The sequence below is a fragment of the Tachypleus tridentatus genome, chromosome 9 (genome assembly GCF_004210375.1).
Source record: "Tachypleus tridentatus isolate NWPU-2018 chromosome 9, ASM421037v1, whole genome shotgun sequence".
Classification (NCBI taxonomy): domain Eukaryota; kingdom Metazoa; phylum Arthropoda; class Merostomata; order Xiphosura; family Limulidae; genus Tachypleus; species Tachypleus tridentatus.
In genome coordinates this window covers 8,407,336-8,542,236 of record NC_134833.1, presented here as the reverse complement: position 1 = coordinate 8,542,236, position 134,901 = coordinate 8,407,336, and the positions used below count along the sequence as shown (strand labels likewise).

General features: G+C 33.1%; 1 protein-coding gene across 1 annotated transcript; it reads right to left on the bottom strand.

Annotated features, from left to right (window-relative positions):
* Positions 1-37,405: 37,405 nt before the first annotated feature.
* Positions 37,406-121,131, bottom strand: LOC143224732 (E3 ubiquitin-protein ligase SMURF2-like). The gene is given in 18 exon segments (XM_076452994.1): positions 37,406-39,865; positions 41,010-41,094; positions 47,837-48,038; positions 48,476-48,596; positions 52,292-52,429; positions 67,387-67,531; positions 67,534-67,564; positions 70,496-70,610; positions 71,733-71,836; positions 73,610-73,859; positions 81,824-82,073; positions 83,582-83,796; positions 85,405-85,488; positions 87,608-87,770; positions 88,599-88,732; positions 91,475-91,583; positions 104,011-104,049; positions 120,965-121,131. Coding segments are annotated over 18 exon segments (2,340 nt in total). The 5' UTR covers positions 121,020-121,131; the 3' UTR covers positions 37,406-39,765.
* Positions 121,132-134,901: the final 13,770 nt, after the last annotated feature.

Here is a 134,901-nt window from a genome sequence, read left to right as displayed (position 1 = left end):
TAGAGTTACTGTTAAACACTTAGTGGAGCTACTGTTATACAGTAACAAATTCTAATTTCTAATGTGTTCTCTTTGTTGTTGGTGGTGGTGGTGATGTCTTTCCGGTCTGTTAGCTAAATTTTCAAACTTCTTCCTATACAGACGACCCGACCATTAAATACAGTTTGATGTCATCAAAATCAAGGACTATGGTTCGATTCTTGCCAATCATTGTGATTAAATCTGTGATATAGGAAGTGGAAAGATAAAACTACCGTGTAAACAAGTTATTTAGTTATACGAATGGAATAAAGTTTATTTTGTGTTGGGTGTTTTTCTTTGTAATGATATAAGTTTGAATGTGAATTGTATGTCATTAAAGTGTATAATAATAAATCCCATGCCCTACAGTTCGTAGATATAGGATTTCTTATCAAGAGTTACCAGGTGGACAATGAGATTTGTTTTATCCACAGATATCAATGTCTGATGACATCTAATAAAATAACTCACAATTAAACCTTGCCACGCTCAAAACAATGGACTGAACAAAACGTCGAAATTATATTTATTCCAAACTGACCACACATAATACTCAACAGTAGTGAAAATAGTAATGTTTACAAGAAGTATATTCTGTTGTGTAACTACCCTGTTTGTCACTAGGGGGATTCTCTAACCTACATCAGATCTAGGTTCTTATGATTACGCCTTAAAAACCTGTTATTACATTTATAAGACTAATAAGTTTTATCTGAAGTGAATTAAACTAAAAACTTCAATATTCGTCATAGAGGTTTATTTTCTGTTATTGTAAGCTTCACTCAATATTCGTCATAGAGGTTTATTTTCTATTATTGTAAGCTACACTCTATATTTGTCATAGAGGTTTATTTTCTGTTGTTGTAAGCTACACTCAATATTCGTCATAGAGGTTTATTTTGTATTATTGTAAGCTACACTCAATATTCGTCATAGAGGTTTATTTTCTGTTATTGTAAGCTACACTCAATATTCGTCATAGAGGTTTATTTTCTGTTGTTGTAAGCTACACTCAATATTCGTCATGGAGGTTTATTTTCTATTATTGTAAGCTACACTCAATATTCGTCATAGAGGTTTATTTTCTGTTATTGTAAGCTTCACTCAATATTCGTCATAGAGGTTCATTTTCTGTTATTGTAAGCTACACTCAATATTCGTCATAGAGGTTTATTTTCTGTTGTTGTAACCTACACTCAATATTCGTCATAGAGGTTTATTTTCTGTTGTTGTAAGCTACACTCAATATTCGTCATAGAGGTTTATTTTCTGTTATTGTAAGCTACACTCAATATTCGTCATAGAGGTTTATTTTCTATTATTGTAAGCTTCACTCAATATTCGTCATAGAGGTTTATTTTCTGTTATTGTAAGCTACACTCAATATTCGTCATAGAGGTTTATTTTCTGTTATTGTAAGCTACCCTCAATATTCGTCATAGAGGTTTATTTTCTGTTGTTGTAAGCTACACTCAATATTCGTCATAAAGGTTTACTTTCTGTTATTGTAAGCTACACTCAATATTCGTCATAGAGGTTTATTTTCTATTATTGTAAGCTACACTCAATATTCGTCATAAAGGTTTATTTTCTGTTATTGTAAGCTTCACTCAATATTCGTCATAGAGGTTTATTTTCTGTTATTATAAGCTACACTCAATATTCGTCATAGAGGTTTATTTTCTGTTGTTGTAACCTACACTCAATATTCGTCATAGAGGTTTATTTTCTGTTGTTGTAAGCTACACTAAATATTCGTCATAGAGGTTTATTTTCTGTTATTGTAAGCTACACTGAATATTCGTCATAGAGGTTTATTTTCTATTATTGTAAGCTACACTCAATATTCGTCATAGAGGTTTATTTTCTGTTATTGTAAGCTTCACTCAATATTCGTCATACAGGTTTATTTTCTATTATTGTAAGCTACACTCAATATTCGTCATAGAGGTTTATTTTCTGTTGTTGTAACCTACACTCAATATTCGTCATAGAGGTTTATTTTCTGTTGTTGTAAGCTACACTCAATATTCGTCATAGAGGTTTATTTTCTGTTATTGTAAGCTACACTCAATATTCGTCATAGAGGTTTATTTTCTATTATTGTAAGCTTCACTCAATATTCGTCATAGAGGTTTATTTTCTGTTATTGTAAGCTACACTCAATATTCGTCATAGAGGTTTATTTTCTGTTATTGTAAGCTACCCTCAATATTCGTCATAGAGGTTTATTTTCTGTTGTTGTAAGCTACACTCAATATTCGTCATAGAGGTTTACTTTCTGTTATTGTAAGCTACACTCAATATTCGTCATAGAGGTTTATTTTCTATTATTGTAAGCTACACTCAATATTCGTCATAAAGGTTTATTTTCTGTTATTGTAAGCTTCACTCAATATTCGTCATAGAGGTTTATTTTCTGTTATTGTAAGCTACACTCAATATTCGTCATAGAGGTTTATTTTCTGTTGTTGTAACCTACACTCAATATTCGTCATAGAGGTTTATTTTCTGTTGTTGTAAGCTACACTAAATATTCGTCATAGAGGTTTATTTTCTGTTATTGTAAGCTACACTCAATATTCGTCATAGAGGTTTATTTTCTGTTATTGTAAGCTTCACTCAATATTCGTCATAGAGGTTTATTTTCTGTTATTGTAAGCTACACTCAATATTCGTCATAGAGGTTTATTTTCTGTCGTTGTAACCTACACTCAATATTCGTCATAGAGGTTTATTTTCTGTTGTTGTAACCTACACTCAATATTCGTCATAGAGGTTTATTTTCTGTTGTTGTAAGCTACACTCAATATTCGTCATAGAGGTTTATTTTCTGTTATTGTAAGCTACACTCAATATTCGTCATAGAGGTTTATTTTCTATTATTGTAAGCTACACTCAATATTCGTCATAGAGGTTTATTTTCTGTTATTGTAAGCTTCACTCAATATTCGTCATAGAGGTTTATTTTCTGTTATTGTAACCTACACTCAATATTCGTCATAGAGGTTTATTTTCTGTTGTTGTAAGCTACACTCAATATTCGTCATAGAGGTTTATTTTCTATTATTGTAAGCTTCACTCAATATTCGTCATAGAGGTTTATTTTCTGTTGTTGTAAGCTACACTAAATATTCGTCATAGAGGTTTATTTTCTGTTATTGTAAGCTACACTCAATATTCGTCATAGAGGTTTATTTTCTATTATTGTAAGCTACACTCAATATTCGTCATAGAGGTTTATTTTCTCTTATTGTAAGCTTCACTCAATATTCGTCATACAGGTTTATTTTCTATTATTGTAAGCTACACTCAATATTCGTCATAGAGGTTTATTTTCTGTTGTTGTAACCTACACTCAATATTCGTCATAGAGGTTTATTTTCTGTTGTTGTAAGCTACACTCAATATTCGTCATAGAGGTTTATTTTCTGTTATTGTAAGCTACACTCAATATTCGTCATAGAGGTTTATTTTCTATTATTGTAAGCTTCACTCAATATTCGTCATAGAGGTTTATTTTCTGTTATTGTAAGCTACACTCAATATTCGTCATAGAGGTTTATTTTCTGTTATTGTAAGCTACCCTCAATATTCGTCATAGAGGTTTATTTTCTGTTGTTGTAAGCTACACCTCAATATTCGTCATAGAGGTTTACTTTCTGTTATTGTAAGCTACACTCAATATTCGTCATAGAGGTTTATTTTCTATTATTGTAAGCTACACTCAATATTCGTCATAAAGGTTTATTTTCTGTTATTGTAAGCTTCACTCAATATTCGTCATAGAGGTTTATTTTCTGTTATTGTAAGCTACACTCAATATTCGTCATAGAGGTTTATTTTCTGTTGTTGTAACCTACACTCAATATTCGTCATAGAGGTTTATTTTCTGTTGTTGTAAGCTACACTAAATATTCGTCATAGAGGTTTATTTTCTGTTATTGTAAGCTACACTCAATATTCGTCATAGAGGTTTATTTTCTGTTATTGTAAGCTTCACTCAATATTCGTCATAGAGGTTTATTTTCTGTTATTGTAAGCTACACTCAATATTCGTCATAGAGGTTTATTTTCTGTCGTTGTAACCTACACTCAATATTCGTCATAGAGGTTTATTTTCTGTTGTTGTAACCTACACTCAATATTCGTCATAGAGGTTTATTTTCTGTTGTTGTAAGCTACACTCAATATTCGTCATAGAGGTTTATTTTCTGTTATTGTAAGCTACACTCAATATTCGTCATAGAGGTTTATTTTCTGTCGTTGTAACCTACACTCAATATTCGTCATAGAGGTTTATTTTCTGTTGTTGTAACCTACACTCAATATTCGTCATAGAGGTTTATTTTCTGTTGTTGTAAGCTACACTCAATATTCGTCATAGAGGTTTATTTTCTATTATTGTAAGCTACACTCAATATTCGTCATAGAGGTTTATTTTCTGTTATTGTAAGCTTCACTCAATATTCGTCATAGAGGTTTATTTTCTGTTATTGTAAGCTACACTCAATATTCGTCATAGAGGTTTATTTTCTGTTGTTGTAACCTACACTCAATATTCGTCATAGAGGTTTATTTTCTGTTGTTGTAAGCTACACTCAATATTCGTCATAGAGGTTTATTTTCTATTATTGTAAGCTACACTCAATATTCGTCATAGAGGTTTATTTTCTGTTATTGTAAGCTTCACTCAATATTCGTCATAGAGGTTTATTTTCTGTTATTGTAAGCTACACTCAACATTCGTATAGAGGTTTATTTTCTATTATTGTAAGCTACACTCAATATTCGTCATAGAGGTTTATTTTCTGTTATTGTAAGCTTCACTCAATATTCGTCATAGAGGTTTATTTTCTGTTATTGTAAGCTACACTCAATATTCGTCATAGAGGTTTATTTTCTGTCGTTGTAACCTACACTCAATATTCGTCATAGAGGTTTATTTTCTGTTGTTGTAACCTACACTCAATATTCGTCATAGAGGTTTATTTTCTGTTGTTGTAAGCTACACTCAATATTCGTCATAGAGGTTTATTTTCTGTTATTGTAAGCTACACTCAATATTCGTCATAGAGGTTTATTTTCTATTATTGTAAGCTACACTCAATATTCGTCATAGAGGTTTATTTTCTGTTATTGTAAGCTTCACTCAATATTCGTCATAGAGGTTTATTTTCTGTTATTGTAACCTACACTCAATATTCGTCATAGAGGTTTATTTTCTGTTGTTGTAAGCTACACTCAATATTCGTCATAGAGGTTTATTTTCTATTATTGTAAGCTTCACTCAATATTCGTCATAGAGGTTTATTTTCTGTTATTGTAAGCTACACTCAATATTCGTCATAGAGGTTTATTTTCTGTTATTGTAAGCTACCCTCAATATTCGTCATAGAGGTTTATTTTCTGTTGTTGTAAGCTACACTCAATATTCGTCATAGAGGTTTACTTTCTGTTATTGTAAGCTACACTCAATATTCGTCATAGAGGTTTATTTTCTATTATTGTAAGCTACACTCAATATTCGTCATAAAGGTTTATTTTCTGTTATTGTAAGCTTCACTCAATATTCGTCATAGAGGTTTATTTTCTGTTATTGTAAGCTACACTCAATATTCGTCATAGAGGTTTATTTTCTGTTGTTGTAACCTACACTCAATATTCGTCATAGAGGTTTATTTTCTGTTGTTGTAAGCTACACTCAATATTCGTCATAGAGGTTTATTTTCTGTTATTGTAAGCTACACTCAATATTCGTCATAGAGGTTTATTTTCTGTTATTGTAAGCTACACTCAATATTCGTCATAGAGGTTTATTTTCTGTCGTTGTAACCTACACTCAATATTCGTCATAGAGGTTTATTTTCTGTTGTTGTAACCTACACTCAATATTCGTCATAGAGGTTTATTTTCTGTTGTTGTAAGCTACACTCAATATTCGTCATAGAGGTTTATTTTCTGTTATTGTAAGCTACACTCAATATTCGTCATAGAGGTTTATTTTCTATTATTGTAAGCTACACTCAATATTCGTCATAGAGGTTTATTTTCTGTTATTGTAAGCTAAACTCAATATTCGTCATAGAGGTTTATGTTCTGTTGTTGTAACCTACACTCAATATTCGTCATAGAGGTTTATTTTCTGTTGTTGTAAGCTACACTCAATATTCGTCATAGAGGTTTATTTTCTATTATTGTAAGCTTCACTCAATATTCGTCATAGAGGTTTATTTTCTGTTATTGTAAGCTACACTCAATATTCGTCATAGAGGTTTATTTTCTGTTATTGTAAGCTACCCTCAATATTCGTCATAGAGGTTTATTTTCTGTTGTTGTAAGCTACACTCAATATTCGTCATAGAGGTTTACTTTCTGTTATTGTAAGCTACACTCAATATTCGTCATAGAGGTTTATTTTCTATTATTGTAAGCTACACTCAATATTCGTCACAAAGGTTTATTTTCTGTTATTGTAAGCTTCACTCAATATTCGTCATAGAGGTTTATTTTCTGTTATTGTAAGCTACACTCAATATTCGTCATAGAGGTTTATTTTCTGTTGTTGTAACCTACACTCAATATTCGTCATAGAGGTTTATTTTCTGTTGTTGTAAGCTACACTAAATATTCGTCATAGAGGTTTACTTTCTGTTATTGTAAGCTACACTCAATATTCGTCATAGAGGTTTATTTTCTATTATTGTAAGCTACACTCAATATTCGTCATAGAGGTTTATTTTCTGTTATTGTAAGCTACACTCAATATTCGTCATAGAGGTTTATTTTCTATTATTGTAAGCTACACTCAATATTCGTCATAGAGGTTTATTTTCTGTTATTGTAAGCTACACTCAATATTCGTCATAGAGGTTTATTTTCTGTCGTTGTAACCTACACTCAATATTCGTCATAGAGGTTTATTTTCTATTATTGTAAGCTTCACGACGTGTTTGTTGATTCACGGTTTTCCTAATTAATGTTTTGACATCTAATAGCTGATATTCTATTTAGAAAATTCTAGAAATGTCCTCAAGTTTCTTTCTAAACTCAGTTAATATTTACAGAAAGCAACCTTATAACATGGTGTAAGCGTAACTAGCATATGAATAAAAAACTAATACGAAAGTTCCTTGAACATTTAACAACGTGTCACCGATGCAAAAAAATTTACATTAGAAAAGAAATTCATTGTTAAACATTCTTAAATATGTTTATTACTCAGTAAATTTTTAAACAAAAATCATTTTGTTTTCATTTGTTTGTTTTATGTTGATTTAAGCCTAGTCACTGCATCATATATTCCTTAAATACATATGTGTGTGTGTGTGTAATTTCCGTTGTCTTAAATAGGTTTCTATTTTATTACTCCAGCTAACCTGCAGGTGGTTCAGTTATTTTTGTATTGAATTGGAACGAATAATAGTCTTCCAATAACTAGTACTAACCCTACTCCAGGACTGCAGTAAATAGTCCGCCATGTTGATAGGCTTATAGGTATTGTTATACCAATTCTTCTACTCTAGAGTTGCTAACTTTGTCTCTTTCAACAGTTAACAATGTTAAGTATGTTTGTCTCTTTAAACAGTTAACAATGTAAAGTTTGTTTGACTCTTCCACCAGTTAACAATGTTACGTTTGTTTGTCACTATCACCAGTTAACAATGTTACGTTTGTTTGTCACTATCACCAGTTAACAATGTTCTGTTTGTTTGTCACTATCACCAATTAACAGTGTTCTGTTTGTTTGTCACTATCACCAGTTAACAATGTTCTGTTTGTTTGTCACTATCACCGGTTAACAATGTTACGTTTGTTTGTCACTATCACCAGTTAACAATGTTCTGTTTGTTTGTCACTATCACCAATTAACAGTGTTCTGTTTGTTTGTCACTATCACCAGTTAACAATGTTCTGTTTGTTTGTCACTATCACCGGTTAACAATGTTACGTTTGTTTGTCACTATCACAAGTTAACAATGTTACGTTTGTTTGTCACTATCACCAGTTAACAATGTTACGTTTGTTTGTCACTATCACGAGTTAACAATGTTACGTTTGTTTGTCACTATCACGAGTTAACAATGTTACGTTTGTTTGTCACTATCACCAGTTAACAATGTTACGTTTGTTTGTCACTATCACCGGTTAACAATGTTACGTTTGTTTGTCACTATCACAAGTTAACAATGTTCTGTTTGTTTGTCACTATCACCAGTTAACAATGTTACGTTTGTTTGTCACTATCACCAGTTAACAATGTTACGTTTGTTTTTTAATACTAATTATTAAGTAACATTGGTTCAGTCCTAATAAACTACTTTAAAAAACATTTTAACTTGTTTGAAAACAATTCTATCTCTTGTGTAGAAGGTAACAACAAACTGATTCAACAGCTAGTTCCCCCAATACTCTCATGTGTGTAAGTTAACAACAAACTGATTCATAAACTACGTACCCCAATACTCCCTTCTGTGGAAGGTATTGATTGGTTTGTTTTGAATTTCGTGCAAAGCTACACAAGGGTTGCCTCCGCTAGCTGTCCCTAATTTAGCAGTAAAGACTAGAGGGAACGCAGCTACTCACCACCACCCACCGCCGAATCTTGGGATACTCTTTTGCCAACGAATAGTGGAATTGACCGTCACATTATAACGCCCCACGGCTGAAAGGGCGAGCATGTTTGGTAAGACTGGGATTCGAACCCGCGATACTCAGATTACGAGTCGAACGCCTTAACCCACCTAGCCATTCTGGGCCAGGTGAAAGATATTAACATTTTGGTCAACAATACGTTTTGCTATATCAAACGCATGCTGTATATTTAATTGTAATTGATTGTTTAAATCAGTTGAAGCTTTCTACTGACAGTTTCGGAATGGGTTTCAGTAAAGCGGTCTTCGAGAAGCTGTAGAGAGAAAGGTTGAATGGTTAATTATAAACAGAAAGATGGAATTAAAACTTACAGTTTCATCACTTTGTTTGCCACGTTAACGTAATATTCAGGTATACTTGGATATTAATGTCAAACTTAAAAATAACAGAAAATATGTTAAATATAATTACATCACTAACAATTGGACCACCCTGCTCTACATTTGTTCTTGTAATTCTATGTGACAAAGTTATATCTCATGCTTTAATTAAAACTGTTCAAACAGTTTAACTTTCAAATGATGGTTCAAAACGTAATTCAACTTTAAATATTTCGCTGAAACACAAAATCATAAAGTTCAAACAATGATTCATGAAAAGCTTTGTTAACACGACGAAAAAATATACACCTTACTCAAATAAGAATAAAATATAAAGGTACTTTGTTTTACTGTCGTATTAAAGAGAAAATAAGACAAGATTAGCACGACAAATAGTGAGGAAATAAGACAAGATTAGCACGACAAATAGTGAGGAAATAAGACAAGATTAGCACGACAAATAGTGAGAAAATAAGACAAGGTTAGCACGACAAATAGTGAGAAAATAAGACAAGATTAGCACGACAAATAGTGAGAAAATAAGACAAGATTAGCACGACAAATAGTGAGAAAATAAGAGAGAAGGTTAGCACGACAAATAGTGAGAAAATAAGAGAGAAGGTTAGCACGACAAATAGTGAGAAAATAAGACAAGATTAGCACGACAAATAGTGAGAAAATAAGAGAGAAGATTAGCACGACAAATAGTGAGAAAATAAGAGAGAAGGTTAGCACGACAAATAGTGAGAAAATAAGACAAGATTAGCAACGACAAATAGTGAGAAAATAAGAGAGAAGATTAGCACGACAAATAGTGAGAAAATAAGAGAGAAGATTGGCACGACAAATAGTGAGAAAATAAGAGAGAAGATTAGCACGACAAATAGTGAGAAAATAAGAGAGAAGGTTAACAACGACAAATAGTGAGAAAAAAAGAGACAAGATCAAGCAACGACAAATAGTGAGAAATCAAGAGAGAAGATTAGCACGACAAGTAGTGAGAAAATAAGAGAGAAGATTAGCACGACAAATAGTGAGAAATTAAGAGAGAAGATTAGCACGACAAGTAGTGAGAAAATAAGAGAGAAGATTAGCACGACAAATAGTGAGAAATTAAGAGAGAAGATTGGCACGACAAATAGTGAGAAAATAAGAGAGAAGATTAGCACGACAAATAGTGAGGAATTAAGAGAGAAGATTAGCACGACAAGTAGTGAGAAAATAAGAGAGAAGGTTGGCACGACAAGTAGTGAGAAAATAAGAGAGAAGATTAGCACGACAAATAGTGAGAAATTAAGAGAGAAGATTGGCACGACAAATAGTGAGAAAATAAGAGAGAAGATTAGCACGACAAATAGTGAGGAATTAAGAGAGAAGATTAGCACGACAAGTAGTGAGAAAATAAGAGAGAAGATTGCAACGACAAATAAAGTGAGGAATTAAGAGAGAAGATTGAAGCAACGACAAGTAAGTGAGAAAATAAGAGAGAAGGTTAACAACGACAAGTAGTGAGAAAATAAGAGAGAAGATTGAAGCAACGACAAATAGTGAGAAAATTAAGAGAGAAGATTAGCACGACAAATAGTGAGAAAATAAGAGAGAAGATTAGCACGACAAATAGTGAGGAATTAAGAGAGAAGATTAGCACGACAAGTAGTGAGAAAATAAGAGAGAAGATTAGCACGACAAATAGTGAGGAATTAAGAGAGAAGATTAGCACGACAAGTAGTGAGAAAATGACAGAAAAGATGGACACGACAAATAGTGAGAAAATAACAGAAAAGATGGACACGACAAAAAGTGAGAAAACAACAGAAAAGATGGACACGACAAATAGTGAGAAAACAACAGAAAAGATGGACACGACAAATAGTGAGAAAACAACAGAAAATGTGGACACGACAAATAGTGAGAAACTTACAGAAAAATGGACACAACAAATAATGAGAAAACAACAGAGAAGATGGACACAACAAATAATGAGAAAACAGCAGAAAAGATGGACACGACAAATAGAGAGAAGATAACAGAATTGATGCACAAACAGATAGAGAGAATAATAAAGGTGGACAAGACAAACAGATAGAGAGAATAATAAAGAAGGTGGACAAGACAAACGGAAGCACTGTTAGTAAATTAATTACTCCCATGTATATTCGACAAATTTCTGCATTCGGCATAAGATAATATGAACATTCGTAATATCTTAGTGAGGAAGAGAAACCCATTCTTGCTCCTGCCAAAAACATGTAACATTATTTGTCGTCTATAACAGTTCAAATACAGGCATAACGTGAAAGGTTTGGTTGTTGTAATTAAGAACCTCTAAACAGTTGTGGCACAGCTGTATCTGAACCACAGGATAATTAGTTAATCTCGTTAATGTATGTTGAGATTTAGTTCTGATATGTTGTTCATTATACACAGTAGAAAAGGACAAAGTATAGGTGTTATTTCATTAAGTGAAATGAATATGCAGAAGTTTCACTGTAATTTATTAGAGTAACTTATATTGATAATACACTCAAAATACGGTTCTTGGCTAATAGGTGACACTTGTATTCGCATATATATTTGATTGACGATATAATGTTACCAGGGTTTATCTATGACTGGAGAGATACGTTACAACCAACTTTTTAAAGGTTTTTAAATTGCGTGCAACCAAATAACCAGAGTTTTAAGGTTTGCAAAGTACAGCACAATCAACTATGAAGGCTAAGGTTTATTTGAAACTGGGCACATCTGGTGGTGAGATGAACAGATTTGATCTGATCACTTGATCAAAATCACATAAGCTTCCATCCTCATTTCGAAATCAGTGTTTGTTTCGTTGGAGAGATGGTCTCAGAAACTACAATGACACCAAACTTGTCAAGTTCCCCAGATGTTTTTGGTGTCTTTCATCTGATTAAAAGTGTCACATGAAATACCCTTCAGGGTTAAAACACCTATACCACATCAATCTTTTTACTAAACGTCCCTAAACATTATCGTACTGTTTTTGTTACATCAGATCAAACTTACTATTCATAGACAAAACATTTATTATTATTATAATCAGAATACTAAATTCAAATTTCATTAATAAAGATCAAATTAAAGACTTCTATTTCTAACCATAACGAGATAGGGCCAGTTTCAAGTGTCACCATATTGCTCAAAAAATATATCATTTCAAGAATTCCTGATAAATAACTACTTGCTGAAATGTTCACTTCCAAAATCAGTTACATCGTTACCCCTTACTGATTATTTCTAACACCCCCTCTACCAATTACCTTTGGATAAAGATAATAACCCCTTCCTCATTATTTCTAAAAACCACTCAATACCAATTACCTTCGGATAAAGATAATAACCCCTTCCTCATTATTTCTAAAAACCACTCTATACCAATTACCTTCGGATAAAGATAATTACCCCTTCCTGATTATTTCTAATACCCCCACTACCAATTACCTTCGGATAAAGATAATTACCCCTTCCTGATTATTTCTAATACCCCCACTACCAATTACCTTCGGATAAAGATAATTACCCTTTCCTGATTATTTTTAAAAAACCCTCTCTACCAATTACCTTCGGATAAAGATAATTACCCCTTCCGGATTATTTCTAATACCCCCACTACCAATTACCTTCGGATAAACATAATTACCCTTTCCTGATTATTTTTAAAAAACCCTCTCTACCAATTACCTTTGGATAAAGATAATTACCCCTCACTAATTATTTCTAATACCCCCTCTCTACCAATTACCTTCTAATAAAGATAATTACCCCTTCCTGATTATTTCTAATACTCCCTCACTACCAATTACCTTCTAATAAAGATAATTACCCCTTCCTGATTATTTCTAATACCCCCACTACCAATTACCTTCGGATAAAGATAATTACCCCTTCCTGATTATTTCTAATACCCCCACTACCAATTACCTTCGGATAAAGATAATTACCCTTTCCTGATTATTTTTAAAAAACCCTCTCTACCAATTACCTTCGGATAAAGATAATTACCCTTTCCTGATTATTTTTAAAAAACCCTCTCTACCAATTACCTTCGGATAAAGATAATTACCCCTTCCGGATTATTTCTAATACCCCCACTACCAATTACCATCGGATAAACATAATTACCCTTTCCTGATTATTTTTAAAAAACCCTCTCTACCAATTACCTTTGGATAAAGATAATTACCCCTCACTAATTATTTCTAATACCCCCTCTCTACCAATTACCTTCTAATAAAGATAATTACCCCTTCCTGATTATTTCTAATACTCCCTCACTACCAATTACCTTCTAATAAAGATAATTACCCCTTCCTGATTATTTCTAATACCCCCTCTCTACCAATTACATTCAGATAAAGATAATTACCCCTTCCTGATTATTTCTAATCCCTTCCTCCCCAGCAAATAAAGCTCATTTACATCTCCCAGTTTCCACAACGTACGGTAAACTTCATTATGAAAGTAATGAACCGGACTTTATCAACAAGATTCACAAGTCCAAGCCATCCAGACACACTGCTGTATCTCCTTAAAACCCAAAAAATAAATTTATTACACTTTGTCTTCCTATCAGTGGGCCCAACATGGTCAGATGGTTAAGGCACTCGACTTGTAACCCGAGGGTCGCGAGTACGAATCCCCGTTGAACCTAACATCCTCGCCCTTTCAGCCGTGTAGGCGTTATTATGTGATGGTCAATCCCACTATTCGTTGGTAAAAGAGTAGCCCAAGAGTTGGCGGTGGGTGGTGATAACTAGCTGTCTTCTCTCTAGCCTCACACTGCTAAATTAGGGTCGGCTAGCGCAGATAGCCCTCGTTCAGGTGTGCGCGAAATTGAAAACAAAACAAAGCAATCCTAATCGGTACACTCAACGTTGACATCCATGTTGAACACTTATCTTTAGTTCTTTTTATTTAGGAGTTTTTGTTGTAAGAACGCAAATGAAACTGAATAGTAAAACATACTTCAGTGTAAAAATAAGCTTTGATTTGTGGATTTTTCTCTCACGTTTTAGTTAAAATATTATAATTCTTTATCGTATTGTTCTACTTCAATATTATTGACGTCATAATGCCGGAGCGCCACCTATATTTCTCACCTGACTTTTTTTCTTTTTTTCGGTTTAAACATAAACTCGTAGGTGTTTTCTCTCAAACTGTTTAACTTCAATCACATGAAGTTGCTTGGTAGATCTGGTGAAACGTGACGTGCTTGTATACTTCAGACTAGAAGTCTGTGCCATCTAAGTTGTTAATTTTAACATCTGTTAATTGACACCAACGAGTGTTAATAGTTGATCTCCTATAACTAGATCGTTCACTAGCTCTTCTGCATGACGATGAAATTATTCCAAATAAAAATAATAAATAAATATTTGACACTGTGTAATTAATCCTTACTCTAAATGTCTTAAAATAAAGTTGATGGTGTTAAAAACTAACTTATTTTATAAACACCATAACAGATGAAAGTTCATGACACCAATACTTATCATAAACCAATAAGCGTGATTACCCTGGTATTGAACTAAAGGTCTCATTGGCACTGGTTGTGGTGTTGTTAACACTCGATTCAGCATGTTAAAAATGTGCTTTTTAATCAGAATTTGTTTTAAAGTGAAAAAACACTTTTAATATCTGTCTTTCTCTTTCCCAATCTGTCTAATGAAGATGTGGTGGAAACGTGTCAGTGAAAGTTTTCAATTTCATATGTTTGATATATTTACAAGAGTAAATTCAATTTCTTACTGTTCATGCAACTGTTTCGTCATAACTTGTCTTTTTACCTTTCCAGATGTAAAATTTTTATCCGTCGTTTCTTTTCACTCAGATATTCGACAGACAGTGTAAGTCTTCTTGTAATTTTGTTTTGGTGAATCACACTTGCTGAAGACTTCTTTGAAGTTGTGTGCACTGGAATTGTAGTTACACAAATATTTATACGTCATATTTGACCGTGATCTTTGTTGGTCATATCTGTACGTGAGGTTCATTTCTTTATCATTACATAATTTATATCGAACCTTGATTTTAGTTTCTTGTCACAGATCTTTCTCAAGTGTGTCACACGATCACAAAGAGTAAGTTTACGTCAGAGGTCTCGAGCCCGCGTGACCACAGATTAAGGTATCGTCAACTTTAGTTCCTACATTACATTTGGCGTTAGCACAGATTCTCTGGTGTTCCATGTTTTTGAAAATTTGTATATGTATAAAAGGCATTTAAGAAATAAAGTTTCAAATAAACATACACAGCTTGACACAGTGACATTTGTCTACAGGATGTTTCCATAGTGACTGAAGTTTACTGAAACAAGAAAACCAGCGAAACTAAATAACAATCACGTGTCCGACATGAAGCCGGTTAGTTGACCACTAACCCAATAAAATTCATTCTTGAAAGACTTTGTTTGTTTGTTTTTTTAATTTCGCACAAATCTACTCGAGGGCTATCTGTGCTAGCCGTCCCTAATTTAGCAGTGTAAGACTAGAGGGAAGGCACCTAGTCATCACCATCCACCGACAACTCTTGGGCTACTCTTTTTACCAAAGAATAGTGGGGTTGACCGTCACATTATAACACCCCCACGGCTGAAAGGGCGAGCATGTTTGGCGCGACAGTGATGCGAACCCGCGACCCTCAGATTACGAGTCGCACAGCTTAACACGCTTGGCCATGCGAGGCCGTCGAGAGACTTTATTTATCTAACATGTTTATAACCTTGAACTTTTCTACTTAGTTTTATAAAATATACATAAATAATTAGAACAACTATTATTCACATGGCTTTCCAAGTAACATTAGTGTTTAATCTTGCTTGTCAAACTGTTCGAGTTTTAATCATAGCCTCACTATGAAAATAAATAGGAAGATTAACCAGGTGAGTCCATGGTGAAAATGTTGTACAATAAACAAGTTGTATGTAAATATTAACCAGGTGAGTCCATGGTGGAAATGTTGTACAATAAGCAAGTTGTATGTAAATATTAACCAGGTGAGTCCATGGTGGAAATGTTGTACAATAAGCAAGTTGTATGTAAATATTAACCAGGTGAGTCCATGGTGGAAATGTTGTGCAATAAACAAGTTGTATGTAAATATTAACCAGGTGAGTCCATGGTGGAAATGTTGTGCAATAAACAAGTTGTATGTAAATATTAACCAGGTGAGTCCATGGTGGAAATGTTGTACAATAAACAAGTTGTATGTAAATATTAACCAGGTGAGTCCATGGTGGAAATGTTGTGCAATAAACAAGTTGTATGTAAATATTAACCAGTGAGTGCATGGTGGAAATGTTGTGCAATAAACAAGTTGTATGTAAATATTAACCAGGTGAGTCCATTGTGAAAATGTTGTGCAATAAACAAGTTGTATGGAAATATTAACCAGGTGAGTCCATGGTGGAAATGTTGTGCAATAAACAAGTTGTATGGAAATATTAACCAGGTGAGTCCATGGTGGAAATGTTGTACAATAAACAAATTGTATGTAAATATTAACCAGGTGAGTCCATGGTGGAAATGTTGTGCAATAAACAAGTTGTATGTAAATATTAACAAGGTGAGTCCATGGTGGAAATGTTGTACAATAAACAAGTTGTATGTAAATATTAACCAGGTGAGTCCATGGTGGAAATGTTGTGCAATAAACAAGTTGTATGGAAATATTAACCAGGTGAGTCCACGGTGGAAATGTTGTACAATAAACAAGTTGTATGGAAATATTAACCAGGTGAGTCCAATGTGTTTGTTTTGCATGTTTGGATCTTAAGAATAGGTTTGTATCAAATTAAAACACTAATGTTTCTTACAATTTGTTTCACACAAAGTTACACGAAATCTCTACATACACAGACTCTCTACATACACAGACTCTCTACATACACAGACTCTCTATATACACAGACTCTCTACATACACAGACTCTCTACATACACAGACTCTCTACACCGGTTCCACGTTGGGATTGAACTATGTAGTTTAGCGTTATAAGCGTTCGAGCTTTCCACTGAGCTGACAAAGAATTACAATAACAGTGAGAAATACGCGACAACTCTAACATAGAGACACCGGCCGCTCGGCAGAATGTCTGAAGGCTCATAACCCAAAAGAACGAGTTTCGATACCAGAGGTGAGACGAGAGAAGATAGCTCAATGTCTATATTTGTGTTTAACAATAAGGAAACCTATAAACAAATTAAAACCTTTCCTAAACAACGTATCATTTTCCATTGATAACAAATTTATTAAAACTACCAAAAGTAACAAGTCATTTAATACAAGAGAGAAATCAATTTCAATTAAATCTGGTGGAATAATTTATGAAATTATGCAAGACGTTTCTATCTTCTGTTTACCTCCAACTGTTGAATAACACCGAATTGTTTAGAAAACATCCCAGTGTAGAAGCTATTAATAATCTTTCTAATTGAAGCTATAATTAAACATGGCTGCCACCTCCTACCACTACTTTTAAAGAACTGAACAAACCGACTTTTAGTCCCAACATTCGTCACCCTTTCCTAATGTCTTTTTACACTGTCTAATCAAGTACTTCGTCTTCTTTCTCTTCATTCTAAAGATATTCACAAATACTAAATAATCTTCGTATTTACTTCAACCTGACTTTAAGTATTTGGAAAGAATGCCAGTCAAGTACGCTCGTGAACAGTTAGTTCTGAGAAAATTTTGTCCCGTAAGCATTTTACAGTTTCTTACTGGTGGCGGAGAGATTTATTTCAGTCAGCAAAGTTATTTATTTGTTCTTCCATAAACTAGGTGGTGCTGTAATATTTAATCATTAAACTATAACCCCAACTCGCTTCATTAGTGTGCTTGTGAGCTATGTCTCCTGTTTATTACCCTCGTCAGATATGGCAACACTGTTTTCATTCCTCTGGTATGGAACAAACTTCACGGCTAAGCGTTTTCACATGATGACAACTGGTACAAAATTCAAAATATTAATTTTGATGAGTGTAACTCAAAAATTTAGGTCACACTGAAGTTCAACCCATTTTTTTATTATTTTAAAGTGACAGACTAGAGTAAAGGCAGCTAAATAACAACACACACTGCCAACTCTTAGGCTATTTTTATCAGACTCTAAATAGTTGAATTTTACAAAGTACCTGTCCCGACATGGCCAGGTGGTTTGGGTGCTTGAATCGTAATCTGAGGATCGCGGGTTCAAATCACCGTCACATGAAACATGCTCACCCTTTCAGCCGTGGGGTGTTATAATGTTTCGATCAATAAAACAATTTGTTGGTAAAAGAGTAGCCCAAGAATTGAAGGTTGGTTGGGATGACTAGCTGTCTTTCCTTTAGTCTTACACTGCTATATTAAGGATGGCTAGCGCAGATAGCCCTTGTGTAGCTTTGCACGAAATTCTAAACAAACGTACCTAGAGCTCCAAAAGAGCCGAGCGGGTTTTTTGATAGAGGGCGTTAATGAGTTACGCCACAGAACGCCAGTTTCATAGTCAACAACAGTAGAATGCTGGGACCTTGAAACCGGAACAAAATACTAGAAGAGCTTATGACAGAAAGAGGTTCTTGAGTCTAACGTATCATATACTGTTGTTTGGTGGATGTTTCTGCTCAGTTACTACAAAAGTAAACCCACTGCAGGGTGGGATGGATTCTAGTTTGTTGTTACGTGTTAATTTTTCATGTTCCTAACCTGGCATCAAATTGTCTTTGTGGTCTATGTTGAAAACAGTGTATTTTCGGCAGTTTTACAGTTAAAATGGTACTTTAAATGATAGACCAACAGAAGAAGCACTGAGAAAACGGCACGTAACATTAGGTATAGAATATAGGTAGAATATATAATAAACTAAACTGTTTGTCTAACCTTCAACCACCACCAGATATTATCCTGACACTAAGGTGTTTGTCTAACCTTCAACCACCACCAGATCTTATCCTGAAACTAAAGTGTTTGACTAACCTCCAACCACCACCAGATCTTATCCTGAAACTAAAGTGTTTGACTAACCTCCAACCACCACCAGATCTTATCCTGAAACTAAAGTGTTTGTCTAACCTTCTACCATCACCAGATATTATCCTGAAACTAAGGTGTTTGTCTAACCTTCTACCATCACCAGATCTTATCCTGAAACTAAAGTGTTTGTCTAACCTTCTACCGTCACCAGATCTTATCCTGAAACTAAAGTGTTTGTCTAACCTTCTACCATCACCAGATCTTATCCTGAAACTAAAGTGTTTGTCTAACCTTCTACCATCACCAGATCTTATCCTGAAACTAAAGTGTTTGTCTAACCTTCTACCATCACCATATATTATCCTGAAACTAAAGTGTTTGTTCTAACCTTCTACCATCACCAGATCTTATCCTGAAACTAAAGTGTTTGTTTAACCTTCTACCATCACCAGATCTTATCCTAAAACTAAGGTGTTTGTCTAACTTTCTACCATCACCAGATCTTATCCTGAAACTAAAGTGTTTGTCTAACCTTCTACCGTCACCAGATCTTATCCTGAAACTAAAGTGTTTGTCTAACCTTCTACCATCACCAGATCTTATCCTGAAACTAAGGTGTTTGTCTAACCTTCTACCATCACCAGATCTTATCCTGAAACTAAAGTGTTTGTCTAACCTTCTACCATCACCAGATATTATCCTGAAACTAAAGTGTTTGTTCTAACCTTCTACCATCACCAGATCTTATCCTGAAACTAAAGTGTTTGTTCTAACCTTCTACCATCACCAGATCTTATCCTGAAACTAAAGTGTTTGTCTAACCTTCTACCATCACCAGATCTTATCCTGAAACTAAAGTGTTTGTCTAACCTTCTACCATCACCAGATCTTATCCTGAAACTAAAGTGTTTGTCTAACCTTCTACCACCACCAGATCTTATCCTGAAACTAAAGTGTTTGTCTAACCTTCTACCATCACCAGATCTTATCCTAGAAGTAGACTAATTGTAGAACATTTATTATTTTGTTGACTCGACATTTTTGAAATGAAGATTTCATCGAGTTATCAGCAAATAGCTAGTCACCATTGGCAACTTTGAAAGGTTGATTAACCCTTCGTTACCTAAATAATCTTATCATTATAATCTAGCTGAAGTGACGACAGTACTTGATAACGCTCTCTAACGGCATAAAAATGTGAAAAGAGTTCAAATGGGTCGGCGTCAAATTCAGTTTACGATGTTAAAATCAGTGGTTGGATACCCACGATGGATAGAGACGAAGTAGTCCATAGAACAAATATGAACCATAAACATCAACAAATACGAATAGCCGATTATCGTGTATGCATAACATGAAAGATCTCTCTTGTCGTGCCCTACGCTAGTACAGCGGTATGTCTTCGGATTTACAACGCTAAAATCAGAGGTTCGATTCTCCGCGGTGGGCTCCGCAGATAGCACGATTTAACTTTGCTATAAGAAAACACACACACACACTCTTTTGTCGTCAAACACGTAAATACATCATAACCCATATAGTATATCCATCAAAACACGTAAATACATCACAACCCATATAGTGTATCCATCAAAACACGTAAATACATCATAACCCATGTAGAATATCCATCAAAACACGTAAATACATCATAACCCATGTAGAATATCCATCAAACACGTAAATATATCATAACCCATATAGTATATCCATCAAAACACGTAAATACATCATAACCCACGTAGAATATCCATCAAACACGTAAATATATCATAAATCATTTAAGATATCTTTCAAACACGTGTGTTGAAACATTGTAAACTCTAGATTGTTTTTATTGTTTGAAGTCTTACAGAAGGCTAAGGGTTACCTCCTCATAGCCGTGCTTATGTGATAGATTTGGGGAAAAACAACTTGAACAAAGAGCTCTTGTCTGACTGAACAGCGTGACTTGGCCGTGAGGAAGGGTACGTTTATGACTACCGTCTTAACTCATTCTTTCTCAAGTACACAGTTCTTATTATCTGCACACTACGCCATGCCCGGCTTAATTCAAAAAGATCATCTGAAGCCCAAATAGTTCTGTTTGTTAACCAGTCTCAAAACAATGAAAAATATCTCTAGTCTCCAATATTTTATCCTTCAATAATATTTCAGTAGTTATCTATTAGTATATCGTCAGGTGAATAAATTCTGGTTTTTCTATAGATAATCTACAGTGGCTGTTTTTTGTTGGGTTTTTTTCAGACCTCGGACAAATATTTTTGAATTTTGATACATTTTGAAATACACGTTTTATCTGTGAACCACGAAAAAATAAAAAAAAACTGGAAAGGGATTGAAACATAGCATCTTAAATGTCCCAGGGCCAATTTCGAAATATAAAAAAAAAACTCTTTTTGCGGTTCGAATTACTTCAACTGGCTTCGACTTCTCTGTTCTCAGCTTTTGAAACAAACTTGACTTTAATAAGAGATCAATAACCAAGTGAAACAGTAAGTCTTCTATTGTGATAGTTTCTTCCAATAGCTTCACAAAGGCCCACCAAAGCTACGTTTGCGGAGTTACAACGCTAGGCAGCTCATTGTATAGTTTTTATATTTAACTACAAACAAATAAAGAAACATCCCTTAAGTTGCACTTTATCAAAGGAAAGAAGGTATTTCTAACACATGAAACGTGTGTTCATGTCTTATACTACCATTCCAATTTACACGTCCACCCCCTCAGCAGTTATCAATAATAAGCATGTTTGTATTAACCGTGGAAATGGTTGTAAATAATTTATTACTCGAACCATCAGGAACGTCAACAGCGACATTGTTATTCTGAAGATTTCGACAGCTTTCTCTGACCAGGTTTCGCCTAACCAAATAAACTTACAAACCTCAAAGACGTACCAATAACCCTTGTTGGATAAAATATATTCTGGATACCAGCGTTCTTTAATCTATTACAAACAGTACACCACTCATCAACCTCACGTTTAATTAAACAATAAAACACACCTTAGTAGTTTTGTTTTCTTACTTGTTACTAACGGTAAGGCCCGGCATGGCCAGGTGGGTTAAGGCGTGCGACTCGTAATTTGAGGGTCGCGGGTTCGAATTCCGTTACACCAAACATGCCCGGCTTTTCAACCGTGGGGGGCGTTATAATGTGACGGTCAATCCCATTATTCGTTGGTATAGTAGCCCAAGAGTTGGCGGTGGGTGGTGATGACTAGCTGCCTTCCCTCTAGCTTTACACTACTAAATTAGGGACGGCTAGCGCAGATAGCCCTCGAGTAGGTTTGCACGAAATTCAAAACAAACCAAACTAACGATAAAGCTACACAATAAGCTATTAACACTGTGTCCACGGTGGGTATAGAAACATGGTTTTCAACATTATAAGCTTTCAGACTTACTGCTAAGCCTACTTATTAGCAATTATTCTATTACGGATAAATATTGTTTGAATTCATGTTTCTAAGCATACGTATTAGCTACTATTCCGTGTTATACACATATTGTCTGAAGTCATCTTTCTAGGCCTACTTATCAGCTATTATAAAAGGAATAGATATTATCCAAAATCACGTTCTTATTAGCTATTATTTTGTTACGGGCAAATAGTTTGAAATCCTGTTTCTTAGCCTACTTATTAACTATTATTCTCAAGTCATGTTTCTAAGCCAACTTATTAGCCATTATTCTATTACTGAAAAATATTATCTTAAATCGTACTGGAACACAAAATAGACTTTCTAAGCCTACTTTATTGCATTTTTCTGTTTAATTACAAACACCATTATGCATACGGAGCTTCTAATGTTTCGAGCTAACCGCCCCCTTCTTTGAGGTTTTCATGCAGCCCTCCTCATTAGTAGCCGTGGTCTAACTTCGCAAGTGTTCTTGGAGTCTATGCTCTCTATCGCCGTGGTCTAACTTCACAAGTGTTCTTGGAGAGTATGCTCTCTGTCGCCGTGGTCTAACTTCGCAAGTGTTCTTGGAGTCTATGCTCTCTGTCGCCGTGGTCTAACTTTACAAGTGTTCTTGGAGTCTATGCTCTCTGTCGCCGTGGTCTAACTTCACAAGTGTTCTTGGAGTCTATGCTCTCTGTCGCCGTGGTCTAACTTCACATGTGTTCTTGGAGAGTATGCTCTCTGTCGCCGTGGTCTAACTTCACAAGTGTTCTTGGAGTGTATGCTCTCTGTGCTGCTACTTTTAATCTAATCTAGAAGTATGCCGCGAAAATAACAAAATGAGACACTCAGTTGAGAGATGTTTAAACACAGATTACTATTGGCAAGAGGATCTATTTCAGCGAATAATCGCTAAGCACCCGAATCGGGAAGATTAGAAACTACTATAACCTATCATGCATATGCATATACATACTATAACCTATCAACTAAAAAATTCACGTTTTAAATCACTTCATATAATTTTTTTTTATTTTACAAAACGTTAACCTATGTTTATGACTTTAATTTGGGCCTAAGCAGTAGAAACTTACGGCCTTGTTTATGTATACTATATAAAAAAAATGTTAAGGCAAATATTTAGTGTGCTTACCCATAACAATTAAAGAAAACTAAATACATATAATCAACAACTAAAAAAAATTAAATAAACCAAATATAAATATATCAACAAATAAATGTAACAGAAACGTATAAACAACAACCAAATATAACTTAATACTTTTACACGACAACCAGACATAACTAATACGTATACACAAAAATCAAATATAACTCAATACGTATAAAAAAAATAACCAAATATGCATAAACTATAATTAAGTATGATTCAAATCGTATAAACAATAACCCATCATGTCCTACTACAAACGTATACCTACTTACGCTGTGACGAGAAACCCACTTGAAGTAAAAATGTATTCTCAAGACGGTTGGTATGGATATTAAAACTTTAATTAAAATAAAGTACAGAACAACGTTTCGAACTTCTTAGGTCATCTTCAGGTTAATTTTTATTAATACCTACTTAATTTAGTGCTGAATTTACAGGTAAACAGTAATTTAGGTTGAAAATAAATTTATCAAAATTGTCAAAAATTTCAAACACCGAACGGTTTTTTAATGTATAGTTTATATCTTGTTCATACATATCATAAATGTTATATATCTTACTTATTTATATCCAAGATGTTTATGTCTTATTCGTATGAATCCAGGTTTTGTTTGCATGTATTCAAGATGTTTACGCCTTCGGTTTAATGTAAATTTAATGTCATATTATGTGACAACGTATTCATATTAACGTATGAAATATGGTACAAACAAAATACAACATACGCTTAATATGTTTACTCCTTGTTCCAGTATATCCAAGATGTGTATGTTTTGTTCGTGTACATCCATGTTGTCTTCAAATTAGAAAGACATAAACACTATTTATTTTCCTTGAATTTTAGTTCCTTTGTTGCACGCACAGTGTCGTTATTGTTTTATGTGCCGCGTAAACTTCAGTAACACTAGCACGTACGGTACAAAAATAGTGTATTGTAAGTTATGTAATATGGAATAATTACGTTTTGCGTTTTTACTTAAGCACATTTAAACAAGCATTTTTTTTTTTCTGAATAAGGTTTACTTACTTGATTAGATAAATCCTATGAACCTACATTTTGAGAAGTTTGAATTATCACTGGAGGTCAAAAACGGGTGGAAGCTGTATTGGAAGCCAGTAACTATGGCGCAAGACTTGGAAAGTATACTGATGGGTCAGATAAAATAACTTGGAAACTTCTTAAAATAGGGAGTTTGTCCAGGAAGATTTAAAAGGAAGGTAGAAAGGTATTCAGACGTGTTAATATATTATAAATTCCTAACTACGAGCCTAGGACTAACATTAGGCCTAAGTAGAAGACTAATAAAACGACTACTTCCCTCATTCTTCGTAGATACGACAACACGGTCGTATTCTAAATGTGTTCCCACAAACTGAGTGTTGTATTTCCAAATAAATAAATGAGTAACAGTATTCATCATTTCATTAGGCTTTGTTGTTGTTGTTTTCCTTTGCTGTTCGTCACTCAAGGCACCATGCGGGACAACACTTTACATTTGTAAATTTGACGAATGGCTTATGGCGTGCAGTTCCTTCTATAAATCAACTGTTATGAAGTTCATACACCAAGTGTGCATCTGCAGTCCAGAATTAAGTGACTTATTGTTGTGAAGTTTCGTGAGAGATGGTTAACTGTGGGCAACTAACACGTCCAATTGTTCTCTACATCTCTTGTGCATTGCCCACAATGGTTCATGTATGAGAATATGCTAAAACATCTCGGGCATTCATACCATCAAACCTCATTCAAACATCACTCCATTTTCGATTTCATTAAGCTTCTTGTTTCCCCGAAGCAATTTCTGGGATTTATAAAACAGCACAATATGTGATTTAGTGTAAAATGATTAGGGATAGATCCTTTATTAACTAAGAGTACACTCTGCTACTTTAATCTTCGAGCAAGGCTGCATGAGGGCTGTCCACAGAAGACGTCCCCAATTTGATAGTCTAGACAGAAAGTAGTTAGTCTATCAACACCACCCAGTGCCAACTCTTAGTATACTCGTTACGAACGAATAATGGGGTTGTCCTTCGCTTTATAATGCCCGCATCGCTTAAAAGGCCTACATGTTCGGCGAAGCGTTTCCATCCCGCGAATTGTAAGCGCCTTGAGAACCAGGCCAGGCAGTATATTGTCCTACTACTTTTAATAGAATAATGCTTATATGCAAACGAATGTGTAACTGTAAGTGCTTGTTCTATGTGTCAGTTTTAATAAAAAATATATAAACGTTTATTAGGTTTTAAGGTATTCAATGACGCACGTCCAGTCACAGATCCTAATTAAATTCTTTCAAATAGTTTATTAATATGTCATCACTTTATCCAAAGCGTTAAATCTTTCGTCTACGTGTGCCATAGTGGCTTACAAAATTCAGTAGCCTCACATCGTGTTCACCACATTTTTGTCTCACGTGTGATACAGAAACACATAAAACCTTAACTTACGAGTAAAATATTAAAGAAAAAAGCCCGGACGAATACCACTTTTTTCCTAAATTTGACAATGATGGATCCAAAGACATCCATCAGAAACATTGGAACAAGCCTGCCATTTCAACCTGTTTTCTTGTCAAGCGTTACTGACGTAATGTGAAGATAATTGCTTCCTTTTAGCAGGTGACTTGTGAAAACTAAGAACTTGCACTTCTGCAGACAAGAACATATTAATGGTTTCTATAAACAATCCTTTACTGATGTTTGAACTTTCTTTCAAGAACAGTTTCAATGTCGTTAATTTTAATGTTAAGACGAAATGTTGGACAACCCAACTACGTACAACACAAGTGGTTAAATACGTTCTTTTGTATAACACGATTGGTTAAAGACATTGTTACGTACAACACAAGAGGCTAAAGGCATTGTTAAGTTCAAAAAAGTGGCTAAAGTGCTACATACATAATATATAACTGATGTCTACAGACTAACATTCTTAATAATATATCAATCTGTTTGTTTTTTGTTAAACACAAAGCTGAAAAGTGGGCTTCCGATAAGGCAACACATAAACACACATAATCAGCATAGAAAGTTATCGTTTTACTGTCTATAGGATAGTTCTGTGTATATGATGATTGTATCAACGCATGAAGGAAGTTCACGTCATCAAGAAACATATCACATCAAAATCTACTCTTTTCTTCTTCAGAATGTCAAGAACCTTCTTAATCACGTTTCCTATTCTATTTTTGTACTTAATTTATATTACATTTTGGAATGTTATGTTAAAATAGGATGAAGAGATTTCTATTCACTATATATATTGAATTCCGTCTTTCCTTCCTTCCTGAAAGTTAAGAAAAATTACCGGTGTCGCTTCAATATCCTATTTTTGTGTTGGTCATGAACTCTTATTTTACACTGTTCGGGCAAGTATAAAATAAATATCATTTTGGGAAAACGGGAACGTGTATTTAATCCTATAATTTGACTCGCCATGAAAGTGGGTGTTAAATTTGTTATGTTAGTGTGCTTAATGTTTTTATTTCAATCTGACTGAACACCTAAGTTTTCCGTGCGAAGTGAATGTTTGTTAAATAAATTACAACGCTCAAACCCTAAGCCTAATATATTTCCTTGCACCATTAAAAATGACAAAAACTTAGGCCTAATGTGTTTTCTCGCATCAGTAAACGAAAAAACCTTGCCTAATGTGTTTATTTGCATTTCACTTTTAAAATTATACAGAAACAAAACTATTTAACATGAAAGCAGTAAAATTAACTTACCCTTCAACTTCATGGAAGACCAGAAATGAAAATAAAAGTAAAAAGACCAGGTTTGTTTGTATATCACAAGACTTTTCCACTGCAAGTAACTTATGTTCGAATATAAAATGTTCTCTTAACATGGGCATAAATTAATTATTCCTACATAAAGGTCAATCGGAATTACGCATTACGCTCAAGGCTGACGTATGATTAATACATTGATTTCGGTATAGAGTTCAAGTTTATTTCAGGACGGTTGGTATAAGTATTAACACTTTTACCAAAATAAAGCAGAGAACAACGTTTCGACCTTCTTAGACTATCTTTAGGTTTCTTCTCCACTTTATTTTAGTAAAAGTGTTAAAACCCATACCAGACGTCCTGAAATACATTTTTATTTCAAGTGGGTTTTTCTTCATCGCGAAATAGTTCAAGTTTTGTGTACGTTAATTTTGTATGGGTTTTCTGCCATAAAGCACATTATTTTTAAATTACAATTGTTATTAAATATTTATTAACCTTAATACCGTGGGTAAATGTAGTAACATGTAATTGTTTGTTTGAATTTCGCACAAAGCTACTCGAGGGCTATCTGTGCTAGCCGTCCCTAATTTAGCAGTGTAAGACCAACTCTTGGGCTACTCTTTTACCAACGTCACATTATAATGCCTACACGGCTGAAAGGGCGAGCATGTTTGGCGCGACGGGGATGTGAACCCGCCACCCCTCAGATTACGAGTCGCACGACTTAACGCGCTTGGCCATGCCTGTAACATGTAATACCACGCGTTTTATATCACTTCTTTCCTTTATCAATATTTATAGACACTTTTGTAACGTTATAGGCAGACATAAACAGGATTGCATAAAAATAGTTGCTTTTAGTTACCGCTAGTAAAGACAAAATTATTCTTTGTTCTAAAAACAGAATATCGCAGTAAACTTAAGTAAATTTGTTAAATCTTCCAAAAAAATTAGCATCGCCCGTCATGTTGCAACAATTATAAGGAGTTCAATAGGGTTAATATTTTCATATTACTATCAACAATAGTTCAAAAGCGTACAGATTTCTACCTCACACTGTTAGTGTTTCATGTATATGGGAAAAATGGGATTTTTCCACAGTAGGTGTCTGTGACTAGTTGGCAATAAAGTGGAACAATAAATGATCAATACACAATCCACGTGTTTTAAAATAATATATTCAAAATATGTCAAACGTATATCCAAAATTCTTTACACTACAAAATATCACAGTTGTATCTGAAACTTTAAATACTTATTTTTTGTTGTCAAAAGCCACACAGGCTGATCCAGTTACTTTATAATCCAATTTACAAGACGACCTACCTTTCTTTGTCTTCTTTTTGTCACAATACGTGCCAGTGGATAATTCACTTATACTACATGGTCAAAGGTATGTCGACACCCCTTCTAATTAGTGGGTTCGGTTATTTCAGCCACAACCATTGCTAACAGGTGCGTAAAATCAAGCATACAGCCACGCAATTTCCATTGACAAACACTGGCAGTAGAATGGTTCGTACTGAAGAGCTCAGTGACTTTCAGTGTGGATGTCACCTCTCCAACAAGTCATTTCGTCAAATTTCTGCCCTGCTACAGCTGCCCCGGTCAACTTTAAGTTTTCTTATTGTGAAATTGAAATGGTTAGGAGCAAGAACAGCTCAGCCACGAAGCGGTAAGCCACACAAACTCACACACAGAACGGGACCGCCGAGAGTTGAAGCGCGTAGCGCGTAAAAATCATCTGTCCACAGTTGCAACACTCACTATCGAATTCCAAACTGCCCCTGGAAGTAACGTCAGAATAAGAACTGTTTGTCGAGAGTTTCATGAAATTGGTTTTCATGGCCGAGCATCCGAACGCAACCCTAAGATCACCATGCGCAATTCCAAGCGTCGACTGGAGTGTTGTAAAGCACACTGACGTTGGACTGTGAAGCAGTGGAAACGCGTTCTCTGGAGTGATGAATCACTCTTCACTATCTTGAAGTCTGACGGACGAATCTGGGTTTGGCGGATGCTAGGAGAACGCTACCTGCCTGAATGCACAGTGTCAACTGTAAATTTTTTGAGGCTGTTTTTCATGGTTTGGGCTCTTTAGTTCCAGTGAAAGGGAAATCTTAATGCTACAGCATGTAATGACATTCTAGAGAATTGTGTGCTTCCAACTTTGTGGTAACAGTTTGGGGAAGACCCTTTTTTGTTTCAGCATTACAATGCCCCTTACACAAAGCAAGGTCTATAAAGACATCATTTGCTGAGGTTGGTATGGAAGAACTTGACTGGCTCGCACAGAGCCCTTACCTCAACCCCATCAAACACTTTGGGGATGAATTGGAACGCTGACTGCGAGCCGGGCCTTCTCGCATGACATCAGTGCCCGACCTCACTGATGCCCTTGTGGCTGAATAGGAGCGAATCCTCGCAGCCATGTTCCAAAATCTAGTAAAAAGCCTTTCCAAAAGAGTGGTGGCTGTCATAGTAGCAAAGTGGGGGGATCAACCCCATATTAATGCCCATGGTTTTGAAATGAGATGTTCAACAAGCACATATGGGTGTCATGGTCGGGTGTCCACATACTTTTGGCTATGCAGTGTTTATTATCCCGTGAGTTACAACAGTTAAATTTTCATCTTCAAATAATTGTTTCCTTTACATCGAAGTCCACACAGACCATTTAAATTACTTTAGAACACACTTTGAAAAGACAAACATTCTTCTTGTCTCTAGTAAAATGTGAAACTCATTTTAAAATATCGCCTGTTATGGCTAGTTACTCACAATCCAGCTAACTTCATGTTTTCTTCAACTAATTTTCTGATTCGACTTATCTTATATTTCAATTTTAAACTTGCACTCGCTTGGCCACCAATGTTTATACTTTAATAACTGAGGCCTTAAATTTTCTGTAAAGTACACGAGCAGTACTTATTTAAAGTAATGATGGGAATACTCGAGTCAACCAAACTACAAAAATTGAAACATACACACAACGTAGGAATCTTTCAGAATTATTCAACCAAACTTGTTATAACTTTCACAATTAAAATGATTAATTTTTATCCCTCTTCTTTTGTTATGAAAACTAAATAATCATTAAATATTAACTTAGAAAATAAATTAAACAATAACGCTTACACTTAAAAGTCGTGTATATCCAGCACAAGTTTGTTGTAATATTTCAAATTTTATTATTAAAGTGTATTTAACAATCAGTGTTTGATACAAATTCTGTCTGGACAAGAAAGACCTAGCGAGTTCGAATTCAAGTATTCTTGGTTCGCGGCTCATAGCAGCAAAAATGCGTTTCGCAAGTTAGGGCTATACTATAAAAGTAACAATCAAATTCCGCCATTCGGTTTAATAAACGGTAGCGTCCTCTGTTGTCTGTAACGATTAATGTTTTTCTGCTGCCCTATTATCCTTTCCGAACCTATAACTAAACCCATTTCAATTGCATTTACAATATACATGAAAAGTCTTAACAACATATATGTGTGGGATAATAAACCACAGATTATCTGTTTCGACACTTAAGATATAAAAACGTTTACAAAATACAAATACCTAATTTTATAATCAATGTTTATTACAGATAAATATAAACTCTATAAAGTATAAAAACTTTAAATTGTACGCTGGTCTAGGCCGAAATTTCACGAGTAATTCCTATGGTTATCCATCTGGTGGTGTGAATTACTTCGACAACTGTATTTCCAGTATTTGTTTCATAGGTGAGCACTTGTTAACAACTAATCGTTACAGCAACGGATTCAAAAGTGATTTTTACTGTCATCTTGCGGTGGGTTTTAGCAACTCGATGCCTTATTTTATTAATTTTTGCGATGTGGTTATTATTCCTCAACATTTTGATTATTATTTAACATAAACAAGAATTGTAAGGGAAAGATAAACGAATGCAATATTTTTTTCTTACCGAAACTAAATTATCAGGTGCTTAGAATTGTTTTCTTCTATCTTAATCCTTCCTTTCGATAATTACATAACCACCAAGAATTAAAATTAATACGTCACACTTGTATTCCAACAATTAACAACATAATATTGAAAGTTACAAATGTTACCATTCCTAGAAGAAAAATTTTGTCAGTAGGTAATTTCTTTGTGATTAAGCACAAAGCTACACAGTGAGATATCCGTGCTCAAACACATACAACTACAGGACCAATTACATATGCACAAAAGCTGAAAGAAAATATTACACAACCAAAACCACTAACTAAAGTACAACAAAATTCAACGAAAACAGTAACCACTTTACAAGAACAAAATCACAGATAGAACAAGCAACCAAGAAAACAACAATCTTACAGTAAAAGAAAACACAAACGAAGAAACAAACATAGTAGTAAACTTAATTAAAAACATTCTCACAGAGTTTGTTACAGAATTTACTGAACCAAACCAATCGAATAATAGCATCGACCTTTTCATAAACATAGCTAAAAAACACATAACACCACACATACCACAGCTAATAACAACAATCACAGGATACATGCTAAAATCTTAAAATTCACAGTTCTAAGTATCAACATCCAAGGTGCACTTGCTTCCAAGAAACACGAGATCGAAGACATAATAACAGATATTAACCCTGAAATTTTGATCATGAGTGAAACATTAATTAATCTTAAGAATAGATTTAAAATATGTAGCTATACTTCAATAAGAAAAGAGAAAAGAAATAATCATGACATCAACAGATGAATTATGTTATTATATAAAAACCATCTTTCTGTTACTGAAATCCAAATAAACAGCAACAATGAAAATATAGTGGTTGATATTCTAATAGAAAACCACTCGATAATAACAATAGCAGGATTATACTCTTCTCCAAACAAGTGTATAGACATAAATCTAATATACAACATCTTTTCCCACAACCAAAATACAATAGTAATAGGTGATCTGAATTCCAAATATAAGAACTTTGGATGTAAATCCACAAACTCCAATGACAGACACCTATTACAATTCATAGATAATAATTGTATATCCCTTATTAATGATAACACACCTACCCATACTACCTATACAACAAATTCTAATGATATCCCAGACATCTGTCTCACCTCTTACAATATCAGGCATAAGATAATAAATTTTAATGTGGGAAAAGATGTTGACAGCGACCATCTCCCAATATGGTGTGTCTTCGATCTCACCCCCCATAAAGATAAAATCAGTTGGCAAGACAAATTTGATTACAAAAAAGCAAATTTGCAAGAATTTCAAAAAGTGTTAAACAGAATACTACCAGATAAAATTAAACATACAGCATATAACGAATCAGAAATTGATTGTTACAATCAAATAATCATGGAGTGCCTTCTTAAAGCAGCTACGGACACCAAAACAACAATATATAACCACAAGCAATGCATGGAAACCAACCAAACAACTGTTAACAATGATAAAAAAACGAAGACAATTAAGAAGACAGTTCATGGCAACAAGAGAACAAGAAATAAAAACACAAATTGACAACATTAGAAATAAGATTAGAGCAGAAATTAAACAGTTAAAATAAGAAAAATGAAACAACTTCTGCTCCCAACTAAACGAACAAACCGACCCTAGTAAGTTCTGGTTACACTTGAAAAGATTCGCCAATGAACCCACCACAAGAAAATACCCAACACTGGAATATAACAACACCTTAGCACAAACCAACAAAGAAAAAGCAGAAGCCTTCAAACATAAATTACAAAACACATTTAAAACATACAATGGCACGGACATGAACAACTATTACTACAATGAAATAAAGAACCACGTAACAAATAACATAGAATTATATAAACCACACTTTCCAGTCAACATTAAAAACAGCAATACTAACAATACATATGACTACAATACCCAACTACTCACCAAAAAAATCAAACTAAATGAGCTTGAACAAGCAATCAAAAATACAAAAATACAAATATATATATATCCAAACACCAGAGAGAGAGAGAGAGATCCGTGCTTTATCATTGCAAGTCCACATACATGCCACTAGAGGTCATAACTGTACCTTAGTTAGGCCTATAAAACAACGAACTGAAACGTAATCGAATACTAGAATTTCGTTTTTGATCTGACTTTAGATAGATAGATTGGTTTGATTGGAATAGAAAATTTTCTTTCATCACAGAAAGGTTAGAAATATTTTAAACATGCAGAACAACTATTTTAAATTTAAACAAACAACTCTTATAGTGATCGCCATTATTTTCATCTATCTTTTACTATTGTTCTTTTTTAGACTGTTTTTTTAAGTTGGTAGTTAAACGTTTTGCAAATTATCAATTTTGAAAGAAAAATGATTGTACATGAACTATTAAAGGTGTAAACTACTGAAGTATTATTTTTATAAAGGTTATGTGAGGTTGACTGCTAAAACTTTTCTTCTCAATCAGTATAGTTCGGTTCGTTTGTAAGGCCTCGACATGGTCAGGTAGTTAGGGTGCTTGACTCGTAATCTGGTGGGTCGAGGGTTAGAATCTCCGTCACACCAAACATGGTCGCCTTTTCAGCAGTGATGGCGTTATAATGTTACGGTAGATTCCACTATTCGTTGGTAAGGGTTGGCAGTGGGTGGTGATTACTAGCTGCCTTCTCCCTAGTATTATACTGCTAAATAAGGGACGGCTAGCGCAAATATCCCTCGTGTAGCTTTGCGTGGAATTCAAAATAAACAAACACACAATTGCCTGAAGCATAATAGTGCTTGTTTTGGGTAAAACCACACTGAGTTGTCTGCTGTGTTTACTAGGAGAAAGAAACCACAAATTGTAGTGCTATAAATTCGTAAGCTTACCACTGACCCACCCAGAGATGAATAATAATGAATTATTTTCATAGTCCTCTTTCTGAAAGCAAAATGAATGATCAGCACTTGCATTCTATTTAAAATTTAATGAATAATTACAATCAATGTTTTTATATTTGTACAATTTTAAATACTTTGATATTGTTACTGTTTGTTTTAGGTCAAAATCACATTAAGCTATTTGTTGTGTCCACCGCGGGAAAGGTAACCACAGTCTTTGGTAAGTCCGTATACAAAAATATAAATATTTATATAAAAATACTATTCAAAAGTCTGAATGGTATGATAGTATTGAAAGTTAGAGAAACATAAATAGAAATATTAACTTGTATGGTGTCGTTTATATGCAAAAACGGCTCGTTTGGGTTGAAGAGCGAACAACGTTTCGATTTTCGGTCATCGTCATGACCGAATGACCGATGACGAAGAAGGTCGAAACGTTTCGACCTTCTTCGGTCATCGTCAACCCAAACGAGCCGTTTTTACATATATATTTCTCTACAAGTGGGTTTCTCGACATCACTGATTAGTATGGTGTCGGCATCTTTTAGAAAATGACGTAGCATGATTTTAATTAATTGTATTTCTCATAACTTATTATTATTCCATACTTTTAAACTCTAAATTCTTTGTCCAGTCCTTCAAGGATTTTCAAAAATTAGAAAAGGTGTTGTTTGTCAGTCAGTTAGTGGATACTGAAATGATGACGTTATATAATGACCTATTAAAACTGAAATTTGTACTTCTGAGACGTCACTAAAATGTGCGCATACCATTAATGTACTTCTCGTCATTCACAGTATGCGCACATTTTAGTGACGTCACAGAAGTACAAATATTTCAACTTTAATAGTGCATGCACTCTGTAGGCCCAAACACAGCATGACATATGAACTTCAAAAGATATAAGTACAAATAATTTATTACCCTTAATATTGGTTTTATTTTCTCTTGAAATGAAACAGTTTCGTGGATCCTGTGGAAGTACGCACACACAGTAGTATTCCAACCACAGTAATGGTTAGAATACTGTTTATATAATGACTTTGGCTTGAATTTCGCGCAAAGCTACTCGAGGGCTATCAGCGCTAGCCGTCCCTAATTTATTTTTAGACGTATCACAAATTCGAAGTAAAGATTGGAGCATAAAATGTCGAAAGAATACGATAATTCATTTGTAATTTGGCTATGTAGTATTTAAGATATCATGACATATTTCTTGTACTTATCGAATTACAGAAATAAACCCTTGCTCAGCACATAAGCTATTATTGTGTTCGACAGTTTTGTCCGATTATGTGCAATGTTCACATTAACAGAAAATGGTTTAATTAATCGTTAAAGCTGCTAAACATAAATAATTGCTCTGTACTATTCCTTTGTTGACAGAAGACGTTACGACATTCAACACGAAAGACCTCAGAGTTACTTCTGTTATGACATCACTACTGAAATATTACATGACGTAACTTCCGGATCCGAGTTACTTCTATTATGACATCACCACTGAAATATTACATGACGTAACTTCCGGATCCGAGTGTCCCTTTTCTCCTCCAGAATTATTCGAGTCTAAAGATTCAGAAGAGTTTGTGATAAATCCGTGTTAAAAAACAGTAATTTTTTGTAATTGTTTTGAGAATTTAAAGGTAAAATTACTTTAAATTAATATTGAAAGTTACTTTCAAAAGACTTTATGAGCAGATTCAAAGACAAGGGAAGATATTTGAATTAAACTAATATCTTCATGAAATAGCACAGGGAAAACAGCTAGTCATCACCAGCCAGCGCCAATTCTTGGACTACTCTTTTACCGACGAATATTGGGATTCACCGGGACTTTATAACGCCCCCACGGCTGAAAAGCTGGGCATGTTTGGTGTGACGGGATTCGAACCCGTGACATTTAAATTACGAGTCAAGTGCTTTAACCACCTTGCCATGCTGGGGCCCCACTTTTTGGACACGCATATATATATTTTTATATTGTTTTTGTTACAAAATAGACGTATCTAATTGTTTTATTGTTTCAAAAACAATTATTGCTAGATTGTTTTTATTACAGAATAGATATACCTAATTATTTCAGCGTTGTAAAGGCAACTTTTTTATATTGTTTTACTTCAAACTGGATATACTTAATTGTTTTACCGTTTCGAAAATAAACCAATCCCCTATGAAAATTAATTGTAGTTATATAAAACAGTGTAGCACTGTTACGGAGAAGTGGGATCTCTTACTTCGGTTGTTTTGGTTTTTTTTAAAGTAAATAGTTCTTTGTTCAGACTAACTGTTCTCAAGTTTCAAAGTACAGTCTGGAAGAAACTATAGAAACCCACGTGCATGTTGAATAATCAATTCATCGAAGAAGCTGACGGCAATGTTTGTGTTACGTGACACCATAATTTTACACTTCTGTTGTGTATCTCAAGACGGCTGGTACGGATATTAAAACTTTTATTGAAATAGTGAACAACGTTTCGACCTTCTTAGGTCAACTATTTCTATTGTTTCTGTTTACCTAGAGCTAGTCTCAAGCTGATATCGAGCTAACAATGTTTCTTATTACTCGACTTTTATCAATGTATAACAAATGTTTTCTGACAAACACAATTAATTACATAACCAAGGAATCATGTTTTCAACTTTGTTTATTCGAAAAATAATAGTACTTTAACTCGTAGTTTCTATTTTATTAGAACGGCGTAACCCTAAGTAATCCTGGTTACATTGTTGGTAGCGTGTTTCATAAGAGTGATGACGTGTAATATTGGTTGTGTTTGCAATATTCATTTCTCATTACAGGAGGCTTGTCTGGATATTAAATTAGACTAGTTGATATAAATGATGAACTTATAAACATCGACGGTTCTATCTCAAAATATTTGTCACTAGTACACGTATTCTCGTCACATTTGTAATCAGAAATTGATGACAATTTTAAATGAGAACAATTTCAAATGGTGGTAATTACTGTCTGTTGATTAAATTTTACAAGAATTTGTGTAGTTTGGGTGTGTTTTTATTATAGCAAAGTCATGCTGGGCTATATGCTGAGTCCAACGATGGGAATCGAAACCCTGATTATAGCGTTGTAAATCCGTAGGGGACATTTGTGTCAACACCAAACACCCAAACGTTTCATGAGCATACAGCAACGTCTATATCAGTTCATCTACTGTCCATTTTATTACCAGTTCGTACTTTTAAAGTAATCTATTATGTTTAACTGCTTTACTTTACATGAAATAAGAGAGAAACAGGACATGCCTTACTTGTAGAAAAGTATTTATTGAATACATTCATGGTAATATCAGCTGAAAACCAGAACACTAAAAACCCTGCACAAATGGACTGAAGATTGGAAGCACACGTCACTAGTGTTCAAGAATTCATATACATTTTATTTCACACAGGATTATTTCAATATTAACTAACATAAAACAGTTTCGGGGTGGGCTCTCTCACCATATATTCTATATAAAATTAATTCCTGAGATTCGTGTACTCATTCTTACTTGATTCTTCATATAGAATTACTTACAAGATGTCACAGACCATTTCCTCTGATTAATCACGACAGTTTAAAGGTCTTTCTCCACTAATGCCATAAGGCACTACGTTATGCAATTAATAAAGGAATGTTATAAAAAATATTACAATAGCCCAGATCTCTATGTCTTTAGTTTCAAATGTATTAATTAATAAAGGAAACAGTGGAATAATATAAAACTAGCAACAATGGATTTCAAACAATACACTTTGATCACGAATTAAAATAATATGGACAGCCTAGGCACAGAAACGGGTGTGAAACTTAAGATCAAACAATAATTAAAAAACAAAATTTAATTAACCTATAATCACACAAAATCGTGTAAAAATTCTATTTAAATGGCATCCACGTGCTCTTTTTGAAAGTTTTAAATGTATTTATAAGCCGTTTTACCATCCAGATGTCGCCGTCAACATGTCTATAAATAACTTTACCACACAGACGACGAAGTTCAATCACAGAGATTAACTGTATCGGTAGATCAACATACACTTGCTTGGTTTGCCAATATATGAACCAAATGGTGTACTATATTTAAATGGCCCTTCTTTCAAGAGAACACCCAGGTATATCTTGCACTATTTCATTAAATCTGTGTAAGAAATGACCGAAAATTCTTTAAATGATTCTGTTCAAAATATTAACATTAAAATAAGGGTTAAGAGTTCCAAACTCTAAACTTATTCTTAGCTAAGTAGTATAGAGAATCCCACCACTGCAACTGTTCACTGAAAAAATCATGAACAAAACAACAAATTCCAGTAATATCTTGAGGAAGACAACTTGAATAGAACTAATTTAACAGAAAAATTTACATATTAATTTAAGTTACAACTAAGTTAAGATTATAACTGAAAATACACTAGAAACTTTCGTTTTATTAAAACTTTAAGGGTGTTAAAAACACACATTGAAACTCTTACGTTTCAATAACTAATACCCTTCAACTTCTCGACTTTGTTATCAACTTCATGAACCAGGATTAATTAATTATATCCCCTTAGATGGTAAGTTCACTGGTCTTCACTCATAAAACAGCATAAATTTAGTGTGTGAACTTTGTTAAGTGTTTTCTGTAATATTCAAAATGTCACTACGTTAGGGTGCTTTATGATTATTGTTTGAGAATCAGAAACAAACATAATGGCTCCTTTCAGATTTTCTGAACATAGTTACGTGGAGTTTTTCTTCAGAGAGGAACCTTTTGTGTGTATGGTATACTTGACAAAACTATCATACCTGCTATCTAACAACTTACAGTCATAAAGACTTCAAGATCCTTGTCATACCACTGGCTAAAAACAGCAATCAAAATAACTTCTAATAGTTATGCACCAACCTTGTTCAGTACACAAGATTCAGAAAATACAGTAACTCAGTGAACCATTGAAACAAAAACTTACCAGTTGTGCACATTTCCCACTGCTGATAATTAGTAAAGACTGATTTTATTACAATAAAGATGTTTTTATGTACAAGGTACATGCTTGCAACAAAAGTCTGTAACAACTGTCTGCCATGAGTTAATCTAAACAAACAAATTTACAAAAATAATTAAGGTGCGTTAAAAACAAAACATTGTTACAAGTGAGTGTATTTCAATGGTGCTTAACTGTTACCTCTTAAAAAGTAATTCCAACTCTGACTTTAAGCAAAAGCAACAACTTGAGAAACAAATAATTATACAAGGAAAGAAATTTAAATTGTAACAAAATATCAGTCACAGAGAAGTGACAACAGTTACAAAACCTGTGACATCAAGTGTGCCTTCAGGGGCACAAATTATTAAACTCACAGGCACTATTAGCATATCTTATTAGAATTCACAACAGCATGTAAAAATTAAGATTTGTCTTGATGCAAAACTTTGGAAACATGGTAACATCATAACGTAGTATTAGCAACATTTGCTACATCTGTGTGCATAGTGAGACAGAGGTCCTTAAGAACACTATCCTCAATATGGAGACCAATCAGGTTTTCAATTAACACAGTGGTCTCTAGCAGATACAGCACAAGGAGTGGACTAATGCAGTGACTACTTGTTCTTTGACAGCAACAAAGAAAACTGTCCATCATTCTACTGCAAACCCACAAGTCTCTTCAATGGCTTGGGTCAACTTCTCGTAAAGTTTATTGTACGATTCATAACAAGGGATGTCAATCCTATTGAAGCTATGAAAAATAAGAAATAAAAAAATATTATCATATCAGATATTTAGCTTCCAACTGTTCTTTAGTAGGTTTTCCATACTAATGGTTTTACATAAATAAATACTACAGTACTGTTTATTTATTTAAATGTTAGAAAGACAAACTTAGAAACAACACAATCACAATTCTCCATACACAAACACTAGTCTTAACTGACACAATCACAATTTCCCAAGATGTGAACACTAGTCTTAACTGACACAATCACAATTTCCCAAGATGTGAACACTAGTCTTAACTGACACAATCACAATTTCCCAAGATGTGAACACTAGTCTTAACTGACACAATCACAATTTCCCAAGATGTGAACACTAGTCTTAACTAACATACCTAACAGTTCCCAAGGCTTGAAGTTCTAGTCTTAATTAAAATTACTAATAGTCCCCAAAACCTGAAAGCTCTTAACTAACAAAATGAATATTTCCCAAGACTTGAAGCACTAGTCTTAACTGACATATCTAATAGTCCTCAAGACTTGAAGCTCTAAGTTCCAAGATAACAGACACACATTTTTTATACATTTCACTAATAAACTCTACACACATACATTTGATGTTTATAATTTGTTCCCAAGTTTAAAAGTTTTAAAGATCACTACCAAGTCTCTGGAAAAAACTTTGATCAGAAATAAACTAAGGCAAAATAAAAATCAGTCTTCATTAATTACAAAATTAATTTAAATCAGAAATGCATCATCCAACCTGTTATCATTTCAAGAAAAAGAACAAACAATTGTTTATAATCATAACATTACTGTAAAAGTATTTAATTTTCTACACAACACCTATCATGCAGTCTTCAATTAAAAGAAACAATTAATTTACACAATAAAAATATTGTAGTTATTATGGAACATTACTACTAAGTTTATTCATAGAATAAAATACAAATAACTTAAAACTTTTCAAAAATAAAGAAATTCACATAACAATGAAGTGAAACATTCTTACTTTTAAAAATTATATCTACAGATAACCTACGTTTTTCTCTATTTTAAATACAAAAATCATGTATATATTTTTGTAAATAGTACTTGAATTCTTTTTCACAATACAAAGAGTTCATGAGAATTGCATGTTATTTTAGAGAATCTCATACTCACCACGTATGAGCCTTAGGTAGATTATCAGTACTAGCATCAATAAGATGAATGGTAAACAATCGTGGTCCTGCAGCACCTGTTGACCCTGCAAATAAAAACATCATGGAAGTTACTGCTTTGACCATGCTTTTTTCAATATTGATGCTTTATGTATAGCACATTCGCACTAACATCCTTCCAAAGATCCACTTTTTAAACGTATCTGTTAACGTCCTTCCAAAGACCCACTTTTTAAACGTATCTGTTAACGTCCTTCCAAAGATCCACACATTCTAAACATACCTCTTAAACGTCCTTCCAAAGATCCACACACTCTAAACGTACCTGTTAACATCCTTCCAAAGATCCACACATTCTAAACGTTCTTCCAAAGATCCACACATTCTAAACGTACCTGTTAACATCCTTCCAAACAACCACACATTCTAAACGTACCTGTTAACATCCTTCCAAACAACCACACATTCTAAACGTACCTGTTAACATCCTTCCAAAGATCCTCACATTCTAAACGTACCTGTTAAACATCTTTCCAAATATCCACACATTCTAAATGTACCTGTTAACATCCTTCCAAAGATCCACACATTCGAAACGTACTTGTTAATATCCTTCAAAATATCCACACATTCTAAACGTATCTCTTAAACATCTTTCCAAATATCCACACATTCTAAATGTACCTGTTAATATCCTTCCAAAGATCCACACATTTCAAATATGTCCTTTAATTATATAATATGGATTTTTTAAAAACAACAACATAGTTTTATGTTATTGTTTTAATAAATGAATATTTGCTTCAAGTCTCCTTTAAAAAGTTACAATTTTCATACACTGAAAATGTATTTCCAATAGATACTTCCCTCCCCTCAAAATATAAACTTTTCCCATTTTGTGCTTCCCTGTATATGCAAACATTAATTAATAATGCATGACACAAGACTTTTGCACCATTCCAACAGGTTGAGGAAGAAGGTTGGGGAACATAAGGAGGAGGATAGGAGGGAACAACCACAACTGAATGAAGTGAAGAAACCATGACCAAGGGTGCCAGTAATGAGCAATCAGAAGGGCTTTGCATGAATCATGAAGATCACCCAATGAAGTCATTGTACAGGATAATAAACAAAGGATATGGAATCATGGACCAAACCAAAGGCAACCAGTGACTGAGTGTGGTGACAAATTCAATGATATAAGTGACTGAGTGTGATGACAAATTCAATGATATAAGGAATACTACACCAATTGGAAAGCCACCAAAAAAAAAAAAGAGCTGAAGGAATCTCTCTATTGGGTAAACCTGGTCAGTTTGGAAAAGACCCTCCATCACAAGGTTGAAAGCACTTAGTACATGACCCCCCATCAAATGAAAGTGATGATCATGAGTACCAGAAAGAAGAACCAATGTTAGAAAACACAAGGATCTCGACTAGATGTCACTGTGGTGACTGATATGAACCACTACTGTTGAATTGTCAAAATTGATCACAACTAGATGACTCCTGGAGATGGGAAGAAAGTGATCCAAAGCAAAACAAATTCCCAAAAAAATTTGAGAATGTTGATGTGAAGAGAATGTTCCCCTACAGACCAACAACCTGAAGCTCCATGGTAAATGACCTATGCATCCCAGCTCTAAAGAGATGCATCCATGAACAGATATAAATTGGGCTGCAGAGGAACAGAATACCTGTCATTCTTGATTACAAGAAACCTACTCAAAGTAAAAATGCACATCAGGATGGCTGGTATGGGTATTAAAACTTTTACTAATAAAGCAAAGAACAACGTTTCAACCTGAAGATGACAGGTCTGTGACAATATAGCATCACAACCCAAAAGGTCTCAACAAAAATTATCTGAAGCCTGCAAGGGATGAGGCATAGTAACACTATCACCTAACTGGAAGATAAAATGCTCAATGTGGATCAAATATCAGGGGACAGAAAAACTAAATAATGTTGGGAGTTAAAACCACGTAACATGGAAGAACATAGGTCATAAGAAATAGGAGCAATATACAGAATATCAAATACCTGAGAAGTGAAATCTTAGGTTTGGAAAAGGATGACAAACTCCAGGGAATATGACAAACAATCAAACTTCAGGCTCAAAACGAAGAGAAGCAACAGCAGAAGACAAAACGTTTCCATATAACAACTCAATATCCTAGCAAATAGTCTTTTAATCCATATAACAACTCAATATCCTAGCAAATAGTCTTTTAATCCATATAACAACTCAATATCCTAGCAAATAGTCTTTTAATCCATATAACAACTCAATATCCTAGCAAATAGTCTTTAATCCATATAACAACTCAATATCCTAGCAAATAGTCTTTTAATCCATATAACAACTCAATATCCTAGCAAATAGTCTTTTAATCCATATAACAACTCAATATCCTAGCAAATAGTCTTTTAATCCATATAACAACTCAATATCCTAGCAAATAGTCTTTTAATCCATATAACAACTCAATATCCTAGCAAATAGTCTTTTAATCCATATAACAACTCAATATCCTAGCAAATAGTCTTTTAATCCATATAACAACTCAATATCCTAGCAAATAGTCTTTTAATCCATATAACAACTCAATATCCTAGCAAATAGTCTTTTAATCCATATAACAACTCAATATCCTAGCAAATAGTCTTTAATCCATATAACAACTCAATATCCTAGCAAATAGTCTTTTAATCCATATAACAACTCAATATCCTAGCAAATAGTCTTTTAATCCATATAACAACTCAATATCCTAGCAAATAGTCTTTTAATCCATATAACAACTCAATATCCTAGCAAATAAAGTCTTTTAATCCATATAACAACTCAATATCCTAGCAAATAGTCTTTTAATCCATATAACAACTCAATATCCTAGCAAATAGTCTTTTAATCCATATAACAACTCAATATCCTAGCAAATAGTCTTTTAATCCATATAACAACTCAATATCCTAGCAAATAGTCTTTTAATCCATATAACAACTCAATATCCTAGCAAATAGTCTTTTAATCCTTAAATGGGACACCTGCACCTGTAAAATGAATTACAGTATCAGATGACTGAGATGTACCTGAAGTAGTAAAATTTACTTTGGAATTCATGCTTGATACTCAACAGACAAGTTTTCATGGAAAACCATGGGTAAATCAAACACTTTTGTAAAATATAATGGAAAAACAAAGAATTACTGAAACAAAGGGAACTATTTTAAATCACTTTGAGGTTAAAACAACAAAAAGAAAGATGTCTAAAATCATCCAAATAAGAAGTGATGGTTCAGCACTTGTGAATAGAGGGAGTCACATGTTTCATGTGATAGTTGTGCTCTCATGCTGGTGAAAAGATGACAATGATTTGCATGAAAGACATGTTGGAAACTCTGATTCCAAAAAGGGTGTCAAAAGACTTGTAACATGCTTTATGAAAACATTGCATGTAGAAGGCAGCACAAAACTGAAAAAGCTAATCTTGTGAGAGAAGGAAAGTACCATATCAGAAATACAGTTCTCAAACTTAATCCATTCCAGAAGGTTGTTCAAAAACCGATTTGTTTGAAAACCAAATAAATTTTTCCCATCAGAAATACTGTAAATTAAATTAATCCATTACAGACCTCCAAAAATTATGCATTATGAAGCATTTTAAGTAAAAATATTGCTTATTTATACCTGTATAATAATACTTACATGTCAACCACAAAAACTATAAACACAATAAAAAACAATAAATAAAAATTTAACTGCACTTTACCTGTGCTGAAGAGAGCTGATGGCATAAGTGAAAGGTGGTGAGGAACGTGGAGAGTAGAAGGGTTATTACTGTTTGGAAGGGGAATCACATTCCATAAAAACGTCATGTAACTCTCCTTCTGGGGTTCTTTCTCTTTTCTGTCTCTTTGCACTGCTACAACCTGCTTGAGACTCACTGGACCTATTTCTCACTAAAAACTTGTCTAATGAGGCTTGTTTCTGCCTGGCACCCTCCTCATGTCTTACCACACTATGTATGCCACTTCTCTTCCTAAATTTTTCAAACCACCCCTACTAGCCTTAAAGGCATCATTTGTATCAGCACTCATTCCAGGAATGTTTTTCAGGAGGTCAGCATGCAACTGTTTTGCTTTCTCACAAATGATGGTTTCAGAAATGCTATCACCAGCTAACTGTTTTTCATTTACCCAAATTAACAACAGTTTTTCTACCTCTTCTGTTGTTTGTGATCTTTGTTTTGTAAGCACTGTCACTCCTTTTGCAACATCAGCTCCTTTGATGACCTCTTTATTTTTCAGTGTGGTGCAGACTGTAGATTTCACCATACCAAACTGTGTAGCAAGATCAGACACGAGAACATCACTCATACTTTGCTATGAGATCTTTTTTCACCTCTATTGTGGCTCTAACAACTTTTCTTTTTGGTTTGCTGCTTTCATTATCCTTCTTTAACCCCATGGTGGCTTATTTAATCAGAATATTTAGAAAAAAACAACAAAAAAAAACGAGAACGTTCACATCAGATTTTATCAGGGGTGAGGACTGAGTGACAGGTGAGGGTAAAATGTTTTGGACAAGCTTGGCGTATGCCGAAAATGGTCAAAGAGTTGTTCTGTTGGATTATTTCGGGGGTTGAGGCCATGACGGCTTGGTTCAGGAACCGAGTTTATGTTTGACAACCGAGACATTTTTTTCTCAAACAATATGTTCGAAAACCGAATTGTTCGAGAACCCAGGTACCACTGTATATACACACAGAGGTACGTGTTAGAAATCAAAATAGATAGAAAATCTAGAACTGAGTACACTTAGGAAAAAATATCCACCAACTTGGTTTATGGAATAATAATAAATGTAAATGAAATCTACATTAAATTTATCACAAATAATAATCTCCTAAGAGCATAGTAGTAAAATGCTGCATACTATAAACTTGATTTCCTGTTTTCAGATCTGTAGACTTGTGTACAATATCTGTACTTTTGTGTATAATATTTTCAAAATAACCATTCCAACCTTATCTTTATTATGCTTGTCATAGAGACCCACGTTTAAAAAATCTGAAAGTTTGTTATACTTTCTGTTATGACTTTATATTCTTACATTAATAACTGGTACACAGAAACGAGATCTGGACTAGATATTAAAGACCTAGTGAGTGGATGGGTTTTCCAGTGGATGTGTCAACTTTTATACAAGATTTAATATCCCATTTCCAAAGGCTTTTCTTCAAAACTTTTCATGGTAATCCGAACCACTTTGCAAATTAACTTCTCTTATTCATGGTTTGTGTACATCATATCATATTCTCCATTCAGAGACGCTCGTACTACTTTCTATTCAGAGACGCTCGTACTACTTTCTATTCAGAGACGCTCGTACGTACTTTCTATTCAGAGACGCTCGTACGTACTTTCTATTCAGAGACGCTCGTAAATACTTTCTATTCAGAGACGCCGCATTACTTTCTATTCAGAGACACTCGCCTATTCAGAGACGCCGTATTACTTTCTATTCAGAGACTCGCTACTTTCTATTCACAGATACTTTTCTTTCATTCAGAGACGCCGTACTACTTTCTATTCAGAGACGCCGTTTACTTTCTATTCAGAGACGCCGCATTTTCTTTCTATTCAGAGACGCCGTACTACTTTCTATTCAGAGACGCCGTTTTCTTTCTATTCAGAGACGCTCGTACTACTTTCTATTCAGAGACGCTCGTACTACTTTCTATTCAGAGACGCTCGTACTACTTTCTATTCAGAGACGCTCGTACTACTTTCTATTCAGAGACGCTCGTACTACTTTCTATTCAGAGACGCTCGTACTACTTTCTATTCAGAGACGCTCGTACTACTTTCTATTCAGAGACGCTCGTACTACTTTCTATTCAGAGACGCTCGTACTACTTTCTATTCAGAGACGCTCGTACTACTTTCTATTCAGAGACGCTCGTACTACTTTCTATTCACAGATACTCGTACTACTTTCTATTCAGAGATGCTCGTACTACTTTCTATTCACAGATACTCGTACTACTTTCTATTCAGAGACGCTCGTACTACTTTCTATTCACAGATGCTCGTACTACTTTCTATTCAGAGACGCTCGTACTACTTTCTATTCAGAGATGCTCGTACTACTTTCTATTCAGAGATGCTCGTACTACTTTCTATTCAGAGATACTACTTTCTATTCAGAGATGCTCGTAATACTTTCTATTCATACATTGCTTTAATTCTCATTAATTTCATATACTATTAAAACAAGAACTGGTTTTCTGTTGAATCTCCTGATGTAGCTATGTCTACCAACATTCAACAAAAGAAGTAACAGTGAGTATATCAGCAAAGGGTAAAAGTACAAATCAAATTCAAGAGATTTTCACTTAGGTCTAATCTGTGGTTACATGTGATGTCAGAGATTTTCACTTAGGTCTAATGTGTGGTTACAAGTGATGTCCACAGTATCACCATGATTTAAGTCTAACTGATAAACTTAACAACAAAATATTCATGCCTTAACCAAGAAAAGCAATGAAATGTCTACACACAAGAAGACTGAATTTTTACATCTTTAAGATGACATACAGCTTTGTACGTTAAACAGAGGAGATGCAAAGTTTATCAAACTTCATTTCTTTTTTTAAATATTCACTTCCTTTGAGAAACTTCCTTCTTAATTAAGGAACCATGTATTTATTGTTATTACCTCATTCCAATAAGTTTAGTTATTTAAAACATTCTTTTTCAAATGTTCACACCATCTCCTTCTGTTTTTTTGAGAACTTGATCTGAAACCTCTAACCTTACCTTGTAAAGCTTTGAAGCCTTGCAGAGGAACACGTGAGCTTCCTGTGACGAACTGGAGAAGACGGGCACGACGTTCTTCACTATATGACTCTACCACTGTCCAGAACCACTTGACTATGTTGTGGTCAGGAGTGCAGTGTTTGAGACGTGTGTTAAGTTTCCAGTCCTCCAAGTCTATCTTTCCTAGTCCTCCAATCAAAAGCTGTACAATGCAACGTGTTTATGCAATTATTACTTGGTTTGGATCATACAAAATAAAAAACACCTTAACACCCGCATTTAAAAGTTTATTTTAATAACAAATTAGCACAAAATGAAGTTCAATCTAATCAAATATACACAACTGATTTTTAGACACTAACTTCATGTACAAACTGGCATGTAATTCTTTTACTTTCACCAAACATAAGCAGGTACCATACATTAATTTATTATATAAACTAATATGTGATTCACTTCAATCCCATTATAGAAATATAACTAACTCTTCTACAATTAGTTTCATTCAAGAAAACGCTCCACATTCATCCCGAGAAACTTATTATTCTTGAGACGTGTTTCTAATTCTCCAGAGAAACCTATCATTTCTAAAATACTGTTCTTCCATAATACTTAAAGTTGTTGTAACCTAAATCTCACCTCCAACTCCTTCTCATCAAATGACTTCAGAAGATGTTGAGGAATCAACTCATTGAATCCTTTCTGCAGGGCAAGAAACTGTTGTTCTATCCCTCTCATGAACCGATAATTCACGTATAACCTTTAGTGGAAAAATCATTACTTCACTTTTACTGAAAACGTATTCATTCAGACAACATTAAACTAAACTACTACTCATGTTTTAATTACAAAACTAGTACCTAATGCTAAAAATAAGTAATAATTCAGATTTTACTGGCAAAATTTTGTACATAAAGAAAAACTTCAAATATTTCCATAATAAAACAGAAATCTAAAGATTCTGGCCATAAAATGAAGAAAACAGTTAAATAGAACTAGCTACAAAGTACTGGATTCTACTGCTCAATATTCTAGCAATAAAACAAAGACAATGACCTAAAGAGGTAAAATGTTCTTTGTTATTTCACGTTTTGAATAATAGCTTCTGGTACACACATCAGCTGTCACTACTATACGTATATTTAGTTCAAGTGGGTCCCCCAGCTGTCACTACTATACGTATATTTAGTTCAAGTGGGTCCCCCAGCTGTCACTACTATACGTATATTTAGTTCAAGTGGGTCCCCCAGCTGTCACTACTATACGTATATTTAGTTCAAGTGGGTCCCCCAGCTGTCACTACTATACGTATATTTAGTTCAAGTGGGTCCCCCAGCTGTCACTACTATACGTATATTTAGTTCAAGTGGGTCCCCCAGCTGTCACTACTATAATGATATTTAGTTCAAGTGGGTCCCCAGCTGTCACTACTATACGTATATTTAGTTCAAGTGGGTCCCCAGCTGTCACTACTATAATGATATTTAGTTCAAGTGGGTCCCCAGCTGTCACTACTATAATGATATTTAGTTCAAGTGGGTTCCCCAGCTGTCACTACTATACGTATATTTAGTTCAAGTGGATCCCCCAGCTGTCACTACTATACGTATATTTAGTTCAAGTGGGTTCCTCAGCTGTCACTACTATACGTATATTTAGTTCAAGTGGGTTCCTCAGCTGTCACTACTATACGTATATTTAGTTCAAGTGGGTTCCTCAGCTGTCACTACTATACGTATATTTAGTTCAAGTGGGTTCCTCAGCTGTCACTACTATAATGTATATTTAGTTCAAGTGGGTTCCTCAGCTGTCACTACTATAATGTATATTTAGTTCAAGTGGGTTCCTCAGCTGTCACTACTATAATGTATATTTAGTTCAAGTGGGTTCCTCAGCTGTCACTACTATACGTATATTTAGTTCAAGTGGGTTCCTCAGCTGTCACTACTATACGTATATTTAGTTCAAGTGGGTCCCCCAGCTGTCACTACTATACATATATTTAGTTCAAGTGGGTCCCCCAGCTGTCACTACTATACGTATATTTAGTTCAAGTGGGTCCCCCAGCTGTCACTACTATACGTATATTTAGTTCAAGTGGGTCCCCCAGCTGTCACTACTATACGTATATTTAGTTCAAGTGGGTTCCTCAGCTGTCACTACTATAAGTATATTTAGTTCAAGTGGGTTCCCCAGCTGTCACTACTATACGTATATTTAGTTCAAGTGGGTCCCCCAGCTGTCACTACTATACGTATATTTAGTTCAAGTGGGTTCCTCAGCTGTCACCACTATACATATATTTTGTTCAAGTGAGTTCCTCAGCTGTCACTACTATACATATATTTAGTTCAAGAGGGTTCCTCAGCTGTCACTACTGTACGTATATTTAGTTCAAGTGGGTTCCTCAGTTGTCACTACTATACATATATTTAGTTCAAGAGGGTTCCTCAGCTGTCACTACTATACGTATATTTAGTTCAAGAGGGTTCCTCAGCTGTCACTACTATACATATATTTAGTTCAAGAGGGTTCCTCAGCTGTCACTACTATACGTATATTTAGTTCAAGTGGGTTCCTCAGCTGTCACTACTATACGTATATTTAGTTCAAGTGGGTTCCTCATCTGTCACTACTATACGTATATTTAGTTCAAGTGGGTTCCTCAGCTGTCACTACTACACATATATTTAGTTCAAGTGGGTTCCTCATCTGTCACTACTATACGTATATTTAGTTCAAGTGGGTTCCTCAGTTGTCACTACTATACATATATTTAGTTCAAGAGGGTTCCTCAGCTATCACCACTATACATATATTTATAGTTCAAGTGGGTTCCTTCTTGTTGTGAGCAATGGGAAACAATTTTAAACATGTCTATCTGTGACAGTTTACTTTTTTTAAACTCAGCTAGGTATAGTTTGATGTCTATAGTTATAACTCACTGAAGTGAGTTTCACAAGATAACTTAAGTTTCACTACTTACACACACAACTTCCTTTAACTACAAATATTAGCCTTTACCAGTGATTCAGATAGATATTACATCACTAACAGATGTTCACAGAACTCATGGTATAGAAATACATGTGCACTAATTGGCATGGTTGTGATGATCATACATAGATTTGATTTAAATTATGTGCACTTCATTAATCTGTGTTACCCAGAAGTAATGGTAAATCAAGTAAGAGGTTGTTCTTCATGTTTAGTTTTCAGTATTTTAAGTTTTTCTGGCTGAATAATTCACAAGAATAAATTAGTGACCTCAGTTCCACATACTCTTTAAATTTCAAGATAAACACAGCAACATGCTAGTAAAATACATTAAATTAAAAAACAACGTATAAACTATATGACACATAGTTTTATTCTTTCTACTGCCCTTGTCTGGAGTTACTCATGAAGGGTGAACATGTTTTTAACTCAGTAAAAAACAGTAAAGCAAAAGGCAAACCAGAGTTTACATTTAATTTTTAGTAATATAACAGATCGTGTTGCATTCCTATCCAAGCAGATGTAACAGTAGTTTGCAACACAAAGCTAAATAAACAGAATTTGGTCATCTATCATCAAATGACAAACATCTTTTACACCATTCATCACTGGTGGCATATGACATTATAATGAATAATCTCTTGTCTTTACCTATTACAACACTCAATGTAAAAAACTAACCAAAGAAAGTGGGTATAATTACTCTTTTTCCATATGAGATACATAAAGTAATATGTGAGATAAAAATGACATTTGTAATTTATTTTCATGTGATTAATATGCTACTAGAAAGTTTATAGTTAGGTTGTGATACATGGGTAATTTGGAGTATAAATAAGTTCATAAAATGTGTTTAGAAACATAATAAAGGTACAATCAGTCCTTATTGTTAATTCAAGAACTATTCCAATTCAGTCACTACATGATGCAACCCAAACAGGATCTGGCTAAATGAAAAGTTGTGGCTTGTACTAATGCATCGAGTGTTAAATCATCATTAATATGTACTAAACACAATACAGGGTAAATATAAATGCAAATATTTTATTGGTTACAACCAAAGGTTTGAGGATGCTATCTGTTGTTGCAGTCCAATTAAAATGTGAATCAGTTGAACCATGTTTTGATTAATCTTTGACCATAAATCACTCAGAAATATCTTTTATGTTCTTGGAAAACTGACTAGACCAATAATTCTTAAATTCCAACAGTCTGATCAAAGTACAATAATATCTTAAAAACTGGAATAAAACATGACACAAACCATGCATCTCAGAATGGCTGGTATAGTTATTTACATTTATTGATAAGCAGAGAACAACATTTTGACCTAGGAAGGTTGAAACGTTGTTCTCTCCTTATCAATAAAAGTGTCAATACCCATACCAGCTGTTCTGAGATACATTTTCATTTCAAGTAGGTTTCTTGTCATCAAGAATGACCCAAACCAGTTCTCACCTCACATATTCTTTTTTGTTGTCATCAGTTACACTTAAGTTCTTTCCATTTGGTTTCAGTTCATGAACCTGAAGCTGACCGAAAGAATCGTGCTCAACAGAAAATGTTGTATCCAACACATCACTAATATCATTCTCCCTGCAAGAGTAGAGAAATAAACAGATATCTTAAAGACCATTACTTTCTAAAGTTAATTCACAATATCTCATTGTATCTTTAACTTTTCATGTGTGAATAAATCTTTTTTTTATTAGCCTAGAAAATTCCATTATAGAAACAATCAAATACAGTCACAGCTAAAACAATCAAATACAGTCACAGCTACAAAAATCAAATACAGTCACAGCTAAAACAATCAAATACAGTCACAACTTAAATCTTGGTCCTTTTTCTGTTTTTTTTTAGTATTCCAATGATTAACCAACACAATTTTAATGTGACAAAAAACACCATCTGTCCAGTAAAGTATTTTTGTTAGTTTTTAAGCACAAAGCTACAGAATGGTTTATTTGTGTTTCTACACACCAGATATACTGAAACTAAGTTTACAGCATTATAAGTTTCAGCCTTACCCCTCAGCCATTAGGGGGCAGAATTTTACTGCACATACTATAACCTCATTAATGGAAGATATTACCTGATAAGTAAAAAATAAATAAAAAAAAATTTCCTGCAGCAGACAAAGAAAACATCAAAATGCATTTTAAAATTACTGTAAAAGAGAAATCTTTCCCCAATTCTAACTTCAAGGTTCAGATAAAAACAAACTTACAAAATGCAATTATCTTACGAAGGTCAGAAAACACATAAAATTGGGAGAAAATGTTAGTACAAAAACTGATGGACTATTAAAACTTATCAACAAAATCATAATAACATTCTCACATCATTACAGTACAAAGTATTATTAAATTTAAACATAATAACTTTCTCACATCATTACAGTACAAAGTATTATTAAATTTAAACATAATAACTTTCTCACATCATTACAGTACAAAGTATTATTAAATTTAAACATAATAACTTTCTCACATCATTACAGTACAAAGTATTATTAAATTTAAACATAATAACTTTCTCACATCATTACAGTACAAAGTATTATTAAATTTAAACATAATAACTTTCTCACATCATTACAGTACAAAGTATTATTAAATTTAAACATAATAACTTTCTCACATCATTACAGTACAAAGTATTATTAAAATTAAACATAATAACTTTCTCACATCATTATAGTACAAATTATTATTAAAATTAAACATAATAACTTTCTCACATCATTATAGTACAAAGTATTATTAAAATTAAACATAATAACTTTCTCACATCATTACAGTACAAAGTACAATTAAATTTAAACATAACTTTCTCACATCATTACAGTACAAAGTATTATTAAATTTAAACATAATAACTTTCTCACATCATTATAGTACAAAGTATTATTAAATTTAAACATAATAACTTTCTCACATCATTACAGTACAAAGTATTATTAAATTTAAACATAATAACTTTCTCACATCATTATAGTACAAAGTATTATTAAATTTAAACATAATAACTTTCTCACATCATTACAGTACAAAGTATTATTAAATTTAAACATAATAACTTTCTCACATCATTACAGTACAAAGTATTATTAAAATTAAACATAATAACTTTCTCACATCATTACAGTACAAAGTATTATTAAAATTAAACATAATAACTTTCTCACATCATTACAGTACAAAGTATTATTAAATTTAAACAACTTTCTCACATCATTACAGTACAAAGTATTATTAAATTTAAACATAATAAGTTTCTCACATCATTATAGTACAAAGTATTATTAAAATTAAACATAATAACTTTCTCACATCATTATAGTACAAAGTATTATTAAATTTAAACATAATAACTTTCTCACATCATTATAGTACAAAGTATTATTAAATTTAAACATAATAACTTTCTCACATCATTATAGTACAAAGTATTATTAAAATTAAACATAATAACTTTCTCACATCATTATAGTACAAAGTAGTATTAAATTTAAACATAATAACTTTCTCACATCATTACAGTACAAAGTAGTATTATTTTTAAATTTAAACATAATAACTTTCTCACATCATTACAGTACAAAGTAGTATTATTTTTAAATTTAAACATAATAACTTTCTCACATCATTACAGTACAAAGTAGTATTATTTTTAAATTTAAACATAACTTTCTCACATCATTACAGTACAAAGTAGTATTATTTTTAAATTTAAACATAATAACTTTCTCACATCATTACAGTACAAAGTATTATTAAAATTAAACATAATAACTTTCTCACATCATTATAGTACAAATTATTATTAAAATTAAACATAATAACTTTCTCACATCATTACAGTACAAAGTATTATTAAAATTAAACATAATAACTTTCTCACATCATTACAGTACAAAGTACAATTAAATTTAAACATAACTTTCTCACATCATTACAGTACAAAGTATTATTAAATTTAAACATAATAACTTTCTCACATCATTATAGTACAAAGTATTATTAAATTTAAACATAATAAGTTTCTCACATCATTATAGTACAAAGTATTATTAAAATTAAACATAATAACTTTCTCACATCATTACAGTACAAAGTATTATTAAATTTAAACAACTTTCTCACATCATTACAGTACAAAGTATTATTAAATTTAAACATAACTCTCTCACATCATTATAGTACAAAGTATTATTAAAATTAAACATAATAACTTTCTCACATCATTACAGTACAAAGTAGTATTATTTTTAAATTTAAACATAATAACTTTCTCACATCATTACAGTACAAAGTAGTATTATTTTTAAATTTAAACATAATAACTTTCTCACATCATTACAGTACAAAGTAGTATTATTTTTAAATTTAAACATAATAACTTTCTCACATCATTACAGTACAAAGTAGTATTATTTTTAAATTTAAACATAATAACTTTCTCACATCATTACAGTACAAAGTATTATTAAAATTAAACATAATAACTTTCTCACATCATTATAGTACAAATTATTATTAAAATTAAACATAATAACTTTCTCACATCATTACAGTACAAAGTATTATTAAAATTAAACATAATAACTTTCTCACATCATTACAGTACAAAGTACAATTAAATTTAAACATAACTTTCTCACATCATTACAGTACAAAGTATTATTAAATTTAAACATAATAACTTTCTCACATCATTATAGTACAAAGTATTATTAAATTTAAACATAATAAGTTTCTCACATCATTATAGTACAAAGTATTATTAAAATTAAACATAATAACTTTCTCACATCATTACAGTACAAAGTATTATTAAATTTAAACAACTTTCTCACATCATTACAGTACAAAGTATTATTAAATTTAAACACAATAACTTTCTCACATCATTATAGTACAAAGTATTATTAAATTTAAACATAATAACTTTCTCACATCATTATAGTACAAAGTATTATTAAATTTAAACATAATAACTTTCTCACATCATTACAGTACAAAGTATTATTAAATTTAAACATAATAACTTTCTCACATCATTATAGTACAAAGTATTATTAAATTTAAACATAATAACTTTCTCACATCATTACAGTACAAAGTATTATTAAATTTAAACATAATAACTTTCTCACATCATTATAGTACAAAGTATTATTAAATTTAAACATAATAACTTTCTCACATCATTACAGTACAAAGTATTATTAAATTTAAACATAATAACTTTCTCACATCATTACAGTACAAAGTATTATTAAATTTAAACATAATAACTTTCTCACATCATTATAGTACAAAGTATTATTAAAATTAAACATAATAACTTTCTCACATCATTATAGTACAAAGTATTATTAAATTTAAACATAATAACTTTCTCACATCATTATAGTACAAAGTATTATTAAATTTAAACATAATAACTTTCTCACATCATTATAGTACAAAGTATTATTAAATTTAAACATAATAACTTTCTCACATCATTATAGTACAAAGTATTATTAAATTTAAACATAATAACTTTCTCACATCATTACAGTACAAAGTTCAAAGTATTATTAAATTTAAACATAATAACTTTCTCACATCATTACAGTACAAAGTATTATTAAATTTAAACATAATAACTTTCTCACATCATTATAGTACAAAGTATTATTAAATTTAAACATAATAACTTTCTCACATCATTACAGTACAAAGTATTATTAAATTTAAACATAATAACTTTCTCACATCATTACAGTACAAAGTACAAAGTATTATTAAAATTAAACATAATAACTTTCTCACATCATTACAGTACAAAGTATTATTAAATTTAAACATAATAACTTTCTCACATCATTACAGTACAAAGTATTATTAAATTTAAACATAATAACTTTCTCACATCATTACAGTACAAAGTATTATTAAATTTAAACATAATAACTTTCTCACATCATTACAGTACAAAGTACATTAAATTTAAACATAATAACTTTCTCACATCATTATAGTACAAAGTATTATTAAATTTAAACATAATAACTTTCTCACATCATTACAGTACAAAGTATTATTAAAATTAAACATAATAACTTTCTCACATCATTACAGTACAAAGTATTATTAAAATTAAACATAATAACTTTCTCACATCATTACAGTACAAAGTATTATTAAATTTAAACATAACTTTCTCTCACATCATTACAGTACAAAGTATTATTAAATTTAAACATAATAACTTTCTCACATCATTACAGTACAAAGTATTATTAAATTTAAACATAATAACTTTCTCACATCATTACAGTACAAAGTATTATTAAATTTAAACATAATAACTTTCTCACATCATTACAGTACAAAGTATTATTAAATTTAAACATAATAACTTTCTCACATCATTACAGTACAAAGTATTATTAAATTTAAACATAATAACTTTCTCACATCATTACAGTACAAAGTATTATTAAAATTAAACATAATAACTTTCTCACATCATTATAGTACAAATTATTATTAAATTTAAACATAATAACTTTCTCACATCATTATAGTACAAAGTATTATTAAATTTAAACATAATAACTTTCTCACATCATTACAGTACAAAGTATTATTAAATTTAAACATAACTTTCTCACATCATTACAGTACAAAGTATTATTAAATTTAAACATAATAACTTTCTCACATCATTATAGTACAAAGTATTATTAAATTTAAACATAATAACTTTCTCACATCATTATAGTACAAAGTATTATTAAATTTAAACATAATAACTTTCTCACATCATTACAGTACAAAGTATTATTAAATTTAAACATAATAACTTTCTCACATCATTATAGTACAAAGTATTTTTAAATTTAAACATAATAACTTTCTCACATCATTAAAGTACAAAGTATTATTAAATTTAAACATAACTCTCTCACATCATTATAGTACAAAGTATTATTAAAATTAAACATAATAACTTTCTCACATCATTACAGTACAAAGTATTATTAAAATTAAACATAATAATCTTACATCATTACAGTACAAAGTATTATTAAATTTAAACATAATAACTTTCTCACATCATTATAGTACAAAGTATTATTAAATTAAACATAATAACTTTCTCACATCATTATAGTACAAAGTATTATTAAATTTAAACATAATAACTTTCTCACATCATTATAGTACAAAGTATTATTAAATTTAAACATAATAACTTTCTCACATCATTATAGTACAAAGTATTATTAAATTTAAACATAATAACTTTCTCACATCATTATAGTACAAAGTATTATTAAATTTAAACATAATAACTTTCTCACATCATTATAGTACAAAGTATTATTAAATTTAAACATAATAACTTTCTCACATCATTATAGTACAAAGTATTATTAAATTTAAACATAATAACTTTCTCACATCATTACAGTACAAAGTATTATTAAATTTAAACATAATAACTTTCTCACATCATTACAGTACAAAGTATTATTAAATTTAAACATAATAACTTTCTCACATCATTATAGTACAAAGTATTATTAAATTTAAACATAATAACTTTCTCACATCATTACAGTACAAAGTATTATTAAATTTAAACATAATAACTTTCTTACATCATTACAGTACAAAGTATTATTAAATTTAAACATAATAACTTTCTCACATCATTACAGTACAAAGTATTATTAAATTTAAACATAATAACTTTCTTACATCATTACAGTACAAAGTATTATTAAATTTAAACATAATAACTTTCTCACATCATTACAGTACAAAGTATTATTAAATTTAAACATAATAACTTTCTCACATCATTACAGTACAAAGTATTATTAAATTTAAACATAATAACTTTCTCACATCATTATAGTACAAAGTATTATTAAATTTAAACATAATAACTTTCTCACATCATTATAGTACAAAGTATTATTAAATTTAAACATAATAACTTTCTCACATCATTATAGTACAAAGTATTATTAAATTTAAACATAATAACTTTCTCACATCATTACAGTACAAAGTATTATTAAATTTAAACATAATAACTTTCTTACATCATTACAGTACAAAGTATTATTAAATTTAAACATAATAACTTTCTCACATCATTATAGTACAAAGTATTATTAAATTTAAACATAATAACTTTCTTACATCATTACAGTACAAAGTATTATTAAATTTAAACATAATAACTTTCTTACATCATTACAGTACAAAGTATTATTAAATTTAAACATAATAACTTTCTCACATCATTATAGTACAAAGTATTATTAAATTTAAACATAATAACTTTCTCACATCATTACAAGTACAAAGTATTATTAAATTTAAACATAATAACTTTCTCACATCATTATAGTACAAAGTATTATTAAATTTAAACATAATAACTTTCTCACATCATTACAGTACAAAGTATTATTAAATTTAAACATAATAACTTTCTCACATCATTATAAATACAAAGTATTATTAAATTTAAACATAATAACTTTCTCACATCATTATAGTACAAAGTATTATTAAATTTAAACATAATAACTTTCTCACATCATTATAGTACAAAGTATTATTAAATTTAAACATAATAACTTTCTCACATCATTACAGTACAAAGTATTATTAAATTTAAACATAATAACTTTCTCACATCATTACAGTACAAAGTATTATTAAATTTAAACATAATAACTTTCTCACATCATTATAGTACAAAGTATTATTAAATTTAAACATAATAACTTTCTCACATCATTATAGTACAAAGTATTATTAAATTTAAACATAATAACTTTCTCACATCATTACAGTACAAAGTATTATTAAATTTAAACATAATAACTTTCTCACATCATTACAGTACAAAGTATTATTAAATTTAAACATAATAACTTTCTCACATCATTATAGTACAAAGTATTATTAAATTTAAACATAATAACTTTCTCACATCATTATAGTACAAAGTATTATTAAATTTAAACATAATAACTTTCTCACATCATTACAGTACAAAGTATTATTAAATTTAAACATAATAACTTTCTCACATCATTATAGTACAAAGTATTATTAAATTTAAACATAATAACTTTCTCACATCATTATAGTACAAAGTATTATTAAATTTAAACATAATAACTTTCTTACATCATTACAGTACAAAGTATTATTAAATTTAAACATAATAACTTTCTCACATCATTACAGTACAAAGTATTATTAAATTTAAACATAATAACTTTCTTACACATCATTACAGTACAAAGTATTATTAAATTTAAACATAATAACTTTCTCACATCATTACAGTACAAAGTATTATTAAATTTAAACATAATAACTTTCTCACATCATTACAGTACAAAGTATTATTAAATTTAAACATAATAACTTTCTCACATCATTATGGTACAAAGTATTATTAAATTTAAACATAATAACTTTCTCACATCATTACAGTACAAAGTATTATTAAATTTAAACATAATAACTTTCTCACATCATTACAGTACAAAGTATTATTAAATTTAAACATAATAACTTTCTCACATCATTATAGTACAAAGTATTATTAAATTTAAACATAACTTTCTCACATCATTACAGTACAAAGTATTATTAAATTTAAACATAATAACTTTCTCACATCATTATAGTACAAAGTATTATTAAATTTAAACATAATAACTTTCTCACATCATTATAGTACAAAGTATTATTAAAATTAAACATAATAACTTTCTCACATCATTACAGTACAAAGTATTATTAAATTTAAACAACTTTCTCACATCATTACAGTACAAAGTATTATTAAATTTAAACACAATAACTTTCTCACATCATTATAGTACAAAGTATTATTAAATTTAAACATAATAACTTTCTCACATCATTATAGTACAAAGTATTATTAAATTTAAACATAATAACTTTCTCACATCATTACAGTACAAAGTATTATTAAATTTAAACATAATAACTTTCTCACATCATTATAGTACAAAATATTATTAAATTTAAACATAATAACTTTCTCACATCATTATAGTACAAAGTATTATTAAATTTAAACATAACTTTCTCACATCATTATAGTACAAAGTATTATTAAAATTAAACATAATAACTTTCTCACATCATTACAGTACAAAGTATTATTAAATTTAAACATAATAACTTTCTTACATCATTACAGTACAAAGTATTATTAAATTTAAACATAATAACTTTCTCACATCATTATAGTACAAATTATTATTAAAATTAAACATAATAACTTTCTCACATCATTATAGTACAAAGTATTATTAAATTTAAACATAATAACTTTCTCACATCATTATAGTACAAAGTATTATTAAATTTAAACATAATAACTTTCTCACATCATTATAGTACAAAGTATTATTAAATTTAAACATAATAACTTTCTCACATCATTATAGTACAAAGTATTATTAAATTTAAACATAATAACTTTCTCACATCATTATAGTACAAAGTATTATTAAATTTAAACATAATAACTTTCTCACATCATTATAGTACAAAGTACAATTAAATTTAAACATAATAACTTTCTCACATCATTACAGTACAAAGTATTATTAAATTTAAACATAATAACTTTCTCACATCATTACAGTACAAAGTATTATTAAATTTAAACATAATAACTTTCTCACATCATTATAGTACAAAGTACAATTAAATTTAAACATAATAACTTTCTCACATCATTACAGTACAAAGTATTATTAAATTTAAACATAATAACTTTCTTACATCATTACAGTACAAAGTATTATTAAAATTAAACATAATAACTTTCTCACATCATTACAGTACAAAGTATTATTAAATTTAAACATAATAACTTTCTTACATCATTACAGTACAAAGTATTATTAAATTTAAACATAATAACTTTCTTACATCATTACAGTACAAAGTATTATTAAATTTAAACATAATATCTTTCTCACATCATTACAGTACAAAGTATTATTAAATTTAAACATAATAACTTTCTCACATCATTATAATACAAAGTACAATTAAATTTAAACATAATAACTTTCTCACATCATTATAGTACAAAGTATTATTAAATTTAAACACAATATCTTTCTCACATCATTATAGTACAAAGTATTATTAAATTTAAACATAATAACTTTCTCACATCATTACAGTACAAAGTATTATTAAATTTAAACATAATAACTTTCTCACATCATTACAGTACAAAGTATTATTAAATTTAAACATAATAACTTTCTCACATCATTATAGTACAAAGTATTATTAAATTTAAACATAATAACTTTCTTACATCATTACAGTACAAAGTATTATTAAATTTAAACATAATAACTTTCTTACATCATTACAGTACAAAGTATTATTAAATTTAAACATAATAACTTTCTCACATCATTATAGTACAAAGTATTATTAAAATTAAACAATAACTTTCTCACATCATTAAAGTACAAAGTATTATTAAATTTAAACATAATAACTTTCTCACATCATTAAAGTACAAAGTATTATTAAATTTAAACATAACTTTCTCACATTACAGTACAAAGTATTATTAAATTTAAACATAATAACTTTCTCACATCATCATAGTACAAAGTATTATTAAAATTAAACATAATAACTTTCTCACATCATCATAGTACAAAGTATTATTAAATTTAAACACAATATCTTTCTCACATCATTATAGTACAAAGTATTATTAAATTTAAACATAATAACTTTCTTACATCATTACAGTACAAAGTACAATTAAATTTAAACATAACTTTCTCACATCATTACAGTACAAAGTATTATTAAATTTAAACATAATAACTTTCTCACATCATTATAGTACAAAGTATTATTAAATTTAAACATAATAACTTTCTCACATCATTATAGTACAAAGTATTATTAAATTTAAACATAATAACTTTCTCACATCATTACAGTACAAAATATTATTAAATTTAAACATACTTTCTCACATCATTACAGTACAAAGTATTATTAAATTTAAACACAATAACTTTCTCACATCATTATAGTACAAAGTATTATTAAATTTAAACATAATAACTTTCTCACATCATTATAGTACAAAGTATTATTAAATTTAAACATAATAACTTTCTCACATCATTACAGTACAAAGTATTATTAAATTTAAACATAATAACTTTCTCACATCATTATAGTACAAAGTATTATTAAATTTAAACATAATAAGTTTCTCACATCATTATAGTACAAAGTATTATTAAAATTAAACATAATAACTTTCTCACATCATTACAGTACAAAGTATTATTAAATTTAAACATAATAACTTTCTCACATCATTACAGTACAAAGTATTATTAAATTTAAACACAATAACTTTCTCACATCATTATAGTACAAAGTATTATTAAATTTAAACATAATAACTTTCTCACATCATTATAGTACAAAGTATTATTAAATTTAAACATAATAACTTTCTCACATCATTACAGTACAAAGTATTATTAAATTTAAACATAATAACTTTCTCACATCATTATAGTACAAAGTATTATTAAATTTAAACATAACTTTCTCACATCATTACAGTACAAAGTATTATTAAATTTAAACATAACTTTCTCACATCATTATAGTACAAAGTATTATTAAAATTAAACATAATAACTTTCTCACATCATTACAGTACCAAGTATTATTAAATTTAAACATAATAACTTTCTTACATCATTACAGTACAAAGTACAATTAAATTTAAACATAATAACTTTCTCACATCATTATAGTACAAAGTATTATTAAATTTAAACATAATAACTTTCTCACATCATTACAGTACAAAGTATTATTAAATTTAAACATAATAACTTTCTCACATCATTATAATACAAAGTATAATTAAATTTAAACATAATAACTTTCTCACATCATTATAGTACAAAGTATTATTAAATTTAAACACAATATCTTTCTCACATCATTATAGTACAAAGTATTATTAAATTTAAACATAATAACTTTCTCACATCATTACAGTACAAAGTATTATTAAATTTAAACATAATAACTTTCTCACATCATTACAGTACAAAGTATTATTAAATTTAAACATAATAACTTTCTCACATCATTATAGTACAAAGTATTATTAAATTTAAACATAATAACTTTCTTACATCATTAGAGTACAAAGTATTACTAAAATTAAACATAATAACTTTCTTACATCATTACAGTACAAAGTATTATTAAATTTAAACATAATAACTTTCTTACATCATTACAGTACAAAGTATTATTAAATTTAAACATAATAACTTTCTTACATCATTACAGTACAAAGTATTATTAAATTTAAACATAATAACTTTCTTACATCATTACAGTACAAAGTATTATTAAATTTAAACATAATAACTTTCTTACATCATTACAGTACAAAGTATTATTAAATTTAAACATAATAACTTTCTTACATCATTACAGTACAAAGTATTATTAAATTTAAACATAATAACTTTCTCACATCATTATAGTACAAAGTATTATTAAATTTAAACATAATAACTTTCTTACATCATTACAGTACAAAGTATTACTAAAATTAAACATAATAACTTTCTTACATCATTACAGTACAAAGTATTATTAAATTTAAACATAATAACTTTCTCACATCATCATAGTACAAAGTATTATTAAAATTAAACATAATAACTTTCTCACATCATTAAAGTACAAAGTATTATTAAATTTAAACATAATAACTTTCTCACATCATTAAAGTACAAAGTATTATTAAATTTAAACATAACTTTCTCACATCATTACAGTACAAAGTATTATTAAATTTAAACATAATAACTTTCTCACATCATTACAGTACAAAGTATTATTAAAATTAAACATAATAACTTTCTCACATCATCATAGTACAAAGTATTATTAAAATTAAAAATAATAACTTTCTCACATCATTAAACTACAAAGTATTATTAAATTTAAACATAATAACTTTCTCACATCATTACAGTACAAAGTATTATTAAATTTAAACATAATAACTTTCTCACATCATTATAGTACAAAGTACAATTAAATTTAAACATAACTTTCTCACATCATTATAGTACAAAGTACAATTAAATTTAAACATAATAACTTTCTCACATCATTATAGTACAAAGTACAATTAAATTTAAACATAATAACTTTCTCACATCATTATAGTACAAAGTATTATTAAATTTAAACATAATAACTTTCTCACATCATTATAGTACAAAGTATTATTAAATTTAAACATAACTTTCTCACATCATTATAGTACAAAGTATTATTAAATTTAAACATAATAACTTTCTCACATCATTATAGTACAAAGTATTATTAAATTTAAACATAATAACTTTCTCACATCATTATAGTACAAAGTATTATTAAATTTAAACATAATAACTTTCTCACATCATTACAGTACAAAGTATTATTAAATTTAAACATAATAACTTTCTCACATCATTATAGTACAAAGTATTATAAAATTAAACATAATAACTTTCTCATCTAAATTGTGGATTAAATTAATGTCACTTTTCTTTTGCTCAATCAAACTTTACTGTAGGAAGCTACAATAAACAAGTACTTACAACTACAGACTTGATGTACAGTGGAAGTTACAGTAAACAAGTACTTACAACTACAGACTTGATGTGCAGTGGAAGCTACAGTAAACAAGTACTTACAACTACCAACTTGACGTACAGTGAAAGTTACAGTAAACAAGTATTTACAACTACAGACTTGACGTACAGTAAAAGTTACAGTAAACAATTATTTACAACTACCAACTTGACGTACAGTGAAAGTTACAGTAAACAAGTATTTACAACTACAGACTTGATGTACAGTGAAAGTTACAGTAAACAAGTATGTACAACTACAGACTTGATGTACAGTGAAAGCTATAGTAAACAAGTACTTACAACTACAGACTTGATGTACAGTGAAAGTTATAGTAAACAAGTACTTACAACTACCAACTTGATGTGCAGTGAAAGTTACAGTAAACAAGTACTTACAACTACAGACTTGACGTACAGTGAAAGTTACAGTAAACAAGTACTTACAACTTGAGACTTGAGGTACTGTGGAAGTTACAGTAAACAAGTACTTACAACTACGGACTTGATGTACAGTGAAAGTTACAGTAAACAAGTACTTTCAACTACAGTCTTGATGTACAGTGAAAGTTACAGTAAACAAGTACTTACAACTCTGGGACTTGATGTACAGTGAAAGTTACAGTAAACAAGTATTTACAACTACAGACTTGATGTACAGTGGAAGCTACAGTAAACAAGTACTTACAACTACAGACTTGACGTACAGTGAAAGTTATAGTAAACAAGTACTTACAACTACAGACTTGATGTACAGTGAAAGTTTCAGTAAACAAGTACTTACAACTACAGACTTGATGTACAGTGAAAGTTATAGTAAACAAGTATTTACAACTACAGACTTGATGTACAGTGAAAGTTACAGTAAACAAGTACTTACAACTACAGACTTGATGTACAATGAAAGTTACAGTAAACAAGTACTTACAACTACAGACTTGATGTACAGTGAAAGTTACAGTAAACAAGTACTTACAACTACAGACTCAATGTACAGTGAAAGTTACAGTAAACAATTATTTACAACTACCAACTTGACGTACAGTGAAAGTTACAGTAAACAAGTATTTACAACTACAGACTTGATGTACAGTGAAAGTTATAGTAAACAAGTATTTACAACTACAGACTTGATGTACAGTGAAAGCTATAGTAAACAAGTATTTACAACTACAGACTTGATGTACAGTGAAAGCTATAGTAAACAAGTACTTACAACTACAGACTTGATGTACAATGAAAGTTACAGTAAACAAGTACTTACAACTACGGACTTGATGTACAGTGAAAGCTACAGTAAACAAGTATTTACAACTACAGACTTGATGTACAGTGAAAGCTATAGTAAACAAGTACTTACAACTACAGACTTGATGTACAATGAAAGTTACAGTAAACAAGTACTTACAACTACAGACTTGATGTACAGTGAAAGCTATAGTAAACAAGTATTTACAACTACAGACTTGATGTACAGTGAAAGCTATAGTAAACAAGTACTTACAACTACAGACTTCATGCAGTGAAAGTTACAGTAAACAAGTACTTACAACTCTGGGACTTGATGTACAGTGAAAGCTACAGTAAACAAGTACTTACAACTACAGACTTCACGTGCAGTGAAAGTTACAGTAAACAAGTACTTACAACTCACGGACTTGATGTACAGTGAAAGCTACAGTAAACAAGTACTTACAACTACAGACTCAATGTACCCTGAGCACCACCTACACATATGATGTGCATCAAATTCAGAACTTACAACATCCACTTGAGGCTCTTGTGTAACTCTGGGTCTACTCCTTCTATGTCATCCAGCGTAATAGGCTTATTGAGCAGCATTTTGTAGAAAGGAAGCGTAAAGCCACCATCTATGTAGTGTCCGTGAAATACTGCCAGCCCCATAATCGCCCCACAAAGTGGAAATATGACAGGTGCTCCTGAAATGTAGGTCATTAAGATACATTAATTCTTTGACTATAGGGTTAGGTGCATTGCATCAACCATCTAAACATCAAAGTATGCACGAGAGTGGTGGTACTATAACATTTCATATTCTAAGTGTTTCTTTGTTAAAGTTCACAGATTTTAAGCAACATTAAAGGCTCCTGTACAAAAATATCAGGCTTTAAGATCTTTTTTAATTAACGATTTGCTCATGAATATTTTCTTTAGAAATGTTGACTCTCCAATATGCAAAGTAACTTTGGTTTTAATTTAAGAACACTTTTCATCTGAAATTGTTAAATTTCATTTGCATAATTTCTACAACCTCCTAAATAAATATCAAACATTTCTTTATATTTTATCAGCTATATTCTTTATGTTACCTCTACACGGGGTTGACCTGAATAAATATCAAACATTTCTTTATATTTTATCAGCTATTTTCTTTGTTACCTCTACTCGGGGTTGACCTGAATAAATATCAAACATTTCTTTATATTTTATCAGCTATTTTCTTTATGTTACCTCTACACGGGGTTGACCTGAATAAATATCAAACATTTCTTTATATTTTATCAGCTATTTTCTTTATGTTACCTCTACACGGGGTTGACTTGAATAAATATCAAACATTTCTTTATATTTTATCAGCTATTTTCTTTATGTTACCTCTACTCGGGGTTGACCTGAATAAATATCAAACATTTCTTTATATTTTATCAGCCATTTTCTTTATGTTACCTCTACTCGGGGTTAACCTGAATAAATATCAAACATTTCTTTATATTTTATCAGCTATTTTCTTTATGTTACCTCTACTCAGGGTTAACCTGAATAAATATCAAACATTTCTTTATATTTTATCAGCCATTTTCTTTATGTTACCTCTACTCGGGGTTAACCTGAATAAGTGTTTTTTCTTTTTATAATGACTTCAAATTGTAATAGGAAACCAATGTTTACTCTAAATAGCTTATATTTCTTAAAATTATATATTTATTTGTAATTATTAGTTTTATTTTGTTTTATTGACAATGTGTACGAGTAATAATCCCACCACACAAGTTGTAAATCATGCAACACAGGCATGGCTTACATTACCATAATGAATAGCACGAAAGTGGTTTTTATAAAGTATAAATGTCTTATTTTTAGTATTACCAGTATTTTGGAAGAAACAGTAACATTTCAGTTACTTTCCATAAAACACAGAACAGTAAATAAAAAATATATAGATAACAATCACCGTACTACTTATGGTACGAAGTTTTTTTGTACCGTACTACTTATGGTGGTACGAAGTTTTTTGTACCCGAACATCATACTTTATAAGCCTTGTTGTATTTTGAAACAGGACAACATTATAAACTATTAAACCTGTACAACATACTTTATAAGCCTTGTTGTATTTTCAAACAGGACAACATTATAAACTATTGAACCTGTACAACATACTTTATAAGACTTGTTGTATTTTGAAACAGGACAACATTATAAACTATTAAACCTGTACAACATACTTTATAAGCCTTGTTGTATTTTGAAACAGGGCAACATTATAAACTATTAAACCTGTACAACATACTTTATAAGCCTTGTTGTATTTTGAAACAGGGCAACATTATAAACTATTAAACCTGTACAACATACTTTATAAGCCTTGTTGTATTTTGAAACAGGGCAACATTATAAACTATTAAACCTGTACAACATACTTTATAAGCCTTGTTGTATTTTGAAACAGGGCAACATTATAAACTATTAAACCTGTACAACATACTTTATAAGCCTTGTTGTATTTTGAAACAGGACAACATTATAAACCTGTACAACATAATTCCACTGTCATTTTTCTGGTTTCCTAGCTAAGCAATATTTTGGTCTAAAAACTACTTCTGATCAGTGTATCATTTTGAACACCAATCTTCAAACTCACCAGTAACTGGTTATATTTTGAAAGCTGGAAGAGACAGGTACAGCCAGTGTGGCAAGTTAATCTCAGAAAATTGAATATATTGCTAATATTGGTAATTTCATTAAAAAATCTAGACTGACATTTTATGACATCTATAATACAATCTCAGCAAAAGCAGAAGTCAACATACTACATCACACACAAAGTAAAAATTAGATATGTTAACAATTTTTAGTACTTTTGAACAAAAACAATTGATAAATGTGTAATATTAAAATCTGAATTACATACTAGAATCCTGATTCCAAATTTATGGACATACATTCATGATATAGGTACTTTTATAAAATTTTGAATTCAAGTCTACTAAAAATGATGGTATGTGCTGTTATCCCAACCCATATGGAAAGGGTTAATAACATACCAAACAAACGAACACCTACGGTTTGTGAATCTGAAATTTCAAAAATAAAACTGTTTGTTTCAGACATTCATCCAAAGTTACATATGGTTTACATCCAAAGTTACATATTGTTTACATCCAAAGTTACATATGGTTTACTTCTACTATATCCATTCCTAATTTTGAGCTTGTTAACAACATCAACACTTAGACTACTGTACTCAAATAATTGCCTTTTACCGTCACTTTTATAATGCACCCAAAGCCCTAAGTATAGGGCAAAGTTTTGTAGAAAAGGAATACAAGCCATGAATCTCTATATTCACAGTCCTATGTGATATCAATTAGACCATGCCTAACTTAGACAAAATCTATGATGTGTATTCCTGTAATACAAGAAAATAATTTATCACAATAAGAATTAAATGTTTTAAACCACTTGATCAAGAACAAGAACTGCTATGAAAACAGTAGTGGCAAAAAATAAATCATACCACACACACACACAAAAGGAAAATGTTAAATGAAAATCCAACAGAAATGTTATTAATCAAATACTGCATTTTTTAGTAAGTTTTAACTAAAACAGAAAATACGGGAACTTACTGGGTTCACAGAAGAATCTGGATTAATCTGTAGTGTGTAGATGTCATCTCTGGTGTACTGGAACAGTCCATAGTATGGATTCAACATTTCATGTGACAACAGGTACAGCCACTCCTACAAAACATCTATAGTTAATTAAGAACTCTTAACTAATTAACCACATTTATATGATGCTGAGTACAGCAGAACACACATTGGTATAATAATAATAGTTATAGCTAGTGAATAAATTTTAGAGATTTTTATAAACAGACCACTACCACAAGTGACTGCATTTACTATTAAGTAAGCTTTGTGTCTTTATAGCAGTGTTTCTCAACCACTGGGGGTCCAGCACAGCAAGATGGTTAGGATGTTCAAGTTGTAATCTATAAGTTGCAGTTTCACATCCCTATTCCAACAAACATGTTCACCTTTTAATTAGTGTGAGCATTATAATGTGATGGTCAATCAATTTTAATTGATAAAAAAACAGCTCAGAAGTTGGCTGCAGGTGGTGATGACTAACTGCCTTTCCTATAACCTTTCACTGCTAAAGTAAGGTCAGCTTGCAAGATAGCCTTCCTGCAGCTTTGTGTAAAATTAAAAATACTAAATCAAATTGACTACTGGTCCATCAGAACCATCTTTCCTGTCTGTAGAATTTGACAAAACACAAGAGAAACTGAAAAGATATTCATATGAAAGTCATCACAGCTTCTCATTGTTTTTGCATTTTTGTGGTTTGTGACAGTTTAGAGATGCAGTAAGTCAACCCCTGATATAGAAAACGTTAAAAAACACTCTTATAAAGTGCATAGATGTGAAGCAGTTTTAGTTATTCTTTAATATGTCAACAATTAAAAGGTACTGTGGGTGAAAACAAACACTGTTTAGTGAAATATCGTCTTTTATTCTATTTGAGTTCCATTCTATAATTACTATTTCCATCCTTGACGTATCTCATGACATACAAGGGCTAATCAGCCAGATCAGAAACCTCTCATGTAAAAGTACAGCCTTCCCTATTTCAGAGCTGCTAATCAGAGTGATAGAAACCAGTCAGTAACACTCACATGACTACTTTATCATATACCAGAAATGACCACAGTGGTTACAACATATGAACAGCTGAAAAAAAATGTGACCTTTTAACTTTCAGACAAGTACCCTAGGCTACATCCAAGCCCTAAATTAACAAGTCACAAGGATATGTGAACAGTTTTATTTTGATTTCCTTTAGTTTTTCAGATATTACCTCGCTAACCCTCCATAATCAAGTCCTTCTTCTCCTCTGAACTTTACCATCAACCTTTTCCTCAAGTCTTTTGATCTCATTTTCATGACTGAACGATACGATTCCTGAAAAAGATGACATCATTCTTATAAATAAGGAAAATAAAACAAACATAAAAAAGGTTGAGAAAATTACAAAATGTATGAACAAAACCCGTTAGCAAAGTAATAATACAATAATAGTATTAGCAATGTACAGAATTCAATCAGTTAATACAATACTACTATTAGCAATGTAATACGAATTCAATCAGTTAATACAATACCAGTATTAGCAATATGCGAATTCAATCAGTTAATACAATACCAGTATTAGCAATATACGGAATTCAATCAGTTAATACAATACCAGTATTAGCAATGTACGAATTCAATCAGTTAATACAATACCAGTATTAGCAATGTGCGAATTCAATCAGTTAATACAATACCAGTATTAGCAATGTAAAATGAATTCAATCAGTTAATACAATACCAGTATTAACAATATGTAATGGAATTCAATCAGTTAATACAATACCAGTATTAGCAATGTACGGAATTCAATCAGTTAATACAATACCAGTATTAGCAATGTACGGAATTCAATCAGTTAATACAATACCATTATTAGCAATGTACAGAATTCAGTCAGTTAATACAATACTAGTATTAGCAATGTATGGAATTCAATCAGTTAATACAATACTATTATTAGCAATGTACGGAATTCAATCAGTTAACAATGTCACCTCGAACTAACCTACAGAAACATTTTAGAATTATTAATGTTTCCTGATTCATTACCTGTTTGGCTGTAAGACATTCATTGTATTGTATTTAAAAGCATCATTACAATTCTGTTACTACAAGAAACTACTGATGACACATTTTCAAGACATTTTTCATCATCTGAATGCAGCATTATAGATTTACTACCAATATTTCCTTTTGTAAGCCATTTAGTCACACAGATTATAAGAATTAGTTCAGATCTACTTCTACCCACCTCAAAGAGATAATAAAAATGCTTGTTGTTTTTTTAATTTCGTGCAAAGCTGCACAAGGGCTATCTGTGCTAGCCATCCCTAATTTAGGAGAGTTCTACTCTTTTACCAATAAATAGTGAGATTGACCATCACATTATAATGCCCCCATGGCTGAAAGGGCAAGAAAGTTTGGTGAGACGGGATTCAAACCCGTGACTCTCAGATTACGAGTCGAACGCCTTAACCTAACTGGCCATGCCGGGCCAATAAAAAAGCATGTTATTTAAAAAACAAGGATTCACATCAGTACTGTTTTGCTTACAGTTTAAGTACATATGATGTTTCAGAGTTTTAAGTACATATGATGTTTAACAGTTTCCCAGCTTACAGCAGGGAATGAAACGCTTTGCTGTTAAGAGTTAAGACAAATAATCATACAGTATGTTTCTCATCTCAATGTAATAAATGAAGCATTATGAAGTACACTGTGCTACTTACAAATGTCGTAAATATAAAAGGCTTTTTATTAATAAATTAAGTAAAACAACACATGTTTATAAAAATATAAAGTTAATTAACCAGCTAGTTTTTATACCCGTGACATGTAGAAACTGGTCAGGTAATTAACTTGATATTTTGTACAAGTTTTTGTTTTTATTACTTAATTGTACTAAAACATCAGTTCACCTTTATAACAAATGAATAAAATGCCTCACTGCTAGACCAAAAATCATACATTCTACAACAACAGTATCTGAACTTATAATAATGAGCCAAGTGCTTCACCAATTGACCAATAAATTTTGTGAAATAAAAATTCATAATTGGCAAAAATTTGGAACATTTAACTGAAACTTAAAAAAAGTGTCACCTCAAAAATGTCCTGCCTTGATACTTCCATACGACAGTGACCTGACTGAGGCTGTAGGGTTTGAATCTCCTGTCTTAGTGCAGACATTTTCTGCACAATGTCACGCGTGTACTTTGGAAGGGGAGAGTTGCTATTATCAAGTATTGTAGGAATTGTCAATACATCACTACTGCTGGACGCCACCTGCCCGGCAGGAATGTTACTACTTTCTTCACTATTTGTCGAGACTGATGAATCATTTCTTCGAATGCTGTGAGAGAGAAATAAAAAACAAAAGGTGAAAAATTAGTACAGAAATAATGCTTCATGGGAGAATTTTAATAACCTTTTAGTAAATTAGGGTATATTTCAAACTATCTGAGAGTTAGGTACTAGAAAACTAAATGCTTAGTGCAATAAAAATGGCAACCAGGTATTAGAAAATACTCATACTATCCAGTCAACAAGCGATCTGACTTCTAGTTGAACTCACACTATCCAATCAACAAGCGATCTGACTTCTAGTTGAACTCACACTATCCAATCAACAAGCTATCTGACTTCTAGTTGAACTCACACTATCCAATCAACAAGCTATCTGACTTCTAGTTGAACTCACACTATCCAGTCAACAAGCTATCTGACTTCTAGTTGAACTCACACTATCCAGTCAACAAGCTATCTGACTTCTAGTTGAACTCACACTATCCAATCAACAAGCTATCTGACTTCTAGTTGAACTCACACTATCCAGTCAACAAGCTATCTGACTTCTAGTTGAACTCACACTATCCAGTCAACAAGCTATCTGACTTCTAGTTGAACTCACACTATCCAATCAACAAGCTATCTGACTTCTAGTTGAACTCACACTATCCAATCAACAAGCTATCTGACTTCTAGTTGAACTCACACTATCCAGTCAACAAGCTATCTGACTTCTAGTTGAACTCACACTATCCAATCAACAAGCTATCTGACTTCTAGTTGAACTCACACTATCCAGTCAACAAGCTATCTGACTTCTAGTTGAACTCACACTATCCAGTCAACAAGCTATCTGACTTCTAGTTGAACTCACACTATCCAATCAACAAGCTATCTGACTTCTAGTTGAACTCACACTATCCAATCAACAAGCTATCTGACTTCTAGTTGAACTCACACTATCCAGTCAACAAGCTATCTGACTTCTAGTTGAACTCACACTATCCAATCAACAAGCTATCTGACTTCTAGTTGAACTCACACTATCCAATCAACAAGCTATCTGACTTCTAGTTGAACTCACACTATCCAATCAACAAGCTATCTGACTTCTAGTTGAACTCACACTATCAATCAACAAGCTATCTGACTTCTAGTTGAACTCACACTATCCAATCAACAAGCTATCTGACTTCTAGTTGAACTCACACTATCCAGTCAACAAGCTATCTGACTTCTAGTTGAACTCACACTATCCAATCAACAAGCTATCTGACTTCTAGTTGAACTCACACTATCCAATCAACAAGCTATCTGACTTCTAGTTGAACTCACACTATCCAATCAACAAGCTATCTGACTTCTAGTTGATCAGAAATAAACATTATCATCATCACCAAATAAATTTATCAAGTTCTTATTTCTTTAAAATCATAACTGATACATCTTAACTAAGATGGTGAAAAATATCTTGAAATTCATGAATCGTTAGCTATGACATCAGTGTCAACAACAAATGTTGAAACATCAATAAGTTATTTCTTCACAATTACAAAATAAGGTGAATGTTTAATTTTTCTTCAGTAAATTCAGTTTTTCATAATGTAACACAAAATGTTTAAAACTGATAATCTGTTTTAAACTTATTACAATGCTTATAAAGCTTGGAACATACAGGTATAAGACCTTGAAATAAACATCTACGAGAAATCAAATTATCTGCTGTAGTTACATGGCTGACCAGTCAAAGTATAATATCTCAAGGACAAATTATTCTCACAGCTGTACCTTATTAAAAAATAAAATCTGAAGGTATGTACTCAGAAAGCTACATCTAACATGACACTAGATAATATCAATACTAATGCACGACTAAGTTTATAAGTCAAACTTGACTTTAGCAAAGAACAAAATAGTTACTTATAACAGTATAAGAACCAAAGCAAATACATAAATAATATACCTGAATATTTTTGTTTGAAAGTTCATACAAAGATACACAAAGGCTATTCATGCTAGTTATCCTTAACTCAGCAGTGAAAGACCAGTGGGGAAAAAACTACTAATCACCACCCACTGCCAACTCCTGGGCTACTCTTTTATTAAAAAACAGTGGGATCAATTGGGGAGGAAACTACTAATCACTACCCACTGCCAACTCCTGGGCTACTCTTTTATTAAAAAACAGTGGGATCAATTGGGAGGAAACTACTAATCACCACCCACTACCAACTCCTGGGCTACTCTTTTATTAAAAAACAGTGGGATCAATTGGGGAGGAAACTACTAATCACTACCCACTGCCAACTCCTGGGCTACTCTTTTATTAAAAAACAGTGGGATCAATTGGGGAGGAAACTACTAATCACCACCCACTGCCAACTCCTGGGCTACTCTTTTATTAAAAAACAGTGGGATCAATTGGGAGGAAACTACTAATCACCACCCACTGCCAACTCCTGGGCTACTCTTTTATTAAAAAACAGTGGGATCAATTGGGGAGGAAACTACTAATCACCACCCACTGCCAACTCCTGGGCTACTCTTTTATTAAAAAACAGTGGGATCAATTGGGGAGGAAACTACTAATCACTACCCACTGCCAACTCCTGGGCTACTCTTTTATTAAAAACAGTGGGATCAATTGGGAGGAAACTACTAATCACTACCCACTGCCAACTCCTGGGCTACTCTTTTATTAAAAACAGTGGGATCAATTGGGGAGGAAACTACTAATCACCACCCACTACCAACTCCTGGGCTACTCTTTTATTAAAAACAGTGGGATCAATTGGGAGGAAACTACTAATCACTACCCACTGCCAACTCCTGGGCTACTCTTTTATTAAAAACAGTGGGATCAATTGGGAGGAAACTACTAATCACCACCCACTACCAACTCCTGGGCTATTCTTTTATTAAAAACAGTGGGATCAATTGGGAGGAAACTACTAATCACTACCCACTGCCAACTCCTGGGCTACTCTTTTATAAAAAACAGTGGGATCAATTGGGAGGAAACTACTAATCACCACCCACTACCAACTCCTGGGCTACTCTTTTATTAAAAAACAGTGGGATCAATTGGGAGGAAACTACTAATCACCACCCACTGCCAACTCCTGGGCTACTCTTTTATTAAAAACAGTGGGATCAATTGGGAGGAAACTACTAATCACTACCCACTGCCAACTCCTGGGCTACTCTTTTATTAAAAAACAGTGGGATCAATTGGGAGGAAACTACTAATCACTACCCACTGCCAACTCCTGGGCTACTCTTTTATTAAAAAACAGTGGGATCAATTGGGGAGAAAACTAATAATCACTACCCACTACCAACTCCTGGGCTACTCTTTTATTAAAAAACAGTGGGATCAATTGGGGAGGAAACTACTAATCACTACCCACTGCCAACTCCTGGGCTACTCTTTTATTAAAAACAGTGGGATCAATTGGGAGGAAACTACTAATCACCACCCACTGCCAACTCCTGGGCTACTCTTTTATTAAAAAACAGTGGGATCAATTGGGGAGGAAACTACTAATCACCACCCACTACCAACTCCTGGGCTACTCTTTTATTAAAAAAACAGTGGGATCAATTGGGAGGAAACTACTAATCACTACCCACTGCCAACTCCTGGGCTACTCTTTATTAAAAACAGTGGGATCAATTGGGAGGAAACTACTAATCACTACCCACTGCCAACTCCTGGGCTACTCTTTTTATTAAAAAACAGTGGGATCAATTGGGAGGAAACTACTAATCACTACCCACTGCCAACTCCTGGGCTACTCTTTTATTAAAAAACAGTGGGATCAATTGAGGAGGAAACTACTAATCACTACCCACTGCCAACTCCTGGGCTAGTCTTTTATTAAAAACAGTGGGATCAATTGGGGAGGAAACTACTAATCACTACCCACTGCCAACTCCTGGGCTACTCTTTTATTAAAAACAGTGGGATCAATTGGGAGGAAACTACTAATCACCACCCACTGCCAACTCCTGGGCTACTCTTTTATTAAAAAACAGTGGGATCAATATGGGAGGAAACTACTAATCACTACCCACTGCCAAATCCTGGGCTACTCTTTTATTAAAAAACAGTGGGATCAATTGGGGAGGAAACTACTAATCACTACCCACTGCCAACTCCTGGGCTACTCTTTTATTAAAAAACAGTGGGATCAATTGGGAGGAAACTACTAATCACCACCCACTGCCAACTCCTGGGCTACTCTTTTTTTAAAAACAGTGGGATCAATTGTGGAGGAAACTACTAATCACCACCCACTGCCAACTCCTGGGCTACTCTTTTATTAAAAAACAGTGGGATCAATTGGGAGGAAACTACTAATCACCACCCACTGCCAACTCCTGGGCTACTCTTTTATTAAAAACAGTGGGATCAATTGGGAGGAAACTACTAATCACTACCCACTGCCAACTCCTGGGCTACTCTTTTATTAAAAACAGTGGGATCAATTGGGAGGAAACTACTAATCACTACCCACTGCCAAATCCTGGGCTACTCTTTTATTAAAAAACAGTGGGATCAATTGGGAGGAAACTACTAATCACTACCCACTGCCAACTCCTGGGCTACTCTTTTATTAAAAAAACAGTGGGATCAATTGGGAGGAAACTACTAATCACTACCCACTGCCAAATCCTGGGCTACTCTTTTATTAAAAAACAGTGGGATCAATATGGGAGGAAACTACTAATCACTACCCACTGCCAACTCCTGGGCTACTCTTTTATTAAAAAACAGTGGGATCAATTGGGGAGGAAACTACTAATCATTACCCACTGCCAAATCCTGGGCTACTCTTTTATTAAAAAAACAGTGGGATCAATTGGGAGGAAACTACTAATCACTACCCACTGCCAACTCCTGGGCTACTCTTTTATTAAAAACAGTGGGATCAATTGGAGAAAACTAATAATCACTACCCACTACCAACTCCTGGGCTACTCTTTTATTAAAAACAGTGGGATCAATTGGGAGGAAACTACTAATCACTACCCACTGCCAACTCCTGGGCTACTCTTTTATTAAAAAACAGTGGGATCAATTGGGGAGGAAACTACTAATCACCACCCACTGCCAACGCCTGGGCTACTCTTTTATTAAAAAAACAGTGGGATCAATTGGGAGGAAACTACTAATCACCACCCACTACCAACTCCTGGGCTACTCTTTTATTAAAAACAGTGGGATCAATTGGGGAGGAAACTACTAATCACTACCCACTGCCAACTCCTGGGCTACTCTTTTTTAAAAAAACAGTGGGATCAATTGGGAGGAAACTACTAATCACTACCCACTGCCAACTCCTGGGCTACTCTTTTTATTAAAAACAGTGGGATCAATTGGGAGGAAACTACTAATCACTACCCACTGCCAACTCCTGGGCTACTCTTTTATTAAAAAACAGTGGGATCAATTGAGGAGGAAACTACTAATCACTACCCACTGCCAACTCCTGGGCTAGTCTTTTATTAAAAAAACAGTGGGATCAATTGGGAGGAAACTACTAATCACTACCCACTGCCAACTCCTGGGCTACTCTTTTTTAAAAAAACAGTGGGATCAATTGGGAGGAAACTACTAATCACCACCCACTGCCAACTCCTGGGCTACTCTTTTATTAAAAAACAGTGGGATCAATATGGGAGGAAACTACTAATCACTACCCACTGCCAAATCCTGGGCTACTCTTTTATTAAAAAACAGTGGGATCAATTGGGGAGGAAACTACTAATCACTACCCACTGCCAACTCCTGGGCTACTCTTTTATTAAAAAACAGTGGGATCAATTGGGGAGGAAACTACTAATCACCACCCACTGCCAACTCCTGGGCTACTCTTTTATTAAAAAACAGTGGGATCAATTGTGGAGGAAACTACTAATCACCACCCACTGCCAACTCCTGGGCTACTCTTTTATTAAAAAACAGTGGGATCAATTGGGAGGAAACTACTAATCACCACCCACTGCCAACTCCTGGGCTACTCTTTTTATTAAAAACAGTGGGATCAATTGTGGAGGAAACTACTAATCACCACCCACTGCCAACTCCTGGGCTACTCTTTATTAAAAAACAGTGGGATCAATTGGGGAGGAAACTACTAATCACCACCCACTGCCAACTCCTGGGCTACTCTTTTATTAAAAAACAGTGGGATCAATTGGGGAGGAAACTACTAATCACTACCCACTGCCAACTCCTGGGCTACTCTTTTATTAAAAACAGTGGGATCAATTGGGAGGAAACTACTAATCACTACCCACTGCCAAATCCTGGGCTACTCTTTTATTAAAAAACAGTGGGATCAATTGGGAGGAAACTACTAATCACTACCCACTGCCAACTCCTGGGCTACTCTTTTATTAAAAACAGTGGGATCAATTGGGAGGAAACTACTAATCACTACCCACTGCCAAATCCTGGGCTACTCTTTTATTAAAAAACAGTGGGATCAATATGGGAGGAAACTACTAATCACTACCCACTGCCAACTCCTGGGCTACTCTTTTATTAAAAAACAGTGGGATCAATTGGGGAGGAAACTACTAATCATTACCCACTGCCAAATCCTGGGCTACTCTTTTATTAAAAAACAGTGGGATCAATTGGGGAGGAAACTACTAATCACCACCCACTGCCAACTCCTGGGCTACTCTTTTATTAAAAAACAGTGGGATCAATATGGGAGGAAACTACTAATCACTACCCACTGCCAAATCCTGGGCTACTCTTTTATTAAAAAACAGTGGGATCAATTATCACATTATAATGTCCCCAAAACTTAATATGCAAGCACATTTGAGGGGACAGGGGTACAAAACTCCAACCTGTAGATTACAAATCGAGCTTCTAAACCACCTGGTCATAACAGGCATATCTGAATTTCAAGATACAAAAACAAAAAACCCATAAAACAACACACACATTCACATCTCTCCTCTTTTGTTATGTAACCTCCTAGCCAATTTAAGATCCAATGTTATGGAAGAACAAGTTTATGTGGAAAAACAAAAATGAAAAAAGACTTTCACATACCCTCTTCAATATAATTTCTGACAAACAAGTATTTGAACAAAGATTATATATGAAAATATCAAAATAGTGTACTTTCTTCAGAATAACACTTTTAACACCTGAAATAAAAATAAAAAAAACCTTGGTACACTCATGGTGATACACATAAAATAATGAAAGTCTAAATCTCAAATACAAAATAAGAGTGTTAAATTGTCAACAACAATAACAGAAAAAGTTGTTTTTATCTACAGGATATTTGTGCATTAAATATGTCTCCAGGTCAGCTGAAAAATGTTTTTTTCCAAATTATGTATCTTGTGAGGTAAAATCAGAACCCACAAGTTCATCAATTTTGTATTTAGTGATAACATTTCACTTATTATAAGATTTGGCAGTTTAACAGGGTTTCCAATAAAAATTGGAAAGAACCAGAAATAATGGTAAAAACCTGAATATGTCACAGAAAACAACAGTTCACCGATTCCTAGATTCAAAATTTGTTTGGATGTTTCACAAATACTTTAACTGAATGTAATCTGTTTAAAAACAAATCTTAAAGAAACCAGCAACAAGAAACAATTGTCCAAAAGGAACAAAATTGAAAATAGTTACAGGTAACACTTTAAGTTACTTTTCCTTGATGTCGAGAATACCCACTTTTAGAGAAATATACGTGTAAAAACGGCTCGTTTGGGTTGAGAAAACCTTGTTCGCTCCTCTACATAAAATATTTTCTCAACCCAAACGAGCCGTTTTTACATATATATTTTTCTTGAATCCCTGTTACACTATCTCAACAAAATGGTTACATCATTGAAGAATAGGTTAGTCTTTAAAGAAATTTTTCTACAGATGTTTATGGGGTATTATTTATACTACATTGAAAATTATTAATATATGAAACCTAAATTTTTCTACATGCAAAGTTTTAACAAAATAACAATAAAACCATTACAAATGGTGCCTACTTCAGCACATTCTGCAAGACAAGGCTATTTGACAGTCGAGGATCTGTAAACTGTGTTGTTTTGTTGTTGTGGTCTACAAAGTAGATTCTGCCACTTCCCGTTTGCCTCATCTCCCAACCATTCGGAAGCGGTCCCAAGTCACCAGCATTCACTCCTGTAAGATCCCTAGGAACTCTGGGATCATGCCAAGTACTAACTCCAGTTGCGAGATGATAAAAATATATCTGTCCTTGCTGAGTAGTCCTAACTTCTGAGGAGACAAAGTTACAGTTGAGATAAGCACTTAAGACAAAGCTACAGTTCGGATAAGTACTTAAGACAAAGGCTACAGTTCAGATAAGTACTTAAGACAAAGGCTACAGTTCAGATAAGTATTTAAAACAAGGCTACAGTTCAGATAAGTATTTAAAACAAGGCTACAGTATAGTAGTATATATAAGTATATTATAGTTTTGTGTTTAAAATATTTCTTATTCATTGTGTTATTTGACTGCTCAATGAATTTCAAACCTACTAGTTTGTAACACACACTTCATTCCTATTTAAGTACAACATCCACTGAAGTATGTTATCAGGGATACCTCTACCCTGATTTGTTGTTGTGTTCACTACCAGATACCTTTCAACAGAGAGAGAAGAGAGAAAAGTCAGAGTATAATCTAGCTCTCAATACAGAGGAAATGAAAGAAACAAGGCCAATCTTCAATAAAGAAAGTAAAAGTAGAAAGGACAGAGTTAACACTCAAAGAAACTAGAAGGAGAAAGGACAGAGTTAACACTCAAAGAAAGTAGGAGGAGAAAGGACAGAGTTAACACTCAAAGAAAGTAGGAGGAGAAAGGACAGAATTAACACTCAAAGAAACTACAAGGAGAAAGGACACACTCAAAGAAAGTAGAAGGAAAAAGGACAGAGTTAACACTCAAAGAGAGTAGGAGGAGAAAGGGCAGAGTTAACACTCAAAGAAACTACAAGGAGAAAGGACAAAGTTAACACTCAAAGAAAGTAGGAGGAGAAAGGACAGAATTAACACTCAAAGAAAGTTGGAGGAGAAAGGACAGAGTTAACACTCAAAGAAACTACAAGGAGAAAGGACAAAGTTAACACTCAAAGAAACTACAAGGAGAAAGGACAAAGTTAACACTCAAAGAAACTACAAGGAGAAAGGACAGAGTTAATAACACTCAAAGAAAGTAGAAGGAGAAAGGACAGAGTTAACACTCAATAAAGAGAAAAGGAGGTGATAAGACAGGGTTAGTCCTGTTTTTCTGAATAAAGATAATAACAGGAAGAAAACAGGACTATCCATCAACACACAGAAGAGAACGAGAATGGAAATGAGTGGCCCTCACCAGAGAAAATAATAAAGTTAAGACATGATCAGCCTTCAACGACTAAAATAGAAGACAAGCAACCAAAGATAGCAGTGTCTAGAAATACAGAAAAGTTAAAACAAAATGATAACTCTTGAGCAAGTTCCACAATATGCATGTAACACATCACATACAAAGAACGATTTAGGACTGTGAATCACTAAATTAGTAATGACACTGTCTGATGTACACAATATTGACCTGGGGAAGAAAAGCGATTTTTTCAAACATAAATATTAAATGATAAAGAGTTGGACAACTATTTTAATAAACTGATGAGTTTGTATGGCCATATAAGTTTAGAAGATTCTCACTGCTACCTATACCTTATGTGATACACCTTATCTTTATTAGCATCAAGCATTTGTTCAAAAACAAAAGTCTAACCATAACCGTCGGGTAACTCAGCTGACTGGTGGAGCTGATTTCTGGACATGAAGTTTCGATGTCTAGTAGATCGTCTTCTCATCGCTACTTGACTGTTCTGTGAAGATGAAGAGGACTCCCCCTCACTGTTAGGACCCGATGAAATATGGTTTCTGCGTGATCTACTGTTAACATTCTGACTGGAGTTATTGCTCTGCTGAGATTCATGTGCAGGTCTAGAAAAATAAAACATCTAAATGTACCTGACGTACCACTCTTAGAATCTACCAACCTAATTGTGCCTGACGTACCACTCTTAGAATCTACAGCTTTATTCTTTAAAAAGCAGTCACTTCTACAAAAACAAAACTCAGCAAATAATTCAAAGGAAAAATTTAAACAAGAAAGTCAAAAGATGTATACCCACAATCTTATGATTTGTAAGCTTTTAAAATACTCTAAATTTTATGGAAAACAAAAAATACAGATCGCTTACTTTTTAAAGATGACATCTGGCCAACACTAACCTCATTCTAATATATAATACTGAACCTTCTCAGAACTTACTAAATTATATCCAATTTAGGCTTAAAAACATCATATTTGGTTCACTATTTCTAATATCTTTTAGGTATCAAAACTTCAAACACTTTGTTCAGACCTTGTTTTGACAAACACTAAAATACTTCCTGTAATTATAGAATTTACTTTCCTTTTATTATAATTTTAACTGATCAGGAAAATCCAGCTTTTCTATCCAGTCAGTTTCAACTTCATTACTATTCATATAAATACTTCTAGGATCCTTCAATTTGCTAATTGAATAAATTATCACTTCCACCAAAAAGTACCCAAAAAATTAGTTTTAATGGTGGCCAATGACATCACCTTTCAAGATGTCATCACTCTGATCTTTATCATGCTAAATATCATTAGCTGTGCTAAACACATTCTGGGCAAAATTAATTTTATGTTACCAATAACAATTTATCTATGTAAATTGTGAGAAAAGGTTCAATTTAAAAAATAATGTTTGATGAATAAGGATGTCACAATATTTTACTGTTTTTTAAAGCAAATTATCTATTCTGATATACTTTTGTAGAAAGATAATTATTGACATACAATTAGAATATTTAAGTTTTACTACTTCATCTAGAGTTATTCAGTCAACGTCAGAAAGGTTCTCATTAATCAAGTTACAATTAAAAGATAAAAATAACTAGACCTAACACCAGAAAGGTGTCCACTGATTGTGTTATGACAAATTGACAAGAACAGATCAACAGTAGATATGATAAACTTTTCTGAAATACTAATTTCTGTGGTTACAAAATAAACAAAAAGATCAGTAGATACACCTTTGTTTATGATAACACAAAAAGATCAGTAGATACACCTTTGTTTATGATGACACAAAAAGATCAGTAGATACACCTCTGTTTATGATAACAAAAAAATCAGTAGATACACCTCTGTTTATAACACAAAAAGATCAGTAGATACACCTCTGTTTATAACACAAAAAGATCAGTAGATACACCTCTGTTTATAACACAAAAAGATCAGTAGATACACCTCTGTTTATAACACAAAAAGATCAGTAGATACACCTCTGTTTATGATAACACAAAAAGATCAGTAGATACACCTCTGTTTATGATAATACAAAAAAATCAGTAGATACACCTCTGTTTATGATAACACAAAAATATCAGTAGATACACCTCTGTTTATAATAACACAAAAAGATCAGTAGATACACCTTTGTTTATGATAACCATCCAGATTAAATTGGAAGTATTTTCAGATAACAATTACTTATATTTATTCTGCTATCTTACCTTGTTGGTTTCTCCCATTGAGTTGATCTAGAATAATGATTGACATAATATATCCTTCCAGAAGCAGTCCTACGCTCCTCCCAGCTGTACAAGTAATCCAAGAACAGGTAATTTTATAGAAGATATTATGATTTCAGAGTGTGCCATATGTTGAGTAATGACACAAGTTGAGCCTCCCTATTCTTGATATCAAGTAGAAATTAAACATGTTTTTCACACCTCTACCATTAAAAAACATCACATGCTTAACTAGAACATAGTGAGACAACCTCAATACTTGTATTTACATACTTAACTAGAACATAGAGAGACAACCTCAATACTTGTATTCACATACTTAGCTAAAACAGAGAGGTAACTTCAATACTTGTATTTACATACTTAACTAGAACATAGAGAGACATCCTCACTACTTGTATTCACATACTTAACTAGAACATAGAGAGACAACCTCAATACTTGTATTTACACACTTAACTAGAACATAGAGAGACATCCTCACTACCTGTATTCACATACTTAACTAGAACTTAGAGAGACAACCTCAATACTTGTATTCACATACTTAACTAGAACATAGAGAGACAACCTCAATACTTGTATTTACACACTTAACTAGGACATGAGAGACAACCTCAATACTTGTGTTTACACACTTAACTAGAACATGGAGACAACCTCAATACTTGTATTTACACACTTAACTAGAACATAGAGAGACAACCTCAATACTTGTACTTACATACTTAACTAGAACATAGAGAGACAACCTCAATACTTGTATTTACATACTTAACTGGAACATAGAGAGACAACCTCAATACTTGTATTTATATACTTAAGTAGAACATAGAAAGACAACCTCAATACTTGTATTTACATACTTAAGTAGAACATAGAGAGACAACCTCAATACTTGTATTCACATACTTAGCTAGAACAGAGAGGTAACTTCAATACTTGTATTTACATACTTAACTAGAACATAGAGAGGCATCCTCACTACTTGTATTTACACACTTAACTAGAACATAGAGAAACATCCTCACTACTTCTATTCACATACTTAACTAGAACATAGAGAGACATCCTCACTACCTGTATTCACATACTTAACTAGAACATAGAGAGACAACCTCAATACTTGTATTTACACACTTAACTAGAACACAGAGAGACAACCTCAATACTTGTATTTACATACTTAACTAGAACATAGAGAGACAACCTCAATACTTGTATTTACATACTTAAGTAGAACATAGAAAGACACCCTCACTACTTGTATTTACACACTTAACTAGAACATAGAGAGACAACCTCAATACTTGTATTCACATACTTAACTAGAACTTAGAGAGACAACCTCAATACTTGTATTCACATACTTAACTAGAACATAGAGAGACAACCTCAATACTTGTATTTACACACTTAACTAGAACATAGAGAGACAACCTCACTACCTGTATTCACATACTTAAGTAGAACATAGAAAGACAACCTCAATACTTGTATTTACATACTTAAGTAGAACATAGAAAGACAACCTCAATACTTGTATTTACATACTTAAGTAGAACATAGAAAGACAACCTCAATACTTGTATTCACATACTTAACAAGAACATAGAGAGACAACCTCAATACTTGTATTTACACACTTAACTAGAACATAGAGAGACATCCTCAATACTTGTATTTACACACTTAACTAGAACATAGAGAGGTAACTTCAATACTTGTATTCACATACTTAACTAGAACATAGAGAGGCAACCTCAATACTTGTATTCACATACTTAACTAGAACATAGAGAGGTAACTTCAATACTTGTATTCACATACTTAAATAAATCAGAGAGAGGCAGCTTTAATACTTACATTTTGGTAAAAGGAATTATAATGACATACAACATATTTAGTTATGTTAGTAACAAATATTATGTTTATGGCATTTCATTACAATTTGCCTCAAAAGTTATTTGTGTAGTGTGGCAGGAGTATAAAGCAGTTGAGGATGGGTTGCTCTACCAATGTACCTAAGTAAGTGTAGTGGTTTCATTACAGCCAGAATCCAATGTCAATAGTTATTTTGGATGTTCTTTACAATATGATAAACATCAAGTTCACATACTGAGTATATGTACTAATGAATGTATCTATCCTGTATAAGTGTCTGCAGACCTGATAGCTTACTTACCCTTCAGGAAGTTCCTCAGGAGAAGAAAGACTTTGCACAGTATCCATGACTACATTTTGACTCCCTGAACCATGTCCATCTCTAGACATAAGGCTGACCACTATCTGGCCACGTACCACTTCTTGGTCATCAGAATTATTTTTACAGAGGTCTAACCTTTGATCTGAATTTGAAATTTTAAAAAATAACAAACAAAATGCTCACTGCAAAAAACACAATTTGTTTTATATTTCAAAAGTCCAAGAACTATATAGTTGTTATGTAACATGTCAAAATATATTATAATCAGGAGTACTGAGTTACATCACCGATTCAGTGCTAAAACAGAAAAATACACATTATAATAAACATTGCAAGTAATGACTAAACCTCAACAATTATAGTGAGTGATACATGCAGCATGTAATTATTTTCCAGCTAAACCTAAAAGTCAGTTATATCATAAGCTATTAACAAACACACAAGTCACTCACTCCATACAACTTTTATCAACTTAAAACCTACAAGTCCGTTACTTCAAACAGCTTTTATAACCCTTAAGCCTTTAAGTCAGATATGTCAAGAAGATTTTATGGAACACAACAAAATACCTATTTAGCTGAAATTGTCTATTATTAAATATTCTTTAGAGAGAACAAAATAAGATACTAAAATATGAAAAGCAACTTAAAGATAATAATAGTAATAAATAAATAAGTGAAAAAGCATTATATGTTACAGCCAATTCAAACTTGCTCAAAATGGAAGTGTTTATGAATGATTTTAGGGCATGTATTACATTTTGACAAATTCTACAAAAAGTAATAATTATTTTACTATAATGGTTAACTTGCATCATTACACTAATAAACATATTCACTGCTTTAGAAAATAAAACTTCTAAAATTACGTTTTCCAGCACATCCAACCTACAGAATTTAAACTCCACACACACACTATTACACATATTCAAAAATTACAAGTTCAAATTCAAAACAATTCATTCACTTACAGCCAGTGTCTTTGAGAAGCTGGATTGCATTAGACATGATCCGCACACAGCCCAGAAATCCAGCTCCGTTCTTTTTATGAATCTTCTTGTGGTTCCATACACTAATAGTAACAGAATCTTGCTTTCCAATATACCTTAATGAACAAAAGCTTGTTGCATCAGATTCAACAACAGCAAAAAAACAACCAATCACAAATCAGAATTCAGATACTTCAATATATCAAAGTCTGTATCTTATCACTTGATGATGCCTTATTAATTTGGTGAAACATCAGAATGTTATTTTCTACATCTCATCTTAGTTAGTTATCATTCTGAAACACCATGCATCCATACACAAATCTACATATCTTTAATAAGCCTCATTCCTAACACTGAAACATCATAACATTTTTGTATTTTTTCTAAACCTTATTTTCACTGTTTCCAACTTTTTGACAGTTTAAATCCAAAATTAATTTTTATGATGTGATTTTTCCTGAAATGTTTGTACACATACCTACGTCTGTGTAACTTGACAATACTCACATGCTTCTCTGATGAATGAACCACACACCCACATACAAATATACACAGAGTACAACAAGTTACTGAACCACACACCCACATACAAATATACACAGAGTACAACAAGTTACTGAACCACACACCCACATACAAATATACACAGAGTACAACAAGTTAGTGAACCACACACCTATATACAAATGTACACACAGTACATCAAGTTAGTGAACCACACACCCACATACAAATATACACACAGTACATCAAGTTAGTGAAACACACACCCACATACAAATATACACACAGTACATCAAGTTAGTGAACCACACACCCACATATAAATATACACACAGTACATCAAGTTAGTGAACAACACACCCATACACACATTTTCTGCTATAATAATTTAACTTTTTTTATTTAATAACCAATTTTTTGATTTTCTAGTGCTCCCCTTCCAAAGTTTGAAACATGACAGTGAATAACTAGAGATTTCTCTTGAATTGGTATTAAATTTTTATATGTTATGGTGACATCCTTGTGACCAGCACTAAAACTGAAATGTTTAAAACATATCTAACATATGACACTCTAATGTTTATAGCCATTCATTTAACCATGTGATGAGGATGTTTAGACCAATTTATGAATACACTTTTATTCTTTGTATTAAAGAATACTTCTTAAGGTGTAATGTCAAACACATTTTGAAAATGTTAATTTAGCATAGTGATAAAGTTGACTAGCCATTGACGTATACTTATCAAACTGATTACCCATTATCTTAATATATCAACTAGGATGGCTGGACACTGATGCAACAATCCAGCCAGGATGACTGGGCGCTGATGCAACAATCCAGCCAGGATGACTGGGCGCTGATGCAACAATCCAGCCAGGATGACTGGACGCTGATGTAACAAACCAGCCAGGATGACTGGACGCTGATGTATCAAACCAGCCAGGATGACTGGACGCTGATGTATCAAACCAGCCAGGATGACTGGACGCTGATGTATCAAACCAGCCAGGATGACTGGGCGCTGATGTAACAATCCAACCAGGATGACTGGGCGCTGATGTAACAATCCAGCCAGGATGACTGGGCGCTGATGTATCAAACCAGCCAGGATGACTGGACGCTGATGTAACAAACCAGCCAGGATGACTGGATGCTGATGTAACAAACCAGCCAGGATGACTGGATGCTGATGTAACAAACCAGCCAGAATGACTGGATGCTGACACAACAAACCAGCCAGGATGACTGGACACTGATGTAACAAATCAGCTGAGAAGACTAGGCATTAACCAAGAAAAAAAAACTAAAAGAGCCACATGTTTGTTTAACAAGATGGAGAAACAGCTACATTTAATTCTAAATGAAAAATGTTAGAAACAAATAGAGTAATATATAAATACATCAATAATAATTATGTGAAGAACAAATTTAGAAGTTAATCTTTTGAAATCACAGTTGCATACCTATATTAAGCAAATTTTGTTGTTATAACCAATAATATTTTACACTTCAGGCCTAAAAATTCAATATTTTACAACTATAAATATCATAAAGCCAACAAAAGTACTAATGCAAACATCTTAACTTAAAGCCAAGTGGACACTGCCAGCAGGTGGCTGAAAATCCTGGTTTATTTGTAGAACAGTTATAGCATCTGATGACATTTGTGTCTTTTGGATGAAAACTAATCCAAGTCATGTTGTTATTCATTTGTTTTTATAAAGAAAGTGAAAATGTTATGAAGGTGATAACTACTCCAAACTTTATGAAGGTGATAATTACTCCAAACTTTATGAAGGTGATAATTACTCCAAATGTTATGAAGGTGATAATTACTCCAAATGTTATGAAGGTGATAATTACTCCAAATGTTATGAAGGTGATAATTACTCCAAATGTTATGAAGGTGATAATTACTCCAAACTTTATGAAGGTGATAATTACTCCAAACTTTATGAAGGTGATAATTACTCCAAACTTTATGAAGGTGATAATTACTCCAAACTTTATGAAGGTGATAATTACTCCAAATGTTATGAAGGTGATAATTACTCCAAATGTTATGAAGGTGATAATTACTCCAAATGTTATGAAGGTGATAATTACTCCAAATGTTATGAAGGTGATAATTACTCCAAACTTTATGAAGGTGATAATTACTCCAAATGTTATGAAAGTGATAATTACTCCAAACTAATTCCAGCAGAATGATAAAAAAATTAAAGGTTCAAAGATTTAACATTCTTTAGCAATGGGTCTTCTACTAGTAGAAGTAGATTACTAGTAATCTAGCAAGCTTGTTTGAACAGAAGTAAAGAACAAGATGTTAAAAAGGTACTTTTCTTACAGGTCATAGTGTTGGTTCCACTTTGGATCTAGTGTGTTCTTGATGGTATCTGTTGAGTGGCACTGACCTGATCCATCAACACTGACCTTACAGAAAGGATCTGGAAGTCCTAATGTACAACAACACATGAATATACATTTGTTTAAATGTTTTCATCATGCAATTGCTAATTTCCTATAAAAATACTAAAAAAATCTTAATTTTTAAAAAACAAGCATATGTAAAGTAGAATAAAAATGACAAGTTACTACAACATATAAATATTTACATACATACATTATATATACTGTGTGTGTCTATAAAGGGAAAATACCAAGTATCTGAAGCCACCATAATATAGTACTGCACAATGGATAATATAGGTAATAAAAGATCTTAGTAACCATCAAATTAAACTGATCCACCATCAAACCATCATCAGCAGAAGGTTATTAAAACATTTAAGCAATTTATAGCAAATCCTGTAATGTCAATCAATGAAGATTTGCAAAACCCTTCCTGTACCCAAGTATCCTATTCCTTGTTGGAAATATTTGTGGTCAACTGTGACATTAGAAACTGGCACCCTATCCAAGACTTGGCAAAAGAGGTTTTATGATTTGATCTCCAGTGTAAGGGGACTTACACCAAACAAACAAGACGAGGCTATCTGCTGCACAAATGGTAAGTTTCATGATTTGATCTCCAGTGTAAGGGGACTTGCACCAAACAAACAAGACGAGGCTATCTGCTGCACAAATGGTAAGTTTCATGATTTGATCTCCAGTGTAAGGGGATCTTCACCAAACAAACAAGATGAGGCTATCTGCTGCATGAATGGTAAGTTTCATGACTTGATCTCCAGTGTAAGGGGATCTTCACCAGACAAACAAGATGAGGCTACCTGCTGCACAAATGGTAAATTAAAGACACCCCACATGACTGTGAACCTCCAAATCAAACAACTAAACACATCATAAATTCATGTCCTAGATGCCACTTATTGGGAGGTACTGGCGACCTCCGTGTGGCAACACCTGATGATGTCAAGGGCTTTCAGAAATACAATTCTATATTGCTGTTCTGACACTATACATGAAATTAACAAAGACTGTTGAATCAAGTCCATTTCATAAAAGATGTTATACTGGTTGACTACTAATGAATAGCACAAATCTATCAATAAACCATCCAATTATGATATAAATGAGAACTTAAAGTATTAATAAAAAATATTATTAAAACTGTGTATGTACATACAGTTGTATCTAGGAAGATAATACACGTCACATGTGGTTACAACTGATGAAGTAAACTATGTATCAGACTTAATAAACACCATGCATGGTTCCAGTCACCAATACAAATTATGTATTATACAGCTGTACCTAATTAAACAAAACATATTGTAAACGGTTAAAATTAATATTACGAAACACATGTTAGGTTAAACATGCAGCTAGCTGTACATTAATGCTTTTCATCACTAAATGGTGAAAGAACAGAACTGAATGACATTATAATCATCTTTTATCATGAATGTTGCATATTAATTCACAAATTTTGGAAATTAATACACAGTTATCTTACTTGACACTTCTTTCAGTCAAAAGCAAACAAAGAATTTAACTATTTCAGGAAGTTCTCTCTAAAAAAAATAATTTCATGTTTGAAAGAATAATTAAGTTTTTATTTAACCACAATTTTATTAAGCCTAATTTTTGTTGAGTAGATTGTTTTTTATAAAGGTATTGTCATCCTTGGCCAAAGGAGACATCCTTAAAGTATGAAGGAAGCAGAAGCTTTCACTTTAAATAAGACTACCTCATATACTGCAGTAAACAAACATTTAATTTCTCTCTTAAATTCTAAGAATTACTCATGTAGTCTTCTCTCATTGATGCTGTAGCCACTCCTTCCACTAGGAAAAGTATGGCAAGTTGCTAGTGCCTGATTTTTGAAAAATGGATAAATTTAATTCAAATAAAAGTAAAGAGCAATCATGTGTTAAGTTGCTTGAATTGGTTTGTTTGTCTGCACAAACACAATTTTGGAGATAGTATGACCCAACTGGACAGGCAGACACAAAGTGACCTGGGGTTGTCCTTTTATAAACACAGATGGAGAAAGGCAGTCTCGCTCTCAAAAGGTCAACCCAGACATGATGAATGGGTTTTCAGAATCACTGAACCCAAATCTGGCTTTGGACTTTGTACTCTCGGAAACACTACATTTCAAACTGGATTCATATCCTACTCACAAACTAGTAAGATTAATTGGAGTACAGGTTCTTGTGTAACATTGGTGGGTGTCTTAACAGGTTTTAGCAGATACAAACCACCTTGAGGTAGCTACAGAGATAACTGGGAATACTGTAGAAGTACATTGGAATCTCTGTGAATCATAAGAGAGTCACTGACAAATTCACTTTGCAGAATGTGTATTTCATGCTAGTAGTAATTTAAATAAATACATAGTAATCTGTAAACTAATTTTGTTATCTAAATGACTTGTATAAAAGTGATAAAACCTACTCTTTACCAAGGCCAAATCAGCACTAGACATGGCAGATGTGGTGTGGCTGACAGACCGTTTTACTCTCTTTACTTTAAGCTCTTTAGAAACAAAATCAACTTCTTTAAGAACAAACAGTTATTACACCATATGCCACGCCCACACAGCTGATAACATGTTTACTTTATTATACGGGAGTTCCCCGCTGGGATGCAAAGGTACGTCGACCTATTTACGACTGGCCATACGACTCTCGACGTAGAGAACAAATATACGCAACGATCTACAGTCGACTATGTTACGAAACAAAAGGTTGATAGCGCCTTATTCATAAAACGAAGTTTGGTTCCTTCCAATACTTTAAGTTCCTGAACCTATAGTTATTACAGACTCTGGAGGGGTAGTGAATTTGAGAGAGGAGGGCTATGTAGCAAAAAAAAAGAAAAAAAGTTGAATGGGCCGGTTGAAATAAACTTCCGAACAGATGGTGTCGAGCTGATTCGGGATGACGTAATTAGGTCGGAACTTAAAAATTTGGAAACCGTTGCTTTAATTTAGGGTTTAGTTTACGTACAGAAAGCATAATTAAATCTCACACTGTGAAACTTGGATATTTAAATATGTTATTATAATACTTATGGAATAAAAATTACTTGTTTTGTGAAGAGAGATTTTATTACTAGTTAGTATTGAATTTTAGTTACTGAATTAGCAAAGAAACAATTACGAAATGTTAGAAATAGCCAACATTGAGTTACGTTACGTATTCCAAACAAATAGTTAGGAAATGTTAGAAATAGCCAACAATGAGTTACGTTACGTATTCCAAACAAACAATTCCACACTTTTTGTTGCTACTGATTTCTTGGAGTCGAAGCTCCGAGCATTTTGTACAGAAAAGCGCGAAAACAACGTAACTACGACATGGATCAGAAAGTTACAATAGCTCTCAACAGTCGTTCCTAATTCTCAGTTATTCAACAGAGGGAAGGCCACCCTGTCATCACCGCTACATCTGTTTGTCTTTTAATACAACAACAGCTGATATGTGTGTGTACCACCGGGAAAACCTGCGTTCAAAAGGCGTCAGGTGACACAAATCTGTGTAGACTGCAACGGTAATACCTGATATGCTTGAACACAAAATCACAAAACTGATGCACAGTTCATTTGATAACACGAACTGAGGAACATTCGGTTACCGGTAAGTAAACAACAGCTTAATGAGTTACATATGTTGTGCCAACATCAGGGATCGTGCCCTTAATTTCTGCTTTGTAAGTCCCCTACCAACCGCGGGTACAAGGTTAGAACGTGTATAAAAGAGTATAATCTACAAATTTACGACAAGCACAAATTCCGAATACTAAAAAAAAATCTACATGAAAAATAAAATATGTTTAATTATAACATTTGTGGTTTTCAAAACATACATTTTTCACAATTATAACGTAATAAGTAAACGTTTTATTTCGCTAATTACAGAACTGAAGTTTTAAAAGATTTGGGCCGTCCGATACAGCTAAAAAAAAAAAGTTACTCAAAAATAGTTTAGTTTGTTTTGAATTTCGCGCAAAGCTGCACGAGGGCTATCTGCTCTAGCCGTCCCTAATTTTGCAGTGTAAGACTAGATGGAAGGCAGCTAGTCACCACTACCCACTGCCAACTCTTGGGCTACTCTTTTACCAACGAATAGTGGGATTGACCTTCACATTATATCGTCCCCACGGTCGAAAGGTCAAGCATATTTGGAGTTATGGGGATTCAAACCCGCGACCCTCAGATTACGAGTCGAGTGCCTTAATCAAAAATAGAATGAACTACTAGGACTAAGTATAGATTAAAACGAAGTTTAAATATTTTATAAAGTGATGTAAACCATAGACACGCCAAAAGCAACTGTAAAAGTTAATGTTCAATAAATGTGTTTACTTTGTTTACTTAGTGCAAAGCAACACAATAATACATCTGTCCTTGTCCATTGCGGGAAATCGAATATTGGATTTTAACGTTGTAAAAGCGTAAAGTTACCACTGACTCAGAAGGAAACTTGTTTATCGAATTTTCGAAAAACAACAACAAAATACTCAGGGGATATGGATACAAATCGTCTCTAAGTGGCAAACTAGGGTTAAGTAATGCCATAACGCGTTTAAAGAAGTCGCCATATGTGTATCTGTTAACGAAAACAACGACTTTCGTCCATTCTGAAGATATCACTGCACTTAAAATGGGAGAAAGCAAACCTTCTTACTGCAGTAAAAACCTATACTTAGATATTTTTAATTATAAAATTACAAACATCAAGGTAAACCTGCGGTAGTTTCTCACATACTAACTATATACTATTCAACTGTCAAAATCAAACACAATTCATACAAAACAAATACAAACTGTATCATATATTACCAGCAAATACGGTAAACTAATCCAAACAACTATACAGTTTCAGTTTATTCCGAACGAAGAAATGTCTAAATTTAAAATAATTTGACGCATTTTAAAGTAATAAATTTCACTGTCCCTCTGGCGCTAAACCCCTCAGTGATAGAGCGGTAAATCTAGAACGCTAGAAACCGGGTTTCAATACCCGTGATAGGCTCAACACATATAGCTTATTCTATAGCTTTGCGTTAATTACAAAAAAACCGATGTCAAAATACACAATAATCCAAAACCAAACTACAGGTAGTTTGAAATTGTTTGTTAGTTTTAAACTTCAAGCACATTTTGATTAAAACTTGTGTGTCAATTAATTATACTACTACAGCAAAAGTGACTAAACGGAGAATTATGGAAGTTTTCATGGAAACATTAAAATACTTGTTGGAACTTACAAATGGAAACTAGAAGTGTAATATTATCTACCCCCACTTTCTCTTTGATTTTCCTTAACCAATGCACGTGTACATAACAAAATAAAATACATCAGATGATGGTTGACTTTTAGATGTCGTCCATTACAACTATTTAATAAATTCAGTTGTAACTGGCTTCTCAAACTAGGCGAAGAAAGTTATCTGTAAGAACTCTAGTTTTTTTATTAGCAGTATTTTTCTATAAAATCTTAATGTTTGAAATTATTCACAGAAAACGTTAAAAAATTAGATGACAAAAGTTGTTGTTGCGTCACATTTACCATAAAATTCTGTCAGCTGCTGCTCAACACCGACACTGCAATCCTTGGGCTATTATTTTATAAAACTAGTAGTAGGGCTGAACATTACATTATAACAACCCCCATGTCTGAAAGCTCGAGCATGCGAGTTTCGATCCCACAATCCGTAGACCTACGTGAGATTCCAGCACCTGGCAAATATTTTTAACTTTTTTTTTTATTTTGGATATTTATGCAAAGTTACAATAAGCCATCCTTGAATATTCTCTCTAATTCTTATATGATAGAACAGGGAAGACAGCTAGCCAACAGCACTGACCAACAACTCTTGGACTCCTCTGGTATAACATAACAGTGCAATTAGACTGTTGCTCTTATACTCGTTCATGGCTCCAAAGCAATAAGCGCGAATCTAGGGGCAATGATACATGAATCACAATTCTGGTATTCACATTCCACTAATAATTAAGCCACACCAAATCAGGGAACTCCAGTCCACTAATGATTAAGCCACACCAAACCAGGGAACTCCAGTCCACTAATGATTAAGCCACACCAAACCAGGGAACTCCAGTCCACTAATGATTAAGCCACACCAAACCAGGGAACTCCAGTCCACTAATGATTAAGCCACACCAAACCAGGGAACTCCAGTCCATTAATGATTATGCCACACCAAACCAGGGAACTCCAGTCCATTAATGATTAAGCCACACCAAACCAGGGAACTCCAGAAATGCCTGCAGTAAATATACATATACCTAACTGATGACGTTACTAAATCTGTCCATACAGGGTCGTGTCCACCAAGATCGCAGGTCGTCCATTAAGAGCTCTGCCTCTTCCCCAAACAGCCCACCCATCCGAAATACTTTCAAAACTTTCATGTGGACTCACAATAACACAGAAGTATTACTTAAGTATAACTTATTTCTGCCCTTCGACTAATAATTTTCTTCCCTTTTCCCCCACAGATTAAAAAAAAATCTTACAAACGCAGCATCTGACAAGAATGCATATGTCATCTTGACAAAACCTAATTTCTTGATAACACAAAAACAACTATGGGTATAAGACACAACTAAGACCATTCCTGATCCATAAAACTGTACATAAGTCGTCATAAGTACAGTATATGTGGTCGCACTAACAACCCAAACTACAGGGGTTATACTAACCAAATTAATCTAGAAAAGATGACATGTGTGAAAGTCGTCAATGTTCGTTGTTCACTCCAATACGTTTTTGTTTTATTCTAATTAGAATGACTTCGTTTTGAACGTTCTAAATTTTGTGGTTTCGTTAAATACATTTTAACTCAAATGTTTTGTAGAATTTTATTTGGATTCTGATTATTGAATATTTCATTTTTTTACATTATTTTGATTGAAATATCCCATGTAATCTGCCGTTTCAAATATTTTGTACAATAACTGTTTTTGTTCGAACACTTAAGATAGTTTTGTTTCAGACACTTTCAATATTTTGTTCCAATTCGAATATTTAACGGAATCTTTGTTTTAACACTACACGAATTTTTGCGAGTTAATAAAAAAAACTACAATTCTGTAAAAACCTTCACCTACACAGATATGTAAAACAATACGCGATTAAACCCAAAACCACGTTGTCTAATAATTGCCCACTATTTCTTTAGGTTAAAATAGATGTTTACCAAACACGCGGCATTAAACAATTACTAAAAATACAGTAATAAAAACTGATATTTTTTTTACAAAGCATCCATTCTTTAGTTGTTTTTATTCTTACATTACTGGTACAGATAAGATTGTACGTAGCCCTGTGATAATGAAGAAATCTCAGCTTTCGACTACACAACCCGATTAAAAGTAGCTAACCCTAACTACACAGCTTCTATAGCAACAATAGGATAATGTGTTCTTTAAGTAAACATCGGTTACTAACCCTAACCACAGAGACTATAGCGACAAGAGGCTAACGTGTGCTATAAATATACCACAAGCTCGACCACTGAAAAAAAAAAAAAAAAACGCGCTGGACTTTTTCAAAATCTTTCGATTCATACTATAAAGTCAAAGATACAACAATTCTGTTTAAAGTTGCAAACACAGATACCCTTTATCTAGAATTTTGCACTAAACTAACCACGAAATATGGTTGACTGATATCACTAATAAAACCAAATTAATTTAACAAGTAAACCAAAAGCAACGATTTCTTAATGAACATATAAATCGACTTATATTTTGATTCTTCCGCACATAGAACAAAATTGACTGCTCCTTCACGACGCTTTACTTCAAGTTCATACACTGGAGAAATAAAACACTGACCAATCACGTGGTAATTATGGTGTGAGCTGTAACTAATTCCAACTTCTGCGAGTTGGCTTATAATGAGAATAAAACTACAGGATTTTTATAATACATAATGACACCCCTTGTTCAGACGCTTTTTTTGCAAGACTGAAATGCATCTTAAACCACAACGTTTTAAAAACTATTTAATAAATTAATAAAACAATACGTGTTTGATATTGATTTCTATTTAAGTGTTTGTTTCAGAATTTATAAATTCTACCATAAATGACAGTTAGTAATGAACCACCTTTTTACATCAGGTCATAATTTGACCCTTTAATTTAATTTTGGTTTTCGTTGTTCTTGGGCATAAAGCTACATGTTGAACTATGTGCGCTCTGCCCACCACTGGTATCGAAATTCGGTTTTTAGCGTCGTAAGCCTACAGATTTACTGTTGAGACAATGGGATAGGGTAAAGGGTTCGACCATTTAATACAAACATCTTATAATGTCGAAGTTAAGCCATAAGATGCAAGAATTCACTTTCAAAGGAAAATGTAATAATGTTTTTACAATAATAATCAGAGATTCAAAATGTTTTAAAGAATAGGCAATGTTATTACAATACTCAGAGAATCAAAATGTCTTAAAGAATGTAAAAAAACAATGTTGTTACAAAAACAATCAGAAGATCCAAATGCCCCACACACAGTCTTCTTGTCATTAACAACTCTGAAAATGGAGGTAAAACTGTTAATGTGTATTCTGTTACCCTCGCTCAGGAAGGGTATTGCAATTGGTGTGTGTGCGAGTATCTCGAAAACTAATAGACCAAAGTACACGAAACTTTTACACAAAATGGGAAGTCAATATGGAACACTCTTCTCCAAATTTGGTCCGGATTCTGGATCACTTTGAAGCATTTTTTATAAGGTGAAGATAGGACATCTTTCCTGTTTTTGGTTAATAAATCTGCTAAGTTTGATTGGATTTGTACCAAATTTCATGATTTTTTATAAGGTGAAGATAGGACATCTTTCCTGTTTTTGGTTAATAAATCTGCTAAGTTTGATTGGATTTGTACCAAATTTCATGGACATGTTAAGGTTAAAACTCATCATCACACTACAAAAACTGATCCGAATCTTTGACCATTCTGGATGTAGGAAGGTGAAATTCTACGTTATCCAATCTAAATGCATGCAATCTCGAAACGAGACAGTTGGATATGCAATTACTGTGATTACTCTTGTTTAGTGGTGTTTTCTAAAACTTCATATATCGATCATCAGTCATTATGAAAGTTCCACAGCAGATATGTAAACGATATTTTATTTACAAATTTTCAAAGCAGAGTAAACCCTTCGGGCACTTTCTTTTTCTTTTCAATAATGCAATTAGTACTTGGGTTTTATAAGTATTAAATTAAACTTACAAAATCAAACAGCCTTGGCAGGTGACAAAGGTCAGTCTATTAGAAACTAAACAGGTGCTGAACGTTACATGGTCTAGAATACCAATGTGACCTAAAACCGCTCTTGGCACGTTATATTTAAATTCCAGACCCGTCAATCCTTCACCAATTCCCACACATAAAGGGCACGTTCACTCGTAACAGTAGTTTATCATACGTTTAAAATAAAACCTAAGTAACACAATGAATGGTTAGTAAAATAAAACAGTAACTAACCAACAATACTGTTATATTATTAAAACGAGACAAAACTCAACACCATATACACAATTGTACTTTTCACAAAATATTTGTATTAGGCCTATGGCATTTTTAACGCTACATTCTTTATTTAGTCCCTTTACTACAATTAGAAGAATGATTAACATACATATAATGTATAATATACTAAGATAACATAGACTGTAGTGGTTGAAAATGTCACAGGCCTGACACTATTGAATAACAACAAAATAGAATTGCAAACATTCTTTACCAGCTTGCTCAAGGCGTATACACAACAACTGTCGTATCAAATGGCTTATAACCGCTGCTGTGTGTGTTGAATTGAACGAATAACAAACATGGTGTAGCTGTAATACTATTCTAATTCTTGGAAACCCCTCAGGAATACTGTGAGTCCCCACCCCATCTTAAACTGTCAGATATTTTTACGCACTAATTAAAAATAAAACAACTTCGTACAAGTTTTTGATCCACGTTTTGTACTTGTTAATAGAACTCACAATGTAACAAAAACACTGAATTTATAAAGATTTTTTTTAATTACATACCATACCCTATTCAAAACTCAAAACCATGTACAAACATACTTATTATATGTTCCTTTCAAATATAAGTGTAACACAATGTTCAGTTCCATCAAACGACATAAACATAAACATCAGTTTTAAAAAATCATAGTGATCAAACAGCATTACATGAAAATTATGATTCAGAAATGTAGCAACAGAGAAATGTTTGTTTTTGCTGTTTCTTATTTTATATATAAATTTGAATAGCACAGAAATCAATACACATCCATAAAACACGATAAACCAAATACATCTTAGTAGACGACATACATTTACGTAATTGTTTTTCTCATCTTTTGTACACACATCAGTTTTCCGACATTATTCCTGATGGTAGGACATATTGAAATGTGTCAAAACAGACACAGATGTTCCAGTTCTTCAAGCTTCGGTCTAAAACTAAGGATTAATATTCGAAACCTTCCTTCAACAAGAATTATCAATGTTTTCAACTTCAGCAACAGAAAATTTTAACCCATGAATGACCACACCCTGGACAGAGCTACGTAGTGCTGGCCTAAGTCATATTATCATAATATACTAATATATTGTCTTTCATCAGGGTGGAAATTGTGATAATATTTCGAAGATATTAAGACGTAACTGGTGCAGGGATATTTATGGCTATTGGTATTCGAGGTGTTTGGAGAATATGTAGGTTTGAAAAAGAGAAAAAAACAATGGCAAAAATACGAAAGCGACTGATTGCAGGGTTCGTACCCATGACTATATGTAAATAGTTTAACTTTGTATCATTGTGTGTTCTATCAAAACTTCTTGTACCCAAATGCGTGTGACGTGTCAGTTCGAGGCATCAATGATTTGTCTCTATACGGGTCATTAACTTCTTTCACAGCAGAGCAACTTTACGACTGTTGTTCCACAGCAGTGGCTTGAAACACCTTACTGTTTAGTGTTTTTAGTTATATCAGTTACTTAACTAACGATAATCCCCAATGATCTAGTTATGACTTCCACTGAAATTAGTTTAAATTTACAGCGTAAGTTACAACTAACGCACCAATACAAATGATTTGTCTCTTTTTCAAAATCCAAATAACAATACGAAAATATAGCTTTATGAGGTTTCAATAATGAACAATAGAGGGTAATTAAATATAATTTCTAATTAACAGTAATCATTATTCAATGTTTCCAGACTCTTTAAATTGCATCAAACCAAACTTTGCGAATGACAACAAAGATAAACTTGGATGATTCATTTGGAGCAAGCTGTCAACAAGACTTCCAATGTCCAAGGAAAGACCACTTTTAATTAGACTGAGACTCGACAGATACGTGATGGAACCACTGTAATTCGAATCTCTTCAGTCTGTTCACTTCAAGATGCGTCTAAAAATTTACGACATTTTGGCTTGTACGCATTTGTTAATTTCATATTCTTGTTAACGTTACCAGGTGGTAACAACACACAGCTTCACTGTAATGACTTTGTGGGTCTCAACACTGTCTCTGAACAGGCTAGAGGGTAAAAATTAGAAACCTACTGTAGTCCTCTAAAAGCCCTGCTGTGGAATTTTTCCAACTTCGTGGGTAACGCTGTAAGTTTGACATCTTTTAAACATCTTACTATATGACTCCCCCCCTAAACGGATGTGAATTATTCCTGGAAATAGAATACATCACTTCTGGCAACCATCATTCTACTTAATGAAACTGCAACGTCAGAAAGGCCAGTAAGTTACCATGAACCATATATATGTCTTGTTAAATTAATGGTGTTTTAAAACGCTGTCGATTTTCAATCATTGTTTGTGCATGGCAATTAAACAAAAAAAAACAACGTAACTTTATTATTATATATCCATCGTTTAGAAGAATTGGGCGCATTAACATATATTCATTTTGTTGTGATAATTTATGTTATAAAGTTTAAATGTTAGCAGTATCACGTAGAACAGGAGAGCAGTGCGTCTTAAAACCCATGGCATAAACTTTACCTGTACAAACACACACAATTTAACAGTTCACAAAAAAAATATACAATATTTAATATGGCATATTAAATTATACATATATTGAAAACATACGTTTCAGAACTCGAGTCGCTAATTCTATCACAAAAACCGGTGAGGATAGGGAACGGAATATTTAACTTGGTTTTAACAAAGATAAACTGTAGAAACTTAGAAACGGAATATTTAACTTGGTTTTAACAAAGATAAACTGTAGAAACTTAGAAACGGTATATATAACTTGGTTTATATTGTGCAAAACCATAATATTTTGAAATCTTTGCGACCTTGGATTTCCAATATTGTTAAATAATAAATAATGCAAGATAACAGAATAACGTTCAAAATACAAACTGCCAACAATAGCAACCCAGAACATGATTTTAAATATACTTACTAAAGAAGTCCTTTTTGGCCAGATTCTTTGCACAGAGAACTAGAAGAAAGAAACAACAAGAATTACTGTTTGTGTTTTTAACGAACCAAACTAAATTACTGATGTTCCTATAAAAACAATCAACTCCCTTAAAATGTGTGATTCGTACATGAAACTACGAATATGTTTATAGATCTCTCTAGAAATAATAAGCGTCTAAACAGGTATATAAAAAGTACTGGATAAGTAAACATGTAAAATACTAAACACTGAGTGGAACCACAAAGCCTTCCTTATTTTAAGCATGTAAGATAAGATCAAGTCTGAGATAATCCAAGCTGTTTTGTTCTTGAATTTCGCGCAAATCTACACGAGGACTATTATACGTCCCTATTCTAGCATTGTAAGAAGGCAGCTGGTTATCACCACCCACCATCAACTTTTTACCAACGATTAGTGGGATTGACCATTACGTTATAACGCCCCCACGGCTTAAAGGACGAGCGTGTTTGGTGTCACGGGGATTCGAAGTCGCAACCCCTGAGTGTATAGCGCCTGAACCACCTGGCCATGCCTGGGTCTCCTAGATACGAATAGAAAAAGTTGTTACACATCAGTGGCCTTCGACATTTCCCTTATACATGTATTTGTATTGTGATGAATTTCATGGATACGTTTTAAGTCTAATTCAAACTTAGGAGTATAATTGTATCCCATTTTGAAAATAAAGACTATATTATGTGTTCCAATTCAAAAAACTAAAACTTTTCTCAATTGTGTCGTTTATTGCAAAACATAACAAAACACAACATGTCGCTGTATAATATTGAAGTAAGATGGTTCCCACGCACGTGAAGCAAACTTGATTACCCACAATTCACAAAACTGTTGTTTGTTGTTTAAATACAAAGGTTTAGCTCATACCTCCCGTCGTATCTTTACTGATTTGAGAGCTAATTACGGTTGTAGACTCTTTTCGGCTGGTCTATTTGATCACACTTAAAGATTACATTATTCCAATCTTTCCTAAAATAACTTCAATTCGAAGGTATGCCGGCAGAAATCCTGATGAGTAATAAAATCGAATCGGGTATACGTGCACACCACGCTTGGTGTTGTGACCACAAAAAAAAAAAAAAAGATAAAACAGCGGTCTCAAAAATTAATTTACCCTATCCCTGCTTAAAACAATTTCAAGCACCGCGGCTACTGATGATTTCCTCTTCTTAAACATTTTGACACCAGGGTTAGAAAGTTCATTACTTCAAACTTATTATCACCTTGTTGATTCACAACTTCTGACGTCACAGTGCATGTGACGTTTAAAACAAAATAAACAAGAGGCTTTCATTAAGTGAGACCAAGGGTAGTGTCTCATAAGCTGAAGTATCTCAGTTGCCAGAAACAGTCCGTCACAACCACCATGCCGGACCGTGGGATTTCATGAATATAAAAAGAAAGAACTGACGGATTGCTTCCAAAGTAATTCATACTAGTTCTCGTTGTACTTACCTTTCAGTGGCTCAAGACAGTTTAAAGTAACAAGCCAGTCCCTGGTACACAATGTGATATGAATATGGGAAGCAACAAGCCAGTCCCTGGTACACAATGTGATATGAATATGGGAAGCAACAAGCCAGTCCCTGGTACACAATGTGATATGAATATAGGAAGCAACAAGCCAGTCCCTGGTACACATTGTGATATGAATATGGGAAGCAACAAGCCAGTCCCTGGTACACAATGTGATATGAATATGGGAAGCAACAAGCCAGTCCCTGGTACACAATGTGATATGAATATGGGAAGCAACAAGCCAGTCCCTGGTACACAATGTGATATGAATATGGGAAGGAACAAGCCAGTCCCTGGTACACAATGTGATATGAATATGGGAAGCAACAAGCCAGTCCCTGGTACACAAAGTGATATGAATATGGGAAGCAACAAGCCAGTCCCTGGTACACAAAGTGATATGAATATGGGAAGCAACAAGCCAGTCCCTGGTACACAATGTGATATGAATATGAGAAGCAACAAGCCAGTCCCTGGTACACAATGTGATATGAATATGAGAAGCAACAAGCCAGTCCCTGGTACACAATGTGATATGAATATGGGAAGCAACAAGTCAGTCCCTGGTACACAATGTGATATGAATATGGGAAGCAACAAGTCAGTCCCTGGTACACAATGTGATATGAATATGAGAAGCAACAAGTCAGTCCCTAGTACAGAATGTGATATGAATATGGGAAGCAACAAGGCAGTCCCTGGTACAGAATGTGATATGAATATGGGAAGCAACAAGCCAGTCCCTGGTACACAATGTGATATGAATATGGGAAGCAACAAGCCAGTCCCTGGTACACAATGTGATATGAATATGGGAAGCAACAAGCCAGTCCCTGGTACACAATGTGATATGAATATGGGAAGCAACAAGCCAGTCCCTGGTACACAATGTGATATGAATATGGGAAGCAACAAGCCAGTCCCTGGTACACAATGTGATATGAATATGGGAAGCAACAAGCCAGTCCCTGGTACACAATGTGATATGAATATGGGAAGCAACAAGCCAGTCCCTGGTACACAATGTGATATGAATATGAGAAGCAACAAGCCAGTCCCTGGTACAGAATGGGATATGAATATGGGAAGCAACAAGCCAGTCCCTGGTACACAATGTGATATGAATATGGGAAGCAACAAACCAGTCCCTGGTACAGAATGTGATATGAATATTCTCAGCTAAAATGATAAATTATTTTTCTCTCTCTCTTCTTCTTTGTTGTTTTATTTTTTTGGGGGGACGGGGAATATACTTGTCTAGAGTGAAGTGTGAAAAATTAAATATTCTCTAACGTGAAAGAAATTTGCAACACCTTACCCTGACAAGGCTGGTGGTGAAAAGGAGTGCCACAGGTGTGACAGTAACTTCCTGGCAGTGAAAAATTAGTACGCCTACCAATAACGTGGTTTGCTTGTTGTTACGCGCAAAGCTACACAAAGAGCTATCTGTACTGTGATCACTATGGGTGTCGAAACGAAACATTCTGCGTTACACGTTAATAAACTTACCGGTGAGCCACAAGGGGGCTCTACAGGAAAGGAAGAATTATAAAACTATTAAAATGAAATAATTAAATACCCAAGAAGTAAAACAACAACAGAAATCCGGTAATCAAGAATTAATAACTAAATAATGAAGTTAATGCAAACTAAGCTTTTAAAATACATAATACAATTAATAAAGCAAAATTAGAAACAAGATGTTTATGGACCAAAATAAACAAAAACTTCAACGTCATCGAAGTCGCACTGTGAAGAACTGTATCCAATGTGGTAATCTAACTTCTTTCACCCACCTGTTTTTTTAAGACTTAAACCCAGTTCTCGTGACAATGACGGAATAATTACACGAATTGGAAGATTGGGAAACAAGGAAATATCTTTCAAATGTTTTTTAGGCTTAAACCCAGTTCTCGTAACCATGACAGAATAATCTGGCAAGCTGGAATACTGGGAAACAAGGAAGTATTTTTTGGTATTGTCAGACTGAATCACGGTTGTACACGTAGTTAAAATTAGAACTTCCCTAACGCGTTAACTCTTCGATTACCAACATGGAGGAGGGGGGGTCTTTATGTTTCCACAGTTAATGTGTGCGCACACGCACACACACACACATATATATAATTTCATTCAGTATTTAAAAGCTTTCTAATGAGGCTTAAAATTCACTTATTCTCAGTAAAAATCCAGTGGATAATGAAGATACAAGTAACGTACATGTTAGACATGGACGTACGATACACTTAATGGCTTAAGAACAAATCAGAATCAGATGCTATTGTTCTTTCTCATGAAAACAATATTACTGTTGGTTTCTTTAGTGAGAGGGATAAACTTGACACGACTTTAAAAGACAACGAAGTCTGAAGAGAAAAACTAAAACTCGTTTTGATATACAGTATTCCCTCGCTATTCGCGGGGGGTAAAGAACGTAACCCCCGCGAATAGCGAAAAACCGCGAATATTGGATGCAGTTTTAAAACTTCTATGTATGAGATTATATACGGTACTAAATGCTTCCCAGACACTTTCTAAAGGCACTCTTACTCATTAATACAGTAATAATGTAGTAATATTGCATGCAGTCATGTATTTCACTAATGTAGTAATGATAATGTAAACACATTTTAATTTTGTACTGCAACAATATTTTAATCAAAAAGAAACGTAAGTACAGGAGGACAGTAACACCGCATAGTATAGTTACCCATACTGTATTACTGTACCGTAAAGTCATTTTCTATGCGTACAACACATGTATTAGAATTGACAGAAAGTGGAACAAATTTAAAGGCAAACTTAGACAGATAAATACAGTACGCACAGTTCAGGTAATAATAATACAGTACAGTACAATTCAGTAATAATATGCAATTAAAAAACATTATTAATACACGGTCACAAAAATATGCACTGTACATACAGTGTATGCATTTATAAAAAAATACGTACTGTATTGCAATAATAATTGAAAAAAAAAATGTAATATTGTTTGTGCACCAATAATGAATGATGATAAAATGATGATGAAATTTGCTGTGCCATACGATGATAATGATAACACTAATGTACAGTATGGCACAGCTTAGCTGCTGCTTTACAGCACTTTAGGTAATTACTCCTCCTCTTCAGGCACTTAAGGAGAAAGCTCCATTTCTTCAGGAGAGTCAAGAGGTTGTGTTGTTTCTTCAGGAGAGTCAGGAGGATGTGTCGTACTTTCTTCGGGTGTGGCTTGGTTTGACATTTTGGGTACCTTCTTTAGGAACATGGTTATTGGCAGCTGTTTCCGTTGTTTTTTTCATAGCGATGAATAGAGTTTTGTAGATCGACACAGTAGAGTTAATTGCATTTGAGAATTGCAGCGAACGAACCATGTAAGGGTCCCATGACTTGGCAGTCTCTTGCAAATCCTTTGCTTTTGACATGAGTTCAGCCAACCGTTCTAGAGTTAGACCCTCGTCCTCTTCCTCTTGTGATGGTTCTTCCTGGCCCTCTGTTTCTTCTTCACTGGCAGATTTCGTCAACTCTGCCAAATCTTCGTCCGTTAGAGGCTGAGAGTGGACGTTAATCAGGTCATTGAACTCTTCATAAGTTATATCATCAAAGCCTTCACCACCGATTAACTTTGCTAGTTTAACTGACTTGTTGACAGCATCATGTTGAATTTCATCCGGTGAGAACCCTTTGTAATCATGAACACATTCTGGCCACAGATTTTTCCAACATGCATTAAATGTTTCTTTTTTCATGTCTTGAAGTGCCTTGTGTATGACTGTCAGGCACGATGCAATTGTGAAATTGCGCCAGTACACTTTCAACTGGAAGTCCTCATTCTCGTCTATTTCATCAACTAATTGTTGAAGACAGTTGCCAGTGTAAAGTGCCTTAAAGGCACGAATCACTCCTTGATCCATAGGCTGGAGGAGGGATGTTGTGTTGGGAGGGAGGAACTCGATCTGGACTCCCTCATGATACAAATCCACAGGGTGACCGCCAGCATTATCCATGATCAGCAACACTCGAAATTCGAGTTCTTTTTTGCGAAGGTATTCTACCACTTGAGGGATGAAACACTGATGAAACCAGTTGGATGTCAGGAGCTTCGTAATCCAGGACTCGGAATTATGCATCCAGAAGACAGGCAAAGTGTTTTTATTTTTGTTCTTCAAAGCCCTGGGCTTTGCAGATGTATAAATGAGGCCGGGTTTCATCATCCAGCCAGCAGCATTGCCACACATAATAAGTGTCACTCTGTCCTTTTGTGCTTTGAATCCTGGGGCTTTCAGTTCGTCCTTCATGATGAAAGTTCTGGAATGCATTTTTTTTCCAGAACAACCCAGTCTCGTCCATGTTGAAGACCTGCTCTGGCTTGTATCCCTTCTCCTCAATGAGTTTCTTAAAGGCCTCAGGATACTTTGCTGCAGCTTCTGTGTCTGCAGATGCAGCTTCTCCGTGGGATTTTCCAAATCGTAGTTGGTAACGTTTCAGGAAACGATCGAACCAACCCTTGCTGGCATGAAATTCTTCGGCAACAGCTGCTGTTGATGGTCCTGGTTGTCCTTCAGTGAATTGAGAATATAATTTCAATGCCTTCTTTTGAATGATCTTGGTGTCCAAAGGGATATTTTTCTTTCGCAAGTCTTGTATCCACAATGCTAAGGCAGATTCTATCCTCATGATTGTCACCATCTTAGCACTTCCACAAAAATTCGTATCTACACTAGCACGGTGCTCTCATTCACTCCGTAATGGCGTCCTACAGCAGCATAACCTTTTCCTTCCTTTATCATATCAAGCAGTTGTACCTTCTCATGCAGGGTCATAACCTTTTTCTGGCGCTTAGGTTCCTTGCCAGAAGCTGGAGGTGTAGGGCGTTTAAATGGCATTGTAGGGTGTAAATAATATTGTAAAAATAAACACTTGAATTTACAGTCCAAACAACCACGTTGAAAACTCACGCGCGAATGAAAGAGAGAAACAGCTGATCAGCAGCACGCGTATGCAGCCAATCAGCAAGAAGGAGAAACTAAAGCTGTCAGCCATTGGCTAAATTCAAACCTATTTCCTAGCCTCCTCGGGACCGAGCGCTGTGTGTGTGCGTGTGTAGTGCATTACCGGCTGTGCTTTGCCGTTTGCGTTGTGGAGGAAGCTGAGGCAGTCAGACAATAGCAGCTCAGCCCATTGTTCGATAAAGACGTCAATCGATAAAACTGCTTGAGAGAGTAAATACAGACATACCCTCGAAAAGCGCTTTTAGTTTCTATGACCTACAAAAAAAACCCGGTTTACCAAGCATTTGTTTTTATGACGTTATAACGCTAGCCCGGTATACCGGCATACGATGCGATAGGGTTAAGAGCCTAACCCGCGAATATGCGGGGCCGCGAACGGGTGAGGGTATACTGTATTTAACTGTTCAAAATAGCTTGGAGACAACCTTCTAGATTTGAACAATTTGGGAATGCTCTTGTATTCTTAACAAAACCAAAAATTCAACAATAAAATTATACAAGTCTAATAATTAGCTATTCAGTGATTCAAATAACTTACAAGTTCTACGTTAATAGTACATTTTCGTATAACCTTTGTAAACCGAACTTCACGTGCTTGATCTACTAACGAAGACCAAACAGAAAATGACTCATACAACAGGCAACTAAACCGGTTATGGTGCGTTATGGCTATCAGGGTATTTTCGTCTGTTAAATTTCGCGCAAAGCTACACAAGGGATATCTGCGCTAACCGCCCCTAATTTCGATGAGAGCTATTATTCAACAACACCCACCGCCAACTCTTAGGCTGTTTTTGTCAGAAAAAAATAATGAAAGTTAATCGTCCCTCTTATAACACATCCATGGATCCAAAGTGTTGTTTACGATTCTTTCTTTTTTTATAATATCGTACCGCAAACAACGGAGTACTCCCTTCCGCAGTCTGGCATGTCAATTAATGGACAGCAATTCTAGAAAATCTTAAACTGTTTATCAACAAAATACAACAAACACAAAAGGCATAAAATAATTAAGGTATGATTCGATGTTCCAATAAGATCCAATCCAATCGCAGTAAGTATTTGGGTTCAATAACCCACGGGTGGTCAAAAATTAGTTACTTCTCTTCGCCCGAAAAAAAAACCAACAAAATGGGCGGTTTTTAAACAGGCATGCGGCTTCCTTTTGCCCACAAAATTTTTTGCGTATTCGCTCGTTAAAGTTTTTTCTATTTATTTGACAAACGTATACCAACCATAGTTGTTTATATGTTCTTCTACGTGAGAGCAAATACCAATATTACTAAAAGATTTTTTTTAAACCTCAAATTTTATCAATAAGTGTACATGCTGCCAAATTATATCATATTCAACAAATGTCTTATGACTCCTTTGTGAAAAGATTGGACAACCAAGAAGTGACAATATTTTGCTGTCTCTCAGGATTGGAGGGACTAAGACATTTTGGAAATAAACTCGGAGAGAGAAAACCAAAAACCAATGCTACTAGGTCTAATAAAGCCGCAAGGGTTTTGGAAGTGTCGGTTGAAATAAACGATCATTCGATATTAGTTGTGGAATAAAGATCGTTTTATTTTCTCTAAATTTACTATAAAAAAACTGAAGTTAATAATTTTCTACGAATAATACACATAAAATGATTAGTGAGATTAAATGAGATATATACGGTATTTTTGTTTGACCCACGTATATTTTTAGGAACCCTGTAACCAAGAAAATCACGAACTCACGGACTATTTGAAGCATTAATACCTTAGAACAAAATAAGTACAGCAGATTCCTGACCCAACCACCATCCTCCGAGAAGAAAATGAGTGCAGTCCGGTATGATAATTACATTAAACTCCACACTTCTAATAAAAAAAAAAAAAAAACTTGCTATGTTCTACTGCTCCTTGTGAGAAATAATTTTATTTTCACTGGAACGTAAAGTGCAACGACTTTTGACAGAGTACATAACCGAATCAGTTTGTGCGACAGAATGGATCACACACCCTCCTACCCTATACATTTCATATCTCGTTCAAAGGATGTGTTCCGGGAGACAACGTTCAAAAATCACAACACGAGATTTTTCTACAAACGCCTAAGTTAAAAAAAAATAAAAAATAGATGAATAAAAATTGCATTTAAAAAGGGCAAACATAATTTAAATCATATCATTAGTCCTCATACATGGAACAGTCCTTGATGAGACCTTCTCACAATAACTTATTAATGTAGATAAAACTTTTAACAGAAACACTTTAAATCCCACCATTTCAAAGTATAGATATAAACAAAGCAATACACTACTGTTTAAGAGGCAAAGCAACCAACTTCAAATGTATGTTACATAACTCACAAAATATGTTCATAATAACCACTTCTGCCACTTAAACTTGGATCGAAGGTCAAATTTTATTTCGTTTCGTCACGTAACAATACTTAGGTTTGAATTACTAAGCCTAATTCGCAACAGTACAACCATTACGTCGCATCTCTTCATATGACAGATGATACAGCTTTCTTACACATGTACTATGTATATCGAACGTGCTAGTCCCTAATGCGCTTCGCTTGTAAAATAAAGTTTTAGCATCTTTTCCCTGGTTTATTTGTTTTAGCTCAAAACCACCCAACAGATTATCTGAAACTATTTATTGGAGGAATTCAAGCCCGGATTTTAGCATTCGAATTTCGTGAATTTATCGGTGATGCACCAGGGGATTTAATTTTTTTTCACTTGTTAAGATTAAGTGTACCGAAATAGAAAATTTCATAATAAAAATTAAAATATTACATACACACACACACACACACACACATCTAAACCATTTTATTCTGCATATTAAATGTTTTAAATTTAGGCCTTAAAATAAAATGTAGTAAGTACATGTTGATATTTTAAAATTATTTCGTATATATAGATTTTTTTCATAAACTAAAACTCAAAACATTATTATCTAGAAATATGTTATATCAGTTAAAGTCTTCTAATGGTAAAATGTGTCTTCTTGTCAAACAATGTGCTTTTTGAAACATTTGTTAGTTTGATTAAATCAGTCTAACTATTATTAGGCCTACTTATTACTAAAACACGTTATTTCGATGTCATATCACAAGTAAAACACACAACCAAACTCATATTCTTGAAAGTTAAATACGATGAAATAATATATATATATACCTTATATTTATAAACTTGGACCATACCGTAATGGTTTTTCTTTATTTAATTGTGTTATGCTTGTAAAAGCAAAATAAACTTTCCACTGTGCAGTTAAATTATCAGTGCGTTTATTTCTCTCGTTTGGAAATATAGACTATTATTTCATCATTACGTCAAGTTAACATACACACGACTTCAAAGCATGCCGTTACAAATGTTTTTTAATATATAGAACAACTTGTTATTTAACAAGCCAAAATATTAAAATAAATAATTTATATCTAAACCATAATAAATTTAAATTTCTATCCCCCTTTGTAAAGTTTCCACGAAGAAATCCATTCACGTGTGACGACACAGATTTCACCATACAGGATCAGGTAAAAAAGTCTGAATTATTCTACCACATTAAAGAACTACCAAATCGTTCTTTCCGTGGATAAATATGGTAATCTAAATACTATATCTCACAGTGTAAAAAATTTACGGCAATCATTTTGGTTTAAAATATAAGTTAAATTTAGAAGTTATGGGTTTCTTTTCGTTTATGACTATGTTCACCAATTTCACTGGGAGGCTTGGTTATTCGATGCAATAAACTATATCGCAAGTTTTTCTTGCATTTCTGAACTTTAGCAAAACTTAGAATAATTTCGAATCTTATAAACAGCATTTTTGTATAATTACCAAAACAATAACTAATCAACTGTTCAGTACACACTTACTTAACAGGTTATTAAATGCATAAGCACGTCTGTGTCTAGCCTCCTGAAAGTAACCCCTCGGAAAACAAAATATTTTATTACTTAAATGGGTCAATTACTAGTTACTACCCCATTAAAGTAGTCCAATCTCCTGTAGGCAAACGAGAGGAAGGTCAGAGTTCGGGTGGATCTCAAACAAATCTTAACGCTCATGATTTTTTACTGGAATTCTGTATCGTAAGGTCAGCCAGGCTATTTCTCTCGGCCAACACAATTAAGTTTCTCAGTTGGCTGACCCAAAGATTAAAATATACGTTAATAATCTATACCTCAAAACAGTCAAAAAAGATGGAAAACCTTAACTTATTGGATATTACTCGAATGTGTTAAAACGCATGTTTATAGATAGATAAATACTATGAATAATACGGCAACAATGAGTAAGTGCAGAAACAGTGAAATGTAAAGTTACAAATACACTAACTTTCACAAGAAGGCCTTGTTCTGACAGTTTTCACATTGGATTGACTACAGAAATAGAAAGGTGTCAATGAGATTTAAAAAAATAAACATTCTCCAAAAACACTAAACTGCACAGCTATCTAGCTCAGCAATTATGTACAAGATACTAAAATTTCGGTAAATAAAATAGTGGAGACGCGTAATCGCACTCAGAAAATTACCGGGTATGGACTTTAGTCAAAAATAAACTTTAAACCCCGTCTTGGCATTCTCAAATGTTTACCTAATCGCTACAGAAATCTGTACTAAAGCCCTAACATACCACAGCTCTAACAAGTTAGCTCTTCCCGTGTCATGGTTGCAGATAAACAACTTTATCAGTGCCAGGTTTATTTTTAGGTACACATTAAATAAAAAATGGGCTCCTTTTAATATTTCATTAATTTTGTTAAAACTAAAACTGGTAAATGTTGAGAAGTCAGGGGGAATATGCCTGTTTTATTACGTAAGGTATTTTCACGATTTGGTAAATGGCGAAGGTCAGCAATGTGTGATAACCACTTTTCATATATACACACACATACTCACACACATCAATAACCTAAACTTAAAAACTACCATTTCTGACTGTGCAGTTTATACTTATGCATGTTTAAAACGGCCTCTAAGAGAAAACAATTAATAAAAAACATGGTGTGTCTTAGCATTTCTCTGCATTTGAATTACGTAAACCGTTTCATGTAGTAACTCAAATAGCGTTTTGTTCAGATGAACACGTCATTATTTGCTTATTAATGTTCATAATTACGTGTTGCAGATTTGATCGATAGGGGTAGTTACATAACGTCATTGTTCGATTTATTAGGTAATTATTTACTAGACTTAATCTTCCAAAGTAAAAATAGTCTTAGTTGCCTAGTATCTATTAAATTAGTATGCTATATGCTTACTTTTGATTTTTATGCAGTAACTTAAATAATAATATATTAGCTAACCTAAGTAATTAGACATTGTGAATTTTAAGTTTAATTCCAATCTAAAGATGTGTTACGCAATGGTTATTAAGTGTGATAGAATTACTATTCCTGGACTGGCATATTATGTTCCTCACTCGAGAAATCCTAACGTTATACAAAAATGAGTTTCACTTTTTATTTTTTTATGACTGAAAAGTTTAATGTCACAAATTGTCACAATATACAATTTACTTCACTTTTAAGGTTCTTAATAAAAACGAAGCAGTTTCACATATAATTACGAATTTCTCAGTGTATATTAATAAATCCAAGCATTACATCTCATTTGCTACCCCAACTTTAATGTAGTCTGTCTCAAAGTAGTACATTTGAATTTCTCATAGTAGTACATCTCATAACTTACCTTAACTGTAATAAATTCTTATTAAATGTTTCTTAGATACTTTGTTCTATGTCAACTGCAAAATTTGAAGATAAAACTTGTAGTTATGTTTGTGTGGGGCATAAAACTTTGATTTTGTCAATAAAACCAGTTAAAAATTTTGAATGTTTAAACTTCACATATACCTGTATGTTATCTACATGTATTATTTCACAAATATTTCTAAAATATAAAAAGTACCACCACATTTAATGCATTTTTACTCATTTATGCACCAAGTTGCTTGTAAACTGATGTTTGTTTTTATATAGGAATCCTAATAACTGAAGTCAAATTAAAAATATGTAAACAAAAATATCACCATTATTTAATTTCATCCAACAAATTATTACTGATGTCCCATTCTGTAGTTTATTAAGATGAGTAACTAACCAAGTCACCAATTCTCTACACTGAATAATGATTGGACAAATAAAAATAAAATTACTCAATAAAATCCAATATGTTGACTTCCCCAGTAGCAGATTGTATGTTTAAAAAGTAAGATGCCTGAGGGTTAACTAACTTGTACTATACCAGTTCTAAAAATAAGAACTAGTTTAAAATGGCTTTTAACAACAGATTTGTTATCTACTTTCAAACAGAATCTACTCAGATAATGTGGCTTAAGCTTTTACAATAACTAAAATTAATGTCAGACATCAATTATTAGCAAGCCACACTGACACATTAAAAGTGTAGAAATGGTATATCATGTTTGAGAACAATAACATTTGCTTAATCTGAAGGTATAGAACCTGTTCTGACTATACTCATGCATAAAAATAAAAACAGTATTAACCTTGGCACATTCATGTATATTCTGCATTCAGATACAAAATGAGAACAACTACCAATAATGAACATATATTCAGTAATTATCAGACAAAAACATGTACAAACAATATATATCTGTTGACCAAACATTTACTGATAATAAAATAAGTAGCAAACAACTCATGTTTAAACTGCTCTCTGTTGTGGATGACCTTCTGAAGAAAGCTATTAGTTGGATTTCATAACAATAGAGGGCATGAAAGAAATAAAATGAGTGAAATGTTACAGGTGACTTCAGCAACTTATCTCTGGGTCAAGAGTGCACGGTCTGTGTATTTAATATAGACAACTTATGGCACAGGAGGAAATTTCATGCAACAGATTGTGTAATGAGTTCATATGCTGTGTGGGCATTACAAGTTGGTTTTAGGTAAAAAGTTACTTGGTTAGTTTTATTGTTGCATAACACAGGTTGCTTATCTCTGCCATTTCTAACCACACTTCTCTGCTGCCAGGATTTCCAAACTCTCTCATTATCTGGTAACTTGCAGTGGTCACAGTTGACTGAAAGCCTTGCTTTCAAAGTATGCTTGGTAGTAGTTGAATTTGTGCTTTCAAAAGTTTGGTGTTGTGTTTGAAGCTGGCTCCAAAATATCTGGCCATTTATCCAGACATACACATGACCATCTAGCAGTACATCTAGAATCAATTTTTTTAGAATCACACATCTCTACTCTAAGAAGTATTGTTCTGTTAAGGTCACAACACAACACTAATGGTCATACAGTATACATGATAAATTATTTATCAGTCTAAGCCTGGTGCTGAATACACATATACTTGTATATATATTCCACAGTGTTGAAGAGATAAAATAGACTGGCACTTAACCAACTCTACACACATAATAATAATAATTCAAAGCACACATTTTTCTTGTCACCAGGACTGCATTTTGTTTACAACCTAATAAGTGAGCAATTGATAATCCAAAATAAATGTTTTATAAGATCCATTACATCTGCACTAGATTATAACATATATTACATCAAAGACTTATTTTCAAAAACAGGGTTTTTACCTTTGATTCTGTATATAACTATATCTATGTGTGTATTTCTTAACTCTGATGCAAACTGGAGTTTATTATGAAATATTTTTATAAATGTAAATAAAATTATTACCTACATCTGCAGCGATTTAACTGCATATCACTAACTCCTGAAAAAGCTGATAAAGTTACATTTTCGAGACATGGGTCATGATTCATAGGAAAGTTGGTTTGTGAGAAAAACATAAGGTGCCAGCTTTTCATGCATATGTGAAGAAAAGAATAACATTGCACAATACACAGACTACAAGTGGCAGTCTGACATCAAATACAATGTTCATATATCATTAAGTTATACTTCATAAGTATATAGATGTAAACCTCATTCATGGTGTGTGTGTGTGTGTGTGTGTGTGTGTGTGTGTGAAGAGGGCAAAAAATAGTTTTAAATAAATAACCAAACAAAACTACATGAAAAATATGCCAACAGCACCAAACAATAAAATGAATAAAGATGTTAAAAAAATCTGCCCTAGGGCTTGAATCTAAGATGCTTGGCTTAACTTTAGCGCTCCATGGCTGATGCTCTACCAACTGTACAAAACATGTGAATTATCTCATTCACAATTTGACAACCCTCAAGGATTAGACTAGTAAATAAATACTAGTACATATGTAGAGAAATGTGTTATTTAATTCTGTACTTATGCACAACTTACCTTTGAGCTAACAATGCAACACTACCTAACATCCTCAACACAAGAAACTACATGATATTTACAGACAAAGAATCATGCTCTCCATTTAATTACACAACAGTCACATACATCAAGCTAGTTACTGACTCAAGCATGTGCAGAAATGGTCTGATTCACAATTTAATTGACTCTGACAACCATCTAGCTAGATATCTAGTATATACATGTATCGTGATGTTGAAAAATGAACCTCACACGAGACTTTGACCAAAGACCCCTAATTTACACTGCTGCTCTCAGTCCAGTGGTCCACTAACTGTGCTTCCAGGAGTAGCTTCAAGCAGGGCAAACAAACCCTACTGAAATCATAATGTGGATAAAACAACAGACAATACAAGAAAAACAACAACATGCACCATGAAAGTTATATTATATCTATGGAAAAGATAAAATAAAACCTAAAGAATAAACATAGACATAAAAATGTTCCATAAATATACCCTCTTTAATTCTCTGATTGCCCAATATCTACCAAGTTATTATTTACTTGTGAACGAAATGACATAAAAACAACCAGTTTTTAAACTTACAAAAGCACATATTGACTTTGTTAAAACAGAGATTTGGTTATGTACCTGATACAAATGTATTACTTATACCTAATCATTATGAAATAGTCTGTAATATGTCATATATTCTACAAGTGACTGGACAGTGTAAAAGACTGATCAAATTTCACTTCAATGTACAGGTATAAAGATAATGTTAGATAAATAAACATACAAACTTTAGCCCAATAAAAATTTAGTATTAATAATGAACAGAGTGTTTTACAGAAATACAAAGACATTATTATTTACAAATATCTACAGCTCTATATGTATATAAATTTAATATCAAAATACTATTTGTGTATCTGTAAACAGTTTTTCTCTGATGTTTCTAGCTGATTTCTCAAAGCCAGTAAGTTCCCTTGGCTGTGGGGTTGCTAGATAGTAGATGGAATCTCATTAGTTCATTCAGTAGGTCTGGAATATTAACCGTTATATTACAGCCTCATAATGGTTAAAGTTTATTTTGACATTCAAACTTCAAAACTTAATGCAAGTTCAGTATGAATGTTCTAATTTACACAATTTGTAGTAACTGCTACAGGGATTTTTTTTAGCACAATGTAATGGCGATGTGTAATGACTATGAATTTAAATGAATGTTTAGTAATTACTGAGTTAGCTAGTTAATAAGTCTGTCAATGAACCAAATTTTGAATGTGTGCCATTGACAAGAGAGCCAAAATTACAAGTGATTGTTCAGTTTTACTTGTGATATCACTTGACAGATTTGTATATCTAATGGGAGTGAACTAGACTTCGAATTATTTTTACCAAAACAAATCAAAAGAACCTGCCCAACAACAGAAACCATTACAATACTGTCAGTTAACCCACAGTTTACAATCAGTATTTACTGTAATCCAACATCAGCTAATATAATGTAACATACGTGGAAATTTCCAAGTCGTTTGTCCTTCTTAAGTTCAAAGTTCTACCTTCTCAGTTCTAGACCGAATACTGTTTTAACCAAAGACGTCACTGTTCATGACTCAGGACTAGAAGAAGGAACAGACTCAGATAACTTGTAACACTAAACATTGTATATTTAACTTTTAAATTACCTATTGGGGTTGCTGGTAAACGGTAACTCAGGCATATTTGTAGTTCTACCGTACAGTGCACTACTAATATTTGTAGTTCTACCGTACAGTGCACTACTAATATTTGTAGTTCTACCGTACAGTGCACTACTAATATTTGTAGTTCTACCGTACAGTGCACTACTAATATTTGTAGTTACTACTAATATTTGTAGTTCTACCGTACAGTGCACTACTAATATTTGTAGTTCTACCGTGACGTAGTTCTACCGTACAGTGCACTACTAATATTTGTAGTTCTACCGTACAGTGCACTACTAATATGAAAACTAAAAAAATACAGTTACTACTTTATTACAATGACGATGTTATGAAGTCGTCCTTGTCGTGTTCCTAACATGTTACTGACGCTAGTTAACTTAAAAGTGAATGACCTCTCACTAATTTTGTTCCATCAGTTGTACATAAAATGAAATAAAATCGAGCTTACTTGTCAGTCGTATTTTAGTTGCTCCATTTCTTCTATTGCTGGGCTGATTGGCCATGTTATTAATGTATTTATTTTAACAAACATTGAGAGTACTTTCCTTAAACATTTCCCTCCCCGACATATCGGAATGCACAGAACGAACTACTTGCAACATTATACATCAGCTCTCTGTGTAGTAGACAAAAAGTAGTTCTATTATCTATAAAACTTTTGTTCGTATTATTCCTCTAAACATATCTGTCTTTGAATATACTTGTTATTAAACTAACATATTACAAAAACTATAAATATTTAAGTACAGACTGAACTGATATGTTTAAATTTAAAATCACATTGTCACCATATGATCGAAAAGAAATAACTGAGTTGTTGTGGTTGGACATTTCAAGAACTTCCACTTGAGAGTTTTCTTTAATAAAAAAGTTTTATTTCACCAGTGGCACAGCAGTATGTTTATGGACTTATTACACCTAAAAATTACGTTTCGATACTCGTAGAAAACAAATAGCCCATTCTTTAGCTTTGTACTAAACTATAAAGAAACAAAGACCTAACTGTATATTTGTTTCATTCGATGCTATAAATATCAAGTAATTTCGTGTATAATTCTCAATTATGAACATTAAACAGTTTTTGCACATTTTCATCGTCGGATGTACACAACTATTGTAGTTTGTTATTTCATATTAATTATGCACGACATTTTGTTTGCTAGTGAAATATTTTGACTAGAATTACTCGTTATAATTCATATTTAAAACGCCAAGTTGTAAAAATCCAGTGAAAATATTTTATTTAAAGTGCTGTATATGTGACAATAATATTTTCTAAAACTTTTATAAAGAAATGTAATCTCCAATGTACTTTAAAATAAACTTGAAGTCACACTTCCCCTATTCTGCAAATTTTGTTTCATTTTTGGAAAACTGCTTGGAGTTAAATAATTTTATTAATCAACTAAAATGGTTTGTTCTTAGCCCTAAACGTTTGATGTTTGAGAAATCTACTACGTATAAAACATATAGAGGGAGTTAAACGCACTTCTATATATGCCATAAAAAGAATTATAAACATTATTTCCATGCGACATTGTTAAATAGCATTGTTCTGTTTTGAGATATGTGTTCGTAAAATATTTTGCAATTATGTGACAGAGAAGTAAGTGTTATTACTTACATATTACGATTAAAAATAATATGACACGTAGTAGAGTTAGTTTTTAAGTAACTTATTTTCCATAATAGGATACAATATATTCGAAACAATTCGACTATAAATCCCAGTCTTTTAATCAGGCTAGTCTAAGACGTTCTAAACAAATCGTTTTCTAAATGTCTTGAGTTGATTGCTGTAACACCGATAACTAGCTTTAAAAATTAATTGATCATGACAGATGTGCACAAATTCTGAAGTTTGAAATAACAGTTGATGTTACAATTTATATTTTTTTATTAAGCCTCCTAGAGTTCAGAAATTTGTTTGAAATATTGCCAGCGTGATTGTACGCAGTGTGAGCTTAGACTATGTACTTAATATTATTGTTTTGTTTCACCTTTTATTTCTTCAACATATTACTGAACCATTTGTAACTCTTTGTAAAATTCATCAAGCTTGTTACATATTGGTGTTCGATTTAATATTCACTATCACAACTACATATACTTGTTTGTTTGTTGTTAAGGTAAATCTACCTACACTTTACCAACTACGGTAACTGAATATATTTTTTTTTCCTCTCGCTCTTTGTTATCATCTCATAAACTAAGCGCTAAGCCACCTAGATAACGTAGCTATATAATTACATCTGTTCGTTTCAAAGCAAAGCCACATTGGACTATCCTTTAATTCCAACGCAACGGTTCGAACCCAGATTTTTAATTTGTAAATTTGTAAACAGTAATAATATTTTTTTATATTGTATCTTAGGCAGCCCAAGTTATAAGTTCGCAAAAAACACCAAATAAACTATAATCTTTACAACGTTTAAGTATATAATTTTAACGGACGAAGTCGTAACCGTTCTGGTTGATATAACACATCATACAGATGTGATAAGTTTATGTATATAATAGACCGAACAAGCAATATATGATGTTCCTTTAAACGAGTCCCCTGCTAGTGTAGCGGTAAGTCTACGGATTTAGAACGCTAAAAGTGGGGATTCGATTCCCCTCGATGGGCTCAATGTGGCTTTGCTATAATAGAACACACACACACACACTCCTTTAAACGGGTCCATACATAGAACTAAACTATATGCGTAAACAGTTTGCCAATTAGCGACACTTTTCAGCCCAACGTCTAGATTGTCATGACATCTGTAGGACAAAATATTAAACATGTCTTTAAAATTCACGTAAAAGATATTGATTTCTGTATTGTTCGTCATAATACATTATATCCATTGTTGAGGGTTTTTTTCCAGAATTATAAAATTCCAAAATTATTTGAATCCATATAGACTAAATAAGTAACGGATCAGTAATTTCTGATTAAGATACTAAAATATATATATATATATATATATCTTATTTCAAGTCGTTTAATAGTCTTGCCTACCCAAGGGTCCCTCACTAGTACCAGCGGTAAGTCTACGGATTTACACCCTAAAATCAGGGTTTCGATTCCCCTCGGTGTACTCAGTAGATAGCCCGATGTGGCTTTGCTATAAAAAAACACGCACACCTACTAAAGGTATAATAATTGGTTAAAGGAAGAGAAACTAGTCAACAAAACCCACCGCCAACTCTTCGACTGCTTTTGTGTAACCGAATACCGGGACTTGATTTTCAATATTTTTCGACCAGTGGATATGAAGTGGGGGCCACAGTTTTGTACCAATGAGAACCAGATCGCCAACTCTTGGATCCACAACATGTCCACGCTGAAACCAACATGAAAAATATGAATACTGTATAGCAAAAAATCTTGAAAATAGCGCTTTCAAAGGAACGTAAGTTAGTGAAAGGTTTCAAACGAATAAAATTGTAAATTATACATAGCAAGTTGACACATATATTAACAGTGATCATAAAGACACACTAATAGGCGATTTGCAGCTAGATGGTTTTCTGTGTCTCAGTTTTCTAACCTCGCAACAAATATATTTGCTTGATGTTAAGTTTTCTTTTACGAAAATTTAACACTTACAAACGCTATATTCCTTAAAATATTGCATATATGTGCCAAGGACCTCAGCTTGTAGTGAGTTTGTGACTTGGTCCGTGCTATGAACTTTGGTTTTTGTACTGTGGAACGTTTAAACAGAGCTCAATACGAAGGAGAGAGATTATGTGAGAAAACATTTAGATATTTGTGTCTCCTCTAAAAAGACATCAATGTATGTTTGGTTTATAACAGTGAATACAAAAACAAAGTAGCTCATCGTGTCATAAATAATCATTTTTACAGTTATATGAAATTTGATTTATAGTTTTAATTAACAACAATTATGTATTTGGATCGGTTCTGATCTTGTTGGCCCGGCATGGCCAAGCGTGTTAAGGCGTGCGACTCGTAATCTGAGGGTCGACGGTTCGCATCCCCGTCGTGCCAAATATGCTCGCCCTTTCAGCCGTGGGGGCGTTATAATGTGACGGTCAATCCCACTATTCGTTGGTAAAAGAGTAGCCCAAGAGTTGGCGGTGGGTGGTGATGACTAGCTGCCTTCCCTCTAGTCTTACACTGCTAAATTAGGGACGGCTAGCACAGATAGCTCTCGTGTAGCTTTGTGCGAAATTCAAAAAACAAACAAACTGATCTAGCTTCAGTACGGACCAAGCGTGGTTCAGTGATTAGTGTTCATAACCGCGTAAGTAAAATTATATGGTTGCCGTCCCGTTAGCACCAGTAGTAATAACAATAATAATAATAAATCATATTCTTTGATGGATTGTTTACGCAGAGTATTCATGATGAAACTTTGTAGAATGGATGACAACTGCCTGTTGTAGAGACACAAGTGTAGAGGACGACGTTTCGAAAGTCTTCCGCCTTTCGTCTTCAAGTCAGTCTACAAAGTTTCATCAATAATAAATCGCTCTCAGCACGTTAAGTGCAACGGTCAAGAGAAGTTGACAATGGATAATGTTTACCGGTTGCTTTACCTATACAATATAACTTCGAAATTAGGAACAGATAGCGCGGGTAACCTTCGAGTAACTTTATTTATTTGCTTTAGAGCAAAGACACATTGTCCATTACTGAGTCCACCGCGGTGAATGAAATCTCGAATTTTAGAGTTGTAAATCTGTAAACTTACTATTGTCCCATTTCCCGATTCGTGTATTTTAGCGCGAGATCCAACAAACAAGCATGATATCACAGTACTCTTTTGTAAAAGTATCAAAAACTACAACAACGCTAAAAAACGAAAAACAGGAATAGAACACTTTTTACTAGTTTTAAAACAAAAATGTATATAAAATGTGTGTTCAGGTTTAGAAATAAACCTTATAAAATATTGTAAAATAGGTATATGTTGTACTTTAAATGTTTTTTAGAGGGCGCATGATATTATGATTAAGTAAGATCGTAAAAGTTGGCCTAGAATATTTTGAATTGACGCCATGGTCCAGACTTTCAGTTCTAAAATCCGGGGTTAGATTCTCTGCGGTGAACACAGCAGACAGCATAATGGTCGAAAGAAAACAACTGACGTCACGAAAACCCAGAAACTTTGCGAAATATCCAGAACAAGGATCAGTCCATAAACTAAATAAGCTCGTAATAAATATTTTAAACACACTAACACCAAAAGACATCTTTAATACCAACGTATTGGAATGTCCTTAAACTCTATCCATTAGTATTAAAATATCATAAGAAATTAGTTCGAAATTATTATATGATGTAATATTCGAACTACAAAAAATAACATTAGCATTGAGAGAGTTTTTGTTTTCAATATGAAATTTAGAAAAATGTTGATTAGCACAATGGGCTATCTGTGCGCTGCCCACCCCCCGGGTATCGAAACCCGGTTTTGAGTCCGGAGACATGCCGCTGTGCCGTTGGGGAGCGCTTTAAAAACATTTAAACGGTTGCAATATAATGGAAAGTAAAATAAAACATACGGCATACGCATGTTTAATAAACGACGTTGTTAAAATAAACTTTCATAGGGAAAGGCTTAAGTATATGTATAAACATTTTATCTTTAAAATGATAATAAATATCAGATAACAACACTGTGAATCCGAAAATGATTACATTACTAGCAACATGATGGCGTTGATGTTATTATTTAGTGGTGGGTAATCATTCAAATTGTATGAGCTTTTTTAATAAAGAGTTCATTATCTGTAATTCCTGAGTCAAAATTTCAAGATATGCTAGAAGTATTGGGTGGTTATTATTTTCACTGTGTTATCGGATACAAAACTCGAATGGATTTCCATGTATTGTTATTTCTAGGTGATGCTCCACAGCTACCACATTGTATATAACCCACCAGTGCATGGGGATGGGAAGTGTGTCTTTGGTTTCAAATGTATTTTTAATTATAAATGTTCACGTACGTACTAAACTTACCTTAATTTGTGGGTAATATGTTTTGATTATTTTAAATTTGACTTTTAAAATTTATTTGCCAATAAAGGAAGTGATAAAAACTAATTGGTATTTTGAGACTGTGTAACTTTTTGGAAGGTTCTATTTTGTGAGTTAAAACGTTTCGTGCGATAGTGCAAGAAGTTAAGGGGATAACCATTACTTCGTAATATGTTATGAGCGTTCGAAATTTCTCAGTGAAGAGAGTTTGGTTTGTTTTGAAATTCGCGCAAAGCTACACGAAGGCTATCTGTGCTAGCCGTCCATAATTTAGCAGTGTAAGACTAGAGGGAAGGCAACTAGTCATCACCACCCACCGCCAATGCTTGTGCTGTTTTTTTACCAACGAGTAGTGGAATTGGCCGTAACATTATAACGCTCCCACTGCTAAAAGACCGGGCATGTTTGGTGGAACGGGAATTCGAACCCGTGACCCTCAGATTACGACTCGAGTACCTTAACCACCTGGCCATGCCGGACCGTGAAGACAGACGTAGTCAGAATATATATTATAGGTTTTGTTTAAAAGATTTAGAACAAGGTTATGGTATGAAACTGTCGAGACGAGAGTGTCAGTCAGTAAATGTGTTCTGACTGTAAACATATCTGGTAAAGATATTGTTTATTGTGTTTGTTTGAACGTCTAACAACACTTAGGCATTGTTTTATTCCATCTCACATGTAAAGTTAAAACATGGATGTTGTGAGTTCAGACATAAAAACTTCTCGATGTGATCAGTGTTGTAACAGAATAGAAGGGTATTATGAACATACTTTATATAGAGTACTGACTTTAGTGATCCATACCTTCTATAGAGTACTGACTTTCGTGATCCCGAACGTACCTTCTGTAGAGTACTGACTTTCGTGATCCCGAACATACCTTCTATAGAGTACTGACTTTCGTGATCCCGAACGTACCTTCTATAGAGTACTGACTTTCGTGATCCCGAACATACCTTCTCTAGAGTACTGACTTTCGTGATCCCGGACGTACCTTCTGTAGAGTACTGACTTTCGTGATCCCGAACATACCTTCTATATAGTACTGACTTTCGTGATTCCGAACGTACTTTCTATAGAGAACTGACTTTCATGATCCATACCTTCTATAGAGTACTGACTTTCGTGATCCATGCCTTCTATAGAGTACTGACTTTCATGATCCATACCTTCTATAGAGTACTGACTTTCATGATCCAGTACTTCTATAGAGTACTGACTTTCGTTGTCCTATCGTCAGTCCATATATCTGGTCACAAAGATGGCCATTAAATAATAAATGATTCTCCTTTAGGACCAATTTAAGAGAGTGTGTGTTTCTTCATAGTAAAGCAACATGGGGCTATCTGCTGTGTCCACCTAGGGGAATTCAACTTCTGGTTTTAGCGATGTAAACCCACAAACTTACCGCTGTACCAGCATGGGACGCTAATTTAAGAAGCTGTTTGAATATTTGTGTATTTATTGTTTTTTTTTTTAATTTTGCGCAAAGCTACATCTGCGCTAACCGTTCCTAATTTAGCAATTTATAATCTCAAAGGGAAGACAGCTAGTCATCACCACCCACCGCCAACTCTTGAGCTACTCTTTTACCAAAGAATAGTAGGATTAACCGTTACATTATAACACTCCCACAGCTGAAAGGACGAGCATATTTGGTGTGATTGAATATTTGGTAGTTAAAGCTATAGTACAGACCTTTTTTTTTTGGTAGGGAATAACTGTTTAGTAGTAATTTTAATTGTTTTCTAAAGCTGGATGTAAGTTAGCGAGGACTGAATTTCAAAGTTGGTCATAACTAATTGGTCGGCATTAGAAAGTTTAGATACCTCTTGACCAAAGGAAAATAATCTTTAATAGTAAATTCGTTCTGAGTTAGTGAGCTTGAAACAAGTACAAGGTAGTTTGCAAGTTTGTAGGCGTGAAAACCACGAATAGATAGAATAGGTCAGAAGGATAAACCATGCTTGTGTGTTTTCGGTAATCCATACAAAAAACATGGCAGGAACCTGTAGGATAATATCCTGCAGGTTCGGTGTCAGAGATGAGTTTTTAAGGTCCGTTGAAACCTCGTCGCACGCTTCAGTGTAAACTTAATCCAATCATTACCGAGATTTTAAACTTTGTTTTGTCATTTAAAATGTCTTCCATTTTGAAGACATTATCAGATCTGTTTAAAATGACGACACCTGTGCCTTTAACTGGCTGGATAATAACAGTTGAAGGGCTTTTTAAGGGGTTGAAGTTATAGAATGAGGAAAATGCCACATTTTTAAATTTAAATTTGATAAAGCATCCTATGTTTGATGTATTAAATGTAACATTTATTAGTTTCTAGTAATGCTACAAATGTTAACTTGATATGTTATGTCATCAACTGTTTTCTACTGTAGGTTAACTACAACACTCAGGGTAAAAAAAAACATTTTCGAACGAACTAAACAGTTCGACGTTTATTGATTTGGTTATTTGTGTATTCTACTAATACGGCGTTTAAATTATTTTTTTATTTATAATTAAGTACAAAGCTACACAATGGACTATCTGTACCACGCCCACCAAGGGTATCGAAACCAGATTTCTAGAGTCGCAAGTTCGTAGGCATAACGCTGTGCCACTGCGAGACGTATCACAGTAACTTCAGTGAAATACTGTGGCTCTTCAAATGTACTCTTATATAATGAGATTTCAGACGAGTGTTTTTGTTGTTACTGGTTTTTGTCTCGGGATTTTAGAATAAAGCCATATTAGGCTGCGTGTATTTGCTATGTCCATCGCGGGAAATCAAATACCAGATTTCAGTCAATAGACTTTCCTCTATTCCACCAGAAGGTCTGTGGTCACATATTTATTGAGTAATTAAAAAAAATATAATGTAATATAGATATATCAGTGTGTTTGTGTGTGTGTTTTTTTCTTATAGCTAAGCCACATCGGGCTGTCTGCTCAGCCCACTGTGGGAAATCGAAGCCCTGATTTTAGCCTTGTAAATACAGAGATATACCGCTGTACTAGCGGTGGATAGATATATCAGTACTTCAAACAGCTATCTGAACATCGTAACACTGAACTGATAGACTAAGGTTAAAAGCATTTAGTCAGCTATTGATTTACTGTTATCTGACCGTAAAAGTTCACCTCTTCACTGGTAAGTGAACATCTGACATTGTATGAAACCTGTAGTTTCATCTCACGGTTTACTTTCAGCCATATTCTGTCTGATTAGTTAGTGGAGATAACGTGTGTTTTTTTTCTGAAATAGTTCTAACTGGTTAAGCCAAAACAACGACAAAATATAAACAGCAGTTTTTTTAGAAACTAAAAGTTAGATTAACTACAAATGCAGAAAATAATACTTATCAAAGTTTCAAATGAGAAGAGAACGTGCCAATTGATGAAAGGAAAAATAATAATTATGATTGAAATACAGATTACTTGTTTGTTTGTTGTTAAGAGTAAAGCTTTGTTTGTTGAATTTCGCGCAAAGCTACTCCAGGGCTATCTGCGCTAGCCGTCCCTAATTTAGTAGTGTAAGACTAGAGGGAAGACAGCTAGTCATCACCACCCACCGCCAAACTCTTGGGCTACTCTTTTACCAACGAATTATAACGCTCCCACGGCTGAAAGGGCGAGCATGTTTGGTGCGACCGATATTCGAACCCGCGACCCTCGAATTACGAGTCGAACGCCTTAACACGCTTGGCCATGCCAGACCCAGAGTAAAGCTAAACGAAGTGTAGTGTGCCCATTAAGGCTATCGGAATTCAGTTTCTGACGTTATATGTCTACACACTTACTGCTCCGTCACTGAGGTGAGCAAATAAAAAATAGATAATATTCTAATTCTGGGAAGGAATATAAAACAATTTCGCGCGAAGCTACTCGAAGGCTATTTGTGCTAACTTTAACTTTGAAGTGATAGACTGGATGGAATGCATTAAACATCGCACCTCTTGGGCTACTCTTATCAGACCGATCAGTGGTGTCTGTCCGTCAGTGTTATAACTCGCCCTCGGCCAAAGGGCTAAGTGAGATTTTATTTTCCTAAAGTAATGAGGCGAGATGTCTATCTGTTGACCCTCGCGCGAACATACTCAATTATTATCTGTTGACCCTCGCGCGAACATACTCAATTATTATCTGTTGACCCTCGCGCGAACATACTCAATATTATCTGTTGACCTCGCGCGAACATACTCAATTATTATCTGTTGACCCTCGCGCGAACATACTCAATTATTATTTGTTGACCCTCGCGCGAACATACTCAATTATTATCTGTTGACCCTCGCGCGAACATACTCAATTATTATTTGTTGACCCGCGCGAACATCTCAATTATTATCTGTTGACCCTCGCGCGAACATACAATTATTATTTGTTGACCCTCGCGCGAACATACTACTTATTATCTGTTGACCCTCGCGCGAACATACTCAATTATTATCTGTTGACCCTCGCGCGAACATACTCAATTATTATCTGTTGACCCTCGCGCGAACATACTCAATTATTATCTGTTGACCCTCGCGCGAACATACTCAATTATAATTTGTTGACCCTCGCGCGAACATACTCAATTATTATTTGTTGACCCTCGCGCGAACATACTCAATTATTATTTGTTGACCCTCGCGCGAACATACTCAATTATTATCTGCGCTAAGTTTGTTTTATAGTTTAACACAAAGCTGCACAATAATGGCCTCTCTGTGCTTCGCCCATCAACTGGTATCGAAATGCGGTTTCTAGCGTTGTAAGTTCGCACCACTGACATACCGTTGTTTCACTGGGGGAGGTCACACAGAAACAGTTTTCCATCTTCATCCCGTACTGGTAATGAAACCTGAACTGTTATATAATTAGGTCGGTAGTGAATGGAAGATGGAAGTTTCATTTTGCTGACAAACGTGCAGTGCTGGAAGAAAGTTGATACAGCTTGAGTATTTCTCGTTCTTGAGGTAAAAATAAATTGAAAACGGCCCCTCATGAACTTATGGGGACCTATAAGGAAGTGGGAATAAACAAATTTATTGCCTGGTAGGTGGGAAAAGGAGTGAGTGCCCCGAGAAAACCCACTTTTACTAGTCAGGCGATGAGTAATTTTACCCATTGGAACAAGAGTAGTATTGAGAGGAAGTAAGGAGCAATTTGAACTTGGTTGGCAACAGATTTTTTTTTTTTTTTTTACGAGGGGACGACTGAATGAGCGTAATTGGCTAAAGGGACGTTGTCGTCTTCATCACTACTAGTAAAGGGACGATGAACAAAGCACATATGGGTCCGAGATCCGAATCTTTTAACTACTTAACAATGTCTCTAATGTTATCACTAACAGAGCTTCACGAGAAATAAACAAGAAATTGGGTGATGCTTTAAAACAAGTGGATTTATATTATGCCTTCATTAGTGAAAATGAATTAAACCTGCACTGCTTCTAATAATGGTTTTATTTTACGTTTATATCGCAATTGTAATTTTAGTCCTTATTCCTAAAAAACTCATGTTGGTTGTTTGATGTTCGACGATACTTTAGTTTTAAGAAAATTAAACTATAATTAAACCCATTCGTCATCTAGGAAACTGATATTTTAACAGGCCCCACAAGAGCAGGTGGGAAACTATTCTGGAGGTGGTGGTGGCAAGGGTGGAATACCCAATTCGGTGTTTTAGTTAAAATGAATTTTTATGGATATGTTTATTGGCTTAAATGAAGACATTTTCTGTAGTCTTTTGACGTTGAGGCTGCGAAAAGTGACTTGAAGTGAAATCTGTCAGTGCATTACGAGCTTTAACTGCCAAGCATGGGAATCTCCAAATGACAGAGAGAGATATTCAGGAATCGTTTAGAACCATCTTGTTAGCTATAATGCAGTAAGACGAAGTACAATACTATGCTTGTAGCTGCTTTCAAAGTGTTTCTGTCTGTTCATCCCACTGCTGACTATCGTGATTCTTAAACCTTTCCTATAAAATCACTAGTGAAATCATTCGTATCTCAATTGAAAGCTAAACATAAAAAGATGATAACAGAAGCATAAAAGGTACGCAATGAATGAAACTAAGAATGTGGCTTTATTGATTTATATCAAATTTACTTCCAAAGGGTTGACCTTAATAGTATGGACTTGAGGATGTTGTATTTCACTTTAAAATTTATCAATTAACAAACAAAAATTTGTCTCGACAAAATAGTCCAAAACCACTCTCTTTGGGAATTTGTGGATGGAGCTGACTTTTGATATTCAACAAATTGTAGTGTAAAGACATCCCTTGGCTCCTGAGGTAGTATTAAAAAAAACATGTTAAATTGAAATGATAGCATCTATAAGAGAAAAGCAGTGAAAAGCTACAGGATGTAAGTATTTATGTTTATAATTCAATTAATTATTTAATGAAACACAAACAGCTACAGGATGTAAGTATTTATGTTTATAATTTTTACCAAGTTTGGATATCAGTACAGTTCAACTGATGTAATAAGAAATTGAAACTATAAAAGGAAACAACCAACTGACAAATAAAAACGTTGATATGTGAATAATATTAATAATGTATAAATGATCAGAGATATAAAAATAGCACAATGTGGGATAGCCTTGAGTGGTGAAAGATCTTCATTTAGCGCTGTCTCCAACCATACATCCTTTAATTCCTCATCAGTATATATATTTCCTGCATGGGAATGGAACTTGAAATCACTTAATTTCCTTTTAATGTGGCTTTGTACAACTGGTTACTGGTTTTAGTATTACGGGTAGCATGAAGTTTTTGCAGATTCTTGGTTTAAATACTTTCTGCTACCAACGAGAATATCCTTACCTTCATTTATGAAGCTGACTGTTGGAATCCGTACCTTGAAGTCACCTCTTAAATCAAATTATATCAAGCACCTTGTGATATGAGAACATTTTCAAAGTTATTAATTCTTTAGTTTCTGCACCATCATGGCAGAAACACGTTATCCAGGAAATCATTAACTTTGCCTTATTCTAGCTACTTCGTCTTTTGTTCTTTTGAACTTAGATATCCTTGGCTGGCCTATTATGGCATTAATTGTAATTTGCAGCCCATCAATAATGTTATGAAACGGAGATCACGAGATGACACTATTCACTGGACAAAGAAAACGATGTAACATTCCAGACTGCGCTCACTTTCTTTGTTCAGTTGTCCAATTTGATCCGTGAGAAGGAGTTGTTCTCTTTTTTGTTTTGTATTTTGGAGGATCATCATGTTTTGTTTTAGGGCATTCAATCTACCAACTAGAGAGAAAAAGACTGGCCTATCGACTGCGAGGGTTTACGAGCTGTTTCAGTATTTTGTTGTAGTTTATTAGTACAATAAAGATTCTTAGTTTTCTTTAAATATAATCACTAATCTCTTTATTCTAATCTTAAAGAGGAAACACTTATTCACTATCCTCCTACGAACGCTCTCAATAGTCCTGGGTAAATCTGTTGCTATTTCAAACTTACTGATCTGATACTTACTGGGAAATCAATCTCAGCTGTGAAATTGATGAGTTAGAAGCAAGGATGGAAAGTTTGATAGTCATTACGATTAAAATGGGTTCCTTCAAAGACTTAATAAGGATTTCAAACCGATCACAATATTTTGACAGAAATAATACTTTACGCTTATCTTCAACTCTTTATACATTAAGACGGTTTATATCATAGTTTGTTGTTTGTTTTTTATCTCAGAATTATCTCAGAAAAAATATTATAATTTTCAACCACTTGTGTATCTACTTTTCTTTTTCTTCTTAGCCTTTCAAGTACAGATAGCCCATTGTGTGTAGCTTTGGGCTTTATTGCAAAGAAATAAATCTAGACACCAGTGGCTCAGCTATAAGTTTCACAACATATAACTCTAAAAATCGAGGTTCAATATCCGTGTTAGACGCAGCATAGGTAGCTAATTGTGAAGTTTTATGCTTAATAATAGACAACCAAAAACTTCTTTTTGATTTTGTAAAACATTTTCTTTGATTTATTTTCTATTTTCATCGATTCGCGCCTCGTCTGTCAGTATCATTAATGCAAATAAGAAAGAGAAAAGGCCCAAAGATACAGTATGGCAGAACTCCATTTAGAACATTTTAATTTCTTACATAGATCCACTCTACAATCCAATTAATTAATCTTTCCCCAACTCCCATGAATGCGAATTGTTTAGCTAATGTTTTGTATTGCATATTGTTAGAAGCTTTTGAAACTAAATACATCAAATTCATACAAGAGCCCTTGATTCGGCATGGCCAGGTGGTTAAGGCACTCGACTCGTAATGAGAGGGTCGCGGGTTCGAATCCCTGTCGCACCAATCATGCTCGCCATTTGAGCCATGAAGGTGTTATAATGTTACTGTAAATCCCACTATT